Genomic DNA, 144,179 nt, shown 5'->3' on the forward strand with positions numbered 1-144,179 from the left:
TAGCGCCTAGAACCGCTTGACCACTTCGGCCGGCGGAATATGCAGTCCTGATTAGTGAAGAAAATTAATCACCAAGGTTCATCACAAACTAGTAGAGAAACACCTTGGATCACAAACGAATTATTTCACTATCGCTTAACAAAATGTCACGAATTACGGATAACTTTACTGTCTCCGTTGCACTTTCCCATAGTCGTGCTTTAATTGTTCTGTACTGGAGAACGTATACGTCCAATTACTCCTACGTGGAATAAGAGGACACCTTTCTACTTAATTGTAATGTCGCTAATACAGCGTCCGTCTCTGTAACAGCCCTGCTGTACTGTATTGCTACTGTATTTCGTGTACAACTGTCCTGCAACTATACTCGGTGACAAGTGACGTAATTGCTACGTACTCAAGCAAACAACCCCTACTACACATGCCAGAGAAACCAACACGATCATGGTCGTGGCTCATTTTCCCGCTCTAGTAGAGTAAGTCCTATCCATTGAAGACGATGCACCGCTTCGAGCAGTTAACATGGCACCCAGTCCGAAGGAAACCCCACCGCATACTTAAACCGTTGCTCCCATCCCCGTTACGCCTCCGTCAAATAAGATTAAAATAGGCACCAAAGGCAAAACTATGATCGGATCTAAACCATACACCAATGCACCAGCGCCCCAAGTGTGTATATTTGTAACTACAAAGTGGTTCACATGACCCGTTACACATGCACGCGGTATATTCCTGGCGCTCATACGCAGTAGGCGGTAATAACGCACGGAATGCAACTAGAACTGTCTGATTTCAAAAGTTGTTCGTCTTATTGCGCGAAACACTCGGGGGACCGTGTGACATATTCTAACGTCATTCGTTCAAGTTACATCTGTGAGCTCAAGATTCCTGTTTGATAACAAATTGTTCCCTTGTTATCTTAATTTGTTAAGCAATTGGTTCCCGGATTCGATTCCCGGCGTGGTCAGGGAGTTTCTCTGCCTGGTGATGACAAAGTGTTGTGTGCTGTCCTTAGGTTAGTTAGGTTTAAGTAGTTCTAAGTTCCAGGGGACTGATGACCATAGATGTTAAGTCCCATAGTGCTCAGTGCCATTTGAACCATTTTTTTGTTAAGCAATTGTTATTCTTTTATTTAGGTTACTACCGTCCTCAATTGCATACCCAACAGTTAGTTTTATATTACGACACTTGGTTACTCAGGTATATGTATGTCTAAATTTACATTTGTACGGTATTTTGCATATGGAGGACCCACTTATTTTTGGAGCTACTGCTCTGGCAATAGTAAATCTTTGGACTAGGCCAGAGCGACGACGAAACCGAAAAGACAAAGTTATTGGGTTCGGCCCTGGCTGAAAAGAAGGAAGGCAGGGGAATACAATATTCACTTTAAGATACTGCGACAAAGCGAGCCGTGCGCGTCGTACATACACCTTTCCTCGCTGTATGCCTTAATTAAGGCGCTTAACGCCTCTTTGCTCCATTCCATTTCCTGAATACGATACCATCAACAGAATAAATGCTTTCAGAAAGAACTAGTCCAAAGGAAGCCTACTAGCAAAAAACAATTGTTTTTTTCTGCACTCATGGAAACCTTCTTACTGAAAGTATACATATAATCCTCAACACGAAAATCTGAAATTAGTCATAGCCACATAACAACAAACAAATAACAAGCAGAAAGCACTGCGGTACCTCATCTTGCGCATGCGCAAATTGACTGCTAGAAGTGTACTCTATTGTAGTCATCTGCTTATTTTCGTAGTTTCACGCGTTCTACTGCTACATGGCTGTCGCGGTAGACCGCTATCGTTCACGGCTGATCGTCTTATAATACCGCAGAGAATCGGGAGACGCTGTCGTCCCCAGATAAAGTACTAATAAGTCACAGGATGTAAAAGTTAAGTACCAATTGAGAGTTGAAGCAATAGCTGTAAACGTCAAAGAAGTTGGAAACACCAGCAAAATACTGTGGTACGGGGAGCATGGAAACGGAGCATGGATTCACATATCTTAGTCAAGGCACAGAGAGTAAATGCAATGTAAGTGTTTCGTTTCTTCTTTTTATTCCCTATGGTAAATGGATGCAAAACATTGTGTCAATAATTTTCCTAACCTGCCCTCTAGCTACTCAGGCAAATTGCTTGTTTTGAGGTCCATACATTAATTAAGGGAGGAGTGAACGCTGTTCAAAAGTAATATCTAAAATATTCAATTTTATTTGAGACGACAAAATTGTCCATATTTGAAGCTACCCAGAGAAAAAATAAGTTCCTAATTGCTACTGTGGAAATTTAGCATGGAGGCCCTACAGTCATCAAGAGGCTCATTTCTTCATACTTATAACCCTGGCATGTGAGTATTAAGGGAAGAACGATATTGAAATTCGTATCGTTGGCGGTCGATTTGTATTTCTTCAGAGACGCTTGTATTGTGAAGCAGCTTGGCAGTCAGAGAACTGAGATCTATGTGCATTAACACAACTTATTGAGTCGAGCTACAAAGAGGACTTGATGTGTAAAGGTTTTCTTCCGATTTCATTACAGAATTTGTTCTGGAAATTCGCAGCTCCATAAAATAAACCAGGAAAAAAGTTCGCCGGCCGCGGTGGTCTCGCGGTTCTAGGCGCGCAGTCCGGAGCCGTGCGACTGCTAGGGTCGCAGGTTCGAATCCTGCCTCGGGCATGGATGTGTGTGGTGTCCTTAGGTTAGTTAGGTTTAAGTAGTTCTAAGTTCTAGGGGACTAATGACCACAGCAGTTGAGTCCCATAGTGCTCAGAGCCATTTGAACCATTTTGAAAAAAGTTCGCACACACTGGTCCCTACCACAGTTAGAACTGACAACTCATTGAGCTGTTGCAACACGAGACATGGCCGGTACCACGGGGCTGTGGACTAGAGCTCTGCATTGCGATGAAAACAACCGCTCGACCATTTCCCATCTCGTGCCGCTGCTCGACGGCTGGGAAAGGCCCACGCCGCGATACGGCTGTGGCCGTCTAATGCGCCACGTGGCCGGTTGTCCTCCACCTCTCGGTTGTCGGTTGGACTGTCGAGCAGTGCCGGGCGGACCGTACTCACAATCTCGGCCGGTGACAGTACAACCGCCGCCCGTTCTGCAGTGCCGAATCGCATTAGAAACCGTGTGTAAACGCAGTTGACGACTTGGCTCTGAGCAGCGCAGACAGCGTTATGGCTAAACCAAGTATAGGTCGTACATGTTCCATTCATGAAACGAAGAGAAGTATTATGGCTAGAATTAGGAGCGGCTCATTAGTCCTGAAGAAGAAAGACACGTCGGAAGAGGGGGCGAAAAGTGAAGCTTGAAAAACGTTTGCACTTGTAGTGGATCCTGTCACGCAGGCTTCTGCTGGATTCGTGCAATGTACCACATGTGACACCATATCTATCTACATCTACATCCATACTCCGCAAGCCACCTGACGGTGTGTGGCGGAGGGTACCCTGAGTACCTCTATCGGTTCTCCCTTCTATTCCAGTCTCGTATTGTACGTGGAAAGAAGGATTGTCGGTATGCTTCTGTGTGGGCTCTAATCTCTCTGATTTTATCCTCATGGTCTCTTCGCGAGATATACGTAGGAGGGAGCAATATACTGCTTGGCTCTTCGGTGAAGGTATGTTCTCGAAACTTTAACAAAAGCCCGTACCGAGCTACTGAGCGTCTCTCCTGCAGAGTCTTCCACTGGAGTTTATCTATCATCTCCGTAACGCTTTCGCAATTACTAAATGATCCTGTAACGAAGCGCGCTGCTCTCCGTTGGATCTTCTCTATCTCTGCTATCAACCCTATCTGGTACGGATCCCACACTGCTGAGCAGTATTCAAGCAGTAGGCGAACAAGCGTACTGTAACCTACTTCCTTTGTTGTCGGATTGCATTTCCTTACGATTCTTCCAATGAATCTCAGTCTGGCATCTGCTTTACCGACGATCAACTTTATATGATCATTCCATTTTAAATCACTCCTAATGAGTACTCGCAGATAATTTATGGAATTAACTGCTTCCAGTTGCTGACCTGCTATTTTGTAGCTAAATGATGGTACTTTCGTAGCAGACAAGCACTACAGGTATGATTCGGCACTGCAAAAGTAAATGCGGAGCAGAAGTCCACCGGCCACTTGCAGTGCCAAGTAGCGTAAAGAAAGTTGTTGTTGATAGGTTGGTCGATACGAGTGGAATAGATTTGCTACCGTTAAGTACTTGTAGTAAATGGTTAAAATGGCTCTGAACACTATGCGTCTTAATCCCTGAGGTCATCAGTCCCCTATAACTTAGAACTACTTAAACGTAACTAACCTAAGGACATCACACACATCCATGCCCGAGGCAGGATCCGAACCTGCGACCGTAGCGGTCGAGCGGCTCCAGACTGTAGCGCCTAGAACCGCTCGGCCACACCAGCCGGCATTTGTAGTAAGATTGGCTTCAAGAATTATTCGCAGGAGCTCATCAATGTCGGCGCCACTTACGGCAAAGTCAGTATAGAAGATGTTCTTCCGCACCCTACCACTGTATCGCGGCATATTAAAGAAAAGGCAGACAAAATACGGGTGACAATGGTGCCCAAGCTAATATGTGCCTGAAAGAACAAAATGTGCGCCTTAGACGCTCATCTGTGGTCTGATAACTACAAGAATAGAAATGTTTTTACTGTGACGTCGCATTATGTGAATGATGAGTGGCAGCTAGAAACGCTTGTTTTGATATCAACCGAGTTTCCGGATGTACCTAAAACAGGAGAGAATATACGGCACGAAATCGAAGGACGGATGCTTGAGTCAGGAATTAAGAAGAATGATCATACGAAATGTTACTTTGTCACCGACCAAGGAGCTAATATGAAGAAGGCACTTGAATGTTACGACCGTTTGCCTTGCTTTGATCACTGCTCATTGACTGCGCTTCGTCACACATTTCAAGAGACGTTTTTAGAAGACGAAGCCCCTGAAGTCCTGTCGTGTCTACTGTCGGCAAGAGCTATAGTAGGCTATTTGAAGAGAGCGGGTCACTCGGGACGTCTGGAGTACTCTGTGAAGCAAGAAGCTGTAACTCGGTGGAACAGTATACTGTTAATGCTGAATTCCGTCATAAGTCAAACCGACGATATTGGAGATCATCTAGAATTCCAGGGGCAATCGACACTCTTAGAAACCTTCCAAGAAGGGTGCGTACGAGACGTTGTCGCTTTTGTAACCCCCTTTAAAGAAGCGAGTTTGGATTTGGAAACTGCAAAGATAACAACGCTGGAACGTGTGCTGCCGTGGTACAAGAGTCTGTTATATCATTCTAAACCAATAGGTAGTGACAACGAGGTAAGAACACTTTCTTTATACAACTGTTGAATTATCAGAGTGCAGTAATGTATATTGGGTTTCCTTTTCAGCTCATGGCGAAAATAAAAAGGAGAGCAGCATACTTGATCACAGAGAAGTGCAAAATTGAGGCTATCCATTACGTTGCCACTGTTCTATGGCCGTCACGGCGTCATTTGAAGAAACTCACAGCAGACGAAAAGTAAGCCGGGTATGCTGAAGTTCGACGATTGTACTCGGAACTGCCTGTAAATGGTAAGGTACATTCACTGATGGGAAAGGTTTCGCAGCTTAAACATTCCACAATGCGTTTTGATGTAATTTTTGCGACATATATAAATGCCACCGTAAATATAGTCGTTTAGTAACCAGTAATTCTAACTACGGTGTATATATATTTGAAGGTGACAGGAATATATCACAGACGTTTTCATTCATGTTTAGAGTCCATTCAAGCAAACAGTGACCAAGTTCTTCCCATGAAAAAGTCCAGGATGGACTGGAGTTCGGACGAGGACGACGAAGATGGACACACAGTTGCTACCAATGAAGTCGACAGGTACCTTTCGCTCTCCAAATCCGACTGTAGCTGTGCCGAAGGACAAATTTTGCAGTGGTGGAAAACGCACGCGGGGTTGTTTCCTGGGCTGTCGGTAGTAGCCAGAAGAGTTCTCTGTATTCCTGCCACTAGTGCTGCCAGCGAGAGAAATTTTAGCCAGGCCGGTCACCTGCTGTCCAGCAAAAGATAGTGCTTGGAATCAGACAAGGCGGATGTCTCTTATTGATCCATCACAATTACGTACGTATTCACAACATACCACGCAATCACAAAGAAGGAAACATTCCCCAAACTCTATAAATGTATGATTCCACTTTCATTGACTTCAAACCGCCAGCTGTAGTAATAGCTCCAGGAACACAAATGACGCCTGTGTATCATGGAGCACCAATGACGAAAAACGAATTGTGCAGTCACGATTCACTTGTAACGTTAATGACAGGTCATTATTTGTTCAGAAATTAAGGTTTGAGCAACAAAATTTCGTGAGTATTACTTTTAACTCCCGTCATTCCTTCCCGATACTGCATTCAATATTAGTACAATGTGTACGTGGCCGAGTTTGGAGATAGGCTACACATATTCCACGATTAGACTACTGTGTTCCCGTTTGTCTACCGAACGGAACTAAATATTAAATACAGACATTAAAGTTTTTAACGTTACAATTACTGGAATTCATGATAACCTCAAAGGCGAAACTCCAGTAGTCTGCAACATATTAACAAACATCAAATGTAACATATACAAGTGTATTATTTAGGTCATAGAAGTAGTAGTAAACAACGAAAGACATATGTAAAAGAAATTGAGCGGTTATTGCGAAGCGGTGGCCTCTGATCTCCAGGAGCGTGACGAAGCGCCGCTCGCAGGCACCGAGTCCAGCGGTTACTGGCGACCGGCCGAGCGTTTGACGCACTCGGCCGAGCGCTGCCGATAGGCTGCCCACAGCCGGCAAAGGGGACGCTCGGCCGCCTACTCCCGAGAGCCAGCGGAGCGAGCGGGACCCGCCGGTAAAAATCGGAGATAATGCAGACCTCTACTATGGACACACTGCTGCCAGCGCGCCACTGTCGTCATGGTATTGGTCGCTCAGCCTCATAACGCATCGTGGACGATGATAAAAGTTGTCACTTGCGTCAAGAATAGCATTTCTTTAGCCAAAGAATTGAATTTTCTGTCTCAGTGTCTACATGAGGATCACATAGCACGAGCCATTCACATGGAAGGGAAATATCAAGTGAATTTAGCAAGTCAGTTCAGTACCATACGCGGAAGTGATTGCACTGTCACAGTGTTGCCAAATTTTTGTGACGATGTTGCCAAATCTCAGCTGTGCTAGGAATAACTCTGTAGCGGTATGCGAGGAGATTCCCGTGCTCGGGTCATAGGAGGATACCGAGAGGAGGCGCGGGGTTTGGTTAATATGCAGCTTTTCTCCTACTAGTTGTGTATTAATCTTACATCACGATTACAGTTTCCCACTAAACACTTACCTTGTTACTTTGTGACAAAAGAATATTTCAGTACCATAAAAAGTCTTTGCAAATCAACTTTGCCTACCTGTCACGAAAAGTAAGATAACAAACACTTTGCACCTCGAAATCGATTGCATCTGTGTACAGTCCTTTGATCATACAAGTAGAATTTCATGAATTGCGCGAGAATGTAGAAAAATGTTGGTGCGAATGGAAGCTATAAGAAGCACAGTTAACTAATTATTCTGTGCCACGTAATAATCAATTCATTTGAAAATTCAGAAGAGAAGAAACTAAAAATTATTTCCATTAAGACAGGTTCTAGGCGCGCAGTCTGCAACCGTGCGACTGCTACGGTCGCAGGTTCGAATCCTGCCTCGGGCATGGATGTGTGTGATATCCTTAGGTTAGTTAGGTTTAAGTAGTTCTAAGTTCCAGGGGACTGATGAACACAGGAGTTGAGTCGCATAGTGCTCAGAGCCATTTGAACTATTAAGACAGAAACTAAAGTGTAAATGCGGGCACTGTGCAAATCTGCGCTTTTTCATCTTCAGATCCGAGTGGTCTAGGGCGCTGCAGTCATGGAGTGTGCAGCTGGTCCCGGGGGAGGTTCGAGTCCTCCCTCGGGCATGCGTGTGTGTTTGTCCTTAGGTTAATTTAGGTTAAGTAGTGTGTAAGCTTAGGGACTGATGACCTTAGTAGTTAAGTCCCATAAGATTTCACTCAAATTTGAACATCTTCAGATCTATACAAATAATGTATACTAACCAGTATATTCATTGCTTGCGTAATGTTTCCCTCTTGTGTAGTCTTCTAATGATGAACTGGATCCACATCCATGAGTCCAATTGTTTCTTTGTATCCCTCCATCTACTATCTTTGTGTGTTATTGCTCGGTGTCCAAAAAGCAAAATAGTAAACCTGCTCCCACGAGGTATTAAAACGAGGTCGCAAGAAGGGTAACGAATTATAATCAAAATACACTGAGACGCCAATTTGTCTGTCACCATGGTGTTAAGTCGACGGAAATAGTTGGGTATTGTTGCCTGCATTACCGGCATCCCGTTGTCGTCTTCTCCTACTGAGATTTTCATATTACCCTGAACACAAAACGTCGGGATAAATGTGTATATTCTCCGTGACGAAACATCCCACATTCCATTCATCCTGATCCATTCCTCACGTGCATCGGCAGCAGTGAGTGATAGTAAAGCTGTTGTGAGGTGACGAATAACAATAAAAATGGTAGTAATAAAACTGCATTACAGACAATTGTGAACGATTAACAAAATAACCAAGAAAGGCTGTGTGTTTAATTGGCGCACTGCATAGGTGTTCTTACCACGTTGTCAATGAATTCTGTTCTGGTTCGCAGAGAGAAAATAAAGAACCCTGTAGCCATACATGCTGCTAACACGACGAGATATTGCCTATCACCTATCCTTGCTTTACATCACGAGAAGAACATGGCGTCACTGAGCTGATATTTGAAATAGATTTCTGCTTTCTCTGCCAGCATCTCGTGGTCGTGCGGTAGCGTTCTCGCTTCCCACGTCCGGGTTCCCGGGTTCGATTCCCGGCGGGGTGAGGGATTTTCTCTGCCTCGTGATGGCTGGGTTAGGTTTAAGTAGTTCTAAGTTCTAGGGGACTGATGACCATCGATGTTAAGTCCCATAGTGCTCAGAGCCATTTGAACCATTTTTTTCAGCTTTCTCTCTCGCTTTTTAGTTTTATTTCTATTTTTTGAGGAAAGCATCAAGAAGCGCGAGTAATAAGCAAGTAGGCATATAATCTATTTACAGTTTTTTTCATTGGGATAGATGATGCAAAAGCACACCTATTAAGAGTATTATTGCGTAATTCCATTTATTGACAGTCTATTCGTGAGCTTGCTCGCATTCAGTGGGGTGAAACCTATGACAGAAGTAAGCAAAACACAAATATTTCTTGCACCATGCTCAACACGCAAACGAAATCTCGCTGCACTGACGTGTTGTCCGATATATTGGCCCGGAAAACAAATCTGGTTCATGTTGCTAAATACAGCTCTATCAGATATCAATTTGGATGCGTACCAAATGTATAAAAGTATATCTCGAAATACACAAAAAGGCACATTGAGGTATTCGACTGAAACATAGCCATGACCGAGATTGTAACTGGGGTCGACAGCATCGTCGTCTACCACCTTGACAACAGTGCTCGACCGGTTACTTACGTTTGCTGGTAGCAAAGCTACAGCATGAAAACAAAAAATGTTAATAATCCGAAGATCATTAGTTTTGGAACCCACAGAAAGTAAAGCAGTCATCAGTCGCAAGAGTGGTTTGAACATCACAGTGCTTTAATAGGCACGGTCTTGTTGGAGGTGGTATGCTGTTGCTTTCCTCCGACCTCTGACTTGACTTACCTAGCCAGTTAATTGGAGAACCTACAGTGGCTTTCGGATCACAGTGCAACTCGGCATTTTTCACATCAACAGACACTGCCCGTGGGGAAGTAAGTGTAAAATGGCAGATAAAAATTGTGGAACGGACCATGGACCGGACGCGAGACCTTTGTAATCGTAGTCTTGCTCTTTACCACTTTCCCACCATGTAACCGCAACTTTGGCTTCTGCTTGGCATAAAAACTGAGGATCTCTCATTCGTGCTTGCGTTGGCACTTGCATGTCGCTGCACCAAAATAAAGAGAAATGAAATCAATGTATTGCCTTCAACAGGAATGGAGAACAATTAAACAGCATCAATGGTCTCTCTTTGATGCATCAATCTTCATTGCCATTATGCGTCTGATGAGAAAAAAAGGTACTCTTCATTAAAATAAACATCTTCGTCTTGTTATGCAAATACTTACGATGTATTTTTCATTAAAATTTTACTAACAAAATTAAAAGATAAGTATGTGGGTCCGAATCCTGATCCAGCACAAAAATATTCATAATTTCATTTCAAGCAATGTCACGTGCACACCTCCTGTTAGTGAAAATTAACGTGCATTTTTAAAGTCTGTTCAAGTGTTGCCAACAATAACAATAGGTGTCGTTATTTGTGGTCAAATACGCTCACATCTTACTGTTGATGAGTAAGCAATTGATACTTAAGCTATATTCGTGGATGATAAAGGACGGCAGGTGTGCGGTTCGATTGTCGCTCAGGCACAAAAATTCTATGTTGTGGTTGGCAGGAGAGCCAACACCGTGTTACTAGAGGAGGCCGAAAGGCACGCGTTTTAGCTCACACAGGCTGGTGTGAGGTCTGGAACAGGACAAGGAAATTAGAATTTATAAAAACGGGCGTAGCTGGTGAAATACTTAACTTTAATCCATTAATGATGAACGTCGCTCTTGACGGTACATGATTCACAATATCAATAGCAACTGAATACGGCGCCTTGCTAGGTCGTAGCAAATGACGTAGCTGAAGGCCATGCTAAACTATCGTCTCGGCAAATGAGGGCGTATGTAGACAGTGAACCATCGTTAGCAAAGTCGGCTGTACAACTGGGGCGAGTGCTAGGAAGTCTCTCTAGACCTGCCGTGTGGCAGCGCTCGGTCTGCAATCACTGATAATGGCGACACGCGGGTCCGACGTATACTAACGGACCGCGGCCGATTTCAAGGTTACCACCTAGCAAGTGTGGTGTCTGGCGGTGACACCACATTCTATCCTTATTTTAGGGTCGCACACCTAGCAGCTGGTAAAAAAAACCGATACGTAACATTTCATTTTACTTATTTAACAATCAGATAACGTGTTGGGTTCGTATCTCCATCCCAGAACTTCACATCATGCGCTTCATCTTTAAATGAATGCACACTTTGATGCTTCTGAATGGAGGTATATCAGACTTCTTTCGTGGTTAGTTAACAGGGACGAAAGGGTCTTGATAGGAGTCCCTGTTTGTTACAAAAGCTGTCGTCTATTATTTATTATCCCATCTGTGAAAGAGCTACAAGCAGTCAGATAAAACACCGATAAGAAAATCGCAAGAAAATACTTTCGGCTCATAGTGCAGTGGTGAAAAACTTACAGTGCTGCACAGCAGTTAACCCCTCTTTCCGCTGCCGAGAAGCAAATTTTGGATTTCTGGGAATACATATCTTTTTATGGAATTCCACATTTGCATACCTCTTGAGTATGACACAGAATACCAATTAAACACAGACCCAATCGAAATCTAAGTGAGTAGTATTTTACTAATTCGTGCCGATAGAGGCATGCTTGTGTACAGATACTCAGTTTTATTAAAACAGACTTTCGTCCGAAGGTTAACGTGGGTAGTTTTATTTCATTTCTTATAATACAGTGCACAATTTTCGTAAGGTTTCTTTTAATGTTGTTAAAACTACAGTAAACATGAGAGAGAAATTAATCAACAACGATATATGCGAAATATCTTACGTTATCTACAACAGTCTGACAATGCACATGCAGTTTATTGATTACCTGCATGTAGAAAACTTGTTCTGAGTTAAAGCTGTCAAACAAGGTTTGAAGAAAAATAAAATGCCACTAACACACGACAGCTAATGTAGAAAACACTTTTCTTGCGTATTTTGGCACGATGCGCTCTCCCCATACATAATGCAAAAGTGTCGGGATGCATCTGCTGCCTGGCCGTCGATTAAACCTGAAATGAACAAAATGTCGCTGAAGTTAGCCCTTTTTCCACATGCGGCTATTTTGGGTTGAGAAGTGAAGGGAATTATGTTCGAAGTTCCATTAGATTGATAACTTCAGCAGAATTGCGTTTTACAAAATGTAGCAGTGAATGTATTCGAACTTGCAACGTCTTGTTTACAGTGCGTGACGCTTACCGTTATGCTACTAGCTAACATGTAGCTGCGACAGCTCTAGAAGTCAAGAAAATTCCTCCAGAACTTCCGCATTCCACAGTGGTGTGAGATAATGCATATGGCCGGATCTAGACTTCTGAGAGACAGACAGTCACAGCTTTTCTTTTGCACTGCACGACGTTTTCAACAAACAAGTAGCGCAATAGAGTACCCCAAGTGGAAAGGAACATTTCCTATTTAAAGTTCTGCATGCTACACTGTTGGCAGTTCTGTGTAGGTGACAGCTGCGTAATTTTTTTTCGGTGATTACAAAATAGAGTCGAATGTATGCACTGAGTAGCCGAGGTACCTAGTTCATGGTGATTCGGTCAACCAAGTAAATGAATGTACTGAACATGCTGCAAACCACTATAGGGAGCCTGTGTGTGAGAATTTTCGTCCAGTGTGGCGCAACGGTGTTAGGATAGATAAATGAGTCCCAGAAAAAAGTATTTGCTCGTCTGTTGTATTGTTGATAGGTTCCTATACTTACAGTCTGGGTTCGATTCTAACTTCTGCCGATGATCTTTGATAGGGAGAGACAGATTCTATTCTCTTCTGGCTACGACAAGTGAAGAAGGTATAATGGCGTTGTGGTCTGAAATTCACATTAAACATGATATTCCTTCTCTGCCAAGTAGACGTTAGGTTGAACCACAATAAAGTCAGGGGTGGCGACATGTAGAAACCTTTCTTATACTAGTTATTTATTTCTAGTGACGAAACAAACGCTATCTAGGATCACGGGACACTTATTCCACCTTTTATTTGAGCTTCTGTACGTCGATAAAATTGGTTCTGAACTGGGAATGCAACTCAGACCGCCCTTAACGAGGAATTTGATCCCTTCGTGACAATACAGCTCGACTGCAATTTGTTGTTTGTTCAAAACTGCAGATTCCTCAACATCTCCACATATTGCAGGTGAATGGGTTCGGATCCTGGCCCGGCACTGAAGTTTTCACTATGTGTTCCCAAGCTCTAGCATGAGAACACCTTTCTGCAGGTGGATATATGGCTCCCACTGAGACACAGAACTGTTTGCGAGATCACTGTAAGTTGAAGGATGTTACTCCGAGCTGCTGGTGGAGATACTTCGGTAGCTGACGTCTCTGTAAAGTGTACTCAATGACAATATGTGTGGGGTTCGATTACCAGTCAGCAGTGAACTCTTCGTCATATTATTTCTAGTTCAAACATGCTCGCGTGCTGCTTGTGTAACAAACCCATATTTAACATTCGTTTTCTCTAAAATATAACAGCGATAGGTGCCGGGTTGGAGTCCTGGGAAGGAAAAAATTAATGTTCTTCTCGACATTTCAGTTAAAACATCTAGCTACTGCCGAGAAAATCCGATTGTGACAGTGGATAGTGCTTCGATAACAATCCGATTAGGTTCTGGGTTCGAATCCCCGTCCAAAACAAAGCTTTGCTTCACGGCATTTCAAGTAAGTTACTTGTAAAGAAACAACATTTTACGTCTCTCGTAGTTCGTTAATAGAGGCAGTAGATGCTGGGTAGAGATTCGCGTCTGTTAATAATGTTTACGCTATGTAATTTAAAATTGATATTTGCTAACTGATATTGTTTAAAATCGAGGTATATCACTCTCTGTATGCATAGTTAGGAATGACTGTTAGTTTCCGTCAGTCACGAAATCTCTGCTTAGTCTGCATGACCTGGGTTTGAATCCATATGCTGAACGAGACGGTTCGTCGTGTCATTTGAAGTTCACACACATTCTCAACTAGCTGCTCATGGTTAACTTAAATTTGTAATGTCATTTTGTATTAAATAATAAGTACGGTATGTTACTTTGAGGAGGAAATCATGAATACAACGACCTTACTACGTGCGTTACCTAACTGGCATAATAATGAGAGTGGTAACATTTCAGGAATGTCATTTATTGTAATAAATGTGAGCTTACAAGCCTTAAGGACTGTCTTATCTGTGATAAGGTGTTCCGTGATATTTGTAGTATCGTGGTATTACTTTACATCTTCAGTTATTGTGATAGAGAGCAGTTTTTTCTAGTGGTGACTTGTTGGAACCATTTTCAATAGCCAAACGACTGTACCGAGGAGCAATTAGAGGACGTGCTAGACAGCTGCGTTATGTGGTCTGCATGAGAATCAGGCGAAATCCAATTCCGGTTGTTCGGATACTTTTGAGCATGACTGTACATCAATGCCGTTGGGGAACAGATCATACTGAACTAATTGTCAGAGATCTGCGACTAGAAAAATAATACAGCCCATACCGTTATGGAGCGACCACCACCTTACACAGTGTCTTGTTGGTGACTTGGGCCCAGTTTTCTGGTAGTTACGTGAGTAACTAGTGGATTTTCCCCATTCTGGTTATAAGATCCCAGCCTTAACCGGCTAATCTGCGCTCTTATTGTTTCGCTTTCTGCTTGTAATATTACAACCCTTTTTGAGATCTTGTATCTTATTCTAATCTCATCTCTACTTTTCCGCAAAGGGCATATATAAATCTAGTAATTTACACCAATTTATTCTGTTGCTTTGTCACTCTACATTGTGTCTCACCAGTATATAGAATGAAGGAAACGTGTTTCCGGTTATCTGGATTGGAATACCGTGGTACACCGAAGATTCTTCCTGCAGTAACTTTGTAATTTACAGTAATTTAAACTTACGAATGGTGGGCTCCATGTGGTTCACAAGTCGTGCAGCGACCGTAAACCATCAAATTACCAAATATGCAGCAACCAGTCGCAAAATCATGTTTTATTTATTAACTTTTGCAAATCGATTTCAATTGATTAACAGCCATCATCACATAAAGTGATCACTTTATGCTCGACCTCTACTTAATAGGGACTGATGACCTTAGCATATAAGTCCCATAAGATTTCACACACATTTGAACATTTTTGAACCTCTGCTTAAGACAGTGTACTCAGCGCCCATATTGGTTGAAAGCACCGATGATGGCTGTTAATCAGTTGAAGTCGATTTGCAAAAGTGAATAAATAAAAGATGATATTGCGACTGGTTGCTGCATATTTGGTAATTTTCTAATTTAAACTGTTGTTCTGACATCGCTTACTGCCCTCGCCAGTATGTGGAATGAAAGAAAGATGTTGGATTAAAAACCAAGGTACCATCATAATTTACATGCAGTACCACCTACAAGCACACGGTAAAAATAATTTAACTGTTATGATTATGGAGTAATTAACGATTGAAGTTCCGATATTTCCGAGTTATAGAGTTATTTTGAAAAAAACATAAATTGTTTGTATCCCTAATAGAAATATGACACTTTGATTTTTCAATCAGAATTAAGAATACTCATGTTTTAATTGGTGTTAGTTAATAGAACTGTAATTACGACCAAGCAGAAATGTAAGACTTTACCTATATAACATTAATTGAATCTAGGTCTTTCATTCAATAAAACTAGTCGCCCTGTTCACCTGAAGGTGATGATTTTCCTTCCAGTCAGTAAAATAATAGATCAAAATAAGTTTTGCATCAACTCGATTCCTAGAGTTCCGGAACCTGTACAGATAATTGGAATAGAGCTCAACATAAACATAATTTCCGCCCGTTTTACTGCTCATGAAAACTACAGATTCCACCATACAGCGAGACCTTCAGAGGTGGTGGTCCAGACTGCTGTACACACCGCTGCCCCTAATACCCAGTAGCACGTCCTCTTGCGTTGATGCATGCATGCGTTCGTCGTGGCATACTATCCACAAGTTCATCAAGGCACTGTTGGTCCAGACTGGCCCACTCTTCAACGGCGATTCGGCGTTGATTCCTAAGAGTGGTTGGTGGGTCGCGTCCACAAACAGCACTTTTCAATCTAATCCAGGCATGTTGGATAGAGTTCATGTCTGGAGAAGATGCTGGCCACTCTAGTCGAGCGATGTCGTTGTCCTGCACTAAGTCATTCGCGATGGGGCCGCGAATTGTCGTCCATGAAGTCGAATGCCTCGCGAATGTGCAGCCGATATGGTTGCACTATCGGTCGGAGGATGGCATTTACGTACCGTACACCCGTTACTGTGCCTTCCATGACCACCAGCGGCGTACGTCGACCCCACATAATGCCACCCCAAAACAGCAGGAAATCTCTACCTTGCTGCACTCACAGAACAGCGTGTCTAACGAGTTCAGCCTGACCGGGTTGCCTCAAAACGTCTCCGACGATTGTCTAGTTGAAGGCATATGCGACACTCATCGGTGAAGAGAACGTGATGCCAATCTTGAGCGGTCCATTCGGCATGTTGTTGGGCCCTTCTGTACCGTGCTGCATTGTGTCATGGTTGCCAAGATGGACCTCGCCATGGACGCCGGGGGTGAAGTTGCGCATCATGCAGCCTATTGCGCACAGTTTGAGTCGTAACACGAGGTCCTACGGCTGCACGAAAAATATTATTCAACATGGTGGCGTTGCTGTCCGGGTTCTTCCGAGCCATAATCCGTAGGTTGCGATCATCCACTGCAGTACTAGGCCTTGGGCGGCCTGAGCGAGGCATGTCATCGACAGTTCCTGTCTTTCTCTGCGTCTCCCCCATGTCCGAACAACATCGCTTTGGTTCACTCCGATGCGCCTGGATACTTCCCTTGTTAAAAGCCCTTGCTGGCGCAAAGTAACAACGCGGACGCGATCTAACCGCGGTACTGACCGTCTAGGCATGGTTGAACTACGGACAACACGAGCCGTGTACCTCCTTCCTGGTGGAATGACTGGAACTGATCGGCTGTCGGACCCCCTCTATCTAATAGGCGCTGCTCATGCATGGTTGTTTACATCTTTGGGAGGGTTTAGTGACATTTCTGAACAATCAAAAGGACAGCGCAGTGAACGTCTATCTTTAGGAGTTCTAGGAACCGGGGTGATGCAAAACCTTTTTTTGATGTATGTATATGCAGTTAACGAAATACGTTGTTGCAATGATAAAACATTCAATTTATAGTCTTAATAGAAAGAGTGTCTTCGTATGAAACTTCTCTCTTTTATTCCAAGTAATTTTCCATGTAATTTGGGAAGATGTATGTAAAAACTTTAATTGTATAAAACCAAAATTCAATAGGTAAAAGTGACAGTAATGTTTAAAACTATAAATAAAGGCGCATTGTACGCCGCTATTCGGGAGTCTTAGATCGAATATTTTATCAACAGTAAGTTTTACGTTCGCTACACTACATTTAGTGTGCGAAATAAAATCTGTTGCGATCATGAACCACTGAAATTTATTGGAACTATTGCATAAACTCCAAGTGGCGATGCACTAACACCAAAACTGACCTACGGCAGCATCTAGAAGCAGCACCCGTATTACACAAGATATTTATTTGGAATAGAATATACGTAAAAAGACGTGGTGTACTGAACATTGTGTCCTTGTGTTAAGCAACGATACACATCCCAAACCTCATCACATAAACAATCCTCGTTTTATTACTTGCTGCGGTCCTGGGTAGCGCAGCTCACTGAAGACAATGCCCATATCACATCCCAAGGGCCCACATGTTCCGAGTCATTTTTTTCGCTACCCCTTCGTTGCGCCCAAAAATTTTCTAAATATACCACAGCCCCTAGCCAGACACCTACCTATGTAGCAGTGGACGCTTCCCCGTCGATGTTCTGATGGAATATTCCTCGTGTAGGCATCCCGATTACTTTTTCTAACAGCTGATTCATTGTCTTCCAGTAACAGGTCGTTTATGGACAATGGAGGAGATCGTGGCGAATTCACCTGAAACGTGAGCATTAACCTTACTGAGGTCGTTTTATGACACATGCACTTCTGTATTAAAAGCAGAGCTTACCCCTAAAATTGGCGTATCCTATTTTGTCTGAGAATTGCTACGAAAAGATATGAACTCAGAATTCAGGTTTCCATTAACCCACTCCGTGAACAATGGTTGAGGATAATATCGTATAGCTATGATATGGTATGTGTCACCGCTGGAACAGAATCATGAAATCTCTGGCACAAGAGCGGGCGCGTTGTCGCTTACGAGTAATCTGAGTACACCAAATACAAAAAAAAATCCACTTAGCAATTTTATGGTGACCTCCGTACTGGTGCATTAATAGGGAGCAACCACCTAAATCTTGAGAATGCTTTAAACAACAAATAACAGATTATTATCACCCTCCTGCCAAATCAGGCGCTCTTTAACCCTTTCACTGCTCCAGACGTAAATATACGCTAATCTTTTCAGTGTATATTGAGCAAGCAGTAAAGGAAACAAAAGAAAAATTTAGAGTAGGTATTAAAATTCATAGAGAAGAAGTAAAAACTTTGAGGTTCGCCGATGACATTGTAATTCTGTCAGAGACGGCAAAGGACTTGGAAGAGCAGTTGAATGTAATGGACAGTGTCTTGAAAGGAGGATATAAGATGAACATCAACAAAAGCAAAACGAGGATAATGGAATGTAGTCGATTTAAGTCGGGTGATGCTGAGGGAATTAGATTAGGAAATGAGACACTTAAAGTAGTAAAAGAGTTTTGATATTTAGGAAGTAAAATAACTGATGATGGTCGAAGTAGAGAGGATATAAAATGTAGACTGGCAATGGCAAGGAAAGCGTTTCTGAAGAAGAGAAATTTGTTAACATCGAATATAGATCTATGTATCAGGAAGTCGTTTCTGAAAGTATTTGCATGGAGTGTAGCCATGTATGGAAGTGAAACATGGACGATAACTAGTTTGGACAAGAAGAGAATAGAAGCTTTGGAAATGTGGTGCTACAGAAGAATGCTGAAGATAAGGTGGATAGATCACGTAACTAATGAGGAGGTATTGAATAGGATTGGGGAGAAGAGAAGTTTGTGGCACAACTTGACTAGAAGAAGGGATCGGTTTGTAGGACATGTTTTGAGGCATCAAGGGATCACAAATTTAGCATTGGAGGGCAGCGTGGAGGGTAAAAATCGTAGAGGGAGACCAAGAGATGAATACACTAAGCAGATTCAGAAGGATGTAGGTTGCAGTAGGTACTGGGAGATGAAGATGCTTGCACAGGATAGAGTAGCATGGAGAGCTGCATCAAACCAGTCTCAGGACTGAAAACAACAACAACGACAACGTTTCAGTGCTCCAGACGTATATATACTATATGCTATAAAAAAATACTTACAGCAGTTCACTGCTACAGTCGTATAGTTACAGTATGTGTAACGCCGACAATCGGGCCCGCGAGACGGAGGTAATTGTTGCGCAAATATGCAGATTAATTGTTGGAATACTAGGAAATATCTGAACGACTATTGAATGCTGAATTCTCTTTCTGCTGAGTTCATTCGTATCGCTATATTAGCTAGTTTGTGTACGGCCGTTTCCGCGTTACCGAATAAAATGACGCGACGTTATCGTCTGTTTACAGACGATCAGCTGCTGAGTATTCTAAACCCAAGTGACGACGAGGACATCATCGTGCCCCATCCAGCTGATTATGGGTGGACGGATAGTGACGAAAGCGAGCTGGCAGAGAAATCTGTCACCACAAATATAAAAAATATTTGTGAACCAGCAAATGCTGATCCAAATTTTGATGTTATCGTCGATTCTGTCTCCTATTCCGAAGAAGAGCCTGCGCGTATGCCTGAAAAATCTCGTAAGAGACATAAAGTTGATTTTAGATGGAAAGACTAATTTGGGCCCTAAAGTGTATAACTTCGATAACAGTGGTTCCGGTTGCAAAATCGTCAATTTACATGATTTATGTACTGTAAATGACTGGTCCCAAGTTTTTTTTAGCCAAGAAATTGTGAGCTACACCAGTGAAAAATCAAGACTGCGACGTTGGAATAACACAAACAGTGACCAAGTTTACTGTTTCCTTACTGTATATTTTCTGATGGCTCAAGTGAGAAAAAATGAGATAAACAGTTATTGGACCAATGATCAGTTACTGTCTACTCCAATGTTTGCGCAAATCACGCCGAGAGATAAATATCTTCTGTTACTTAGACTGTTACATTTTGCTGATAACAGTAAGGACCCTGGAGATGACAACATCTGGAAATAACGTCGAATCGTGGATCACTTAAGAAAAGTATTTCCAGGTGCTTTCTATCCTTTTAAAAATTTGTGCATTGACGAAAGTTTACTTCTGTTCAAAGGTCGTGTCTTCAAGCAGTACATTCCTTCCAAACGCCACAGATTTGGCATAAAATTTTTTGTGTTACGTGACTGTGAAACTGGTTATTTCTTGACTTTATTATTTATGTTGGTGCAGCAACAGAAGTAAAAAAAAAAACTGACTTTGGTGTGAATGTTGGAATACCTGGAAACATTGTTCTCACTTGAACGTTACCTTTGTAAAGGTCACATTATATGTTGACAGTGGTACACTAGCCATCGTTATTTTCTTATTTGCATGACAGATTGACTAATGCCTGTGGAACTGTGAGAACAAACCGCAAAGGCATGCCTGCTTTATATATACAGGGTGTTTCATAAATGACCTGTATATTTGAAACGGCAATAAAAACTAAACGAGCAGCGATAGAAATATACCGTTTGTTGCAATATGCTTGGGACAGCAGTACATTTTCAGGCGGACAAACTTTCGAAATTACAGTAGATACAATTTTCAACAACAGATGGTGCTGCAAGTGATGTGAAAGATACAGAAGACAACGCAGTCTGTGGGTGCGCCATTCTGTACGTCGTCTTTCTGCTGTAAGCGTGTGCTGTTCACAACGTGCAAGTGTGCTGTGGACAACATGGTTTATTCCTTAGAACAGAGGATTTTTCTGGTGTTGGAGTTCCACCGCCTAGAACACAGTGTTGTTGCAACAAGACGAAGTTTTCAACGGAGGTTTAATGTAACCAAAGGACCGAAAAGCGATACAATAAAGGATCTGTTTGAAAAATTTCAACGGACTGGGAACGTGACGGATGAACGTGCTGGAAAGGTAGGGCAACCGCGTACGGCAACCACAGAGGGCAATGCGCGGCTAGTGCAGAGGGCAACGCGCAGCTAGTGCAGCAGGTGATCCAACAGCGGCCTCGGGTTTCCGTTCGCTGTGTTGCAGCTGCGGTCCAAATGACGCCAACGTCCACGTATCGTCTCATGGGCCAGAGTTTACACCTCTATCCATACAAAATTCAAATGTGGCAACCCCTCAGCGCCGCTACCATTGCTGCACGAGAGACATTCGCTCATGTTGCAGTCCCATCGTCCCTGCATCCTCAAAAAGTACTGGTCTGGGCCGCCATTTCTTCCAAAGGAATCATTGGCCCATTTTTCAGATCCGAAACGATTACTGCATCACGCTATCTGGACATTCTTCGTGAATTTGTGGCGGTACAAACTGCCTTAGACGACACTGCGAACACCTCGTGGTTTATGCAAGATGGTGCCCGGCCACATCGCACGGCCGACGTCTTTAATTTCCTAAATGAATATTTCGATGATCGTGTGATTGCTTTGGGCTATCCGAAACATACAGGAGTCGGCGTGGATTGGCCTCCTTATTCGCCAGACATGAACCACTGTGACTTCTTTCTGTGGGGACACTTGAAAGACCAGGTGTACCGCCAGAATACAGAAACAATTGAACAGCTGAAGCAGTACATCTCATCTGCATGTGAAGCCATTCCGCCAGACACGTTGTCAAAGGTTTTGGGTAATTTCATTCAGAGACTACGCCATATTATTGCTACGCATGGTGGATATGTGGAAAATATCGTACTATAGAGTTTCCCAGACCGCAGCGCCATCTGTTCTTGACAATTGTAACTACTGTAATTTCGAAAGTTTGTCTGCCTGAAAAGTACTGTTGTCCCAAGCATATTGCAACAAACAGTGTATTTCTATCGTTGCTCGTTTAGTTTGTATTGCCGTTTCAAATATACCGGTCATTTTTGAATATATATATATATATATATACTTAGAAAAGGCGAGATAGAGTTTATGTCAACAGAGCAACTTATTGCTCTGAAGTGGCAGGACAAGCCGGAAGTGAGGATGCTTTCAACTCTTGATACAAGCGAAATTACAGCGACTGACAAAATTGACAGAACCACGAATGAACCAAAAAGAAAACCAGCCTCCATCGTAAGCTACACTGAAAATACGGGGGCCGTCGACAGGAGCGGCATGATGCTAAGTTCAGTAGAATGTGCACGAAAAACTGTAAAATGGTATGAAAAAGTACTTTTTCATTTGGTGGATCTGTCTCTGCTCAATGCGCATGCATTATATAAAACTCAAACGGTACGAAATATTTAAGTATCTGATTTTCAACAGAAACTTATCAAGGTGATCCTAGAGATTCACAACCAACCGCAGAGGGACGTCGTGGAAGGAGATCGGTTGATGGTGACAATCCCTTACGCCTAACCGAACGCCACTTTATCTCGCTAAGCCCAGGAACTTGAAAGAAGAAGGCCGCCCAGAGAAGGTGTATTGTATGTGCAAAACATGATAAACCAAGTGACACAAGACACATTTGTGTAAAATGTCATGTGCCTTTATGTTTGAATTTTTGTTTCGAGAGATATCTCACTTTGAAGTATTACTAATGTAATATGTTTTGTATTTTTTCCTCCTAATAAAGTAGCTTTTTAGAACAAAATAAGACTTTCTGAACAAAGATTTACACCGACAATACTGGATTTTGCATCTCATTTTTATCTCAGTAATAACGGTAGACTGCTACAGTCGTATGTATACGCATCAGGTGAAAATAACGCGCACAGGGTGGCAGACAATGAGAGTAAATGCGCAATGAAAGGTTAATTATCGTACTGTATTTATAAAGCTGCAAATGTTCTTCACGAACCGGCTCATGAAAATATTCGATAACCGGAGACATCACTTCCTTAGGCAGACGGATCTTGTTTTGTGGTCATAGGCTGCCTTAAAACGCAAATTCCTTTCTGTGTAGAACATCATGGATCTTCGATACCCTCCCGGATGTTTTGCCAGCTTTGGTTCTTCCTCTTGCCGGTCCCCGAGGTTTCCAACAAAGATAGGAATATCGCTAAGTACCGCTGTCGCCCTTTGCTGCTTTGTCATCTGATGATTGAGCATCCTGCTGATACATCCTGTTAAGGGTCGGCAACTTAGTTGTCTATCTCCCTGCTACACTCCACATTAAAGCTACATGTTAAAGTAGACTGAGATGGCAAAAATCATGCGATAGTGATATGCACATACACTCCTGGAAATTGAAATAAGAACACCGTCAATTCATTGTCCTAGGAAGGTGAAACTTTATTGGCACATTCCTGGGGTCAGATACATCAAATGATCATACTGACAGAACCACAGGCACATAGACACAGGCAACAGAGCATGCACATTGTCGGCACTAGTACAGGGTATATCCACCTTTCGCAGCAATGCAGGCTGCTATTCTCCCTTGGAGACGATCGTAGAAATGCTGGATGTAGTCCTATGGAACGGCTTGCCATGCCATTTCCACCTGGCGCCTCAGTTGGACCAGCGTTAGTGCTGGACGTGCAGACCGCGTGAGACGACGCTTCATCCAGTCCCAAACATGCTCAATGGGGGACAGATCCGGAGATCTTACTGACCAGGGTAGTTGACTTACACCTTCTAGAGCCCGTTGGGTGGCAAGGGATACTTGCGGACGTGCATTGTCCTGCTGGAACAGCAAGTTCCCTTGGAATGGTAGAACGATGGGTTAGATGAAGCTTTGGATGTACCGTGCACTATTCAGTGTCCCCTCGACGATCACCAGAGGTGTACGGCCAGTGTAGGAGATCGCTCCCCACACCATGGTGCCGGGTGTTGGCCCTGTGTGCCTCGGTCGTATGCAGTCCTGATTGTGGCGCTCACCTGCACGGCGCCAAACACGCATACGACCATCATTGGCACCAAGGCAGAAGCGACTCTCATCGCTGAAGACGACACGTCTCCATTCGTCCCTCCATTCACGCCTGTCGCGACACCACTGGAGGCGGGCTGCACGATGTTGGGGCGTGAGCGGAAGACGGCCTAACGGTGTGCGGGACCGTAGCCCAGCTTCATGGAGACGGTTGCGAATGGTCCTCGCCGATACCCCAGGAGCAACAGTGTCCCTAATTTGCTGGGAAGTGGCGGTGCGGTCCCCTACGGCCCTGCGTAGGATCCTACGGTCTTGGCGTGCATCTGTGCGTCGCTGCGGTCCGGTCCCAGGTCGACGGGCACGTGCACCTTCCGCCGACCACTGGCGACAACATCGATGTACTGTGGAGACCTCACGCCCCACGTGTTGAGCAATTCGGCGGTACGTCCACCCGGCCTCCCGCAAGCCCACTATACGCCCTCGCTCAAAGTCCGTCAACTGCACCTACGGTTCACGTCCACGCTGTCGCGGCATGCTACCAGTGTTAAAGACTGCGATGGAGCTCCGTATGCCACGGCAAACTGGCTGACACTGACGGTGGCGGTGCACAAATGCTGCGCAGCTAGCGCCATTCGACGGCCAACACCGTGGTTCCTGGTGTGTCCGCTGTGCCGTGCGTGTGATCATTGCTTGTACAGCCCTCTCGCAGTGTCCGGAGCAAGTATGGTGGATCTGACACACCGGTGTCAATGTGTTCTTTTTTCCATTTCCAGGAGTGTATATAGAGATGGCGGCAGAACTGCATACACAAGGTCTAAACGGCCAGTGCATTAGCGGGAGGACGGCGGTTCAATCCCGCGTCCAGCCATCCTCATTTAGGTTTTCCGTGATTACCCTAAATCGCTCGAGGCAAATGCTGGAACGGTTCCTTTCAAATGGCACGGCCGACTTCCTTCCCCGTCCTTCCCTAATCCGATGAGACCGATGACCTCGCTGTTTGGTCTCTTCCCCCAAACAACCCAACCAACCTAGTCAAGTTGTGCCACAAGCTCCTCTTCTCCCCAATTCTACTCAATACCTCCTCATTAGTTATGTGATCAACCCATCTAATCTTCAGCATTCTTCTGTAGCACCACATTTCGAAAGCTTCTATTCCCTTCTTGTCTAAGCTATTTATCGTCCACGTTTCACTTCCATACATGGCTACACTCCATACAAACGCTTTCAGAAACGACTTCCTGACACTTAAATCAATACTCGATGTTAAGAAATTTCTCTTCTTAAGAAACGCATCTGGGACGTAAAACTAAGGTAGTTGTTAGGAAAGCGCAGCGAAATCTGGGATTAATGAGCAATATTAGCAGATGACCGAAGCGACTGAGTGTGCCAACAGCCCGACATCGCCTACAGCTCTTCTCCTGGGCTCGTGGTCATATCAGTTGGACACTAGGCAACTGCAAAAGCGTTGCGTTGTTGAATGATTAAGAGCTGATGGTAGGATTCGACTGTGGCGCAGACCCCATGAAGCGATGGATTGGAGCAAATGGTGGTGGGCTGTGTTAACATGGAATTGACTGAGTCCTCTGATCGTTTGGCTAGTTCGAGACCATCTGCAGCCATTCGTGGACGGCATGTTCTCTAATTAAGATAGAATTTTCGTGGATGAAAATGCGCCATGTCAAGGGCCCATAATTGTTCGTGACTGGTTTCAAGAACATTCTGGACAATCCGAGCAAGTTAGTTTCTCACACATTCAACATTTACAACTCATAATCGAGAAGTCAATTAGTGCACAATATCCTGGACCAGTAACACTTTCCCAATTATGGACGAGTATAGATGGAGCATGTTTGAAATGGCTCTGAGCACTATGGGACTTAACTTCTGAGGTCATCAGTCCCCTAGAACTTAAAACTACTTATACCTAACTAACCTAAGGACATGACACACATCCATGACCGAGTCAGGATTCGAACCTGCGACCGTAGCGGTCTCGCGATTCCAGACTGTAGCGCCTAGAACCGCACGGCCACACTGGCCGGCGATGCAGCATGGATCAATATTTCTGCAGGGGACTTCCACCGACCTGTTGAGTCCATAGCGGAACCGCCGTTTAGGATAGGGAAGTTAGTTTTGTGTGATATTCTGAGCACAAGTCACAGCCAGGTGCGGGCTGGATTGCACTGAGTTACGCTTACAGCAGCTGTGAAGGCAAATAGAGGCCACAGGGGCAGAGAACTGCCGGAGAGGGTGAGACCTTCCCATCTCATCTATATCTTTTTTTTTTTTGTTACGCAACCTTCCCATCTACAATAACCTATGAAACCTGTCCTTATGATTTATATCTCTTGCTTAATAATAACAAATGAAATCTTCCCTTTGAAATTTATTCACTTAATCTTCCAATACAAATTTAACTGCTGCTTATTAAAAGTGAATTTCTGATTATTTGGACGAGACATAGAATGTGTCGTCCTCGTGGGCCTCAGCCGTTATCTGCAATAACCCAAAACTGTTCCTTACCTTTTTTTTACTGTTACTGGATCGCCATCTGACTGCGACATGAATATACTTACTCCGGTTTACTATACTCTGTTACCTGCTGGTGGGCTGTCATAATAAGTGGCTGTATTTATTACCAAAGCTGTCGTTATTCTTTAATAGCAAAGCTGACGTTTTCTTCAATTAATTTGACTGAAGTTACGTAACTCATAGTTAAACTTTTTCTTGACAACAATAAAATTTTTGCAAAGTTTTACGTTGATGCTTTTTGGTATGGATTATAATCAGTAATGCAACATTTCTGGCAAAAATTAATTATATCCTGAAAACGTTTCTTCAAATATTTACTGCTGGTAATGATACGATTTTACAAACGTTCAAACTTTTTACAATAATCTTACAACTAGCATTGCGCAAACATACCTTCAGTAGTCTTGAGTTTTGTAAAGAAAATAATCCAATAATATTAGTTCCTCTTATGATAATAGCTGATGTCTCTGTACATCCGTTTATAATCTCTTGTAAATAATAGCTGGTGGCTGGCAGGCACACCGCTCCTTTCAACCTCTCGCTTCAGACTTGTTACCGACTCGCTTCACATCTCGCTTACTACTGACTTCCTACGAACGCTAAAGTGCGGTTTCTCCTGCCAACAATGCTTTCTGGTGCAGACAATCCCTGCTACCATTACAAAATGTATCAATGAGCGGTCTTTCCCGCTCTTTTCTTAAAATGTATCCATACGCGGTCTCTCCCGCCCTTTTTAAAAGTTATATCAATTTGCGGTCTCTCTTGCCAACAATACTTTGGTGCAGGCATTCCCTGCTATCACAATTATTTCCAACATGACAATATTCCTACTCAATCCTATTAATAAAATATAAACATCTTTCATAAATTGTGGTTTCACAATAGAAATATACACGTCTTACAAGGGCACACACAGCAGTTTTCATGGCGCAAGTCACAGGCAGAAGGGGCCGCTGGTCAACCCAAGTGTTATGCGGTGCACTTGGCAAAACAGAGGCGCACAGCTGGGTATAAATAGGTGTTGTTTTCTATCGAGATTCATTCAAGTGTGGCAGCTCTCCTGGATGGCGGGGCATGTCACACGGCTACACACAGCAGCAGACGGTGCATCAGCGTTCCAGTCCACGGTGGGTCATTGGTTCGACCCGAGTCTGACACGGTGTCTGTAGCCAGCCAGACAGCGGCGGGCCACTCCACAGCTCGCTAGCTCGGGCAGTCGTCCTGGCTTCCAACACATGCCGGGGGCATGCCGAGGCGAGGGCCGCAGATTCGGACGCCGGATCAAGTGCACTTAACTTGTCGCCGCATCCTAAAGCCGTCGGCACACGGACCGTGCATCCGAACGTTGAGCGTGCCGAGTTTCTGACGTCACAGCGTGGAATAGCACGCTCGGGAGTCATTCCGAAGGTGCAGAGCAATGCCTAGCTTGTCAGATATTCTGAGCGTGCGTCTGAGCGTTGACCAATGGGATGGCACAACGCCACCTACGTCATAAGCACGCTGTCTCCACTTCAGAACAGAGTTGTGAGGCGCCATATTGGCATTCATTTCAAGCCTATACGTATATATGCCGTTCAGAGCACCAGCAGATTGAGAATCACTGGAAAACCCGTTGTTAGTTGTGTGATTCGTTCCAATAAAATAATGAGAAACATCGTATTCGTGGCAAAAGAATTATTGTAACTTGCGTAAAATGAGAGTGGGCTATTTGAAGGCAGCGACACACTGAAGAACCACCCAAAACGCATTGTTCTTGGTACAATGTGTTATAATAGCCCGCATCTCGTGGTCGTGCGGTAGCGTTCTCGCTTCCCACGCCCGGGTTCCCGGGTTCAATTCCCGGCGCGGTCAGGGATTTTCTCTGCCTCGTGATGGCTGGGTGTTGTGTGATGTCCTTAGGTTAGATAGGTTTAAGTAGTTCCAAGTTCTAGGGGACTGATGACCATAGATGTTAAGTCCCATAGTGCTCAGAGCCATTTTTTAATTAAATTTCGGTTAGTAAAATATCTACGATTAAAGTTTTTAGCAAGAGGTAAGATACTATGATTATATACAGAAAATGTGGCGTTGGTTTAGCGTAATGAATAGCGTCACTGTAGAATAATGAGCCTTTTGTTGGGGTGGTGGTTCGCGTCCTGACACAATATTTTTTTCCCCCAACATTCGCGTTTTTATTAGGTTTTGATACTTTATTACTAGTTTAATATAAGTATAGACTTTAATTTTTGATTTTATGTAAATACAACTTCACCTTTTTTTGTGGGGGGGGGGGTGACTTTGTTCGATTGGTTTAATCTAAAGGACAGCTTACGCTACTTGTATAAAGATATTTTGCTGCTGCTTCTTTTACGCTTCGTAATTCACATGTTGCAAAGATTCTGCTACTGGGTAGGAACAGTGACCAAGTAAGACTGACCTCGGGGTTTTACTAAAATGTGGGAATGATGAAGTAATGTTTATCTTATGCGGAGAAGTATTCCAATGTTGTACCGCACTGTTTGTAACGGAACTTTTATAAGCCTGTGTCCTTATTGATTGGACATGGTACTTTCCTTTCCGTGGACGATGGAGGAAATGTGCGTTTTAATAGAGCTAACGTGGGAATTTTACGCGCGCCCGTTGAGTAAACGGTGATTAACACTTTCGCTGCGGTATCGGCGCAGGCGTGCAACTCTCCAGTGCGGCCCGGCAATTGCGATTGCGGGCCAGTAACAGCGGAGGTACCGCTCGGAGCCGACGCTCGTAAGCACAACTCAGCTACAGGCTGACGTCAAGACGCTGTAAGATCTGTAGGATCATGTTCTATACTGACTTAATGATGACACCTTAGATGCATTACTTCAAATAAACTTCGACAGTATTGTGGTCACGTTTTAAAGTCTGTTTGCTGTCTGACACCTGTAGGGGTCACAGGCGCCATTCAGATGTTGGTGATTTGTTGATAATGTAACAAAAAATACGATTTGGATTCCAAAACGCGTATTCTTGAGAAGGAAAAAAAACGAAAAAGGAAACTGGATTCATTTGAAATTATATTTACTTCAAATGCGCCCCCGGAGTAGACAACATTCCATTAGAACTACTGACGGCCTTGGGAGAGCCAGTCATGACAAAACTCTACCAGCTGGTGAGCAAGATGTATGAGACAGGCGAAATACCCTCAGACTTCAAGAAGAATATAATAATTCCAATCCCAAAGAAAGCAGGTGCTGACAGATGTGAAAATTACCGAACTATCAGTTTAATAAGCCATGGCTGCAAAATACTAACGCGAATTCTTTACAGACGAATGGAAAAACTGGTAGATGCAGACCTCGGGGAGGATCAGTTTGGATTCCGTCGAAATGTTGGAACACGTGAGGCAATACTGACCTTACGACTTATCTTAGAAGAAAGATTAAGAAAAGGCAAATCTACATTTCTAGCATTTGTAGACTTAGAGAAAGCTTTTGACAATGTTGACTGGAATACTCTTTTTCAAATTCTAAAGGTGGCAGGGGTAAAATACAGGGAGCGAAAGGCTATTTATAATTTGTACAGAAACCAGATGGTAGTAATAAGAGTCGAGGGGCATGAAAGGGAAGCAGTGGTTGGGAAAGGAGTGAGACAGGGTTGTAGCCTCTCCCCGATGTTATTCAATCTGTATATTGAGCAAGCAGTAAAGGAAACAAAAGAAAAATTCGGAGTAGGTATTAAAATTCATGGAGAAGAAGTAAAAAACTTTGAGGTTCGCCGATGACATTGTAATTCTGTCAGAGACAGCAAAGGACCTGGAAGAGCAGTTGAACGGAATGGACAGTGTCTTGAAAGAAGGATATAAGATGAACATTAACAAAAGCAAAACGAGGATAATGGAATGTAGTCAAATTAAATCGGGTGATGCTGAGGGAATTAGATTAGGAAATGAGACACTTAAAGTAGTAAAGGAGTTTTGCTATTTAGGAAGTAAAATAACTGATCATGGTCGAAGTAGAGACGATATAAAATGTAGACTGGTAATGGCAAGGAAAGCGTTTCTGAAGAAGAGAAATTTGTTAACATCGAATATAGATTTATGTATCAGGAAGTCGTTTCTGAAAGTATTTGTTTGGAGTGTAGCCATGTATGGAAGTGAAACATGGACGATAACTAGTTTGGACAAGAAGAGAATAGAAGCTTTCGAAATGTGGTGCTACAGAAGAATACTGAAGATAAGGTGGATAGATCACGTAACTAATGAGGAGGTATTGAATAGGATTGGGGAGAAGAGAAGTTTGTGGCACAACTTGACTAGAAGAAGGGATCGGTTGGTAGGACATGTTTTGAGGCATCAAGGGATCACAAATTTAGCATTGGAGGGCAGCGTGGAGGGTAAAAATCGTAGAGGGAGACCGAGAGATGAGTACACTAAGCAGATTCAGAAGGATGTAGGTTGCAGTAGGTACTAGGAGATGAAGCAGCTTGCACAGGATAGAGTAGCATGGAGAGCTGCATCAAACCAGTCTCAGGACTGAAGACAACAACAACATGCAAATTTTTGGCATTTTAAAGAATCACTCTGATAGAGGTCGTCAATTTAACAGCATGTATGCTCCTGATGTGAGAGAATTAGCCGTCTTCGTGTATCATAGACGCCCAGGGGACACCAGGATGTGTAGAAATTAGTAACCATAACTCTTTTCCTGCTCCTTTTCACATTGGAAGGCCCATTAATCGCCATTACGAACAAAATACGTTCGATAAGTGACCACACAAAACAAAAGTTTACACGCATTGATACTAGCTTAGACGCTGCAACTAGACTGACAAGAGAACCTCCCCATCGCACCCCCCTCAGATTTAGTTATAAGTTGGCACAGTGCATAGTCCTTGAAAAACTGAACACAGATCAATCGAGAAAACAGGAAGAAGTTGTGTGGAACTACGTAAAAAATAAGCAAAATATACAAACTGAGTAGTCCGTTTGCAAGATAGGCAACATCAAGGACAACATTACTCAGGAGCGCCGTGGTCCCGTGGTTAGCGTGAGCAGCTGCGGAGTGAGGTCTTTGGTTCAAGTCTTCTCTCAAGTAAAAAGTTCTCTTTCTTCATTTTCGCAAAGTTATGATCTATCCGTTCGTTCATTGACGTATTTGTTCACTGTAATACGTTTAGTGTCTGCGTTTTGCGACCGCACCGCAAAACCGTGCGATTAGTAGACGAAAGGACGTGCCTCTCCAATGGGAGCCGAAAACATTTGATCGCAAGGTCATAGGTCAACCGATTCCTCCACAGGAAAACACGTGTGATATATTCCATACGACACTGGTGACAGCATGTGCGTCGCGTACACCACGTTGGGGCCCACGTACCGTCTGCACGAGTCACATCGTTCCTGAGCGTTCAGCAGCACGATGAACTTGGCACGCTCAACGTTAACGTTCGGCAGCGTGGTCCGTGTGCCAACAGCATTAAGCCACACTGGCGAGTGAACACAGCACGGACCATCTTCCAGTTGTCAGTGAGCCACTCTGCGGCTCCTCGGTGCGGCGTGGAGGCAATGAGGACGGGCATACCTGAGTCGGCTGCCGCCGCAGCCTGACGCCATCGGACAGCTCGACAGAGCATCGCATCGCACGGGTAGCTGGAGTGCTTCCTCAGCATTGTGGGGCCCTGTGGTGCAAACCGGGGTGTACGAGGGCACTGTTGTTGGACACAATAAATCATTTGGCAAGTTCTCGCCAAGTTTTAATACGGCACATTCTACCTCTTGGCAACAGCCACTACGAGACCATGCCACGTCGAGTTGTTCGACTACGCACGGCGAAAGGACAACCGACAGGATATTAGGTGGTATCCATGACTTTTCGTCGTGTATTGTAACGGCCCAGCAAGCAAGCCTACCCATTTTTCTACGCCTGCTAAAATCCATGTAAGAGCTTGTAAGAGGTCCATGATTAAAGAATTTGTTGCTAGCGCACTCGAACAGATGTAATTTCGATGACTTGCTCATGCGCTGCCTGCGATATGTATGCTATAAGAGAATCTCAGACCAGAGACCAGCGTTGTATGCAGTAGGAACGGTGTAGCAGTAAGTAGTAGCTAGCAGTCCGGTGTATCGAGTTGGCTGGGCCAGTCGTTTGGTGCGATGGCGGTGCCTGAGCGTTGTAGTGTAAGGTAAAAACAGATGTATTATTATGTCAAATGCCATGTAAAATGTTTTACAAATCTCTTAATAATAATCTTTCTCTAAAATTTAACTTTTTGAGAATAATCTATCTCAATTTAAAGAATTTATTAATTTCTCCATTCCATGGTCATCACGATTATTGTAAGGAAAAATCAGTTGTTTCTTTTTATACTTGACAAATCTATCTGCCAGCATTGCACTGAGCTGTGCCAGAAAAATTTCTTATAGGAGCGGATATATACGCGTTATCCGGCGACCTTATTGAGGTAAGAATTTTCAATTTATTCAGAATGATCCATCAGGGCCATGATGCAGCGGCTGACGTCCAAAATTTGCTAGTTTAAATTCACAGTCAATTATTGAAAGGTTATAAGTGAGCCACAATTTTATTGGGAGATTAGTCATTTTATTGTTCAAAGGTTACGGAATTTATCTGTGGGAGAATACACTGTATGTGAATTACATATGTTTTTTTACTGTTGGGATGTTTCGGAACTTTTCTGTTGGGAGGTTACACTAAATGTAAACGCAATGTACATATATTTTTTACTGTTGGGAGGTTACAAGCTTGACTGCCAGTTTCAAGTAAGAATTACTTGTGTTCCAAATACAAACGAAATTTTACTACACTAAATCTCACTTACAAGGCCTTCTCATAAAAAGTATATTTGTGGTCAATCCATCTCTTATCTACGAGCATATGCAACAGCTCTTGTCTCCCTTTCGTTTTGCCGTAATAAGACTGGCTATTCCAGACTCAGAAGCTTCTTTATCACAAACTCATGTTCAAACTCAAGGACACTTATGATGGACTGCTTTAAACTTTCAAAAGCTGCTTGTTGGCTTTCGGTGCACCAGAAACTTTCAGCTTTTCGCCTCAGTTGGTTCAATGGAATAGCCAGTTGTTCGACGTTTAGTATATTTCCTAAAAGATCTGTCCATCCTGACAGAATACCCTACTCCTTTTTATCACGAAGAGGCGAAATTGACGACTACTACTCTCTTTCCTGATCCATCTTTGTTCCCCTGAGGAAATTAACAGCCCAATAAATGAAACCTCCCACCTGGCTAAGCCCACTTTGGAACCTTTCTGCAGTTATCCGGCTTCTGGAAATCTACACTCCTGGAAATTGAAATAAGAACACCGTGAATTCATTGTCCCAGGAAGGGGAAACTTTATTGACTCATTCCTGGGGTCAGATACATCACATGATCACACTGACAGAACCACAGGCACATAGACACAGGCAACAGAGCATGCACAATGTCGGCACTAGTACAGTGTATATCCACCTTTCACAGCAATGCAGGCTGCTATTCTCCCATGGAGACGATCGTAGAGATGCTGGATGTAGTCCTGTGGAACGGCTTGCCATGCCATTTCCACCTGGCGCCTCAGTTGGACCAGCGTTCGTGCTGGAAGTGCAGACCGCGTGAGACGACGCTTTATCCAGTCCCAAACATGCTCAATGGGGGACAGATCCGGAGATCTTGCTGGCCAGGGTAGTTGACTTACACCTTCTAAAGCACGTTGGGTGTCACGGGATACATGCGGACGTGCATTGTCCTGTTGGAACAGCAAGTTCCCTTGCCGGTCTAGGAATGGTAGAACGATGGGTTCGATGACGGTTTGGATGTACCGTGCACTATTCAGTGTCCCCTCGACGATCACCAGAGGTGTACGGCCAGTGTAGGAGATCGCTCCCCACACCATGATGCCGGGTGTTGGCCCTGTGTGCCTCGGTCGTATGCAGTCCTGATTGTGGCGCTCACCTGCACGGCGCCAAACACGCATACGACCATCATTGGCACCAAGGCAGAAGCGACTCTCATCGCTGAAGACGACACGTCTCCATTCGTCCCTCCATTCACGCTTGTCGCGACACCACTGAGGCGGCCTGTACGATGTTGGGGCGTGAGCGGAAGACGGCCTAACGGTGTGCGGGACCGTAGCCCAGCTTCATGGAGACGGTTGCGAATGGTCCTCGCCGATACCCCAGGAGCAACAGTGTCGCTAATTTGCGGGGAAGTGGCGGTGCGGTCCCCTACGGCACTGCATACGGCATTGATACTTGGCGTGCATCCGTGCGTCGCTGCGGTCCGGTCCCAGGTCGACGGGCACGTGCACCTTCCGCCGACCACTGGCGACAACATCGATGTACTGTGGAGACCTCACGCCCCACGTGTTGAGCAATTCGGCGGTACGTCCACCTGGCCTCCCGCATGCCCACTATACGCCCTCGCTCAAAGTCCGTCAACTGCACATACGGTTGACGTCCACGCTGTCGCGGCATGCTACCAGTGTTAAAGACTGCGATGGAGCTCTGTATGCCGCGGCAAACTGGCTGACACTGACGGCGGCGGTGCACAAATGCTGCGCAGCTAGCGCCATTCGACGGCCAACACCGCGGTTCCTGGTGTGTCCGCTGTGCCGTGCGTGTGATCATTGCTTGTACAGCCCTCTCGCAGTGTCCGGAGCAAGTATGGTGTGTCTGACACACCGGTGTCAATGTGTTCTTTTTTCCATTTCCAGGAGTGTATTCAAAACTTGCTGTACATGGCTTAAATGTTCTTCAAAAGATTTACTGCATACTACCACACCATCCAGGTTATTGTGAGACAAATTTGTGCTTCGGACACCCTAGCGCAGAATCTAATAATCTAAACGAAAATGCAGCTCCTGTTGCCAAATCAAATGGCACTCGCTTATATTCATGCTAGTTCCAATATGTTGAAAAAGTTTTAAGCTCTTTCGACTCTTCAGCTAACAACTTGGTGGTAAGCCTGGTTGACATCTAAGGCCATGACATTCTGAGCATCTGCGGAACATGTAAGGCAATTACGCAGGTCAGGGAGGTACAGACTAACAACGTTCTGATTAAACAGGCAGTAATCTACTGGTCTGAATCCTTCCACATTCCGTTTGATTTTGTTTACTAGAAACTCTGGCGAGGTGCAAGGCAACACAGACAGCCTAATTACTCAGTCCCGTAACTGAGTATCACGAATTTTTCTATCATCTTTTGTGGTTGAAGCCTCTATGGTAACTGCATAACTGGAACCTGGTCAACAAGATATATTTAATTTCGGCACTCCAAATTTAGTTGTCAAAATATCGGAAAGAACTTCGAGTACTTGTATCAGACTCCCTGCTTACTCTACTTGGAAACCGTTGTCGTTAGGTTTGACAAACCCATCCAAGCCCGCCATGCATACACAATGAAAACTTAACAGGCACCAACTGAAGATAAAACATTTGCTATTATCTACAGGACACCGAGTTAAACAATAACCCAGTAAGAATGACATCGACAAAGCATTCAGAACAACAAATGCAACAGGCCACCCCAACCCCTGAACACCTAAGCTAATTTATCCTTTTCCATAACCGCTAATCTTTGTCTATTGAACAGCACAAAGTGTGACCCTTTCAGCCAATGTAATTTCGCAAAATTTCACGAACTTGCTGCTCATTTTAGATCAAGCAAGGATATATTAGTACCAGAGTCCACTAGAACACACATTGGTTCATGGTTAAGAGTCGCACAGAAAGATGACACACACACACACACACACACACACAGACACACACACACAGACACACACACACAGACACACACACACAGACACACACACACACAGACACACACACACAGACACACACACACAGACACACACACACACAGACACACACACACACAGACACACACACACACAGACACACACACACACAGACACACACACACACAGACACACACACACACACACACACAGACACACACACAGACACACACACACAGACACACACACACAGACACACACACAGACACACACACAGACACACACACAGACACACACACAGACACACACACAGACACACACAGACACACACAGACACACACAGACACACACAGACACACACAGACACACACAGACACACACAGACACACACAGACACACACAGACACACACAGACACACACAGACACACACAGACACACACAGACACACACAGACACACACAGACACACACAGACACACACAGACACACACAGACACACACAGACACACACAGACACACACAGACACACACAGACACACACAGACACACACAGACACACACAGACACACACAGACACACACAGACACACACAGACACACACAGACACACACAGACACACACAGACACACACAGACACACACAGACACACACAGACACACACAGACACACACAGACACACACAGACACACACAGACACACACAGACACACACAGACACACACAGACACACACAGACACACACAGACACACACAGACACACACAGACAGACACAGACAGACACAGACAGACACAGACAGACACACACAGACACACAGACACACACAGACACACAGACACACAGACACACACAGACACACACAGACACTGCCAGAACCTTCCTTCAACTCCTGATTAGGCCATTCAACCTAATTTTTCAGTTCTGCTGCAGGTGTCAGTTTGTTTTATAACTTCCAGAGCCACTGGGGAGTCGCATCTAAATGACCCTCTTTGTGACCCCATAAAATAGCCTTTCCACATATGTCTCTTGACTAGCGATTTTCTGTGGCAGAAATTCTTCCACCATGATTGTTTCACCATTACCCAAGCTAGTTACACAGTGCCTGTCACAAAACTGAACATTCTCGGTTTGAGCAACTATCTTGTTAACCTGCAAAACTTTGTCTTTCAACGAATAGACGCTTGCGGTCTTTGGACTTACTAACTATTTCGAATTATGCCTGCTTCTGATAACTCTACACGAATGGTTGACACTGTTACATGGACACACTCAGTGTAATGCACCAACTGCTGTTTTCCCTTTGCACCTGGTAACAGTGCTGCGTAATTAACTCATGAAGTACCCTACTAAACAAATGACCTAACAACGATTTGCTAAGTAGCAACATGGAGTCACCGTAATCAACTCCTTCACATACGATGAGCCGTAACATGCCCTCAACTAGAGGATACACTACTTAATAAACAAAAACCTTCTACTTGCAAACCTTTTGCGTCACAGGTTACCATAAAGTATCTTAATTGATGATTTATGTCTATTCACAAACAGTATTCTGCACCGCTGACCCTAATGCATTTGGCAATTTACTAAACACATCCACCCTATTCCTGAATTTTCTTTTGAGCACCTAACTCCCTGCTCATGACTGGATTTCTGAGGAAGTGAAACCCTTTACGAACTTACAACGTTTCCACATCAGGATACTAGCTTGCAACTATAACTTAACCAATTCTTATTTTAATAATTCAGTTCATGTAATTTACTCCAACATTTTACCTAAACCCTGATGATTCCATATATGCACCGACTGAATCATAAAAGCTTGAGCACTGGTGGGAACTGTCTTGAAATAATTCATTGTTAGCCTGCAAATCAAACTGTCAAACAGTTCAGCCATCACCTACGTCACGTAGCATTCAACATCAGCTGGATGTCCAATTCCCCAAGTAAGTGCTGCCTTAAATCAGCTAACACATCCTACACTGTCAGCTTTCATTTTAATTGCACCTTTTTATGTAAGAGATCCCAGTAGGCTTTTCCTGTTGACCACTTTCACAGTAATAGTATCTGAAACAATTCCAAAACTCAGCATTGTACACAAATAATGGCCCTTCTTACTCACAAGCAATAGTAGAACACCCATTGCATAAAACCACATTACTACAAATTTGGTAGGACAGTTCAAGTTCAAACAAAGATTTTAACAATTATTTTTGGACCTGACAATGTCAGGCTTGTGGAGTAGGAGAATTGCTGGGACAAGAAATGATTAACCACTTTTTTAAAATAACTTATTTATTGTACTAAGAACAACATACTTTTCATTTCAAAGTTACAACTTGTTGCAGTCTCTTACTTCAGCAATGCCTTTGTTGATTTCTATTACCAAACCATGACAGTTTACATTCAAATTTAATGTAAACTTTGCAAAGAAATGCTACAAATTTTAAGTATATTTTATAATGAAGGCAGAAACAAACATTTAAAACTTTCAAAATAATTGGCATGCATCAAGGTTATCAGATGAACATAGGTAGGCCTACTAAAAATTCATTTAGAACAATGAAATGCCGTTTTTGTTCAGGTTTCAACCTTAACGATAAAAGTAGAAATGATATTTATTCCCTTTTTAATTTCCGCTATCAAACATGTTGGACGAAGTACTCATACCATAAAAACAATGCTTATTTGTTGACAAAATAGTAATTATTCACCAGTTACGATTCCAAGGGAACTTCAACTTTTATTTTTTTAATTTTACTGTAAAATAGCACTGTTGAGCAAAACAGAGAAATTTGAATTACAGTGATTAATAAATGTCAGTTGCGCCAAATGCTGAATTCAGTATTCGATCAGCTGAGCCGATTATCATAAAAATATATTTTAGGGACATCAGTTTGACAATGCAAATATCAGTAACACACTAAGTGTAATGCATATACCAGATAATTTACCAAACATTTCAGCCCAACATTGAGCTGTACCTGGCAACTATTTCAGTTTTGTTGCACACACAAATATTCCAATTCCTGAAATATATCGTGGGATCACTGCCAATCGCCTCAGTCATGCTGCCATACTCCTGTTGATGCTACAGTTTCCTCTTCAGCTACATGCAAAAGTTCGGTATTAGTTTCTCACATGGTAGTTGAAAAGCGTTTTTTTTTTACTATGAATTTTCATTGTGTCACAGATTTGTGATGGAATCATTCCTGTGTCGTGTATTATATATTGAATGAGCAGTATTAGTAGCAATCTGGCGTTTGTAGATGATGCAGCTACTTAAGAGTTACCATATTGCAGTATAGAGCTGTGTGAGGGCTAACTCGCCTGGTGAAGGAAAAGTTGAAATTAATGGAATGGAAAGGTATACAGTCTCTGAAGTGCGGAAACTTAATTACAAATTTAGTGAAGCACGAATGGAATTTAAGTACCATAAATCCATAGGATTAAAAATGGAGATATATTGTTTGCAATGATCGCATACAGTCTTATGGCTGTAGTGATTGTGAGACGAAGTCATCTGTAATATACTTAAACGTAACCATCCTTTAAAAAATATTACTTATAAGACACTACAGGCCTTCTGTAGTAAGTGCGTGAAATGCGAATCAGGTGGGATTGCCACTGGACATCAGGTGTAATCGAAGAACAACACTATTTGGCGAAGCGCTTGTTTGATTGAAGAGATGTTAACAGTTTGGGAGAAATTTGAAGTGGCAGACGTTATCAAATATTTAACAAATCTACTTCGAAAATTCCAAAATCTCAAGAAAAGCAGAATCTACTAATATTCTTGGCCTCTCCCATATTGCTTTTTGAAAGACCATGAAAACGAAACTCTCCAAATTAGAGTAAGAACACGTGACAATGGGCCATTCTTTTCATGCTCTGTTTGAAACTACAACGGACCTCAATCTGGAACAAAAGTGGACATAGTGCATACTACAGATGGAGTTCCATCCCTGGGTAAATTGTCGCATGTGTGACACCCCGTTTGTCAGGTGAGAATATTTTCTGCCCAAAACGCTAGAGTGGAACGTCTGGCTGTGGAAAATCCACTCCATGACCAGCAACACTGCACGCACGGTCTTAGTGTACTGCATTAATAACTTTAAAGAAAATACAGTGCAAACGCTTTCTTCTATTTAATGAAACAATTAGAAGCATTCTTGTTGACAAAATTATAAAACATTGTTTATTCTTACAATGATTACCATTCTCAAGCCAATGTCGAAAACAGTGTACCAGAAACATTATCACATAGTTCCAGTCTCCCAGTGTCTGAGGCTTTCTTTGGTCATCTGACAATTAAGCCAACTGGAAAATCCCTATCAAAGGATTCCTTCTGCCCTTTTTCCAGCCTGTTGAGATGTTTGGCTGGGAAAGAAAGCCTGTACCAGCCTGATCTCTTATAAGTTGAGAATAAAAGACGTAATTGGAAGACGAGAAAGTCAAACTGCACATAACCTTTCTCCTATCTGTAGATTAAAGCTTTATCTTTTACACTACTGGCAATTAAAATTGCTACACCACGAAGAAATGCAGATGATAAACGGGTATTCACTGGACACACATACTAGAACTGTCATGTGATTACATTTTCATACAATATGGGTGCACAGATCCTGAGAAATCAGTATCCAGAAAAATAACGCCCTTGATACGCCTGGGCATTGAGTCAAACAGAGCTTGGATGGCGTGTACAGGTACAGCTGCCCATGCAGCTTCAACACGATACCACAGTTCAACAAGAGTAGTGACTGGCGTATTGTGACGAGCTAGTTGCCCGGCCACCATTGACTAGACGTTTTCAGTTGGTGAGAGAGCTGGAGAATGTGCTGGCCAGGGCAGCAGTCGATCATTGTCTGTATCCAGAAAGGCCCGTACGGGACCTGCAACATGCGGTCGTGCATTACCCTGCTGAAATGTAGGGTTTCACAAGGATCGAATTAAGAGTAGAGTTACGGGTCGCAATTCATCTGAAATGTAGCGTCCACTGTTGAAAATGCCATCAATGCAAACAAGAGGTGGCCGAGACGTGTAAACAGTGGCACCCCATACCATCACGCCGGGTGATACGCCAGTATGGCGATGACGAATACACGCTTCCAATGTGCGTTCACCGCGATGTCGCCCAACACGGATGCGACCATCATGATGCTGTAAACAGAACCTGCATTCATCCGAAAAAAATGAAGTTCTGCCATTCGGGCACCCAGGTTCGTCGTTGAATACACCACCGCAGGCGCTCCTCTCTGTGATGCAGCGTCAAGGGTAACCGCAGCCATGGTCTCCGAGCTGATTGTCCATGCTGCTGAAAAGGCGTCGAACTGTTCGTGCAGATGGTTGTCGTCTTGCAAACGTCCCCATCTGCTGACTCAGGGATCGAGACGTGGCTGCACGATCCGTTACAGCCATGCGGATAAGATGCCTGTCACCTCGAGTGCTAGTGATACGAGACCGTTGGGATCCAGCACGGCATTCCGTATTACCCTCCTGAACCCACCGATTCGATATTCTGCTAACAGTCACTGGATCTCGACGAACGCGAGCAGCAATGTCGCGATATCATAAATCGCAATCGCGATAGGCTACAATCTGACCTTTATGAAAGTAGGAAACGTGATGGTACGTATTTCTCCTTCTTACACGAGGCATCACAACAACGTTTCACCAGGCAACGCCGGTCAACTGCTGTTTGTGTAAGAGAAAGTTGTAAGTGTCGCCACCGGCGCCAACTTGGTGTGAATGCTCTGAAAAGCTAATCATTTGCGTATCACAACATCATCTTCATGTATGTTAAATTTCGCGTCTGAAGCACGTCATCTTCGTGGTGTAGCAATTTTAATGGCCAGTAGTGTAGTACCCAACCATCAAGTTTAATGACATGGAATACTGTAACTTTCCATCACAACCTGTTTATTATTATGTAAATCTTTTATTACGAATCTTGTTTGTCTGGATTAATTTTATGTGCGAGTTGTGAATTCTGTTCTAAGTCGAAGTAAAGATTAGCACTGGGAGGAAAATTTTATTAGTTGAAACGTAGAAAGTTACAGATGTAAGGTACTGAATTGAGTCGTGGACAAGAATTTACGGCACTACTTAACTAAAGGAAGTTGATAGGACATTCTGAGCCATCCAGTCATGCTTAACTTTTTGACGAAGAAACTGTGGTGTGGGCTAAAACTCTTGGAGTACGAAGGCATGACGATAGCACACAGGTTCAAGAGGATATTAGTGCGTCTGCAAAGGCTCTCAGCAGCGGCGAAGTGTCCTCTGCGTAGCGGTGTGTGAGAGGTTGGCAGCAAACTCAATTCTCGCCTGCACGTGTTCCAATGACCTGTAGTCGTAGGGTGTGCCTATTGGTTATAAACAGTTCTGGTGATTGGTATTTCCTATTAAGTAGTAATGCTTTAAACTGTACTTACAGGTTGAGTGGACAATTTATTACATATTACGCTCCTGTCGCATTTTTGGTGTTCTTATGAATGCCAATTTGCGGTTTTTTCCCCACATTCCACAGCACTATGAACTGAACGCTTGTTTCAATGTAATGTTTTGGTTTCTTTTGCCGTCTGTCAAATGTTTTTGCCAATAGATCGAATGATGTATGTTTATTTTGGTGTGGTATTTTTTGTGGTGTGTGTGAGAGAGAGAGAGAGAGAGAGAGAGAGAGAGAGAGAGAGAGAGAGACCCGTTGTTCCAAGCTATTTGTATGCGGAGCATGTGGTACACAGGCTCAATCATAAAATAAAAACAAATACAAAACATTTCCAGAATACAAGAGAACTCACAAGCTGAAAACTTACAAACACACTCAACAAACACACACAAGGACAACACCACACAGAAAAGAGCCACATGGTACACCATGACCTACACACGTAAACTAACACACACAGTTGCAAACATCCTAAAGAGGCAGGGCTTCAAAATAGCATATAAGCCTGGACAAACCCTCCAACCACACTTAAGCCAGCCAGCTACCAAGAGGGACAAATTCCAACAACCAGGAATATATGAACTTGAATGCAGAATGCAGTATACATAATCATGACATGCAGGAATTTTGAAACACAGTACATATCAGATGTTTGAAGTATGAAACAAACCATTCCACATTTGCAGAGTATTTAAAACACTATAACCATCATTCTACAAACATGGAACAAGAAATGAAAATAATGAGAATAGGCAACCATCACCAACATCTTATAAAAACGCAAGAAAACTCCGTAGCAGAAAAACATGTGGTAAATGGACAAACACACATCAGCACAGGCTCCCTACTACACCTAATAGAGGAAATGATAAAACAAAAAACTACACACACACCTCGAAAGTTTGGAAATAACATTCGATTTTTGGCAAAAACATTTGACAGCCGGCAAAAGAAATCAAAACATTGCATTGAAACAAGCGTTCAGTTCATAGTGCTGTGGAATGTGGGGAAAAGCCTCAAATTGGCATTCATAATAATGAAAACCAAAAATGGAACAGGTGCTGACAGATGTGAAAATTACCGAATTATCAGTTTAATTTGTCACAGCTGCAAAATATTAACGCGAATTCTTTACAGACGAATGGAAAAACTGGTAGATGCGGACCTCGGGGAGGATCAGTTTGGATTCTGTAGAAATGTTGGAACACGTGAGGCGATACTGACCTTACGACTTATCTTAGAAGAAAGATTAAGAAAAGGCAAACCTACGTTTCTAGCATTTGTAGACTTAGAGAAAGCTTTTGACAATGTTGACTGGAATACTCTCATTCAAATTCTGAAGGTGGCAGGGGTAAAATACAGGGAGCGAAAGGCTATTTACAATTTGTACAGAAACCAGATGGCAGTCCTAAGAGTCGAGGGGCACGAAAGGGAAGCAGTGGTTGGGAAAGGAGTGAGACAGGGTTGTAGCCTCTCTCCGATGTTATTCAATCTGTATATTGAGCAAGAAGTAAAGGAAACAAAATAAAAATTCGGAGTAGGTATTAAAATTCATGGAGAAGAAGTAAAAACTTTGAGGCTCGCCGATGACATTGTAATTCTGTCAGAGACGGCAAAGGACTTGGAAGAGCAGTTGAACGGAATGGACAGTGTCTTTAAAGGAGGATATAAGATGAACATCAACAAAAGCAAAATGAGGATAATGGAATGCAGTCAAATTAAATCGGGTGATGCTGAGGGAATTAGATTAGGAAATGAGACACTTAAAGTAGTAAAGGAGTTTTGCTATTTAGGAAGTAAAATAACTGATGATGGTCGAAGTAGAGAGGATATAAAATGTAGACTGGCAATGGCAAGGAAAGCGTTTCTGAAGAAGAGAAATTTGTTAACATCGAGTATAAATTTAAGTGTCAGGAAGTCATTTCTGAAAGTATTTGTATGGAGTGTAGCCATGTATGGAAGTGAAACATGGACGATAAATAGTTTGGACAAGAAGAGAATAGAAGCTTTCGAAATGTGGTGCTACAATGCTGAAGATTAGGTGGGTAGATCACATAACTAATGAGGAGGTATTGAATAGGATTGGGGTGAAGAGAAGTTTGTGGCACAACTTGACCAGAAGAAGGGATCGGTTGGTAGGACATGTTTTTGAGGCATCAAGGGATCACAAATTTAGCATTGGAGGGCAGCATGGAGGCTAAAAATCGTAGAGGGAGACCAAGAGATGAATACACTAAGCAGATTCAGAAGGATGTAGGTTGCAGTAGGTACTGGGAGATGAAGAAGCTTGCACAGGATAGAGTAGCATGGAGAGCTGCATCAAACCAGTCTCAGGACTGAAGACAACAACAACAACATGTACATATTCCAGGCCACTGATGATGCCTTGCAGAAAAAGGCGAAACGCGTATGGGACTAAAATTGTTTCTTTCAGTTGCTGTCAGACGGTCCATAAGTAAAAATTATCAATATACCGTAATGTTAGAAGCGTTATTGTGCAGTTCTTGTGTGAGCTGAGTCAGTGAGAATGCTTAATATTGCTGAGCGCGCGTTTTCATTGGAAGATTTTTTCCGTGCAGGAGGAAGCTTTATTGAGCATATGCAGTGGCAATTTAGATCAAGTTTTCCTGCTTCGGTGTGTCCACGTGGTGACTCTGCAAGATTTAATCCGCAAAATCCAGGCAACATGCTCTGTTCATTGTGCACCAGTACCTGGTACGCCCATGATTTTCACAGAACGGAGGTTTAACAACAATTCGGACATCATGCTGCTAAGTACAAAAAAATCACAGAGGAGATCATCCTAAGAGGCTAAAGGCTTTTCTATGACAGCATATAAGACTGTAACCGAAGAATGTGGGCTGTATCTGTACAAAATTACTGCTGTGCAATAAATATTCTGCGGACCATGTGTGACCTATATTGTGGATGGTTTGAGCGATTCCTTAACTGATATGAAGCTGGTGTTTTAGATCGAAACTTTTTCACTGACGAGGCTTGGTTTCACCAGTCTGGCTACATTAATTCCCAAAACTTACAAATTTGATCATCATAAAAACCCACATGCCTGAAGAAAAACTCAGCTGCACGCAGAGAAAATTATATGTCGGATCCGTAACTACAGTGCGAATTAAAGGGCCGATCTTTATCGATACTGCCTTACTTCCGATGTCTTTTGTTCCCAGATAATTTAGCCATTTATTGCCCTGCTGAATAAAAGTGTGATCATTTTACCAATACAATAACGCTGCTGCTCATACAGCACACCAATCCATATGACTTTTAGACGAAATTTTTGGAGACAGTAATTATGAACTGTCTGTGCCCCCGTGCTTACCAGATCTTCGACTATTTCCTCTGGCGTGCAGCTAAAACATTTCTGAATAAAAATAACCCAAGGACAACAGATTAACTGAAGGCAGTGAATTTATTATCTGCATGTGATTACACTTGAAACATTTGTAAAGGTGTTCACAAATGTGAAAGGGTTTAACTACGCCTTCAAGAAAGAACATTTCCAGCACCTACTGTGATACTGGTGAGCACAATGTGTATCACTATAATTAGTGTAATTCTTTTAACTGTTATGATGTTGAATCCCATCTCTGAACGTAAGTGCAGCCACTAGCATTGAATCCTGGCTCTTAGATTTTACAGCGAAATGTATGTGTTGCCAACCTTATCGAGACACGCAGAGGTCGCCACTAAGATTTTGGGCAGGCACTATAGATTGCAATATAGTTATGGTGGTAGTAATACGTTCCAATGGGACGAAACTGCTGACACCTATTCCTAGGCTTACACACCAGTTAATCTAACTGAAACTTACGATAATGACAACGCGCCCACACACCCTTGCCCGAGGGAGAACTAACCCAAAAACATTGTTGTCATACATAAAGCACACCAGTGGCAAGACACAATCAATACCTTCAATACAACGGTTAAGTCACTGATGACGGTGCCACTAAGGCAGAGTTATTACACACGATTTTACAAAACTCTTCCAACAAAGACGACGAAGTAAATATTCCTGAATTCCCGTCAAGAACAACTGCCAAGATGAGAAACGTAGAAATAGATATTCTCGCTGTCACACAGCAGCTTTAATCACTTAAAAGCAAGGCCTCCGGCCTACATTGTGTACCAGTCAGGTTCCTCTCAGTATTGATACAATAGCTCCATATTTAGGGACTGAATACAACCGCTCGCTCACAGAAAGATCCGTACCTAAAGACTGGAAGATTGGTCAAGGCACACCAATACCCAAAAAGGGAAGTAGCAATAATCAGTTGAATTACAGGCCCATATCACTAACGTCGATTTGCAGAAGGGGCTTTGGAAATATACTGTATTCGAACAGTATGAAGTACCTCGAAGAAAACGATTTATTGACACGCAGTCAGTGCTCATTCAGAAAATATCGTTCTTGCGTAAGACAACTAGCTCGTAATGAGTGCTATCGACAAAGAATGTCAAATTGATCCCATATTTTTAAATTTCCAAAAGGCTTTCGACGCAGTTCCTCTCAAGCGTCTTCTATCCAAACAGCCTGTCTATGGAATATCGCCTGCATTTGTGATTTCCTGTCAGAAAGGTCATATTTATTAGTAACAGAAACTCATCGAGTGAAACTGAAATAATATACAGCGTTCCTGATCAATATTAACGACACAGGAGACAATCTCTGATTTTTTGCAGATAATGCTGTCATTTATCGTCTTGTTAAGTCGTAAGATAAGCAAAACTAATTGCAAAATGATTTTATATAATATATCTGTATGATGCCGAAAGTGGCAATTGACCGTTTGTTGTTGTTGTGGTCTTCAGTCCTGAGACTGGTTTGATGCAGCTCTCCATGCTACCCTATCCTGTGCAAGCTTCTTCATCTCTCAGTACTCACTGCAACCAACATCCTTCTGAATCTGCTTACTGTATTCATCCATTGGTCTCCCTCTACGATTTTTACCCTCCACGCTGCCCTCAAATGCTAAATTTGTGATCCCTTGATGCCTCAGAACATGCCCTACTAACCGGTCCCTTCTTTTCGTCAAATTGTGCCACATATCCCTCTTCTCCCCCAATTCTATTCAATACTTCATTAGTTATGTGGTCTACCCATCTAATCATCATTCTTCGGTAGCACCACATTTCGAAAGCTTCTATTCTCTTCTTGTCTAAACTATTTATCGTCTGTTTCACTTCCACACATTGCTACACTCCATACAAATACTTTCAGAAGCGACTTCCTGACACTTAAATCTATACTCGATGTTAAGAAATTTCTCTTCTTCAGAAACGCTTTCCTTGCCATTGCCAGTTTACATTTTGTATCTTCTCTACTTTGGCCATCAGTTATTTTGCTCCCCAAATAGCAAAACTCCTAAACTACTTTAAGTAGTAAATCTAATTCCCTCAACATCACCCGACTTAATTCGACTACATTCCATTATCCTCGTTTTGCTTTTGTTCATGTTCATCTTATGTCTTCCTTTCAAGACACTTTCCATTCCGTTCAACTGCTCTTCCAAGTCCTTTGCTGTCTTTGACAAAATTACAATGCCAGGCGTAAACCTCAAAGTTTTTATTTCTTCCTCGTCGATTTTAATGCCTACTCCGAACTATTCTTTTGTTTCCTTTACTGCTTGCTCAATATCCAGATTGAATAACATTGACGGTAGGCCACAACCCTGTTTCACTCCCTTCCCAACCACTACTTCCCTTTCATACCCCTCAACTCTTGTAACTGCCATCTGCTTTCTGTACAAATTGTAAATAGCCTTTCGCTCCCTGTAGTTTACCCCTGCCACCTTCAGAATTTGAAAGAGGGTATTCCAATCAACATTGTCAAAAGCTTTCTCCAAGTCTACAAATGCTACAAACGTAGGTTTGCCTTTCCTTAATCTTTCTTCTAAGGTAAGTCATACGGTCAGTATTGCCTCACGTGTTCCAACATTTCTACGGAACCCAAACTGATCTTCCCCGAGGTTGACTTCTATCAGTTTTACCATTTGTCTGTAAAGAATTCACATTAGTATTTTGGAGCTGTGCCATATTAAACTGATAGTTCGGTAATTTTCACATCTGTCAACACCTGCTTTCTTTGGGATTGGAATTATTATATTCTTCTTGAAGTCTGAGGGTATTTCGCCTGTCTCATACATCTTGTTCACCAGATGGTAGAGTTTTGTCAGGACTGGCCTTCCCAAGGCCGTCAGTAGTTCTAATGGAATTTTGTCTACTCCGGGGGCCTTGTTTCGACTCAGGTCTTTCAGTGCTCTGTCAAACACTTCACGCAGTATCGTATCTGCCATTTCATCTTCATCTACATCCTCTTCCATTTCCATAATATCGCCCTTGTATAGACCGTCTATATACTCCTTCCACCTTTCTGCTTTCCCTTCTTTGCTTAGAACTGGGTTTCCATCTGAGCTCTTTATGTTCATACAAGTGGCTCTCTTTTCTCCAAAGGTCTCTTTAATTTTCCTGTAGGCAGTATCTATCTTACCCCTAGTGAGATAAGCCTCTACATCCTTAAATCTGTCCTCTCGCTATCCCTGCTTAGCCATTTTGCAGTTCCTATAAATCTCATTTATGAGACGTTTGTATACCTTTTTGCCTGCTTCATTTTCTGCATTTATATTTTCTCCTTTCATCAATCAAATTCGATATGTCTTCTGTTACCCAAGGATTTATATTAGCCCTTGTCTTTTTACCTACTTGATCCTTCATTCCTGCATCCCTCCCATCTACCCATTGTTGTTCTACTGTATTTTTTGCCCCCATTCCTGTCAATAGTTCCTTTATGCTCTCCCTGAAACTCTGTACAACCTCTGGTTTAGTCAGTTTATCCAGGTCCCATTTCCTTAAATTCCCACCTTTTTGTAGTGTCTTCAGTTTTAATCTCCAGGTCATAGTGGTCAGAGTCCACATCTTACAATTTAAAACCTGATTCCTAAATCTCTGTCTTACCATTACATAATCCATCTGATACATTTTAGTATCTCCAGGGTTTTTCCATTTATACAACCTTCTTTTATGATTCTTGAGCCAAGTGTTAGCTATGATTAAGTTGTGCTGTGTGCAAAATTCTACCAGGCGGCTTCCTCTCATTTCTTTGACCCAGTCCATATTGACCTACTACGTTTCCTTCTCTCCCTTTTCCTGCTACCGAATCCCAGTCACCCGTGACTATTAAATTTTCGTCACCCTTCACTATCTGAATAACTTTTTTTATTTGATCATACATTTCAATTTCTTCGTCATCTGCAGAGCTAGTTGGCATATAAACTTGCACTACTGTAGTAGGCATTGGCTTCGTGTCTATCTTGGTCACTATAACACGTACACTATGCTGTTTGTAGCAGCTTACCCGTACTCCTATCTTTTTATTCATTATTAAATCTTCTCCTGCATTACCCCTATTTGATTTTGTATTTATAACCCTGTATTCGCCTGACCAATAGTCTTGTTCATCCTGCCACCGAACTTCACTAATTCCCACTATATCTAACTTTAACCTATCAGTTTCCCTTTTATATTTTCTAACCTACCTACCCGATTAAGGGATCTGACATTCCACGCTCCGATCCGTAGAACACCAGTTTTCTTTCTCCTGACAGTGACATCCTCTTGAGTAGTTCCCGCCCGGAGATCCGGATGGGGGAATGTTTTACCTCCGGAATATTTTACCCAAGAGGACGCCATCATACAGTAAAGATGTACATCAGCACTAAAAGAAATCCTCTAAAATTCGGTTACACAATCTGAAGGCTCTAAATTCAACTAAATACTTAGCGATTACAATTACAAATAACCTAAACTGGAACGATCACATAGATAATGTGCGTACAGCCAACAGAGTGCGACACATTGGCGGAACACTTAGAAGGTGCAACAGGTCTACTAAAGAGACTGCTTACACTACGGTTCCTCGCTCTATTCTGGAGTATTGCTGTGCGGCGTGGGATCCGCATCAGATGGGACTGACGGATGGCATCGAAGAAGTACAAAGAAGAGCAAGTCGTTTTGTACTATCACAAAGTAGGGGGGATAGTGTCACAGACATGATACGCAAATTGGAGTGGCAGTCATTAAAACAAAGGCGTTTTTCGTTGCGACACGATCTTCTCACGAAATTTCGATCACCAGTTTTCACCTTCGATTGCGCAAACATTCTGTTGGCACCCACCTACATAGGGAGAAGTCAGCATCACGATAAAATAAGTAAGTAGGCTGTTTAGGCTTTTATGTTGGTAACGCCACGTAGCGCTCAATATGAAAATCTTTGGCTGTGCTGTGTGAAGTCTGTGGCTGACTGGCATTGTTGGAATTTGCTATTGTAGTGTTGGGCAGCTGGATGTGAACAGCGCGTAGCGTTGCGCAGTTGGAGGTGAGCCGCCAGCAGTGGTGGATGTGGGGAGTGAGATGGCGGAGTTTTGAGAGCGGATGATCTGGACGTGTGCCCATTAGAAAGAGTAAATTTGTATGGCTGGATGTCATGAACTGCTATATATATTATGACTTTTGAACACTATTAAGGTAAATACATTGATTGCTCTCTATCAAAATCATTTGCTAACTATGCCTATCAGTAGTTAGGGCCTTCAGTAGTTACAATCTTTTATTTAGCTGGCAGTATTGGCGCTCGCTGTATTGCAGTAGTTCGAGTAACCAAGATTTTTGTGAGGTGATTCATGAAAGGTATAGGTTATTGCCAGTCAGGGCCATTCTTTTGTAGGGATTATTGAAAGATTGAGTTTCACTAAGAATGTCAGTTTATTGATGATCAGAATAAGTAAAGGGAGAAAGGTCTAAGCACGTTCAGTTTTGCTGAGCTTTTTTGAAAATAACATAAGGGGTTTGCAAGCAGAGTAATTCACTAATTTCGCACAGAAAAATTTAAGTGCTCGTTTCTCCTGCGTGCCGTTCGAGAGTGGACCGGTGGAGACAGCTTGAAGGTGGTTCATTGAACCCTCGGCCAGGCACTTTATTGTGAATTGCTGAGTAATCACGTAGGTGTAGAACCTTCGATGGGCAGCAGCGCAAACCGTGGCAAGGCGCCTTAACCGCGCAGCTACCCCGCGCGGCTGCAGTAGCTATGAAGAGATGAAGGTACACGCACAACTTAAAGTAGGGCGTCGATTGAAGGTGTTAACTACAGGAGAGCAAGAATGATTGAATGTCAGGTGGCTGACCAGTTGTCACACAAAGGTACAGTTACCTCTCACGGACTCATTCTATCATCTCGCTGATGCGCTGTATGGCTTCAGGGTAGGCAGCTATAGCCTCGTTCCATCCTGGAGTGCTGATCACCTGGGAAAGGTTGCGCTTGATGAAGTGGACCGCACGCTGCAACAGCAGGTCGCTGGAGAAAACAAAGGCGTTGGCTGCAGTCTCCGCAGCGTTGTCCACGTCCAGGCGGCTGGCGATGTACGCCTCGCACTGCCGCTTCAGCTGAGCCAGCTGATACTTGTCGGCAGCCATCAGCAGGTCCCACGGTTTGTCCTTCAGCCCCGGTGCCTCAGCCGTGTATACGTAAACCAGAACCTGTTTCAGTACTTCAGGCTTTACGTCCGAAACCTCTACGAAGCCTTCCTGTGCTTCTTTCGTGTGCGGCTGCAGCATTGCGGCGAAGTACGGGCTCCGCACGGCCAATATCGCCTTGTGCGCTTTCATAACAGTGACCCCTGCGCGCAGTTCGAAGTCCGTGTGGACTTCTCTGTGGAGCATCTCCTCCAGGCACCTGAATAAACCAACTTTTGGTTCTGCGATTTCTCCCACGAGCAGCTCGTCCTGGACAATGCACTGCATGCAGACCTCGCACTGCAGCGTTATCTCGTCTTCGTTGACGGTCCCTCCGGCGGACACAATTTTCCGAAAGGGCAGCATCTGGGACTTCTGTCCTTGCTTCAGAGTACACCATGTGCGTGGGTACACTTCTCGTTTCTCGCCACTACGAAGAACCTCGTCTGCTTTCACCTTTGCTCCCAAAGGCATTTCGGATTCGCTGTTTTTCAGCATAAACGAGAGATTAAGTCCGGTCGAGTTCTTTGTGAGGACCATACACCACGTACTGGAGTTCTGGTGTGCGAACGGAACAGACTCGATTCTGGTTGTTCCTGAACCCAAACTCTTCAGACCCCTTACAGTCCAGGTGTTAACAGCTGAGTAGTTCTTAAATCTCGTTCCGCTGGAGTAGTTCAGGAGGCCTTTTACACCTGCTGCTACTTCGCCAATTGCTGTTGTCACTGTGCCTTTATCTGCAACACACACAGTATTTCAAAATGTTTAGCAACGTATCATGTCTGTTGTAAAATATCTACGTTTTGGCATGTAACATTAGAACGAATGTTTCTTAAACTAGACTTTTTTTTTACAAACGAGAAGCATCATCACATGTAGATTCAACCATGACTGTTGGGTTGGGTTGTGTGGGGAAGGAGACCAGACAGCGAGGTCATCGGTCTCATTGGATTAGGGAAGGAAGTCGGCCGTGCCCTTTCAAAGGAACCATCCCGGCATTTGCCTGGAACGATTTAGGGAAATCACGGAAAACCTAAATCAAGATGGCCGGACGCGGGACTGAACCGTCGTCCTCCCGAATGCGAGTCCAGTGTCTAACCACCAACCAAACTGTGATAAGGGAATTACGTTAGAGCGAGCGTAAATTTTTGTAATTAGGAAACATTTTCACTCAGATTTAATCAGTGGTGTTTATTGCGTCCACTGATCTGATTAGTTGAGTCGGTGAATGCCAACAAATTTGAAAGGTTCTTCAAATCGTCTGCAATTTAATTTGCTGGTTTATCTCGTTAATTTAATACATTTCAACAGTTACATTTTGTTTTTACGCTGGTTTTTGGCCAGAGAAACGTTTTAACTTTAACAAAACGTGGCATTCTAAGGACAGGTATCGCTAACCATGATGTGAAACTGCGTACCAGCACTCAAAACACTTACTATTAAAATTAGCGCACTGTGATCAGATAGACAAGTAGAGTAGCGGTACATGAAGAGCATCTATGTTGCGTTTCCAGAAGAGAAAAACTGCAGGAGGAAATAAGGGTCTGGAAGCTCAAATAGCGAAACTTTTTAAGTGTGGGCAAACTTCACTGTGAAATTAACTCCAGATGAGTTTTCACTGTACAAAGTTTCAACATTATGAGGATGACTGTTTCAGTCATGACTGACGGTTCCAAAATCAATTGTTAAAGTTCTTGGACAAAGTATTTGTCATAGTCAATCAATAGCTAGAAGTTTAAATTATGGTGCATCTGTAAGTAGGATTATAAAGTCCGATGGTCTAGGATTGGAAGTGAATTTTTAAACGAAATTGTTTTATTTACTTTACATACTCTCAAACTCCCAGAATTGTGTGTTTAACGAGCACAAATCCAAGCTATGTTGCACTTATTTGCGTGCTCTACCTTTCCCTGTATTTTATGTTTTTGCTATTCCTTGGTACTATCACTACTCCGATCACTATTATTAATGTATAAATACATACCTCAGTATCAATATATACTAAAATTTGTCTCTTAATTTTGCTTGTGTGTGAACCTTTGATATATTACTCAAGAGAGATTTTTCCATGACTAATATCGAGGTCCTGAAGGTGTCATTCATATTACTTAGGTATCTGTTTTGGGTTTACGCTGTGACTTTGGATTACTACTGATAATTTAATTCTCAACTGGTGCATGTGCCAGAATATGAATTTCATCTACTTAAGAGGTGACTGGGATGATGGTGATTTTGGCGTCAAGTAAATTAACAGTGTTTTCTCCGTTTATAAGAGCCTGGAAACTAATTTTGTGCTCAGTCAGAAAGCGATGGAGAGCACAATGACAATCTCCCGTCTGCAAGTCCACATTACTCCTTGTACTAAAAGAAAGAAAATGTTCATACCTACTTTTTACTCAGCGGGACTATGACTAAACAAAAGTTATGAGTTTGAACTGTGATATATTCAGTGAAAGTTTAAAAGCACTATATATAATGTTCCTGGTAATGATAACGACCCTATCAGAAACAGCAATATTAACAGTTTAGGGGGGAGGGGGGGCGACCTCTGAGTAGTTTCAAGTAAATTGGTCTATCGCACTGACTTCTAATCACCAGAAGTTAATTGCTCGCCTTAAAAGCGGAAAATCTCGCCCCCTTGCCACGCGGTTTCGTCAGCATCACGGGCGGCACACAGTTACATCCGTGAAATCCAAGCGATCCAAGACAGTGTACAGCCCTCGCGAGTTCACTACCTACTTTTACCGAAAACATTTTGATAGACATGTGGCTGCGACACCGTACGAGGTACCGAGGAGGCAGGTATTAGACAGAAAATTTCTTACCTCGGTATGAAGTGACTTCTTACTGGCTGTTTTTATATATGGCCACAGTGGACCGCCGAACGGAAAATCTGCCATCAACTGCTCTAGGCACAGGTAGCATCATATAAATGCCCCTTTCTCAGACAGATTAATTAATAACTGTCATTTAACAGTTGACAATCTTATTAATTTTTATGTGAATGAAGTTGCTTTTAGTTGCCATAGAACTTTTAGCTTGATTGTATTTAAACTCTACCAGTTAAAGTTTTTAGAAAGGAGCCAACAGTACAACATGATCTCTGAAGGTGGTGCTTTAAGGTTACTTGTAACTAGTTTTTATTATAAAACCTTAAAATCTCTTACAGCTGTATTATTTACTGGAAGTAATCAAGTGATGTAATTAGAACTTTCTATAACAATTTCATTTAGCCTACTTAATATTTTATGAATAAGGACGTTTTTGTTGCAGATTTCGTTTTCAGTGAATAATTCGATAGCTAATTTAGGTAGTTTAATGGAATTTATTCTGCATACAAATTTCCATCTTTCTGGGTGTAATATTTACCGCCTTCAAATTTTCGTAAAAACGTCTATTTGACCAAAATATTGCCCAAATAAAGACGAGACTTAACTACGACACACATTTATACATCCTTAATTTTTAGCTTTCTGGTTTCATTATTTAGGGACTTTTTTTTAATAATATATGTAGAGAAACCTTCATTAAACCATTCTTACAGTGCAATTTTTTGTACGCTAAGCACAGGCGCTGGTGCTAGTGACGTCACTCAATGATACAACACTTATTTCACCACAGTGGGAGATCAATTTTAGCCATCTGGAAGTGGCAATCTTCATGTTGGTAATGAATATTCACAGTATTTAACTTATGGAAATAGTGATGCACTAGTTTATAATGATGTCTGATTTCTTTATATCATTTCTACAATAGAGGATTATGCCTTTACACACACGACAGTTTCGCAACTGTAAATACTAACAAACTATTTACATTTGAAATAGCTGATGTTCATTTAACATCAAGTTTATTAAAACAATATGGATCATCTCACCCAACTGCATCATTTTGCATCCAACACCCTATGAATGAACTAATCCAATTTAAGTATTAGAAAAGTAAAAAATGAATTGAGTACTCCAAACACGTCATATATTTTATATTTTGAAGTATACCATCATTCTTGCAAATTATGGAACGGAGAAACAGTATTGTGGAACCAAACCGTTAAATTACTGTAATATCTTTATTTAAGCAAAGGTTAGTCTTAAAAAATGTAGAGGATATTTGTACTTTAACGCTACAGAAAGTGTGGCTCCTTTTAATGTGCAATTACGTGGGCTTTAATGTTGATACAGAATAGAAACTTCTTACACGAGGAAGTAATTTCAATGTAGCCAAGGCAAGGAGTTATGTGAAATTCCAATGATCATAGTAGTTTGCGACTATTCATTCGCAAGAATACTTTACGTCTCATTTCAATGCCTCTGATGAAGGACAGGTGGTTGTTGTATAAAAGTATCACGTGATTTTTTTCAGCTTACTGAATTTTAGCGGTATAGAGTTACAGAATGTAAAATGGATTGTGGTATTCCAAAAACTTATTTTTGAGAATATAATATTCTCATCTGCATTTAGTTTTTTCCTTCATAATATAAGACGTTTTTAAGTTTAATCTAATTGCAAATTAACTTTCCAAAGCATCGAATTTATTAAATCATTATGTCCCTACAGGATTTTAGATATAAGGCAATATTTCGACGTACCAAACAGTTTCACTCTGCCAATCCATTTCAGTCACCCGACATGTTTACGAAAACAACATGACAACTTGATTTCGAGCGGAAATATATCTGCCTTAGTTCTGCAAAGAAAATGCACTTTTTGTAGCTAGTGCAACCAGAGACCAACTGACGGGTTGGAAATATACTCCATTTTTAGTGTTAATGGGACAGCTCCAGTGAATAATAGTGTGACCATCCTCCACATAAATCATGCACAGTGGGAGGTATGCGCAGAACACATTAAGAATATTTAGATCAAAAGCCTTATCTTGATATGACAGTTGGCATATGTACTTAGTGAAGTACTTAAGTGCTTATGATGCAAGTGAACTGGTTTACCATTCATATACATGAAAGTAAGTACAGTACTTTTTATTACTTCATAACAATGTCTTTAAATTTCAGGAACTATAACTGTTTAGGGCGTGTGACCTACGAAATTAGCTTCAAATCAAACATCTTTACCAGCCAGTTACAAAATTACATTTTTGCTTTCCTGATAGAATGTTATCTGCTTTGCAGACATATGCTGTAGGCCAATTACAGATTTTCAGAAATGTTGCATGAAGAGATTATAAGATCAACAAAATTAAAACAGGTGTCACAGACTGCAGTCAAATTAAATCCACATTATACTGAGGTTAAGAAATGAACAGTGATGGTTGTAGAAAATTCCACTTGAGTATCAACGTAAGTGATGGATGATTTGCAGAAAATGTAAATGCAGAATAGGAGTAAAAAGAAAAACTGACCAGAAAATAGTGTAGAGTGCATTTTTTTTTGAAAGTACTTGTCTGGAGTGTAGTCTTGTATGGAAGTCAAACGTGGGTAATTAGCAATACGAAAGAGACTACGACTCTACTGTGGTGCTTCAAAAGTATGCTGAAAATTAGCCAAGTAGATCAGATAATTATTTGAGTACTAAACTGAATTGCAGAGGGAACAATTTTTTTGGTGTAACTAAACCATATGTAATTGGAAGAAGTAATTAGTGTGTGTAGTCTGCATTCAATTTTTCAAAGTACGTCCTCAGTCTGTGAGGTTTGTCTGCAGTAACAAGATAAAATCTATGAAGTTTGATGTATTTGACTAAGGAAAATTAGTATATGCAGCAATTATTAGACCCTAACGAAGGAAACAAAGGATCAACGAAGCTTTGACTACAACCATAACAAAGGAAATTACAGGAAACTATTTAGAGAATTATTATTTAACATGTTTCCTACTAATTTGCAAGCAATAATTTACAGTTCAATTGAAATAATGCCTGTGTGAAACTGCATCAAATTCTTTATCAACAGTAAAACCTATGAAGTCAGTGCCTACTGGATCACTTAATATATTCAATTTTTTCTGGATAAAAGTTTAAATGCCGTGTGAAGCTGAAACTATCAATGGAAATGAAATTAATGTTCCTGGACCTCCTTCAGAAAACTTTACTAGTCAGTTATGGCAGTATGTTCTATTTTGCTAACATTCTCCATATAGGCATGCAGTTAAGTCATTCATTACAGCACAATGTTGTATTTGAAAGAATTTAAGGAATAATGCTTAAACAATGAAGTGTTTATAAGAACAATGTGTGTATACTCTTAGTCAAGTCTCGTTCAGTGTAACTGATTCCACTGTAGCCCAGTCAAATTACTTAGTGGGTAATATATATTTAGTTCATTACCTTAGAATGTGCTGCATTGTTCTATCACTCCACGTACTTCAGTGGTCTGTGTAAGTCCAAAATCAGAAAATACCCAATTTCCTGTCAAAAACTAGCTATAAAATACATACTTTCACTGAATTTAACCAGTTGCAAATTGCTATTCCCGAGTAGAATGAAGTGTCACAGTATCATTTGAAGCTCATTATCTTTATGATTAGTAAGATTACAAAAACGCAAATGTCCGTTTTACAATACTGATGAAAAATGGTTATGGAGTTATTTATGTCGTATCTATTGTCGACAAACATTGTTTCCATTTTCTGTACAAATGAAGTGTGTTACAACAATGTACTCCGACGAGGAAGACAGCAGTGCCTCCAGCGTGACTAAATAAGGATGGGTCCTAAGATTTTGGTACTCAGCACAGATATATTCAGCCTATACTGGTTATCACTGACGGTAAAGTATGAAGTTTAAGAACAGGCTAGAGCTGAGTACTGGAACGATCTTACGTTGGTCTCAAATGTGCTGATGAAATTTCAATCTACATTAATTTATTTGTTATGTGACAATATCTCTTGAGCTTTTATTTGTGGTTACCTCCCCCACAAAACAATACCGAGACTTCAGTAAAAAGAACTTTGATAAATACCACTCAGTAGTTACCAAACTATTATTAGGATCATTTGATATTTTTGAGTAACATTTGCCGCCAATACCATGTAATGGCACTTCGCTGTGCTCAAAATGTTCCATGAAAACAAGTATTACTTTCAAGACACAAAACACTGACACGGAAGAGAGCGTCTCCATATCATCACAACCCAGCCGTAGACAGAGCAATTTAGGTTAAAACTTGCGTATCACGTTAGCTCCTTCAGTTCCCATTCCTCTGCTCTCATCCGCTTTTTTTCCATTTCAACAGTATCTTTATGCAGATAGAAGCGCCTGCTTATTTTGCCAAGCATAAAAACACGGAGGGACATTTCTTTGTAAGTTAGGGGTTTTCCATTTTACTGCTAAGTACGTCCAAGAATCATCCCTACGTGATCACTCAGTTTATGCCCCTGATTGTACACACAGATCAGCCAGATCATTAAGACAGCCGAACTACTATTTGATAAAAATCCGCCATGCGACAGCTGTCACCTGGCGAGAAATGACCGCTATTCAGATATGTGCACAATGGATGTAGCACCAGCGATAGTGCTATTTGCGTAGAATGGGGAAGCCACGCGATCCGAGTTGGACCAAGGGCAGACTGATGGCCCAGAGGCTCGACACGAGCTTCTCGGAAACTGAATGACTTGGCGGGTGTTCGAGGACTGCTGCGGTGAAATCGTGACCAGGCGGGTTGGGGTGGTGACCCAACATTACAGTTATCTGACGTCATAGGCTGGGCCGACTGGTGAAACAGGACAGCCGGCGAAATGTGGTGTAACTAACATCAGACTTAATCATATTAACAGAAACTTCCATCGGTTATTGGTAGAATAACATTACAATAAATGAAAAGCACCAGTTTGCTATTGGTCTACAATATTAGTTTTATTGTTAACCGGTTTTCGGCTTACAAGGCCAACTTCAGATATTTACTTTGTATTATCACCAAAGAATTTAAATGCTAGCAGACAACATTGGAAGAGAAGTAACAAGACTGAAGTAGAAAAATACAGGAAGCAACTTTGGAATGAAGAAGTAAAAACTGAACATTACATCAATGTTATTCAACCTGTATATTGAGCAAGCAGTGAAGGAAACAAAAGAAAAATTCGGAGTAGGTATTAAAATCCATGAATTAAAATGTTGACGTTCGCCAATGACAGACTTGGAAGAGCAGTTGAACGGAATGGACAGTGTCTTGAAAGGAGAATATAAGATGAACATCAAGAAAAGCAAAACGAGGATAATGTAACGTAGTCTAATTCAGTCGGGTGATGCTGAGGGAATTAGATTAGGAAATGAGACACTTCAAGTAGTAAAGGAGTTTTGCCATTTGGGGATCAAAGTAACTGATGATGGTCGAAGTAGAGGGCATGTAAAATGTAGACTAGCAATGGCAAGGAAAGCATTTCTGAAGAGAAATTTGTTAACATATAGATTTAAGTGTCAGGAAGTCGTTTCTGAAAGTATTTGTATGGAGTGTAGCCATGTATGGAAGTGAAACACGGACGATAACTAGTTTGGACAAGAAGAGAATAGAAGCTTTCGAAATGTGGTGCTACAGAAGAATGCTGAAGATTAGATGGGTAGATCACATAACTAATGAGGTGTTGAATAGAATTTGGGAGGAGTTCGTGGCACAACTTGACTAGAAGAAGGGATCGGTTGGTAGGACATGTTCTGAGGCATCAAGGGATCACCAGTTTAGTATCGGAGGGCAGCATGGAGGGTAAAAATCATAGAGGGAGACCAAGAGATGAATACACTAAGCAGATTCAGAAGGATGTAGGTTGCAGTAGGTACTGGGAGATGAAGGTTGCACAGGTTAGAGTAGCATGGAGAGCTCCATCAAACCAGTCTCAGGACTGAGGACCACAACAACATAAATAACAATGGAGTAGACAGGAAAACCTTTAGTACAAAATAGGAATAGCATGCCTACATAAGTTTCTATTGATAAACAAAACTAATAAAATAAAATTAGTATTAGACAAGGCTGCATCAGGAGGTATGAAACATGGAGTAGGATTACAAAACCAATTAAAAGAAGAGACAGTTATCAATGTAAATACAGAATACATAAGGAACTTAAGTAATATCAATAACAGAAATTAATAAATGCAGAAAAATGGAGGTGTTTGAGGGAACCTACACTTTGAGAGTGTGGTGGTACTGCAATTTGGTTGGTTGGTTGGTTGATTGGGGTTGAAGGGACCAAACAGCAAGGTCATCAGTCCCTTGTTACAAAGACGGTCAGTTCCGACAGAGGGACAGCTCAGAAGAGTCAAAAACGATAAAGGTAAAAAGTAAAAGGCTAAAAAAAAAGTGCAGTTGTGTCGTCAATGATAAAAACACAAGGAGGGAAGTCAGTAAATGGGCAAACTCAAGAGAGGAAATATCCCACCTGTGAAGCAGTACAAGCAAGACCACATGCTATTTAAAAGCGTTCAACCGCCAGAGTGTAAAAGGGCGGATTGTAAAAGGGATTAAACAAACCTAAAAGGCGATAAAAACAGTAAAAGGGAAAAAAAGATAGAACATGGCCAGGGAGGGGAGTCAGGAATCTCCAAGCACAGCCTACAGTGGGAGACATCCCAACCCTCACCGCCCTGCCCCTACTCCAGAGGGAGATGAAAATCCTTAAAACTGAGAATAAAAACCACTTTCACGGAGGAAACTGAGAACCAGTTCAACCATCCGGGAATCGTCTGCTAATATTAAGGGTAAAGTGCAGGGAAGTCTGTACTTAGTACGCAGAGCTAAAAGAAGGGGGCATTCCACCAAAATGTGGGCCACTGACTGGAAAGCTCCACAACCACAAAGTGGGGGTGGCTCACCACGCAAAAGAAAACCATGGGTCAGCCTGGTATGGCCGATGCGAAGACGACAGAGGGTGGTTGAGTCCTTTCGCGAGAGGCTTAAGGAAGAACGCCATGGGACAGGTGTCACCTTAATCGCACGAAGTTTATTAGACAAGGAGGTAGCCTCCCAGGATGTGGCCCATGATTGCGCAAAGTGGGATTTGAGATGAAGCCGTAAATCCGCCACAGGAGGGGTGACAGGGAATGGGGGGTAAGTGACTGCTCCCCCAGCCAAACGATCAGCAAGCTCATTTCCTTGGATGCCCACATGGCCAGGGACCCAAAGGAAGCTAACAGAGCAAGCAGCATGGTGGAGATCAGCGAGATGGTCATGGATGGAGGAGACCAAGGGATGACGGGAGAAACACTGGTCAAGTGCCTGAAGGCCACTCATTGAGTCTGTACATAACAAAACGCGATTGAGCTTGGACTGTTTAATAAAGGCCAGGGCCCGGGAGACCGCCATCAATTCCGCAGTGAACACCCCACATGCATTTGGCAGGAGATGATTTTCCATGCCTACAGAGGAGGTGAAGGCATAGCCCACACGATCAGCAGATTTAGAGCCATCAGTGTAAAACACAACAGCATCCCGAAACTCAGATAAAATGCGGCGGAAAAAACAACGGAACACCATCGGGGGAACGGAATCTTTCGGACCTCGGCAGAGATCCATCCGAACTCGGGGCCGAGGAACTAACCAAGGAGGTGTGTTGGGGAGGGAACGTGAGATACAGGAAAAGGAAGGAAGCTGAAAATCACGGCGAAGAGACGCTAGGCGGAGCCCAACCGGTAAACCCGCCCGAGGGCGGGAGTCAGGTGGGCGACTTCCTTGGGCAGGGAACAGGATAGAATAGGAAGGATGAGTGGGAGAGGAACGGACAGCGATTGCATACGAAACCAGAAGCTGGGAGCGCCGAACGGAAAGGGGGGGGATCCCAGCCTCAACCAGGAGACTATCTACAGGGCTAGTCGGGAAGGCACCGATGGCCAAACGGATACCACGATGGTGGACCGGATCCAAGAGGTGCAATGTAGAAGGGGCAGCTGAACCGTAAACTTGACAACCATAGTCCAAGCGAGACAACACTAAGGCCCGATAAAGGTGGAGGAGAGTGGAACGGTCAGCACCCCAAGAGGTGTGGGCAAGGAAGCGAAGGACATTTAGTTTACGGAAACATCCTATCTTCAGGCGTCTGATATGAGGCAGCCAAGTGAGCTTGTTGTCGAAAAGAAGGCCAAGGAAACGAAACTGTGGGACCACAGGTAATCGTTGTGCATTGAGATAGAGCTCTGGATTGGGGTGGACTGTCACACGGCGACAAAAGTGGACCACTCGCGATTTTAAAGGAGAAAACTGAAATCCGTGTGAGATGGTCCATGCAGAGGCACGCCGTATAGCACCCTGGAGCTGACGCTCTGCAGCGGCCATCGAAGAGGAACTAACCCAAATGCAGAAATCATCCACATACAGAGCAGGAGTGACCAAAGGACCGACGGAGGCCACAAGTCCATCTATAGCAATGAGGAACAGAAGTACACTCAATACGGAACCCTGAGGGATGCCATTCTCCTGGGTTCGCGGAGAACTTAAAACTGTACCAACCCTAACCCTAAACGAACGATGAAACAAGAACTGGCGGATAAAAATCGGGAGTGGGCCCCGAAGACCCCACTCATGAAGTGTAAGTAAAATATGATGGCGCCAAGCCGTATCATAGGCCTTGCGAAGGTCGAAAAATACAGCAACCAAATGGCGGCGCTGGGAAAAGGCCTGCCGAACTGCGGATTCCAAGCGAAGTAAATGATCGATCGGAGACCGTCCCTCTCGGAAGCCACACTGGTAAGGGGACAACAGACGCCGAGATTCGAGGACCCAAGTGAGCCGACGGGCTACCATCCGTTCAAGTAACTTACAAACAACGTTCGTCAGACTAATTGGCCGATAGCTGTCGACGAACAGGGGGTTCTTACCGGGCTTAATGACGGGAACCACGATGCTATCCCTCCATTGAGAAGGGAAGTCACCCTGGAGCCAAATACGGTTAAATACCCGGAGAAGATGTCGCTGTTGTGGAGCACTGAGATGTTGAAGCAGTTGGTTATGAATGAAGTCTGGGCCAGGGGCCGTATCATGAGAAGAGGAGAGTGCGGAAAGAAGTTCCCATTCAGTAAAAGCGTCGTTGTATGATTCTGACTGGCTGGGGGTAAAACATAAGGCGGAAGCTTCGGCCCGCTGTTTCTGGGGAAGGAAAGCAGCCGGATAGGAGGCTGATGCCGACGCTGTTGCAAAATGGGTCGCAAGGTGTTCCGCGAGTATCAACGGGTCCGTGCAAAGGCCATCCGGGAGGTGAAGACCCGGGAGGGTAGACTGCCGATGGCAACCTTGGAGAGAGCGAAGTGTAGCCCATACCCGCGACAGAGGGACAGCAGAACCGAGGGAAGAAGCAAAGCGTTCCCAACACATCCGTTTGCTCCGTTTGATTAAGTAACGGGCCCTTGCGCGAAGGCGTTTAAAGGTAATAAGATTGGCAACGGATGGATGCCTCTTAAGGTGTTGCAAAGCTCGACGGCGATCACGGATGGCAACGGCAATGTCGGAACTCCACCAAGGGACCTGCCGGCGGCGAAATGGTCCAGATGAGCGCGGGATAGCAAGGCTAGCAGCGTGAACAATCGCGTCAGACATGTCACGTATGACATCATCAATACCATCCGACAATGAGGGAGAAAAAACGACCTGTGCAGTATACAGAGGCCAATTGGCACGTTGGAAGGACCAACGAGGTGATCTGTCCATGGGGGAGCGGGAAGGGAGCGAGAGAATCAACGGGAAGTGGTCACTATCGCAAAGGTCGTCGTGCGGTGACCATTTTAGGGAAGGGAGGAGGGAGGGAGAAGAGAGAGAAAGATCAATGGCAGAAAAGCTACCATGACCGGCACTGAAATGGGTTGGGGAGCCATCGTTAAGAAGGCACAAGTCGTGGTCGGTAATAAACTGGTCAATGAGATGACCCCGACTAGATGGAAATGCACTGCCCCACAAGGGATGATGTGCATTAAAATCGCCAAGTATAAGGAAGGGAGGAGGAAGTTGCTGAAGGAGGGCACTTAAGGAGGCAGGTGTAGGAGTTCTGTCAGGAGGGAGATACAGATTGCAAATTGTGACTCCAGAGTCCAGGTGGATCCTAACAGCAACTGCTTCCAATGTAGTTTGGAGAGGAATCCACGTGCTGGCAATGTCCGTTCGGACCAACGTGCAAACTCCACCAGACGCCCGTAGGGGGCCGACCCGATTTCGACAGAAAGCACGGAAGCCACGGAGGGTTGGTGAGTGACCACCAGTAAAATGAGTTTCTTGTAGAACCACACAAGCCGCAGAGTAAAACGAAAGAAGGGGTTGCAACTCCGGTAGGTGACGGTAATAGCCATTACAGTTCCACTGGATAGCCAAAGAACGATGAGTCAATTGGGGGGTGAACAGGCTAATGTCAGTCATGCCGGTGGGTCACCACCCGTCACCGACAAGGAGGGGGCGACATCCATGAATAACAGGTCAGAGTTAGGTTGTGAAGATGGGGACGAGACCTCTGGCGATACCAGAGACTCCTTGTCCCGGGACTTGTGCTTCTTCTTTCTTTCTGTTTGGGATCGTGGAGGGCTGTGCAACAAAATGGAGCCAGCCACAGCAAGATCGGGAACAGAAAGAGAGCGGGCGATCTGAGGGCCCGCAGACCGTGGTTCTCGTGGTGGCCGCGTGGCAGCAGACCTTTGGCCTGGAAGGTGCCGGGAAGGGGGATCCCGCGAGGGGCGCCCATGACCGGCAGACGCCGAAGAAGCAGGACACTTCTCCAGCCGGGGAGAGGAAGCGGTGCCCGGGGGGGATGGTGTGGGAACCGCAGGGGGAGGGCGGAGGAAAGGGGTTTGGGACTGGGGTAAGGAATGAGGAGGAGGGGGTGAAGATACTGCTGAAGCATAACTAGTTGTCAGGGTCACTGGATGAAGGCGTGTATACTTTTTACGGGCCTCGGTATAGGTGAGACGATCAAGAGTCTTATACTCCTGTATCTTTTTCTCTTTCTGATACACTGGGCAATCCAGTGACCGTGAAGAATGATTTCCACGACAATTTACGCACACAGGAGGGGGAACACAGGAACTTCCCTCATGGAACGGATGTCCACAGTCACCACAGAGGGGGGCCTGCGAACAGCGCGAAGACATGTGGCCAAAACGCAAACACTTGAAACATCGCATAGGTGGTGGGATGTATGGCTTCACGTCACACCGATAGACCATAATCTTGACCTTCTCAGGGAGGGTGTCCCCTTCAAAGGCCAAGATAAAGGCACCAGTGTCAACGCGGTTGTCCTTCGGACCCCTCTGAACCCGCCGAACAAAGTGAACCCCCCGCCGGCTTAGATTGTCCCGAAGTTCCTCATCAGATTGAAGGAGGAGGTCTCTATGGAAAATTACACCTTGCACCATGTTCAAGGACTGGTGTGGGGTAATTGACACAGGAATCGTACCAAGATGGGTACAGGCACGGAGAGCTGCAGACTGGGTAGCTGAAGCGGTTTTAATCAACAGCGACCCAGACCGCATCTTGCTGATAGAATCCACCTCGCCAAACTTGTCTTCGATGTGTTCAACAAAAAACATAGGTTTCGTATGAGTAAAAGTATCCCCATCAGTTCTGGCGCAAACCAGATAGCGAGGGAAAGGTTTCGCCCCCAGCCGACGAGCCTGGCCCTCCTCCCAGGGGGTAGCCACGGAAGGGAAGGCGGAAGGGGCAGAGGAAGCAGCACGTGAAGAATCTTTTCCAGTCAAAGAGACGGCCGGAGAACGGCCAGAGTTGTGGACTCTTATGCGTTTCATGAGCATAGTGTCCGCCCTGATACCACCCACTCCGATCAGGGGCTCTCCTCATGGGCGCCACCCAGCCACAGCAAGGGCCGTCTGGCACGGCGGCCATTGCTGGGAGTTCCGATGCTCCAGGACGACAAGCAACCACTCCTAGGCTTACATGAGGAGGTCACAGCTCAGGTATCAGACGTGTGATCCCTGTGTTTTCAGGGGGCTCAACCAAAAGGGTACATAGCGACCCCACCACACGGGCTGGCTACCGTGCTGGCTATGGACCCTAGCGTCAAACAACGACGTAAAGGAAACGATGGTATCAATGATGATGGCACACGCCGGAGACACTAGGTAAGGTGCTCTTCCCCAAATGGCTCACACTACAGAAGAAAATTTAGTGATGGAGGTCAAACCCCAGAGGGGACCAGAGAATACCAAAAGGATGAAGGAATTACAGAACAAGGCCGAATTGCAAGGTCAACAGAACCAGGAGAATAGCAGGGCCAACATAAGGAAGGACACCATAAGTAGGGACACCAAGAGAGGGAGAGGAGAGGTCGGAGGGAAGGATGAAGGACAGGAAAGGAGGGGAAGGGAAAGGAAATGCAGCCCGGAAAAAGAAGGAAGGCTGCAATAGCTCGGGGCCCCGTGCTCGCCACGCACGTACTCACGAAAGGACCGCGAGCCCCCTGGGGGGGGTACTGCAATTTAACATTGACATTATAATCAAAGCAGTGGCTGTGTACCAGTTTTCATTAAATAAATGAGCGAATTAAAATATGAACAGTATTTGATGAGAACTACAAGGGGTGTGAAACATGGACAGTCAGGCAGAGGCATATCTTCTTTTAATTGGTTGTGTATCACTCTCCATGTTTCATACCTCCTGATGCAGCCTTGTCTAATACTCATTTTATTTTATTAGTTTTGTTTATTAATAGAAACTTATGTAGGCATGCTATTCCTATTTTGTGCTAAACCTTTTCCTGTCTACTACATTGTTATTTATGTACTGTTCATTTTTACTTTTTCTTTCCAAAGATGTTACTTTATGTTTCTACTTCAGTCTAGATGTGTTACTTCTCTTCCAATGTTGTCTGCTAACATTTAACTTCTTTGGTGATAATACTCAGTAAATGTCTGAAGATGGCCTTGTAAGCCGAGAACCGGTGAACAATGAAAGTTATGCTGTAGAACAAAAGCAAACTGGTGCTTTTCATTCATCAGACTTAATGCTGGGCAGAGTACAAATGTGTGAACACGCAGCGCTTCGAATGCTCCAAATGCCTCCACAGCCGATGACCCATGCATGTGTCAGTCTATCACCACAACATTGGCAATTACGACTCAAATGGGCACGTGACCATCGGCTCTGGATGCTGGCGCAGTGGCAGAGTGTTGCATATTCTGATGACTACACCTTCTTCATGATGCAGATGGGAGAGTGTGAACCAGTCATCTGCCAGGGGATCAGCTCCTTTGACATCTGTACTGCAGGACAGAGACAAGCTGGCAGCATCTTCATTATGCTCTGGGCAATGTTCACATCAATCGTGGGTCTAGTGAAGCTCCTATAATTCACAATGATGACCAAAGAGTATCCTACACTGGTTGCAGACTACATATGCCGATCCATTACGGCCATGTTTCCCAATGCCAGTGACAATTTTCATCAAGATAATGTGTCATGTCACAATGCCAGGAGTGTGGTGGAGTGGTTTGAGGAACACAGTGTAGAATTCCAATAGGAGTACAGACCCTCCAACTCGCCATATCTGAAAACCCAACACAACATATGTGAACGTGGCTTCAGAGCTGATCACCCGTTTCCCTTCCTGGAATTTACGGGATTTGGGTGGCGGCTCGTGCGTTCGAGTTACCAGTGCCTCATTACTTCCACGCCATGACACTGCCGCTGTTACCTGCGCCAAAGGTGGACGTACTGGCTCTAAAGTAGGTGATCATAATGTTCTGGCGTATCAGTGTATACACAAAAAGATAGCACAGTGAAAAATAATTAGCAATACAACGTGTAAAGAGATGACAGAAAAACACCGATGTAAGTAACCAACACTGTCACAGCTTCACTTCTGCCAGTATCTCGTCTCCTACCTTCCAAACTTCACAGAAGCTCTCCTGCGAACCTTTCAGGACTAGCACTTTTAGAAGAAAGGCTATTTGCGGAGACATGGCATAGCCACAGCCCATTCCAGTCACACTTGTCAGTTTAGTGATGTTAAATTGACACATGCATGGGTCATTGGCTGTGGAGGCATTAGATCATTCGGAGCACTGCGTGCTCACACACACACACACACACACACACACACACACACACACACACACACACACACACACACACATTTGTACTCAGCCCAGCAATAAATTTTATAATTGCACTATAGTTCGCCACCCGTCCTATTTCACCGGTCTGCTGTGCCTATGACATCCGACATCTGCCCAGGCTGTGGCTAAGCCATGTCTCCGCAAAATCCTTTCTTCCAGGAGTGCTAGTTCTGCAAGGTTAGGAGGAGAGCTTCTGTGAAGTTTGGAAGGTAGGAGACGAGATACTGGCAGAAGTGAAGCTGTGAGCACAGGGCGTGAGTCGTGATTGGGTAGCTCAGATGGTAGAGCATTTGCCCGCGAAAGGCAAAGGTTCCGAGTTCGAGTCTTGGTCCATCACACAGTTTCAATCTGACAGTAAGCGTCATACCGGCGCACTCTCTACTGCAGAGTGAAAATCCCATTCAACCAACCCTTTGCATTGCCAAAGAGTGAAGAGGGAAAATGATACCAACCTGCTACACTTCAATAAAACATTTGAAATTATAAAAATTGTAGCAAGCGTACGTGACGTTCACAACAATCACGAGCTAATATGAGTATTCCTATGAAGGTGGCAGGGGTAAAATAAGGGAGCGAAAGGCTATTTACTATTTGTACAGAAAGCAGATGCCAGTTATGAGTGTCGAGGGACAGGGAAAGGAAGCAGTGGTTGGGAAGGGAGTGAGACAGGATTGTAGCCTCTCCCCGATGCTATTAAATCTGCATATTGAGCAAGCAGTAAAGGAAACAAAAGAAAAATTTGGAGTAGGTATTAAAATCCAGGGAGAAAAAATAAAAACTTTGAGGTTTGCCGATGACATTGTAATTCTGTCAGAGGCAGCAAAGGACTTGGAAGAGCAATTGAATGGAATGGACAGTGTCTTGAAAGAAGGGAATAAGATGAACATCAACAGTAGCAAAACGAGTATAATGGAATGTAGTCGAATTAAGTCGGGTGATGCTGTGGGAATTAGATTAGGAAATGAGAAAGTAGTAAAGCAGTTTTGCTATTTGGGGAGCAAAATAACTGCTGATGGTCGAAGTAGAGGAGATATAAAATGTAGACTGGTAATGGCAAGGAAAGCGTTTCTGAAGAAGAGAAATTCGTTAACATCGAGTATAGATTTAAATGCCAGGAAGTCGTTTCTGAAAATATTTGTATGGAGTCTAACCATGTATGGAAGTGAAACGTAGACGATAAATAACTTAGAAAAGAAGAGAATAGAATAGAAGCTTTCGAAATGTGGTGCTACAGAAGAATGCTGAAGAGTAGATGGGTAGATCATATAACTAATGAGGAGGTATTGAATAGGATTGGGGAGAAAAGTTTGTGGCACTACTTCACTAGAAGCAGGGACCGATTGGTAGGACATGTTCTGAGGCATCAAGGGACCACCAATTTAGTACTGGAAGGCAGGGTGGAGGGTAAAATTCGTAGAGGAAGACGAAGAGATGAATACACTAAGCAGATCCAGAAGGATGTAGGTTGCAGTAGGTACTGGGAGATGAAGCTTGCACAGGATAGAGCAGCATAGAAAGCTGCATCAAACCAGTCACAGGACTGAAGACCACAACAACATGACATGCGCTCTATTTTGACTATGCATAGGAAGGTCTCTTCCTACCTCTACTCAGCAGTATTTGTTAGAAAGTGTATCAAAATAGTTTAAGCCATTTTACATATTGGGAAATTAAACAATGGTCCATCACATTTATTCATATTCACTGAAAATCACACTGAAATAAAAGCAGTGTTATACAAAAAAATTTTAGGACCGCAGTGCCATTATAATAATGATAGTACATTTTAGTTTTCACAATATTTGTAGAGTGAAACATGTAATGAAAAGGCAAAGTTTAATACCTGTAGAGAAAGAATAATTGTTGCTCGAATTGAAACTCATGGTGCCAGCACAATTGCCAGGGCCTTCATTCAACGAAACGATCCTCTTTCCTGCAATAGAAAAGCCATACTGTTTTCTTACTTGGCATCATGTATGTAAGTAGCTACCTTCTAAACAAGTTTATAAATTGTTTATGTTAACGGTATCTCGTTGAAGTACAGCATAAAAAATAAGTTTAGAATATTTAATATTTGTTGGTGTATTATTCGGATCGCACAACGAGAGGCTTGAGAATCAGGGTTTCATATGTACATGACAACAAGGTATTTAGCACCTAGTTTGGTATTAATCGACTGGCTACGGAAGCATATATAAAACAGAAAGCAACCCTGACTACGTATATTCATGAAGTACAGTAATAGGAAATAACGAAATCTAAATCAAAACGTTAGGAAATTGGAAATTCATTTGTTAGTAGGCTGCTTAGGTTTTTATGTTGGTAACGTCACCTAACGCTCCGTATGAAAAGCACTGGCTGTGCTGTGTGTGGCTGGTTTGCTTTGTTGGAATTTGCTATTGTAGTGTTGGGCAGTTGTATGTGAACAGCGTGTAGCGTTGCACAGTTGGTGAGCAGCCAGCAGTGGTGGATGTGGGGAGAGATGGAGTTTTGAGAGAGGATGATCTGGACGTGTGTCCATCAGAGACAGTAAATTTGTAAGACTATTTTTTTGTGGTTTTAGGGCGCACAACTACAATGGTCATTAGCGCCCTGACTAATTTAGGAATGTACCACGAGGCACAAGGTTGAAACAGCAACTAAACGGGACAACACTATAAAAGACGTATTAACAGACATAGGATTAAAAAACTACAGCATAATCAAACGTCCTTAGACAGGTGTCAAGTTGATGAAACGAAGAACGCGAGCAGCAGCTCCTGGGTCATCCGCTAAAATGGCATCCAGAGTACATGGCAGGCCAATATCAAGACGCAGCGTAGTAAAATCCGGACAGGACGTTAAAATGTGGCGGAGCGTCAGCAATTGCCGACATGGACAGAACGGCGCCGGCGCAGTCGTCAGCAGATGGCGATGGCTGAACCGGCAGTGTCCAAGTCGTAGCCGGGCCAAAACGACCTCCTCCCGCCGAGGACGTGAGGAGGACGTCCAAGCCGCGGGAAGAGGTTTCAAGGCCCGAAGCTTGTTGGTTGGAGCGAATGCTGAGAATATTCCAGTGAATATGTGCCATCGTGAGAAGATGCAAGAAGGGGTTATCTCTAAGGCCGCTGAGGGCCCGGCTTCGAGCGAGCACTGTCGCCGCTAGCAGTAGGCGGACAGTCATCGTCCATTTGTTCTATAGGTTCATCGGCCATCTTGTGAAGATGGCCGGAAGGGGGAGCTTCCTCCGCTGGTGAATGGCCATATGTTCGGCTACCAGCGGTGCGGCCAGGAGAAACGGATGACGGCCTGGGGCGGCAACCGCTGGGTGGCGCAGGAGAAGAAATGCGCCGTGGCGGGGAAGGAGAACTGTGCTTCCTATGAGCCTTCTTGGAAGGCCGTTTTGTGGAAGGAGTGGTCGATGGCTGAGGGTTCGATGTACATAGGTCTGCACGAGACGGTTCTTTCTTGAAGGTCCGTGCTTCTGACTTCTGGGTCTTCGTCCTGGCAGAAGCTGATAAAGATGCTTGTGTCGGAGGGGCGACGGAAGGAAGAGGAGACGTCGACCGGGCGATCTTAGCACTGGCCGAACGGACGACCGTAGTGCTGATAGTCAGATAGCATGTCTGCGTTGCCACCTCCCTGGTAATCCGGGGAGAGGCGAGGACAGTACAGTATTTCCCCGCTGGGAGCAACGTGGGCTTCCTACTAGTAAACAGCTTGCGAGCAGCCGAGGTGGACACACTCTTTGACCCGAATTTCTTGGATACAGCGTTCTTCCTCAGGTCACACCTCCCGAGAAACGGATGGAGGGACCAATCGGATGGTCGGAAGGTGTCAGCTCAGGCAATCACCCCTCCCTGGGCCTGGCCTTTACCAGGGGGTACGTGCGTGCCTTACTTGTCTACCCAGGGCGGGGAATTACGCGTTGCCCCGTCACCGGCTACGCGTGGGTCGGCCTTCAGGCACGCACAGGGAGGAAGGAAGAAGAGAAAAAAGAAAGGAAAGAGGGAAAGAAAGGACAGACTGTCTCAAACCCCGGGGCGGAGGCAAGGGGAAGGGGGGCGGGGGCAAGGAGAAGAGTAAGTAAGACAGTGAGATGGAGAAGAACAAAGAAAGGAACCAGCCAAAGGAAGGAAGGAACCAACCAAAGGAAGGAAGGAACCAACCAAAGGAAGGAAGGAACCAACCAAAGGAAGGAAGAAGTGAAAAACCAAAATGAACCCAAATATAGGTCGTGAAACCGTCCGTCTCCGGACGCAGGCGCTAACTACCCCCTTGAGGGAGAGGGACTCCTTTCAGTCGCCTCTTACGACAGGCAGGAATACCTCGGGCCTATTCTAACCCCCGGACCCGCAATGGGGGGCAGTTTATGTGAAACTCTTATGTTTTCATCACTTTTTTGGGAGCGATTATCACACATCCACAAGAAAACCTAAATCGGGCAAGGTAGAAGAGTGTTTTTTACCCATTCGCCAAGTGTACAAGTTAGGTGGGTCGACAACATATTCCTGTCATGTGACGCACATGCTGTCACCAGTGTCGTATGGAATATATCAGACGTGTTTTCATGCGGAGGAATCGGTTGACCTATGACCTTGTCATCAAATGTTTTCGATTTCCGTTGGAGAGGCACATACTTTCGTCTACTAATCGCACGGTTTTGCGGTGCGGTCGTAAAACACAGACAAACTTATTACAGTGAACAGAGACGTCAATGAACCAACAAAGATCATAACTGCGAAAATAAAGAAATTAAACTTTTCACTCGAAGGAAGACTTGAAACAAGAACCTCTATGACTGCTGCTCACGCTAACCACGGGACCACGGCGCTCCTTATCTCTCACTGTCTTTGTGTTGCCTATCTTGCACATAAACTACTCAGTTTGTATATTTTGCTTATGTTTTTCGTAGTTCCACACAACTTCTTCCTGTTTTCTTGATTGATCTGTGTTCAGTTTTTCGAGGACTATCCACTGTGCCAATCTGAGGGGGGTGTGATGGGGAGGTTCCCTTGTTAGACTATTACCCGGGACTGATGACGCCGTAGTTTGGTCCCTTTACTCCCAACCAACCAACCAGAGCGCAACTAGACATTTGCTAGTACCCCCAGCCCTCCACCTCCCTGCCTCCCATCGTCTGTTGCTCCCCCCCTTCTCACATTACCACCAACTTTAGTACCTAACTAAAATTTGTTGCAATGAATAAGAAGTTCGTGATGAACCGTAAGTGCTACCCACAAGTAATAAGACAGCTAACCATCCAAATAGGGCAGAAACTTGGTACAAAATATGCTTCCCCTGCATTACTCCTCTCCATTGCCGCACTTTTCAGGGCTGCACCCAGCAACCCCAATTAAAAACGAGCAAGTGATAATACGTGCGCTACACTTACTGTTCGTATATCAATCGATTGCTGCACTCATTTCTGAACTGACCAACTGGAAGAGTTCAGGCTGTTAATGCTTTGTGTCTGACGACAGTGATCTCTCTACATCCTGCATGTAGAAGTCTGGTCTCTGAGTATATGACTGGAGCGTGTCTGCACACACGTGTGCTTTGCATCGTCCGCCATGTTGTAGTTTGGCAAACAAATTTCTATAGGTCTGTACGTGACAAAGAATTGCAGACTGGTTTATTATTTTGAACTTTGTCGTTATATGATGTAATAGGCTGATCTTGGAGCGGAATCGAAAAGTATATTCTCTTCTTGTTCTCGTGACATATCCTACCAGCCATGTTGTAATTTCGCAAGAAACGAAGTATGAGCATCTATGACTGGCACGATCAGACAGCTGAAGTTCGTCATCCAGGTTGTATACAGATAAGGCAGCAACCCCAATTAAAAACGAGCAAGTGATAATACGTGCGCTACACTTACTGTTCGTATATCAATCGATTGCTGCACTCATTTCTGAACTGACCAACTGGAAGAGTTCAGGCTGTTAATGCTTTGTGTCTGACGACAGGCATTGATAGTAGTAGTAGTAGTAGTAGTAGTAGTCGTGCAGTCAATCCATTTGACACATTTCAGAGCGAGTAACGAATCAATTCCTGGAATACTGCGCGTACCATTTACAACTAAGACAAAACATTTTCTTCAGATATTGAGCATGTCAGAATAAGATTTTCATTCTGCAGCGGATTGTGCGCTGATATGGAACTTCGTGGCAGATTAAAACTGTGCCGGACCGAGACTCGAACTCGGGACCTTCGCCTTTCGCGGGCAAGTGCTCTACCATCTGAGCTATCCTAGCACGACTCGCGCTCCGTCGTACCAGCTTTACTTCTGCCAGTACCTCGTCTCCTACCTTCCAAACTTTACAGAAGCTCTCCTGCGAAACTCACTACTAGCACTCCTGGAAGAAAGATATTGCGGAGACATGTTTGTAGTGGGTGGACTATGTGAGCAACCTGTAACTTCCATCACATTAATACTACTAATTGAGAATAACTGTTTACAACGTTTATAAACAGTATTAGAGTCTTACAAAATTGTAATAGTAACGATCTTCCCAAAATGGTTTCGTGACAAACTGACTGGTTTAGCTTTTACACCTCAGAAAATTTCATTTTAGCCCTCAGGGAATGATTACCCCCGTGAGCCACACAGCCACATCAAGACGTGGCTGGGAACACGTAATACAGTTACATAAGGCCACAGCATTGGTGGATAATGTACAGAACGCAATTTAAGAATAAAAACTCCGAATAGGGGCTATTTAAATGTTGCAAAACAAATCACACACAATACGTACTATTTTATGCTTTTGACAAAATCCCATATTTCTCTGTCAACATCTCACTCTTGATTGTACGATGACTTTTCTAAACAGTGTGGAAGACTGCTGTATCCCAACTGTGGCAGCATTGTCACGACTCTACGGTATGTGCAGTGCGGGGGTGACCAATGCGGGAACCATTTTTCAAGTTACTTTTCAGGTTACGTACACAAACATAGCAAAAAGATTGGTATTCTTACAATCATAAAAGGCGTCACTGTAGCGTGGGTCTTTTCCTAAAATGATGGAATATGGCTACTTCCTCATAATTAAGAGTGATTTGAAAATGACATGATATACTGATGTTACAAATGTGCTTGACAATGACCTTCAGTCTAAATTATCTAATGGCACGATTACACATCACATTACAGCCGCTTAGGACCATGTTTAGGTTTACTGTAGTTCGATCCACGAACGACGGCGTTCCGGGCATGTCGATTCACGGGCAGAAATTACATTGAAACTTCCTGGTAGATTAAAACTGTCTGCCGGACCGAGTCTCGAACTCGGGACCTTTGCCTTTCGCGGGCAAGTGCTCTACTAGAGCAGTTGCCCGCCAAAGGCAAAGGCCCCGAGTTCGAGTCTTGGTCGGGCACACAGTTTTAATCTGCCAGCAAGTTTCATATCAGCGCACACTCCGCTGCAGAGTGAAAATCTCAGTCAGGAATTGCATTGTTGACGATTCCAAGAGACAGTTGCGGTACGCCCACGTGCGTGCTTTCCGCTTGGAGAAAGCGTATATCCTGCAAATTATATCTCTCGCTTATGCAGAATTTGTCACTTGCAGTGATCTCTATACAGCCTGGATGGTGAACTTCAGCTGTCTGATCGTGCCAGTCAGATGCTCATACTTCGTTTCTTGCGAAATTACAACATGGCTGGTAGGATATGTCACGAGAACAAGAAGAGAATGTACTTTTCGATTCCGCTCCAACATCAGCCAATTACATCACATAACGACGAAGTTCAAAATAATAAACCAGTCTGCAATTCCTTGTCACGTACAGACCGATGGAAATTTGTTTGCCAAACTACAACATGGCGGACCATGCAAAGCATACGTGTGTGCAGACACGCTCCAGTCATATACTCAGAGACCAGACTTCTACATCCAGGATGTATAGAGATCACTGATCACTTGCCACGTCTATCAACGATGGTAACTCGCAACAAGTGGAATCTAAACTCACTCAACTACTCGCTACCATAAACTTTAATGCATGAATTAGCGGCGGCATTCACAGCAGAGCGCACAGAACATACCGAACGGTTAAAATTTCTGGTCTCAGGGGTAAAACACACGCAGCGAGAGGCTGCTCGCAATTTGTACAGAAAACAGATGGCAGGCACAACAGTCGAGCGGCATGAAAGGGAAGCGGTGGTTGAGAAGGCATTGAGACAGGCTTTTAATCTATCCCAGTATAACTCGATTTGTATTTTGAACAAGCAATAGAGGAAGCAAAAGAAAAATCAAGAGTAGGAATTATTCAGGTAGAAGAAATAAAAAATCTGAGGATTGCCGATGACATCTACATCCATACTCCGCAAGCCACCTGACGGTGTGTGGCAGAGTGCACCTTGAGTACCTCTATCGGTTCTCCTTTCTGTTCCAGTCTCGTATTGTACGTGGAAAGAAGGATTGTCGGTATGCTTCTGTGTGGGCTCTAATCTCTCTGATTTTATCCTCATGGTTTCTTCGCGAGATATACGTAGGAGGGAGCAATGTACTGCTTGACTCCTCGGTGAAGGTATGTTCTCGAAACTTCAACAAAAGCCCGTATCGAGCTACTGAGCGTCTCTCCTGCAGAGTCTTCCACTGGAGTTTATCTATCATCTCCGTAACGCTTTCGCGATTACTAAATGATCCTGTAACGAAGCGCGCTGCTCTCCGTTGGATCTTCTCTATCTCTTCTATCAACCCTATCTGGTACGGATCCCACACTGCTGAGCAGTATTCAAGCAGTGGGCGAACAAGCGTACTGTAACCTACTTCCTTTGTTGTCGGATTGCATTTCCTTACGATTCTTCCAATGAATCTCAGTCTGGCATCTGCTTTACCGACGATCAACTTTACGTGATCATTCCATTTTAAATCACTCCTAATGCGTACTCCCAGATAATTTATGGAATTAACTGCTTCCAGTTGCTGACCTATTTTGTAGCTAAATGATAAGGGACCTATCTTTCTATGTATTCTCACAACATTACACTTTTCTACATTGAGATTCAATTGCCATTCCGTGCACCATGCGTCAATTCGCTGCTGATCCTCCTGCATTTCAGTACAATTTTCCATTGTTGCAACCTCTCGATACACCACAGCATCATCTGCAAAAAGCCTGAGTGAACTTCCGATGTCATCCACCAGGTCATTTATGTATATTGTGAATAGCAACGATCCTATGACACTCCCCTGCGGCACACCTGAAATCACTCTTACTTCGGAAGACTTCTCTCCATTGAGAATGACATGCTGCGTTCTGTTATCTAGGAACCCCTCAATCCTATCACACAATTGATCTGATAGTCCGTATGCTCTTACTTTGTTCATTAAACGACTGTGGGGAACTGTGTCAAACGCCTTGCGGACGTCAAGAAACACATTGTAATTCTGTCAGACAGGAAACGACTTTGAAGAGCGGCTAAACGGAATGAACAGTGTCTTGAAAGTAGGATGTAAGATGAACCTCTACAAAAGCAAAACAAGGAGAATAGAATATAATCTAATTAAATCCTCTGATTCTGGGGGAGTTTGATTAGGAAATGTGAATGTAATTGATGCGATTTGGTATTTGGTAATAAAAATAACTTATGATGGTCGAAGTAGGAAGGATACAAAAATACAGACTAGCAATGGGAAGAGAAGCATTTCTGAAGAAGAGAAATCCGTTAACATCGAGAATAAAGCGTCGGGAAGTCGTTTCTGAAAGCATTTGTATTGTGTGAGCTGTCATGTCTCTTGCAGCGATCTCTCCGCGATATTTTCAGAAATTTTATAAATTATATAACTCGGTATATATTTCTAAATATCTCTTATCTTATTGATTCCTAAACTTTAATATACGATGATTATCAATGCAAAGTAGTTTCAAGCCCTATTATTCCTTGGAGCGTCCATTTACTCCATGGAACAGCTTCTCTGCTATCTATGTTTTCTCTTATTAAAAGAACGATTCAGATCTTGCCGATTAGCCGTGAAAGAACGAAGATGTATATGTATGTATTGTTCAGCTAGTCGCCATCTTTATGAGATTCTGTATAAGAAGGAATTTAATACATGAACTAAACTAAAGTAAGTGTGTTCGCGTATTATTTAACTGATTATTATTGACAGTGTCTGCTTACTACGCTGTGTTGCACGGGATCAGAGGGGAACGTCTGATTTACACTGGACGAACCTGCCGTTTCGTATGCTCAAGATATCCAGTTTATTACTTCCAATAAATAGGCTAACACCGCCTTACCAGCAGATCTCCGATCTTCCCCATGTGATCACCGAAAGTTAATAATTACAAATTTTTTCAGGAGATCGACTGACAATTTTCGTCGCACCGAGACTTCGAAATTGCTTCACTACCTTATGGAATTTAAGTTAAGCTCAATTTAATCAGGATAGAACAGTATTTAACTGTGTGAATGTGATAATCCTGCTTTGTGAATGAAATTCCCGTAATATACGCATGTTTTTTTACTATCCTGATCAGTGAAGCTACATCACGTCCGTGTGAGGTTTTTAAATTTCAGATCCCACAAAAAAATTTTAAAGAGCCGTGTATGGACGTGAAGCACGGACGACAGTCTACGCAAGAAGAGAATAGAAGCATTTTAGATGTGCTGCATCAAGGGATCAATTTAGTAGTAAAGGGAAGCGTTGGGGGTAAACATCGTAGAGAGACCAAGATAGGAATACAGTAAGCAGATTCGGAAGGACGTAGCTTGCAGTAGTTACTTTAACAGGAAGAGGCTTGCACAGCACAGGGTGGAGAGCTGCATCATCAAACAAGTCTGGACTGAAGACCACAACAGCACCACCTGAACTGAAACCCAGTAACAGAAATATCGACATTTAATGTACGTTGAATCAAATTGCTTCATTGGTATAAGTCCTCTGCTATGTAGAGCAAATTTTTTTGTTCAGTTTTAACAATGGCTGTATTAGATGACGCTGAGTTTAGTTGTAGGAAAGGTAAAGACACCAGCGGGGTAGTTCTGATGTTGGGGATGATAATGGAAGCAAGACTGAACAAAATCAAGATATCAGTAGGATTTGTCGACCTGGAAAAAGCGTTTGACAGTTTCAAGTGGTGCAGAGTTCTGAGGAGAATAGGGGTAAACTATAGCGAATAATGGGTAGTGTACCTTATGTGCAGGAGGCGAAGAACGAAGTACTCTGATTAGAAAGGGTGTATGACTGATATAATCTATACTTTGAAGAAACAGTGACGGGAATAAAGCTCCAAGGGTGGAATTAAAATTCAAGGTGGACGGATATCAATCTTAACAATCGCTGACAACATTTGCATCAAGTAAAAAAACTACAAGATCTGCTGATAGGAATGAACAGTATAACGAGCTCAAACTTTGGGCTGAGAATAAATCCAAGAAAGACAAAAGTAATGATTATATATATATATATATCCTGGCAATCAGCTGCAACAATTATACATATAATAAGTTGTTGAAAGTCGTTTGTCGTGGAAAAACTGGCGACTTCGAACATCATTATGTTTTCCGCAAACAAAGTTGTATTTCACAAATGTTATTGTCTTCATAATGTTGACCACTTATAGTTAACGGAAGACGTAGAAATGATATTCCGAAACGAATACGTATAGCGTGAGTCAAACGTTCGAATTAGAATAGAAACCCACGAACACAAATTTGCTGTGGCAGGTTTGAAATATGAACTCCGTTACTCGCTCGTTACGCTTTAAGGACAGATGTCGAATGGGCCGAAACGAGCCGCCGCATAACAGCGTATTTGCCTGCTTACTTCGAAAGAAGGTAGGTGCGGTCCCTAGCGCAACTTGTAACATCGTCGAAAATAAGTGCGAACGTGAGAGCTTTGGTACACCGTGTTAAACGGAAAAATGGAGGCGGTACAATTGGAGAGCGATCCGCCTTCACCAACATGCATAAGCAATTCATTAATAGTTTATATATATATATATATATTTGAATTACAAAAACTAATAAAAAATGTTGCAGGGCGCGAGATTCGATCCGGCGACCTTCGCATTACGAATCAGAGCGCTTACCGCTGCGCCACGACGCTGTAGAAAACTTAATCGTAGATAGTACTTTACCGCGACGGTTTCTTTTAACTGTCGATTTTCTCGACAACGGCTGAGAAGTGCATCTTGGTGCTTTGCCACATTACACCTCTGGCCGTGAGCTTTTATTATGCGGAGCATGACTCGAATATGAATTTCACAATTGGTGGCCTCCCCTTGTGAGAAGCATTCCTGGCGAAGTTTAGTGGTATTAAACATAGGTCTTAATTTGAGGGAGAAATTACTGTGAATGTGTATTTGGAACACAGCATTGTATGGCAGTGAAACGGACTCTTGGGAAACAGATGTGGTGCTACAGACGAATGTTGAACACTAGGTGGACTGATAAGGTAAGGAATGAGATTCTCTGGAAAATTGGAAAGTAACATATGGAAAACAGACAAGGGACTGGATGACAGGGCTTGTGCTAAAACATAACGAAATTACTTCCATGGTGCTAGGAGCTATTGAGAGTAGAAACTGTAGAAGGCACATTGTATTGCATCCAACAGAAAACTGAGTACGTAAACTGCAAGTGCTGTTCTGAGATGAATAGGTTGGCACAGCAGCAGCAGAGGAATTTGTGGCTGGCTGCAACATTCCAGTCAGACATGAGCAAAAAGAAAAGCCCCTTACTGAATGAACTTCAACGTACGATTGAACAGCCAACCTGTTTCACATAAATGGTAGGTACATTCACCTGGGTTTCGACAACTACTAGGGGTGTCTTCAGAGTGACATGTTGCTATATCTTAGATTGCTAAAAAGCAATAGTCAGAATCTCAAGCAGTTATGCTCACGTCAAAAAATATAGCGTTCTAGCCCTTGCCACGTGTGCCCAGTAGGGAATAACATCAGACATCACGCTAAAAATATTTCTTATTTATCTGTTATTTATTAGATGGCATGCGCCACAGCCAGGTGTCTTTCTTTGAACTTTAAATGAATTTCTGAAACTCTCAGGCCATCTTTTAAGCTAAATACATAAACAACTCTTCATAAATTTTACACGAATGTCTTGGTTGATGTATTCTGCTTTATCATGACATTTCTTCTGTCAACTATAAATCACGTAGCAGGTTGCAGAAACCATTTTAGTTAGGAATATAACATTGAATTTAACGGCCTTTTAACTTCTGCCACTGGCTAAAAATCGTAATGTAATTAACAGCGTCCCTCGTCACTGTTCGTTAAGAATGATATTCACTAGCTCTGAAATGCATATTTCATCGATTCGTAATAACGAAAATCTGCTCCCAGCTGCTTAAACTGGGTAAATTTCTTTCTCTGCATTAGTTATTTCTTTTGCCTACAACTTTCCATCTGCGTTTTTTGGCTTTGTTACCTCTAGAACAGCCAAGGTAAACCCAGGTTTTGTTTCTGTACGAAACGAACAGTGAACTTAAGATACATCGCAACAGGGTGGGGCTGCAATCACCCAGTGTATTCGGTCGGGATGTGTGTAGGCTGGAAAGAAGCTGGTCGGTGGGTCGATAAGTTAGTGCGTCTGTGGAGGCCTTCAGGCTGGAATGTGACAGTCTTGTTATGATTTGCCGAAGTCAACGAATGTTTATTCCAAGTAAAGGTGATGGGAATACACTAACGGGTAGCATACCTTGATGTAGAAATAGGCGCAATTTTTAAGCACCTTGCCGCATTTAACACACCTTAGCTTAAAAACTACATCTGCAAACTGAATTCGGAAAAACTACATTACATTATGCACAGTCGCTGATATGTTTATGCATCTGATTCACATATATGGTACACAAAGTACGAAAACTGGAAAGAGTCCACTAAAACTTTTACCTACTGCCGTGCAGTCCGAAGTCCTGTGCAGGTCTTTCAATTGGGCGCCCCCTCCTCGATTTTAGTGTGCCTAACCGGGTCCATAAATTCTACCGGGGAAAGGGGACTTTAAAAGTAAAACCATCAGTGGTTTCTTCAAGTAACAAATGACGTATGGCTAAAAGACTGAGAATTCCGTAGTCCGACCGGAATTCTAATTTGTGACTTCTGTATCCAGATACGAGCATTCCCACTATTCCGCAGATCGGGAGTCTTAATGCAGCTACGTGACACGACGAGAAATCTATAGACTTTAATATTGTTAAACACGTGTAGTATTTATTGACGACACTGCGGACTATGGCACGAAAGACGGCGCACACGAACAGCCACCGTTAAAACTCTGAAGAAAACAAATTTGAAATAGCAGGAACGTCAACAACACAACAGAAGCTGTTGCAACGACAGCTGGACGCTGCAACACGAAATCAGAATCTGATGTGTTCAAAGTTGCAAATCAAACGATGGATTTTGCTCACCTCTGATAACTTCGAGTAACCGATTAAATGGGGATACAAGGGTAGCGCTTCGCCAGCCGTGGAGTCAACACAGACATAGAACTTACTCGCTAAGTGTGCAGATATCGCCTGTGGCGCTACGACAGTTGGATATCCGCACTACCAGCATAACAGCGTCCTTGAGGTTGACAAAGCTGAAATAAAACCTATATAATTTTGGTAGTACAGTTGCAGTAACTTGCGTATGTATCATGAACTCTTAATAATGTCGAAATATATTTCATACATTCAGTACGCCCACACTAGCATTATCAGTCAGTGAACTAACAAGCATTAGATAAAAGTATCCAGAACAAAGTTGTTACGTAGCAATTCAGCAAAGATGATCGCGAAAGTGTCTGATTACCTCTATTTCTCAAGATACAGCGCAATGTCGTACAAACAATAATAAACTATGATTATTACTTTCTAGAAATTACGTATAAATTCTGTATCTACATCTACATTCAGACTCGCTAGAGACCTGACGGTGTGTGGCAGAGGGTACTTGAACCTCCCGCCTCCTACACCTTCTGCCCTTTCCTGTACTGCTCGCAGATGGTGCGTGGAAAGAATTAGTATTGGTAAGACTCGAATGATGTCACACAAGTGCTCCGTTTACTTGTACGCACACCCACATTGTCCAAGAACGTTGATATACGTCGAATGTTAGGAATTTACAGGGTCATATCAATGAAAGGTAACTTCAGATCCATGACAAAATCACAGTACTTGGCGTATCACGATACAAGTAGAGAAGTAGGTACAATTCTCCCTGAACCATGATATCGTTAAAAACTAACTAATTCGTTAATTGAATTTTAACAGTTTTATCCTTAACTTTCGCACACCAATGTTAAGTTTCCATATCAGTGAGAACATCGGGAGGGACAAGAGGATATTAGGTGGCCCATGTAAAAACCCTTCCAAGCGAATGAATAAAGAAAGTAACTTTACCAATCACACACTAAAGAAATGTAACCGCAAAAGAGAACTGCGATTTCAAGTTCACACGAGAACTGAGAAACATCACTGTCTCATCTGTTTTTTTCCCTGTCACCGTCATTTCGCGAGACTTATGTGGCGAAACTGTCAGTGACGCACAATGCCTTTCTGTATCTGACCGTGCAGTTTGTTGAGCACCTCCGTAACGTATGACAAACAGTGCGAAGGGAGAAGAATGTATATTTCAATGCTACAGTCTCCACCCCTGGTAGCTGGGTGGTCAGCGCGACGGAGTGCCGTACCTAACGGCCCGGGTTCGATTCCCGGCTTGGTTGGAGATTTTCTCCTGTTGTGTTGTCCTTATCATCATCATTTCATCCCCATCGATACGCAAGTCACCGTATAGTAATCACACCTGACAAACAAGAATTAACTGATGAAATTGTCAATAATGTCTTTCAGAAAGTTACTAAGTGTTTCCTTGTAAACGGACTCTCACTGAATTTTGATAAGACACAGTACATACAGTTCCGTACAGTAAATGGTATGACGCCATTAATAAATATAGACCTTAATCAGAAGCATATAGCTAAGGTAGATTATTCAAAAATTTTAGGTGTGTCCATTAATGAGAGATTAAATTGGAAGAAACACATTGCTGATCTGCTGAAACGTTTGAGTTCAGCTACTTATGCAATAAGGATCATTGCAAATTTTGGTGGTAAACAGTAAATTAGATTACTACGCCTATTTTCACTCAATATGGCGTCATATTTTGGGGTAATTCATCACTGAGGAATAAAGTATTTATTGCACAAAAGCGTGTAATCAGAAAAAAGACATTTGTTTAAGTATCTAGGGATATTCACAGTAGCTTCTCAGTATATATACTCTCTTATGAAATTTGTTATTAACAACCAAACCCAATTCAAAAGTAATAGCAGTGTGCGTAACTACAATACTAGGAGAAAGGATGATCTTCACTATTCAAGATTAAACCTAACTTTGGCACAGAAAGAGGTGAATTATACTTCCACTAAAGTCTTTGGTCACTTACCAAATAGTATCAAAAGTCTGACAGATAATCAACAAGTATTTAAGAAGAAATTAAAAGAATTTCTGAATGAAAACTCCTTCTGCTCCACAGACGAATTTTTAGATAAAAATTAAGAAAAAAAAATTATTTAAAATTTTTTTTAAGAAAATAAAAAAGTTCTTATATTAACTTACTTATGTTTGACTCGTTCCACATCATTACGAAATATCGTATTCATGATCCATGGAACTAGTATTAATCTAATGTAATCTAATCTAGACGGAAGGTCTACCCGACGGGAGGCCCTAACCACACGGCATGTCCATTTTCCAATGTTACAGGTTCTCTAGGATTTCATCGACACAGAGGGAATGTTCAGACTGGAAAGAGCAATCTGCCATGGAAATTTCTATCACAGAAACTATTCTCAGAAAAGATGTTATCAAGAGCCTAATCTGGGAACAAAGTAGCAGTAGATGATGGGAACATATCAGAACCGCCTTCTTTTTCCTGATGACATTGTTGTGTTTGACTTTATGAAATGTACCAGGGGCGTTCAATAAGGAACATTCCTCACTCTTTTGGCTACAAACCCTTATTTTTCAACATAATCGTCGTTCAATGCGACGGTCTTACGCCTCCTTACAGCGAGGGCTCGTACGAGGTTTGATGGGAGAGTCTTAAGAATGGGCTTGAAATTGTACAATGTACTTACAAGATACTGCGATGCATCTCCTTCAAAATAGTCCCATTCTCACTGAACACACCGACTCCAATGGTGTTTCCACGTTTGGAAACATTCCTGAAAATTTGTTTCCTGAAATGTGTTAAGAGCGCTTTCTATATTTGCCTGGATGTCTTCAATCGAGTCAAATGGTTTCCCTTTCAAATGGTTCAGATGGCTCTGAGCACAATGGGACTTAACATCTGAGGTCATCAGTCCCCTAGAACTTAGAGCAACTTAAACCTAACTAACTGAAAGACATCACATACATCCATGCCCGAGGCAGGATTCGAACCTGCGACCGTAGCGGTCGCGCGGTTCCAGACTGAAGCGCCTAGAACCGCTCGGCCACTTTGGCCGGCGCTTCCCTTTCAGTGAAAATTTCAATTTAGGAGACAGGTAGAAGTCCGCAGGTGCCAAATCAGACGAATGTGGTCTAAAACTCAACGATGGAGAAGGCACGATGAGCTTTCGCGTTGTGATGCTGTAGCACCCAGCTCCAGTCTTCCCACAATGGCCTTCTCTGCCGCACCTTTTCGCTTAAATGCTCAAGGACACATTTGCAGTAAATATCTTCAACATTTCGCGGCCCTGTCAGCAACTGTGTAAATATTAATTATTAAAATTAAAATTTACATTTGTAGTATGCCTGATTAATTGCCTGTATTGCATAATACGCAAGGGCGTACCTAGGATCTGAACTGAGGGGGGGGGGGGGGGGGGGGGGGTCATACTAGTCTCAGGAAACAAGGACTCGAGACAACATACAGCACTTCTTATTGAATAAAACAGTAAACCAATGAAAAACTGCTTTTAATAAATATTTTAAATGCAGGAATGCACTTGTACAATCCGAGAAAACATGCAGAATTTCTTATTAAATAAGACAGTAAACTAGTCAAAAACTGCGAATATCTTCTAGAGGGGGGGGGGGCAGTTGACCTCCCATGACCTTCGCTGGGTACGCCCATGACAATACGGGTAGTTTCTAAAAAAAATCACCAACATTGTCTTCACCTTCGACCGACTTTGCTGTGCTTTTTTCGGTCGTGGTGAACCTGGAGTCTTCCACTGCTAAGACTGCACTTTGGTTTCAGGGTCACCCACGATTCGTCACCTGTAATTACCCTATTTAACAGATCTGGGTCGTTTTTAGTCTGATTAAACAGTTCTTGCCACACTTCAAGTCAGTATTACCTCTGGTCACTTGACAACCATTTTGGAATCAATTTTACAGACACTCGACGCATGTTTAGATTTTCAGTTTAAACTGACTGAACAGCATAGAAACTTAAATTAAGTTCATCAGCCATCTTGCCAATTGTAAGTCTACGATCAGAGCGCACTAAGTCGCGAACTTTCACAATATTTTCGTTTCTTTTAGAGGCGGAAGGATGGCCAGACCGAGTTTCATCTTCAAATGAATCGCGGCCATTTTTAAATCTGTTGAACCAAAAACATTTGACTGGCTCATACAATTACCTCCAAAAGCTTTTTCTTAATAGTTCATAGATGTAGGGGTGTAAATGTGGAAACGTGTGGGTAATGTGGAAACGTCTAGTATCTGGCCTGCAGAGAGCTGGACTGTAGTGGGGCAGCCAGAAATTGTTGCAATAGTTCCTGTTTGTCACGGTAGAGGGTTAGAAGTCAGTTGAGCAACAGATGCCGTGACAGTGATGCAATTTATGTTCGCGCATTTTCTAAATCTTTTTCGAGGTAAGTTGTATTTATCTATATACTTTGTAGTCATCTTTCTTTACGTCTGATAGCTTATAAACGGTGGTGCATAAAAGGTTTTAGCAGTCCTTTGTCAACCTTAAATGGATAGTTGCTTAATGTAATCTACCGAAATTTAAAACGGCCATTGTGTAGGTAATGCGGAAGCATACATACGATGGCATTGTGGAAACGTTTCTACAATACCAACATCAAATTCATTACTTCTAATAAGTTTTGCGTCTGTTTCTACATGCCACGAAAGCTAACTGATCGGAAACCAAGAGCTATTGTGAAGAAGTGGGATGCTATAATAGCCTCAAGGGAAAGCAGGTGGGGTTAAGAAGAGCAGTAAAAACTTTCAGTGACACTTCAAAGGTTTGTGCATAGTGATATGTCACCTGACGAATGTGTTTCTTTGAGACTTGAGCTTGTACTACATGATGCTTTTGAGAAACAGTTGGTGCAGTATCTCACTGAAATGGATAAAACAGAAGGTCAACATCGTTGTCTAATACCTCATGAAATACGTGTGTAACTCCACAAGATATCATGCCAGTTCCTCCTCTAAAGAGGACGGTTTCCAACAGAGATCGTAAGCCAAGTTCATCAGCTGTTTTGACGTCTTCGTCTTATAAAACACGCCTTGGAGACTCCTTACTGAAGGGTCGACAGAAGCTTCCTAAGGCACCTGCCAAAAGCATGAAAAAACGTCAAGCTCCTCCTGAAAACCGTGCAAAAAACGGTTTAAGTTATCTGAGGATTCAGATGAAGAGCCCAATGCACCAACTGTCTCTTCAGGCGAGTAGCATTTGGATCTCACAGTTGGGGAAGAAAAACCTACTGAAGAAAATGCAATTTGTATTTTTTGTGAAGGCCCATTTTCCAAAGACATTCGGGGAGAATTGTGGATTAAGTGTGTAGTGTGTGAGGAGTGGAGTCACTCTTTGTGTGCCGGAAATGAATCAAATATTTACATACGCGATTTTTGCAAGTGAAGTTCGCTTATGAAGCATTTTTCTAATACAGTTGCGTTTAAAAATATTTTTGTGTAATTTAAATTTGATATGAAATAAAATAGTTTCTAACTTTTTCAATAGTTTTCGTTTGAAGTTGTCAGTTTCCCACAATTTTAAGGCGTTTCCACATTACCCGCACGTCTTGAAAAATTAGTGAGTTATGGTGCAAGCAGAAAAGTTTTTTAATTTTTAACGTATTTAGTTTTTGTGTTCCATAATATTACATCCATTGCTAAAACATTATGAATTAGCTTTGGCTTTCTTTTCTTTTAAACAGCAAAAACAAACTGGGTTTCCACATTTACACCCCTACCTCTAAGTCACAAAAACTCGATTTACTGGTTGTAAAACAAAATTTCACACAAACTCCTTGCTCTATTCTTACGTCCATTTTCACGCAGACAGAATCCGGCAAAAAGCCCCAACAGACCTGCACTCAACCAGCTGGCACAACGAACTGAATAAAGGAAACACAGTTTCATGTCAGAGCGCGCTGAAGGACGAGGCAATGACTCACTCCCCACCCCCCGTGTACCTGCCTGCCAAACCAGTAAGCCGCAGCGGATCCATTCTAAAAACTTTCCAGTCACACCTCGTATGACCGCCCCTGGTCGACGTCGGAGCCAACGTCTTGCTGCCTCAAAATAGCCCCCCCCCCCCCCCCCACACCGCACCGTCCACGTACTGCTTCCCATGGCGTGTATCATGCTTCATTGTGCTAAACAGAAGAAAGTCGGAAGGTGCGAGATCAGTTTGCGTTGTCATGAAGTTCGTTTTCATTTTTGTGGCGACCGACATGCTGAAGCCGTTTCTTCAATTTTCTTCATGTAGCACACACAATAGACTTCAGCTGATCGTTGTACCGTCAAAAAGCGCATCAAACAGAATAGCCCCTTCAAAGTGCCACAAGACCGTCGCCGTGAGGTGAGGTGATTTGGTGCTACTCCATGAATTGCCGTTTTGTTCCCTGTTCGAAGCGACAAGCCCATAATTCGTCGCCTGTGGTGATGTTCAACAAGAAAATGGCTCTGAGCACTATGGGACTTAACTTCTGAGGTCATCAGTCACCTAGAACTACTTAAACCTAAGGATATCACACACATCCATGCCCGAGGCAGGATTCGAACCTGCGACCGTAGCGATCGCGCGGTTTCAGACTGTAGCGGCTAGAAACGCTCGGCCACCCCGGCCTGCGATGTTCAACAGTTAACACTCATGATCAGCCATCATAATGCGGAAACAGTTCCAGCCAAAAAGGTCCTTCATTACTCTTTATGGTCTCCTTTTAGGAGGCAGAGGATCCCAGCAGTCTGTCAACACTTTCAACAGAAACTCTGATTTCGATCGCCTCAAATTAGAATGCCCGCACATTACAACGTTGCAGGAGTCACGCCTATCTGCAGCCGGCCTGTACACAGTAAACTGGACAGGTCTGTGCAACATTGTTGAAATGATGATAGACGCCTCACTCACCGACTCACCGTGCTTTTATTCACTGCCAGGTCTCCGTGCCACAAACTCCTCTTCTCCCCAATTCTATTCAATACCTCCTCATTAGTTATGTGATCTACCCATCTAATCTTCAGCATTCTTCTGTAGCACCACATCTCGAAAGCTTCTGCTCTCTTCTCGTCCAAACTATTTATTGTCCGTGTTTCACTTCCATACATGGCTACACTCCATACAAATACTTTCAGAAACGGCTTCCTGACACTTAAATCTATATCGATGTTAACAAATTTCTCTTCTTCAGAAACGCTTTCCTTGCCATTGCCAGTCTACATTTTATATCCGCTATACTTCGACCACCATCAGTTATTTTGATCCCCAATTGGCAAAACTCCTTTACTACTTTGTCTTATTTCCTAATCTAATTCCCTTAGCATCACCCGACTTAAATCGACTACAATCCATTATCCTCGTTTTGCTTTTGTTGATGTTCATCTTATATCCTCCTTTCAAGACACTGTCCATTCTGTTCAACTGCTCTTCCAACTCCTTTCCTATCTCTGACAGAATTACAATGTCATCGGAAAACGTCAAAGTTTTCATTTCTTCTCCATGGATTTTAATACCTACTCCGAAATTTTCTTTTGTTTCCTTTACTGCTTGCTCAACATACAGATTGAATAGCATCGGCGAGAGACTACAACCCTGTCGCACTCCCTTCCCAACCGCTGCTTCCCTTTCATGTCCCTCGACTCTTATAACTGCCATCTGGTTTCTGTACAAATTGTAAATAGCCTTTCGCTCCCTGTATTTTACCCCTGCTACCTTCAGAATTTGAAAGAGAGTGTTCAAATCAACATTGTCAAAAGCTTTCTCTAAGTCTACAAATGGTAGAAACGTAGGTTTTCCCTTCCTTAATCTTGCTTCTAAAATAAGTCGTAGGGACAGTATTGCCTCACGTGTTCCAACATTTCTACGGAATCCAAACTGATCTTCCCCGAGGTCGGCTTCTACTAGTTTTTCCATTCGTCTGTAAAGAATTCGCGTTAGTATTTTGCAGCTGTGACTTATTAAACTGATAGTTCGGTAATTTTCACATCTGTCAACACCTGCTTTCTTTGGGATAGGAATTCTTATATTCTTCTTGAAGTCTGAGGGTATTTCGCCTGTATCATACATCATGCTCACCAGATGGTAGAGTTTTGTCAGGACTGGCTGTCCCAAGGCCGTCAGTAGTTCTAATGGAATGTTGTTTAGTCCCGGGGCCTTGTTTCGACTCAGGTCTTTCAGTGCTCTGTCAAACTCTTCACGCAGTATCGTATCTCCCATTTCATCTTCATCTACATCCTCTCCCATTTCCATAATATTGTCCACAAGTACGTCGCCCTTGTATGGACCCTCTATATACTCCTTCCACCTTTCTGCTTTCCCTTCTTTGCTTAGAACTGGGTTTCCATCTGAGCTCAAGTCTACAAATGCTAGAAACGTAGGTTTGCCTTTTCTTAATCTATTTTCTGAGATAAGTCGTAGGGTCAGTATTGCCTCACGTGTTCTAACATTTCTACGGAATCCAAACTGATCTTCTCCGAGGTCAGCTTCTACCAGTTTTTCCATTCGTCTGTAAAGAATTCGCATTAGTATATCGCAGCTGTGACTTATTAAACTGATAGTTCGGTAATTTTCACATCTGTCAACACCTGCTTTCTTTGGGATTGAAGTTACTATAATCTTCTTGAAGTCTGGGGGAATTTCGCCTGTGTCATACATCTTGCTCACCAGATGGTAGAGTTTTGATGTCCAGCCCAAATCCTGTATCTTTTCTCTCTCCTATATTTAGCGATAATACAAAACGTGCTGCCCTTCTTCGAACTTTTTCCATGTACTCCGCAGGCCTATCTGGTAAGGATTCCACACCGCGTAGCAGAGTCCAGGCACGGGGACACGTCCAGCACGGTGACCTATCCTCATGCTAGACGACGCTGCAGACTGGAAATCCGGAACTTTACGCAACCACCTCTTCTCCCCTTGCCAGCCAATCACTGGCAGTGATAAATTCGCCCATCACCAACTGCCGGGAATCGAAACCGTTTGCCTCCGAGCCCAGCTACACAGATGTGCATTAGCGACGACGGGTACGAAACTGGGTTCTGTTGCCATCACTACTTTATAGTGACTCCGAAATACTGGAAAAATAATCCATATTTACTCCATCTTGTGTGTGATGCATTTTCCCAGGCTCCTTCCAACAAATCTGTCTCCCATTTGCGTACCCTCATACTGAATTCACACGATGCTCCCGTTTCAAATCGCTTCTATGTATTAGCCCGAAATAGCTATACGATGTGAGGTGCGCAACATGTCCACCACTAAACTTGTAATCCTAGTTCCGAACCGGCGACTTGAAGGCCACTGGACACGCGTGCGTTAGCAAGCATGGCTATGGAGGTGGGATGCTCTTCAAATATCAGGCTGGGGCATAAATTCGTAAGCTCCTTGTTTTGAATGTTGGTCTTCCGGTCGCTATGTGTTTATTTATAGTCAGTGATGAATTCAGGAGATGGCCTGGCGGGAGTGGGAGGACAGTCCCCCCCCCCCCCCCTGGAAATGCCCCCTCCCCTGGAAATCCCCTCTCCCCCCCCCCCCCCCCCCGAGAAATTCATATCTAAAGTTGTGGTGAAACACAAAAATTATTATCTGGTCTGTTAACTTGTACCGTTGTGACAAAATTTAAACTACGTCAGCTGCTGTTGCTAACGAAGTTTGGTAGTCAACTATGGAGAAGTCGTGATGACATGCAGTTTTTACAAGCAAAATGATTGTGGAACACAATATGTGGCGGCTCGGTCCCTATAGTTTGGTTTCGTTACTTATCTGCTCGATTTGGAACACTTAGCGTCGATTGTTCTGTTATTGTTATTATTATTATTATTATTATTGCCAGCACCAACAAATTAGCAGTTGCTGTATAATAAGTGTGCGGTAAAGCTAAGCGTTGCAAGATTTGTTGGCAACGCCGCTTGTGGAATAAGTCAGCCTTTCCTCTCTCAAGTCTTCCCTCACCGCACCTCCAATCGGCCTAACGTGTAAGTTAATCCCTTAGCTACGCAGCCCACCTTCCCTGCGAACTTTATTCTTATCCGCTACTCGTATCTATACTTTATTTGCACTTAGAATAAACCTGATGTCGCAAAACACGTCCCCGGGTATTGCTACAGAATTGGAAGTAGCATCTGACATTATAAAAGATTGTTTTAGTTTTTTTAATTGCATTACTGGGATTATTTCCAAGATTTAATACCCATATAGATTTTTCCTAATCGATGAGTCCAAAGCTCAAACCAAATATTTGTGTACACTTGACAATGATTTTCGCAGTGTCGATGGGGATACACAATTTTTGCCTAAATAAGCGGTACATTCCAACATGAGTGTGGCGTTTGTCAATGCTGCTCTACGACTATAATCTAAGCTTTCATTGTTGGATAAAAACTCAATGCGTTGTTGAGACTGTTGTTAAGGCTGTGACAGTCAGTCGACAGGTTACTGTGGTAGTGTGATGTTATTATGTAGTGTTAGTGCCGAAATACAACGTCGAAACAACAAACTTTAATTTCTTTCTTTTCTAATAAAAGACAGTGTATTGCAAAAGACAAAGATGAGTGTGAGAAAGTGAAAGAAGTGATAGTGTCTGTGACGATGAATTTCATACGTCTATGAAGTCTTCAGTTTCCCTTCTACAGTTTTCAAATGATAAGTGTGCTATTTCTGGCCCATCCGTAAATTGCAGTTCTAAACAAAGTATCGAACGCTAGATTAAGTATCAGCAAAAGTGTGAGTGTAAGTACAATTGGTTGTACTTTGACCACGAGCGGATTGGGGCTTCCTGCGAATTGTTTGAAATGCACTTAAAAAACAATATCGAAGCTCTACAGAAAACAGGACGAGAGTTCATTTCTGTACCTTTCACTAAATTTACAAAATATACCGGAAGCACGGGGAAACTAGAAAAGCACGATAACTCAGAAAAACATACAAGAGCCGTTGCACTTGAAAATTGTAGATTACAGGGATTAAACGCTCCAATTCGTACAAAGATATTTAAACAAAATGAAAATGAAAAAGCTTTAAACCGCCAAGCATTGTCATCGTTAATTCGAAGTCTATGTTTCCTTAGTAAGGAAGAAATACCGCACACAACAAAATATGAACCTCTTATTCGTAAGGTCGTACTGAAAAGCGACATTAATCTTGAAAATTGGTTAAAATTTCAGAGCGAAAGGTCCACATATCTTAGTAAGTATACTGCGTCAGAATTGTTGACTTGTTTGGGACTTTCAAGATGAAACAGTTCTCCATGACAAATATTTTTCATTAATGGCAGACGAATCTACAAATGTCTTTAGCAGTTCGATATGTTGCACCGTCTCCATCGTTTGAACTATAGGAAAGGTTTTTGTCTCGTTGAGTTGAAAAGCACATCAGCTGAATCCATATTTACAGCAATTGATACTGAAGTAAAGAAAAGAAAACTTTCTTACGAGGTATTATTATTTTGTCCTTTCGACGGTGCTGCTAATTTTAGTGGTTCTATCTCAGGAGTCCGCGCTCGGTTGTCAGTGAGGAAGGGCCATAAGCTGCCATACATTCACTATAAAGTACATGTCAACTGCTGCCACCAACTCTAGGAATAAACACTACATTATGAAACGCACATTACATGTTGTGAAAGACGTTTACAAACTTTATCATGATTCTTCCAAACGAGAAAATGTTTTGCATGAAATTTAGTGTGCTTTAGAGCAACCTGTTTTAAAAATACCCGAAGCTGTTGACATCCGATAGTTAAGTACCCATCGCACAGTTCATGCTATTTTCCTAACCTACAAGTCTATTATAATGGCATGTGAACATATACACAAGGACGGCGTGGATTTAACAAGTTTAGCTAGAGGAATCTTGTTAGAAATGATGAATTCCAATTTCATCGTAGGCTTAGTGATTTTAGACGATACGTTAAATGCAGTCTCAAACTTATGTAAAGTTTTGTAGAGACAATCACTTAAAATTTCGCATATCCCTGGTGTCTCAAGCGAAGTCGACTTTGTAACTGGATTGGCACTGTCCATAAATTACAACCTCACAGGTCCCCTTTATGACAGGATGCATTGTAATCATATCCGAACTGTTCATCTACTGTATGCACACAACGCTGTGTGTTCATATCCTTCCACATTTATCATTGTCTTAAGCGCAATAAGGGCACACACCCTAAGATGTTGAAAGACCTCCACACCGTAACACCTACTCCTCTATACAGGGTGGTCTATTGATTCTGATCGGGCCAAATATCTCACGAAATAAGCATCAAACCAAAAAACTACAAAAAACGAAACTCGTCTAGCTTGAAGGGGGAAACCAGATGTCGCTATGGTTGGCCCGCTAGATGGTGCTGCCAAAGGTGAAACGGATATCAACTTTTTTTTTTAATAGGAACGCCTATTTTGTATTACATATTCGTGTAGTACGTAAAGAAATATAAATGTTTTAGTTGGACCACTTTTTTCGCTTTGTGATATATGGCGCTGTAATAGCCACAAACGTATAAGTACGTGGTATCACGTAACATTCCGCCAGTGCGGACGGTATTTGCTTCGTGATACATTATCCCTATTAAAATGGACCGTTTACTAATTGCGGAAAAGGTCGATATCGTGTTGATGTATGGCTATTGTGATCAAAATGTCCAACAAGCGTGTGCTTTGTATACTGCTCGGTATGCATGCTGCTCCGTATCCTGGACGACATCATCCAAGTGTCCGGACCGTTCGCCGGATAGTTACGTTATTTAAGGAAACAGGAAGTGTTCAGCGACATGTGAAACGTTAACCACAACCTTCAACAAATGATGATGCCCAAGTAGATGTTTTAGCTGCTGTCGCGGCTAATCCGCACATCAGTAGCAGACTAATTGCGCGAGAATCGGGAATCTCAAAAACGTCGGTGTTGAGAATGCTACATCAACACCAACTGCACCCGTACCATATTTCTATGCACCAGGAATTGCATGGCGACGACTCTGAACGTCGTGTACAGCTCTGCCACTGGGCGCAAGAGAAATTACGGGACGATGACAGATTTTCTGCACGCGTTCTATTTAGCTACGAAGCGTCATTCACCAACAGCGGTAACGTAAACCGGCATAATGTGCACTATTGGGTAACGGAAAATCTACGATGGCTGCGACATGTGGAACATCAACGACCTTGGCGGGTTAATGTATGCTGCGGCATTATGGGAGGAAGGATAATTGGCCCCCACTTTATCGATGGAAATCTAAATGGTGCAATGTATGCCGATTTCCTACGTAATGTTCTATCGATATTACTACAAGATGTTTCACTTCAAGACAGAATGGCGATGTACTTCCAACATGGTGGATGTCCGGCACATAGCTCGTGTGCAGTTGAAGCTGTATTGAATAGCATATTTCATGGATTGGTCATCGAAGCACCATATCATGGCCCGCACGTTCACCGGATCTGACGTCCCCGGATTTCTTTCTTTGGGGAAAGTTATATTTGCTATCGTGATCCACCGACAACGCCTGACAACGTGCGTCAGCGCATTGCCAATGCATGTGCGAACATTACGGAAGGCGAACTACTCGCTGTTGAGAGCAATGTCGTCACACGTATTAGCAAATGCATTGAGGTTGACGGACATCATTTTGAGCATTTATTGCATTAATGTGGTATTTACGGGTAATCAAGCTGTAACAGCATGCGTTCTCAGAAATGATAAGTTCACAAAGGTACATCACTTTGGAACAATCGAAATGAAATGTTCAAACGTATGTACGTTGTGTATTTTACTTTAAAAAACCTACCTGTTACTAACTATTCGTCTAAAATTGTGAGCCATAAGTTTGTGACTAGTACAGCGCCATCTATCACAAAGCGAAATAAGTGGTCCAAGTAAAACATTCATATTTCTTTACGTACTACACGAATATGTAATAAAAAATGGGCGTACCTATTTAAAAATTACGCAGTTGATATCCGTTTCACCTATGGCAGCGCCATCTAGCGGGCCAACCATAGCGCCATCTGGTTTCCGCCTTGTAGCTAGACGAGTTTCGTTCTTTGTAGTTTTTTCGTTTGATGCTTATTTCGTGGGATATTTGGCCCGGTCACGATCAATGGACCACCCTGCATTTACTATTGGCGCTGCATATGGGGCGATGTGACGTTGTGCAGAGATTCGGCGAACCCAAACTCTCCCATCTGAATGCTACGGAGTAGAGCGTGATTCATCACTCGAAATCCTTCGTTTGCATTCATCTACTGTTCGGTGGCGTAGCTCTTTACACATACTCAAGCTTTACTTTGCGAAGACTATAGAAACGTCTGACTTATAAGTAGCTGCTCGACCTTTAGGCCCCACTTTTTTTTTAAATCCCCAGATTCGATGCGCTTTTTATAAACATAGTCCGCAAAGACCAACGGCCTCTACCCTTCACGATGTGAGGCCTCTTGGTGAAGCTATAGTTGGTCCTTCGCGTTTCCACTTCACAGCCGCGTCACCAGCAGTCCATTTGGGCACCTTTGTAAGAGTGGACAATGTCCCTGATAAACTTGTTACTCAAGTGTCAACCAACAACAAGTATAGGTTCAAACTCGCTGCGCTCTCCTGGCAGGTCGATTCTGCTACTGCTACTTATGTACTAACAACACTGGCGGGTTTGCCTCTCGCGACATCTCCATATTACATATGGGTGTCCGGATACTTTTGACTAGATAGTGTAGCTGCTAGGCAAAGTGGCATTAGACGGCATGGAACACGCTACGCTATACTGACCCTACGACTTTTCTTAGAAGACACATTATGTGATCAAAAGTATCCAGACACTTGGTTGAAAATTACTTACAATTTCGTAGCGCCGTCATTCGGTAATGCTGGAATTCAGTATGGTGTTGACCCATCCTTAGCCTTGATGACAGCTTGAACTCTCGCAGGCATATGTTCAATCAGGTGCTGGAAGGTTTCTTGGGAATGGCAGTCCATTCTTCACGGGGTGCTGCACTGAGGAGAGGTATCGCTGTCGGTCTGTAAGGCCTGGCACTGAGTTCCAAAACATCCCAAAGGTGTTCTATAGGACTCAGGTCAGGACTGTGTGCAAACCAGTCCATTACAGGGATTTTACTGACGTACAACAACTCTGCCGCAGGCCATGCATTATGAACAGGTGCTCGACAGTGTTGAAAGATGCAATCGCCATCCCCGAATTTGCTCATCGACAACGGCAAGCAAGGAGGTGCTTAAAACATCAATGCAGGCCACGCAGAACAACAAGAAGTGGAAGCCTCCTCTATGAAAAACACGACCACACCACAACACCACCGCCTCCGAATTTTACTGTTGGCGCTACACACGCCATACCCACACTCTGCCATCTGATCGCCACATCGGATACCGTGATTAGTCACTCAACGTTCGAGACGCCGTTTGACATTTACTGGCGTGATGTGTGGATTATGAGCAGCATGAAACCCAAGTGCTTGCAGTGGATTCTGATGCAGTTTGGAAGCCTGTGTGATGGTCTGAATAGATGTCTGCCTTTTACACATACGACCGTCTCCAACTGTCGGCGGTCTCTGTCAGTCAACAGACGAGGTCGGCCTGTAAGCTGTTGTGCTGTACGTGTCCCTTCACATTTCCACTTCACTATCACATCGGAAACAGTGGACCTAGGGATGTTTAGGGGTGTGGAAATCTCGCGTACAGACGTATGACACGAGTGACATCCAATCACCTGACCACATTCGAAGGCCGTGAGTTCTGCGAAGTGCCACATTCTACTGTCTCACGATGTCTAATGACTAGTGAAGTCGCTGATATGGAGTACCTGGTAGTAGATGGCAACACAATGCACCTAATATGAAAAATATGTGTTTTTGGGGTTGTCTGGATACCTTTGATCGCATAGTATAGATTAAGGGAAGGCAAACCTACGTTTCTAGTATTTGTAAATTTAGAGAAAGCTTTTGACAATGTTGACTTGAATACTCTCTTTCAAATTCTGAAGGTGGCACGGATAAAATGCAGGGAGCGAAAGGCTATTTACAATTTGTACAGAAACCAGATGGCAGTTATAAGATTCGAGGGGCATGAAAGGGCAGTGGTTGGGAAGGGAGTGATACAGGGTTGTAGCCTATCTCTGATGTTTTTCAATCTATATATTGAGCAAGCAGTAAAGGAAACATAAGAAAAATTAGGAGTAGGAATTAAAATCCATGATGAAGAAATAACAACGATGAGTTTTTCCAATGACATAGTAATTTTGTCGGAGACAGCAAAAGACCTGAAAGAGCAGCTGAACTGAATTGGCAGTTTGTAGAAAGAAGGATGAACATCAACAAAAGCAAAATGAGGGTAATGGAATGTAGTTGAATTAAATCACGTGATGATGAAGGAATTAGATTAGCAAATGAGACACTTAAAGCAGTAAATGAGTTTTGCTATTTGGGGAGCAAAATAACTGATGATGGTCGAAATAGAGAAGATATAAAATGTAGACTGGCTACGGCAAGTAGACGAGAAATTTATTAATATCGAGTATAGATATAGGTGTCAGCACATCTTTTCTGAAAGTAATTGTATGGAGTGTAGCCATGTATGGAAGTGAAACATGGACGACAAACAATTTAGACAAGAAGAGAATAGAAGCTTTCGATATGTGGTGCTACAGAAGAATGTTGAAGATTAGATGGGTCGATCACCTAACTAATGAGGAGGTATTGAATAGAATTGGGGAGAAGTCTGATTTGTGGCACATCTTGACTAGAAGAAGGGATCGATTGGTAGGACACGTTGTGAGGTATCAAGGGATCATCAATTTAGTATTGGAGGGAAGCGTGGAGCATAAAAATCGTAGAGGGAGACCAAGGGATGAATACCCTAAGTAGATTCTGAAGGATGAAGGTTGCATTAGGTACTTGGAGATGAAGATGCTTACACAGGATAGAGTAGTATGTAGAGCTGCATCAAACCTGTCTCTGGACTGACAACCACAACAACAACAACAACAACATACTTGGTTACTTTTTTCATTAAAGACATTGTTAGCACAAAATTATTTATTGTATTTAATGAAGTCTCCTATCAGATTCTACAGTTTTCTTATATTTCTTTTCCAGTCAAAATTAATGCAAAAATTTAAGTAGTGGTAGTAGATGCCACGATTTACAGTGACTGTAATATTACATGTTTTCAGTTTCTGGATCTTATTTAGACATAAGTGTTCCTTTAAAATGTTTATTGTTAGTAAAAATCGACAAGAATTAACGAAATTTGTAATTTTTTTCATTTATTTTGGTGGTTATTGTGTAACTCCCACTTCTCCTCCGCCCCCCCCCCCCCCCGCCACTCCAATGGTAGAATACGATATCGAAAATATGTTGGTATAGCTTTGGCAGTGTCAGGAGACTTTTTACGTTCGGGATCCTAATTAGATACTAGAAGCCATTCATAACGTATGTTGTTAATAAAAGTGAACAACAGTTAACGAAATGCTTGAACCCTGCGTAATCCACCCAGGAACTGACCCATAGGTAGGGGAATCGGAGTTAGATGTCCGCAGACAGTATGTCAAAGTGCTTCCTACAGTTCGGTGGTTTCTATACGTAAGTCAGTAATGCTATCGATGGCGCTACGAAGGAGCTTCACCATCGTCAGTTAGGTGTCCGCTTTATCGAAACGGTCCCCCAGTATATCCAAATCGTGACTATTGGTATCCATCAGTGCCCGATTGTGAGTCATGACGGTGACAGCCAAGGAGTTCAGCTTTTTAATACATTACTGCGCCTATTATAAGACTGTCAACCTGTGTCGTTTGTAGGTCTACGGTTTCCTGATTGTCTTCTACTGTGCTTGTACTTGCTGCGATGCCTTCTTGATCGTTTCCAAGTCGTCTGCATCGACCGTACCGAAAACTGTTTTTTGGATTCAACCACGTGCGTCTAGGTATCCCCTCTTCCATTGCAATTGTGGGGCTAACCGTGTCGTTTGGCATAGTTGCCTTCGAAAGCGTGTGAAAGCTGACTGCTGCAACTGGCATTATCCTTGTGTATCACTGAGCCTCCTCCATATGACGATGAAACGTTACTACGTCTAGCTGTCTGCCTGCTTAGCTGATTGGTGTGGCCCTGGCTTACCGGCGACTTTTGCAGTCGATTCGGCACCATGTCCGCGGTCAAGTGCACCGTAACTTAAACCAACTCCAACGTGTGTCCTATTTCAACATGAATGTAGCCCCTAAACTGGTACACGTCGCCCAGATCCTCCCAATGCCGTTACTCCTTGGCCGCCGCATCCAATCAGCTTTTGGATATTTCGTGTCAGCACGGGCACTTTTCAAAGTCCGCTACAACACCCTAACACTGCCTCCTGCAAAAGGTGGCCTCGGACTCGTCAACGTGCGGGCACGATCTTCTGCACCCTTTGTCCACACTCTGTTGCGGCACTGTCAGGGGCCGGTCCCGCCCTTACACGCAGTCTCTCAGATATTCTCCGACCAGCTTCTCTCGATCCACCGATCAATGTGGCACCTATTTCTCCATTACTGTACCACGTCGCCAATTGTTTCATAGAACTCCGCTACGTTCTGGCCGATCTTCCAGTCACCCGTCCTCCACGTACAAAAGATTATTATCGTTTGTTTATGCTGTCCAACCCTTGCGACCCCATGGTGCTACAGCAGCCTGACATTAACTGGCGAACGGTTTGGGGGTGTGTTCATGCACCCTTTTTACCGTCGCCTGTGTCTGCACTCTGGTATGTTTTAGCCTATGGAAAATTCCCGTCTAATAGTCGACTTTATCCCATAGGACTGGCCACCTCCCCACTCTGCCCTGACTGTCAGCTCGAAGACACCGACGAGAACCGTCTTACGTGCCACCTGAAACAAAACGTATGGCTCCTCATCCAGCAAATCGTGGGCTTTTACCTCCGTGCCCCGCCAACGAAGGTAACCCCGGATTTCCTGTTGTTGCCCCAGACATTTGACTACCCTCTTGCTAAGCACCGTACCCTAATCTGGTTCGAGGACAGGCTTTAGAATGCCTGTTTCAGAGTGGTCCGCATACAGTCCTCGACTTCTGGTACAAAGTTGTGATCGCGCATAGCACCCTCACCCGAAAACCATCTTACAGACAAACTTTTGCCGGTTATCTCCGCAGCGTCTTCCTTGACCCCCTCAAAGTTGGGGTATGCCGTGCCTACCTGTCACATGATGCAACACCCTTATCCACGTTCTCATGCTTCGACCAAAAAATAAAAAATAAAATAAAATAAAATAAAAACAAGGAAGGAAACAGAATATGTTATATTTTGTTGTATTTAATGTTTCTTAATATTTTTTGGTTTAACTAACAGTCATTTGTATATGTTTAAATGGTACGTTGAAGAACTCTTGCATAGTGAATATATATGTGCTTTTAGTTTGTTCAATAAAGATTATTTAAAAAAAAGTGGTAACGTGCTGGCCTACCATGCAGCGGACTGGAGTTCAATTCCCGGCAGGGTTGGAGATTTTATCTGCTCGTGGGCTGAGTATTGTGTTGTTCTCATCACCACTGACGCGCAAGTTTCCCACTGTGGTGTCGCTTAAAATAAGATTTGCACCCGGCGGCCGAACTTTCACAGACGGGACCTCCCGGCCAATAATGCCACACGAACATTTCATTTCATTACGTCCAGCTGCTGCAAGAGGAGTTCGCCACTACTTACGACGACGGACGTCAAAGGCTTCTCCAATTCCAGAAAAGCACAACAGGCTTATCACTGCGACAACGCTATCAACGTTTATTTCCGCTTTTCTCCTGAGGTCAATGCCTGAAGATGGAACTGCTACTCCCAGCCCTGGGCTGGATCTGGACAGCAGACTGAAGGAACAGGAAACCGCCTGTTAGTTTATCATCCCCTCTTGCGACCTTAGTGCGCAGTCATGCGTCAGAATAGCCGTAAGGGTGTCCTGTTTTAACTGCTTGCCTCTACATTTCTTTCCTTTCGCCTCTGATTCTTTCCCCCCTTCAAAAGGTGCTGCCGGTAAAGGACGAAAAGCCTCCGCAGGTCTCTTAAATGGGTAACTATGGTCTAGGTGAGCTACCGTTTTAAAGCGTTGTGAGTTGTGATTTCTGATAACATGCGATGCCATATGTATTACTTGGCAGCGTTCCTGGTTACTTAAAACCAACCTTTTTAGTCTTACCCCTTCACTACATGTGGTTTGGTTAGCATTACTCGTTGTGTGATTTGTTACATAAGGTAGAAAAGCGTCGCAGTCCTTCTGGTAATTATTGACACACACTGAAGACCCGACGACACTATAGTTCAAATACACTCCTGGAAATGGAAAAAAGAACACATTGACACCGGTGTGTCAGACCCACCATACTTGCTCCGGACACTGCGAGAGGGCTGGACAAGCAATGATCACACGCACGGCACAGCGGACACACCAGGAACCGCGGTGTTGGCCGTCGAATGGCGCTAGCTGCGCAGCATTTGTGCACCGCCGCCGTCAGTGTCAGCCAGTTTGCCGTGGCATACGGAGCTCCATCGCAGTCTTTAACACTGGTAGCATGCCGCGACAGCGTGGACGTGAACCGTATGTGCAGTTGACGGACTTTGAGCGAGGGCGTATAGTGGGCATGCGGAAGGCCGGGTGGACGTACCGCCGAATTGCTCAACACGTGGGGCGTGAGGTCTCCACAGTACATCGATGTTGTCGCCAGTGGTCGGCGGAAGGTGCACGTGCCCGTCGACCTGAGACCGGACCGCAGCGACGCACGGATGCACGCCAAGACCGTAGGATCCTACGCAGTGCCGTAGGGGACCGCACCGCCACTTCGCAGCAAATAAGGGGCACTGTTGCTCCTGGGGTATCGGCGAGGACAATTCGCAACCGTCTCCATGAAGCTGGGCTACGGTCCCGCACACCGTTAGGCCGTCTTCCGCTCATGCCCCAACATCGTGCAGCCCGCCTCCAGTGGTGTCGCGACAGGCGTGAATGGAGGGACGAATGGAGACGTGTCGTCTTCAGCGATGACAGTCGCTTCTGCCTTGGTGCCAATGATGGTCGTATGCGTGTTTGGCGCCTTGCAGGTGAGCGCCACAATCAGGACTGCATACGATCGAGGCACACAGGGCCAACACCCGGCATCATGGTGTGGGGAGCGATCTCCTACACTGGCCGTACACCTCTGATGATCGTCGAGGGGACACTGAATAGTGCACGGTACATCCAAACCGTCATCGAACCCATCGTTCTACCATTCCTAGACCGGCAAGGGAACTTGCTGTTCCAACAGGACAATGCACGTCCGCATGTATCCCGTGCCACCCAACATGCTCTAGAAGGTGTAAGTCAACTACCCTGGCCAGCAAGATCTCCGGATCTGTCCCCCATTGAGCATGTTTGGGACTGGATGAAGCATCGTCTCACGCGGTCTGCACGTCCAGCACGAACGCTGGTCCAAATGAGGCGCCAGGTGGAAATGGCATGGCAAGCCGTTCCACAGGACTACATCCAGCATCTCTACGATCGTCTCCATGGGAGAATAGCAGCCTGCATTGCTGCGAAAGGTGGATATACACTGTACTAGTGCCGACATTGTGCATGCTTTGTTGCCTGTGTCTATGTGCCTGTGTTTCTGTCAGTGTGATCATGTGATGTATGTGACCCCAGGAATGTGTCAATAAAGTTTCCCCTTCCTGGTACAATGAATTCACGGTGTTCTTATTTCAATTTCCAGGAGTGTATTTTATCTTGGCGGTTCGCGCATGCCCGCCCAGACGCGAGAGATTCTTGCGTTGCCAATTGCACGCGCCAACAGAAGCAGCGCTATAGTATAGTTCGCAAACTTACGTTTAGGGGGAGAGCGCGCAGTTTATGAAGTAAAGCCACCGTGGCCGCATTAACCTTTTCGCTGCTATAGACACGTGCTCCCTGCATTTTGTCATCACTGCACTGCTCGCCTGTGTAGACACATGGTGTTTCGACTGCTTTGACCCATTCTATCATACGACTTCACAAAAACTATTTGGCTCAAAAATTTGATTTTTTACACATCTTCTTGACTGATACCTTCCCCCCATAAATGACTTAATTTTGTTTCGATGTTCAATACAGTTATTGTCCAGCATTAGATGTAGTAAACCATTGCACGAAATTTTGCTGAGTTTGCAGAGGTAGGGTCGATTTTAGTTCCCACTAGAAATTTCAAAAACTTACATTCAAACGAATAAAATTCATGAAGTAAGACACTTCGATATTGTTTTTAAATAAGGAAAATATTAAGCATCGAACGAGGTCTGAACTCTGAACCTTTTGCTTAGCAACCAAATGCTTTAACCATTACGCTCACGCACCTCGTCATGCAATATACCTCCCGGAGGACTTTATAATGTCACGCAAAATACCGACAAACACTGTTGGTGTGATTATCAATTACTCACATTTCGTCGAAGTACAATAGGAAATAAACAATTACCGTTGTTCTTTATTGCGAAAAAGCGGATAGTGACAATGATACAAACGCCTTTCCTTGCTATCGCCTGAATCAGGAGGAGTATTGCTTGTTTGGATTAATTAATTTATAGAATATGAAGCAATTGGTATAAAGAATGCTTTTTCCAAACTTTCTATAAAAGAAAGTCTGCTATCAAGACATTGCTTTTGTTCAATGACTTTATTTATGACTGAACGTTTCTAAAACTGAAGACACTCGTCCGTGCTCTGCACTGCAGCCGAGCTGTGGCAACATCGTTCTCTGTTCATTGGCTGACTGTGTTTTGTGATGTCAGATGCGCAGAACGAACCTAAAATCGGCCGCCATCGTAAATGACGCGCACTTTAGTATAGGCATGGGTATTCAAATACAGAGATATGTAAACAGGCAGAATACAGTGCTGCCGTCGGCAACGCCTATAAAAAAAAAAAAACAAACATTTTGGTTCGGTTGTTAGATCGCTTACTGCTGCTACAATGGCAGGTTATCTAGATTTTCGTTTGGACGTGGTGTTATAGTCGGCCCACGAGTGATGGGACACAGCATTTCCGAGGTAGCGATGAAGTGGGAATTTTCCCCTACGACCATTTCACGACTATAGCGTGAATATCAGGAATTCGGTAAACATCAAATCTCTGACACAGCTGCAACAGGAAAAAGATCCTGCAAGAACGACGACTGGAGACAATCGTTCAACGTGACAGAAGTGCAACCCTTCCGCAAATTGCTGCTGGTTTCAGTGCTGGGCCATCAACAAGGGTCAGAGTGCGAAACATTCAACGAAACATCATCGATATGTACCTTCACAGCCGAAGGACCACTCGTGGACCCTTGATGACTGCACGTCACAAAGCTTTACGCCTCACCTGGGCCTGTCAACATCAACATTGGACTGTTGATGACTGGAAACACGTTGCCTGGTCGAATGAGTCTCCTTTCACATTGTATAGAGCGGTTGGACGTGAACGGTTATGGAGACAACCCCATGAGTCCATGGACCCTGCATGTCAACAGGGGACTGTTCTAGCTGGTGGAGGCTCTGTAGTGGTGTGGAGAGTGTGCTGTTGGAGTGATATGGGACGCCTGATTCGTCTAGATACGACTCTGACAGGTGCCACGTACGTAAGCATAGTATCTGATCACCTGCATCCATTCACGTCCATTCCGACGGACTTGGGCAATTCCACCAGCACAATGCGACACCCCATACTTTCAGAATTGCTACAGAGTGTCTCCAGAAACACTCTTCTGAATTTAAACACTTCCGCTGGGCACCAAACTCCCCGGACATGAACATTATTGAGCGCTTCTGGGATGCCTTGCAAAGTGCTGTTCAGAAGGGATCTCCACCACCTCTTACGGATTTATGGACAGTCCTGCAGGAGTCATGGCGTCAGTTCCCTCCAGACTTTAGACGAGTCCCCGCCACGTCGCGGCCCTTCCGCGTCCTCGCCGGGCCCTATACAATATTAGGCTGGTGTACCAGTTTCTTTGGCTATTCAGTGTAGTAATCCAACATTTTTTTTCGTAATACTGTGAACTCTTCAGTTCTTCTGCTTGCCTGCGGGTGTAACGCACTAGTATTGAGGTAATTTATGAATGATATTCCACAAAAGTGCTTCTTTTAAGTCTGACTCAAGTTTGTTCCTTGTCTGTTATCTCTGTCTCTGAAGTTACAAATTTCAGTATCCACTGATGAACAATTGCATGTGCCACCGTTTCTATCTGATGTTTAGGTGTGGCGATCACAGGCACAAAAGGCCAAAAAGTTAAAAGAATGATGAATTATTATCTTGTCTGAGTGAATCATCGAGTATATACATTCTAGTCATCTGAAATGTTTTATCGGCCTCTGAAAATTTCTATAATACAATTTTCTAGTGTCTGAGTGCCATTATTTACGTACTGGGATACAGTTTACTCTAAAATGTTCCACATGCTGCTTATATGTTTTCCAACAGTAGAATTTCATGACTCGGTATTCTATGGCTCATTGGCCACTGTGTCCAGATAAAATTTGATAATGAGCCTGCCTCGTTTCACAAACTGCGTCTTGTCTTTCTACACAGCAGAGTGAATAGGGGTTGCTTTGTAAAACGCTATTCTGTACCAGCACGTTGCACATCCTGTTATTCTTGTGTCTGTACCAGCATACTCAACCCTTCTCACACCGCTCACCATACTTCACACTTTACACTCTACAATCCATATTTCAGATAATTTCAAAATGAGGTTTCTGTATAAATTAGCTAATCAAAAGAATAATTACAATTCTTTTTCTATAGTGGACGTTGCGAAGTTTCTTATGGCTTTAACATTTCGAGGATTGGTGTGTACACCATCCTTGCTGATAACATGGCTGAAGTAACTGACTGCTGTAGCACAAAATGGCTCTTTTCTAAGCTGTGTGATGGTCATGCTGCATGGAAATTATCGAAGACTTTGACTGAGCCGGCCGAAGTGGCCGAGCGGATCTAGGCGCTACAGTCTGGGACCGCGCTGCCGCTACGGTCGCTGGTTCGAATCCTGCCTCGGGCATGGATGTGTGTGATGTCCTTAGGTTAGTTAGGTTTAAGTAGTTCTAAGTTCTAGGGGACTGATGACCTCAGCAGTTACGTCCCATAGTGCTCAGAGCCATTTTGAACTTTGACTGAACAAACTACTTGTTCATGTTTCTACAGTGATATTGTCTAAGTGTAACGTGCATTGCTTCATTTCATCCCTTGTAATGCCCTAACTAATATGCTTTGGGGAGTTGCTGTCGCATTTATAAATCCAAGTGGCATAATGTGGCACTGATCGTGAGCAGCCAGAGCTGTAAATGTGTTTTTCGGTCGATCTTCCAGTTCTCCTTCTAGCTGATGGTAACCATTGTTTGAATCCGTAGTTGTAAAATAACGGCATTGGCCTACATTATGTAACGTCACTGTTATATTAGATTGGATAAGGCATCCATGACCCTCCATCAGGTCGAATACCATTAGTTTCAACAAAACCTACAGGCTTTACTGCCATCTGATGATTTCTATAGAATAATTTTAACACGTGTGCCCTAAAGACCATTACTCTCTTCTATAACACTCTACACTAAGCAGATTCAGAAGGATGTAGACTGCAGTACGTACTGGGAGATGAAGCAGCTTGCACAGGATAGAGTAGCATGGAGAGCTGTATCAAACCAGTCTCAGGACTGAAGACCACAACAACAACATTCCGCAAATAACGTCTGTGGTCGGCGAGTGTGGAAATCGAAGCAGACAATGTAGATGTAGACAATGATGACAGAAAAAATTAACAAATATATTTATTAGCGAACCGAATTGATTATAAATAGTGGAGGTTTAAATGTTATTCTCTCCGTCTTTTTGTATCCGTTAAAATTGTAAGAGCCTGTGACGCTCGCTTGAATGCTTAGTTAGCTTTCTTTTGTTCTTTGTTCGAGGAAGACGCCATTGGGGGGCTGATGTATAAAAAAAAGGTGTGTACTTTGAATTTATGTTGATTTTTTAATATAGAAATCGTTAAAAATACTTGTAATAATTTATTGCTAGCTTGCCCAGAATTTCATTGCACGTTTTTAGCCGTTTTCAGAGTATTTACAATTTTTCATGAAGGAAAGTTGCGCCGCGATCGCAGGAGCCGCTTCACGGCAAATTCAAATTATAATTGTATGAAAGCAGTTTTTCCGCAATTAAGCAGGCAGTTAGGGGTACATTAAAATTATTTCTTTCTGCTTCCCGCAGACCTCAGAGGAGAATTGTGGATTTTATTACGTCATTTTCAGGTGGACATGGGCAACTGCTCTTACAATCTCAGTGACGTAAATATTTTACGTTAATCAGAGTGTGATATCAAAGACTGCGGTGCATAAAACTGTTCTGGCTAATAATAATATTGAAATCAAATTTCATTTTTTGTTTCATGCTCTCGTCTTAGTCGTGACAATCAATAGCGTTCAAATGGTTCAGATGGCTCTGAGCACTATGGGACTTAACTTCTGTGGTCATCAGTCCCCTATGCCCGAGGCAGGACTCGAACCTGCGACCGTAGCGGTCACGCGGTTCCAGACTGAAGCGCCTAGAACCGCTCGGCCACACTGGCCGGCAATAGCGTTCATATGTTAAAAAAATCCCCTGTAGCTTTTATGTTTAACGAACATAGCATACTGTAGTTTATGTGCATGTAAATAAGAGTAATTTTCAGTGCGTTTCAGAGATGAAAGTAGAGAAGGACATGGTTAATTTCATAATTAGTTACAGTAATGATACAGTGTTCCATTTCTAACAGGCCAGATCAGGGTTATGTGAAAATAGTTAGCGAATTAAAGATCACACGTTCACAGCACGAAATCTTTTTAGTGTTGTGCGTATCCCGATATAATAGGTCGAGGTGCACAAAGTTAAAGTTTTGCAACTACAGAAACTAATAGTGAGAATTCTATGTCAGCTTTTGTGTTCGCAACAATAAGCAATATGCAGTTAATTAAAATGTCATGCAACATAGACTGCATATAAAATTTAAAAGTGCGCGATGGGGAGACGCGTCAGACCCCATTAGGATCATGTAGATTTCTAAACGTGTCCATCACTGACTTTAGGTGTGTGTGTGTGTGTGTGTGTGTGTGTGTGTGTGTGTGTGTGTGTGTGTGTGTGTGCGTGTGTGTGCGTGTAAATTTTTGTAGAAATTATTCTTGTGTTGGATGTCTGGTATAGTAAGGTCTGAGTTGCTTACAAATGCGCACACAGCCTCGGCGGAGAAACTGCACAGCACAGAGATGACTTGGAGGTGATCTTTGAGAAGATGTATGGCAGATTTATGTGCTGATCGCAAGGAGAGGAGAGGAGACAGACGATGGAGCTTTGAAGTTATGAACTCTCGGGCTTTCTGTCAGCAGCAGTAAGCAGCAACCAATGGAGGTTTTTGGGAATTATACTATGGATTAATGGAAGATTTGCTGTGGAGAGAAAAAGAATTTTTTTAATTGGTATGTTTATACTCTTTGTAAGGAATAGACGACAGGTATTGAATAAGTTTGTTTTATTTGCGGTAGCAGTTTGTAAATGCAGCATTATTGGTTCTTCAGACATTCAGATCAAGAATATTTTTTATTTTAATTTTTTGTTAGTATTTATCTATAATTGTGAGGGAAATGGATTAAAGAAAAAGATTTAGCAATTTTGTTTAAGGAAAGATTATAAATGTAAAGTTTAATATTTGTAATTTTTGGATTATAGTTACGTGATTTCAGATAAAGCTCAAATATTATTGAAGTTTCGTTAAATGTTGTTAACTCAAATTATATAAAATTACTATTGAGTTCATTTAAACCTGATTCATTGCTCACATCCCAAGTGTCAATTAATTTTCAATTTATTTAGAGCCATTATCAGAATTATGAACCAAAAATGATAGTAATTTTGTTAGAGAACGCATTGCACGATTGGGGGCGTAGAACTACTGGCTCTACCCCCCACCCCCAATTATATCGCTGACTTACCGCAACAAGAACAATTGTATCTTTGCCAGATCAAGACATGATTGTTAGAGTACATACACCAAATAGCTGCTTACAATAAGTAATCTTTATTTACGACAGACTGTTTTGCCTTAATCGCCATTTTCAAGTACCAGCAATTACAGTTTTGGAGAGAACAGTTACAGATACCAATGTCATTTACATTAAAGTAGCTGTCTTGTACTCATGTCTAGATTCATCTGCACAATCTTTGTAAACATATAGCGTCGTAAGAGTGGACTGTCAAACTGCTGTCACGTCACAACTAACATTTAATTTCAACATCTTGACACCATTTACGATCTTATTAAAGCAGTGACAGTTAGAAAACAGTCCACTAACGACGCAAATGGACGTAACATCAATCTAGACGTGAGTACAAGACAGCTACTTTAATATGAATGACATTGGCATCCATACCTGTTCTCACAAAAATTGTAATTGCAGGTTTTTGAAAATGGCGATTAAGCCAAAACAATCTGTCGAGTCCGTCGTAGATAAAGATTACTTATTGTAAGCAACTATTTGGTGTATAAACTCTAACAATCATATCATTATCAGACATATATTATGTTGTTGGCCATAAAGAATAGAAATTTGCCAGATCAATTCTCTATAGTACGAGCTCTATGCTAAACAAGTTGTGTATACGCTGCGAGAGTAAAAGTATTCGTCATAAGTGACGGGAGTGATTATTTATCGCCGTAATTACCGTGCCCGCCCTACACTACCTACGCCCGTAAATATATGTCAGCAGTTAGATTTTGCAGCCCTGTTATCGAGACGTGCAGTGCGACCCAGCTAAGCCAAATAGTGTAAGAAATGGATTCTTTTTTATTTGAATTTCACATGGTTGCAGCGTAGTGGTGTTAAAAAGTTCGCTATTACTGAGTGAAGCAAGCTGCAGATTAATGTACACCTACCTCAGCACAGCGTTCGTTCACTATCCGTTGCTCTGCATTCGTAGGTACTATGTAGACCAGGCTGTTCAAACCGAGCTCCAGGGAGCCGGAGCGCCCCGGAGGGGGAAAGCGAACTCATTGGTGGTAGTGGTGGTTAGTGTTTAACGTCCCGTCGACAACGAGGTCATTAAAGACGGAGCGCAAGCTCGGGTTAGGGAAGGAAATCGGCCGTGCCCTTTCAAAGGAACCATCCCGGCATGTGCCTGAAACGATTTAGGGAAATCACGGAAAACCTAAATCAGGTAGCCGCAACTGACGCAATAATCCGTGTTCAATGACAGCTATGACTAGCTGCGGGAGCCCTGTACCTCTATTGGAGGATACCTTTCTATTCATTGAGAGGAATGATCGTCCGCCGTGTCTTGTATGTCATAAAGTATTTAATTCTGCGAAGAGGTACAATATACAACGACATTATACACGTCTTCACACAGCGCACTACGATCAGGTAGAAGGCGTTGCAGGCAGAGAACTGGCGGCCAGGCTTAAGAACGGCATAGCAGGAGACGTAAGCTTAAAAACGGTTTCGTAATACGGAGGGTATCAAAACATGCAACATAGTTTGTGCTGTAAGGCGTTTATAATTTTCAGGTGAATGAGACCGGAGAAAAAAACTACTGAATCTGCAATTCGAGCAAGCTACAGAGTCGCTCGCATCATTGCGACGAGTGGCTAGCCGTTTTCGGTGGGACCACTCGTAAAATCGTGCATGGTAGCAGTTGCAGAATGTTTGTTTCCAAGCGAGGTGCAGGCAATTGAAGGGGTTTACCTGTCGAAGCAAACAATGTCTCGTCGAATCCTGGACATGGCAGCGGATTTAGAGACACAGCTCAGGAAAAAGGCGCAGAGCTTTGTTGCATTTTCGCTAAGCACTTGACGAAAGTACCGACATATCGGACTGTGCTCAGCTTGCAGTCTTTGTGCGTGGTGTCGACATGGAGTTGCAAGTAACTGAAGAACTCTCGGATGTGGTACCACTCGATTACACCGACGTGACATTTTTGAAGCTATTTTTGAATCAGTGGACAATATGAATTTGCCGTGGACAATATGAATTTGCCGTGGGATAAGCTCCATTCTGTAGCGACAGACGGTGCACCACAAATGATCGGGCGTCACCAAGGTTTTGCTTCTCGTTTGAAAAATAAACTCAGAGACGAATTCGGGAAAGACTTTTTGACTCTTCATTGTTTTATTCACCAAGAGGCACTGTGTGCTGAAACAGTAGAGCTAGGTGGCGCAATGAAAGATGTCGTGAAGTGTGTGAATTTTGTGCGGCGTCACGGTACGAATCATCGCCAATTCAAAGGATTCCTGAAAGATATGAAAGCGGAGTACGGGTATATACCTTACTACAGTACAGTTCGTTGGCTGAGTCGGGGAAAAGTTCTTAGCCGGCCGGAGTCGCCGTGCGGTTCTAGGCGCTACAGTCTGGAGCCTCGGGCATGGATGTTTGTGATGTCCTTAGGTTAGTTCGGTTTAATTAGTTCTAAGTTCTAGGCGACTGATGACCTCTGAAGTTAAGTCGCATAGTGCTCAGAGCCATTTGAACCATTTTTTTGAAAAGTTCTTGATGTTTTCTTTGCCATTCGTGAGGAAATATCGCTTTTTCTCGAAATGAAAGGGGATGAAATGCGTTGTGTGAAAGATATAAAATGGATATCAGGCCTGGCTTTCCTAGCTGACATAACTATGCATCTGAATGATTTAAATCTGTCATTGCAGGGCAAAGGGCAGCTAATCGTTGACATGCGTTCATGGAAAAGTTACGTTTATTTGAGAGGCAGATGAGTAATGGACATTTAACATTCTTCAATCGTCTTGCTTTTTTAAAACTACCTGAAGGTACTACTTTCGGAGATTGACAAGCAAAGTTAAAGCAGCTCATCAAGTCGTTTGAAACACGATTCCGAGACCTAACTAGTTTGGAAATGGAACTTAAGGTGTTCAGCACTCCTTTTTCAGTTTCCCCCGATGACTTGTCATCGTCACTCCCATTGGAGATTACTGACTTGCAAAATTCAACTTTGTTGATGCAGAGGTACTACAACACGTTGGACTTGTCACGATGGTATCGTTCGTTACAGCAAAAAACATTTCCCAAGCTTCACAACAATGCCGTGCAGGTCTTGTGCAACAGTTTGGATCTATGTACTGTTCTGGGAAGCTTTTCTCAGCAATGAAAAGAGTAAAAAGTAAGGAACGATCGTTTCTTCAGGATGCAACAATGAAGGCCATCCTCCGCACTAACGCTGCGAACACTTTGACGCCTGATATTTCCGATCTTGTAATGAAAAGAAAATGTCAACCTACAGAGGCCAAATAAATTTAGTATGCAATTTCTTGTAAAACAGTTGTTTGTTATTTATTTCCTGAACATCGTATTTCCTGGTGTAGCATGTCACCACGTCTTAGCAGCTAAGACAGGGGCGGGCGAACGCTGCACGCGGCTCATGAGCTCACAGCGCTGCACGTGTGCTGCTCGCGTGCAACCGTCGAATGGGGCTGTGGCGACAGCAGGCAGGTTACGGCGGTGTAGTGCCAGGCTAAGCCGCGAACGGTGATACGAAGCGACCACTACATAGTGAATTTTGTATTTCAAGAACCGGAAAATGCAGAGTGAAACGAGGAAACGGAGAAGTGGAGATTTGCTATCTTTTAAAAAGTAATGGAAGAATCATTTTTTTGTGCAAAAACGTGAAAATTTGAAATTTTTATTATGTGGCAGTATTCTCGCTGGCCAGCAGAAGTTTAGTATTGAAGCCCATTATAATAAATTTCACAAGGACTAGAACAATTTATTGTCGGGTTCTGAGCGGAGGGGAAAACCGACTTAGCTTAAGAAGAGCGGTCTGACGATATTTGATGAATCTGTCCTAGTTGGTGTTGTCACGAGTGATCTGCGACTTTCTTGCGTCATGTCTCTCATGCAACTGATTAAAAATTTTATGGAGCACTGTTTTCAATTTTTCAGGACAATAACAATAATAGCCCAGCAGTAGGTGGAAGTTATAAAATTGCGCTTAACATTGCGAGAGCTGGAAAACCATTTGCTGAATTAATAAGCCTCGGTTAAGAGCAAACATAAGTGAGGAAAATTTACGCAGCTGCTTGCACTTGTCTGTACGTAGAAATTTTGATCCACCTGTGATAATTAAATAAAACGTAACGTAGTTAATAGGTACTCTTTCAAAGCATGATTTCTTTCAAGCACTCCTACTAACCATATTCCATCATTCAACAAAGCAGACTAGGAAACGGAACTCATTGCAGAAGAAGGAGAGGACAGAAGGTATGGTGGAGAGGGGAGATAAGCGGGTGGCCAGCTTGCCCCTGTGTGCACGCAGAACACCTCTTAACTGCATGCAGGATTGCTGCCCGCCCCTGAGCTGAGAGTATGAGGTTGTCGATCTGGTAAGACGCAGCTGACACGTCACAACGCTTGCCCCGCCGCCTGCCTCATCCAGCCGTGCCACGTGCCGGCGTGGCGGCCCACTTGACTCGTCACAGCGAGCGACGCGGCTCCCTGGAGCAAGGAGCGCTCAGCGGCTCACGACGGAGCAGACGTGCTGTAACAGCTTGCACGGCGATATAAACCGAACGCGAAATAACAGTCACTCCTTCATTTTACAAATAACTTTTTCGGACGCGTCTAACATGACCTTCTCGTCTGGAAGCTAGTCCACGACTCACTGAATGCCGTTGCTTTCAGGTCATACAACTCATTCCAATGCTCGGGAAAGACTTTACTCTGTTTGGTTGATCAAAACGAAACAGCTAATCACTTCAATCTTTCAAGATCATATTAAACTGTTTTACGACAATCAACATTCGCAGATGCATTTACGTCATTTCATGCTGCAAATATTAACAAAATGTTCCACCAAACCAAACCAAATGAAAACTAAGAGGGAACTATGCTTGAAATATACTTTAGAACTGATTATTCTCGTATTACCATTCTGGCTGCCTTATTACAAATGCAAACGCTGGTAGACAAACGTTATCCGCCAGTTGGGGGGATTTACAGTTTTCATGACACCCTGATGGCGTAACACTTGCTAGTTACGTAAGGTGTAATACAATATGGAACCGAAATTTGCCGTACGTCCCACATTCACTCTCATTTACTCTCATCCTAACACAAAATATAAATATTAACTTTTAAACTGTCAGTTTGATTACGAAAGAAAAATTATCGAAAGTTTAGAATTGGAAATGTTTATAAAATAAATCAGCACAATGAGAATGCTATTACTGTTTTCAAATAACAAAAGAAATATAGACTGTTATTGTTCCTATCTGAATTTACTTTCTTAAATGTCGGTTAAGTACTTTTTAATGGGCTTTTTATATCTCCGAAACTATTATAGGTAACGGTATCAAAGTTTGACACAACGTTCCTCTGAATAACAAAATGCCACGAACCAAATTTGGAATAAAACAGATAATATCTAACATATTTAGTTTCCTAGGTGAGGTGAATAAGTAAGTGATTTTAATACGCGCCACAGTGAGCATTCTTACTGAGCTTTAGCGACAGGTGTGGCTATGATGCATACTGCAGGCAAGTCGGCCGCCGCCAAATACTACAATAATGTAGACTTCCAAAACAGCTTGCCATAACATAACTTACTGCAAAAATCTGCAGTCGTTTAATAGTTGCGACGCTAAAGTGTCTAACTTAAGCTTCAAAATAATCAGTTTTCCTTCAAAGTTTATAGTCAGATTTTGTGTAAGCATTAAGTTTCAGACAGGGCATGATCTTAGATTTTTCGCAGTTACATTTCCCTGTGCATTCTTGTAGTTGAATTTTGTAATCAGCCTTAATGTCTTGCATGCACACGCTTTAAGTCACGAAGCTCAAAATTTGGCATCTAAAAGACAATTTAATGTTAAAAATGTTACAATTTAATGTTAAATTTAATGTTGAAAATGTTAGATAAATTTAAACAGATAACTTTCGGACTGTAGATGACAATGCAAATGAGGTCCAATTACAGGAATCAGCACTAAGAACATTTAATTCATTTCTTCGGAGGCTCTACCGGAGAAGTCAAGTAGATACACATGGAATGAAGTGCTCGAAGACCTTAAGTGATGCAGTAGGCACTGCGACAGCATTTGCCGAATCTGATGTGGTCTTCAAACCATGGGAAACGAAGACATTATTCAATACAGATATCGTGTGTTTCAAATGTCGTCGTCCAGGTCATGTTACGTAAACTGCAATGTCAAATACACTACTGGCCATTAAAATTGCTACACCAAGAAGAAATGAAGATGATGAACTGGTATTCATTGGACAAATATATTATACTAGAACTGACATGCGATTGCATTTTCACGCAATTTGGGTACATAGATCCTGAGAAATCAGTACCCAGAACACCCAACTCTCGCCATAATAAAGGCCTTGATACGCCTGGGTATTGCGTCAAACAGGAGTTGGATGGAGTGTACAGGTACAGCAGCCCATGCAGCTTCAACACGATACCACAGTTCATCGAGAATAGTGACTGGCGTATTGTGACGAGCCAGTTACTCGGCCACGATTGACCAGATGTTTTCAGTTGGTGAGAGATCTGGAGAATGTCTTGGCCAGGGCAGCAGTCGAACATTGTCTGTATCCAGAAAGGCCCGTACAGGGGCTGAAACATGCGGTCGTGCATTATCTTCTGAAATGTAGGGTTTCACACGTATAAAATGAAGGGTAGAGCCACGGGTCGTAATACATCTGAAATGTAACGTCCACTGTTCAAAGTGCCGTCAATGAGAACAAGACGTGACCGAGAAGTGTAATCAATGGCACCCCATACTATCACGCCGCGTGATACGCCAGTATGGCGATGACGAATACATGCCTCCAATGTGCGTTCACCGCCATGTCGCCAAACACGGATGCGACCATCATGATGCTGTAAACAGAACACGGATTCATCCGAATAAAATGACGTTTTGCCATTCGTGCACCCAGGCTCGTCGGTGAGTACACCATCGCAGGCGCTCCTGTCTGTGATGCACCGTCAAGGGTAACCGCAGCCATGGTCTCCGAGATGATTGTCCATGCTGCTGCAAAAGTCATCGAACTGTTCGTGCAGATGGTTGTTGTCTTGCAAACGTCCCCATCTGTTGACTCAGGGATCGAGACGTGGCTGCACGATTCGTTAAAGCCATGCGGATAAGATGCCTGTCATCTCGACTGCTAGTGATAAGACGTCGTTGGGATCCAGCACTATGTTCCGTATTACCCTCCTGAACCCACCGATTCCACATTCTGCTAACAGTCATTGGATGTCGACCAACACCAGCAGAAATGTCACGATACGATAAACCGCAATCGCGACAGGCTACAATCCGACCTTTGTCAAAGTCGGAAACGTGATGGTACGCATTTCTCCTCCTTACACGAGGCCTCACAACAACGTTTCAGCAGGCAACGCCGGTGAACTGCTGTTTGTGTATGAGAAATCGGTTGGAAACTTTCCTCATGTCTGCACGTAGTAGGTGTCGCCACTGGCGCCAACCTTGTGTGAATGCTCTGAAGTGCTAGTCATTTGATTATGACAGCATCTTCTTCCTGTCGGTTAAATTTCGCGTCTGTAGCACGTCATCTTCGTGGTGTAGCAATTTTAATTGCCAGTAGTGTATATAAGCAGTTTTGGCACTCTGGACAAAATTGTAAGCCCAAGTGTTTTCAGTAACAGGCAAGGTGGTCATAGTACACCCACTGTTAATCAGGGCAGGGTAGTCTGTCCATCTCGCAACACTTCCAGTATGAGTGAGCTATGGATTCCCCTGTGCGGAATCAGTGGCAGATTTTTCCTTCTGACCAGCTATACAAGTTTTCATTAGACATTGGAGCACAAGTATCCGTGACAAGGAAGAGTGTATTTGGTGAACTAGCACTGAATTCGCCAAGTTGGAAGATGAGCAGAGAGGGTGGGGCTATTGTTCATTCACTCAGTTCGTCAACGCTGGGATTCAGAGTAGGGGCAAGTAACTTCCAACTTGGTGTAGGGGTACTTCCTATAAATGGCTAGAGAGTGTAGCGACCCTTTCTTCTATCTCGACTTCCGTATCTTGCATGAAATTAGGAATGTTAATTTATCTATACATTGACTGGTGTTGAGGGGTTTTGTTTCATCTCGGCTGGTTCTTAAATTAACCCCAGTGAGTCACTACACGTTTTGTCTTCCCAGTTCTGAAGGAAAAAACCATAAGTAAATTAATACTAGTGTTTTCAATAGATTCTCGTTCACTTGTTTCAGTTACTAGTCTGCAGTTTATTCTTGGTGAAAATCACGTAACCTAATTGTTTATGAACCTACATCGAAGTAAAGTTCAAGACGAATAGTCAGTTTCAAATTAACACGTTATTTTCTTTAAGAATAATTATTAATAAATCAGTTCATTCACACGATCGCATTCAAAGGGGTTCTTTAAATAAGTATCTAATCCGGAATCCCATCAATATCAGAGATACTAAACAATGTTCTGTCACTTTCGATAAAAAGATTGTTCCCGTTTAATAACCGTAAACTGTCATGAACTATGATTACTAGTCGCGTACAGTAAAGTTTTTCCACTGTCACAGTGCAAAGTCCGAATCTGTCCAGAAATCATTAATTTCGTAAAATATTTAAATCTTCACATGAAGTGAAGTTAAAGTCAGAGGAATTATTGATCACCTCCCCGTTCCTCTAATGTGACAAAAGTTCTAATTCTGATCTGAAATTAATGCTTCCCAAAATTCAATCTCGTCGCGATTTATTCTTGCGCCCTGGTTTAATAAATCTCCTATTGTTGCTTCCTAAAGCTGTACGTCCTAATTGACTTCGAACAGACTAGAGGGTAGAGACTGGAGTATCATAATTGCATTGTATGTCTACTTATACTTTAGTAAACGCTATCTTTGGTGTTCAAGACCTACATTCTGTGACTAAAATATTGATTTTCTCATATATAACAATAACTAATAATTTAACCATTTCTATCGTTAATCCCCCTTTCCCATGCTTCCAAAATTTACGATTAAAATTCTTTTCTTTTTCTATTATTTTTCTACTGTAGATTTCCCTCTATTTGTCTCTTATTTCTATTTCGTAAATTACTACTTGTGGAGAGGCTTGGGACATTTTCTGAAATTATATTTAGGGGGCATGGGAGCTAATTTGGGAGCTATTTTAGTTTATTAACACCGAGAGGCGATGTGGGTGTTACAAGAGTCATGCTTGGTTTGTATTTCCTAGTTGCTCACCATGACAAAATCAATCTACAACTGTGTATAGTGGAGCTGACTGGCACGTTCTTCCAACGTCCATTTACTGCTGGAAGAAGCAGTCCGGCGCAAGGCACGCCCAAGATATCAGGGAAGCCAAGCATACTACTTACGTGGTATCTTAGACTGGACTCACAGGATGTGCACTGAGGTGGCAAAAGGCATGGGGTACCTCCGAATGTGGTGTCGGTCGTCCTTTTGCCCGCTGAAGCGCAGCAGCTCGACGTTGCATGGACTCAACAAGCTGCTGGAAGCCCCCGCAGAACTACTGATTCATGCTGCCCCTACAGCCGTCCATAATTGCGAAAGTGTTGTCGGTGCAGAACTGATCTCTCGATTATGGTGGTGGTGGTGGTTAGTGTTTATCGTCCCGTCGACAACGAGGTCATTAGAGACGGAGCGCAAGCTCGGGTTAGGGAAGGATTGGGAAGGAAATCGGCCGTGCCCTTTCAAAGGAACCATCCCGGCATTTGCCTGAAACGATTTAGGGAAATCACGGAAAACCTAAATCAGGATGGCTGGAGACGAGATTGAACCGTCGTCCTCCAGAATGCGAGTCCAGTGTGCTAACCACTGCGCCACCTCGCTCGGTGATCTCTCGATTATGTCCAATGAGATTCAATCCGTATAGCCCGCATCTCGTGGTCGTGCGGTAGCGTTCTCGCTTCCCGCGTCCGGGTTCCCGGGTTCCCGGGTTCGATTCCCGGCGGGGTCAGTGATTTTCTCGGCCTCGTGATGGCTGGGTGTTGTGTGTTGTCCTTAGGTTAGTTAGGTTTAAGTAGTTGTAAGTTCTAGGGCACTGATGACCACACATGTTAAGTCCCATAGTGCTCAGAGCCATTTGAACCTTTTTTTGAGGGCGTCGATTCTTTTTCTTGAGGCTGAAATTAACATCGCAAGGAACTGGTGCTACGAATAAACTATAACTTATTTGGGATGCCACTCGCGTTTTTATTGATAAAGGCACGAGAAACTATTCTTGATCACAACGTATTGAAAATATCTTCCACAGTCATTATATCCGACTAAAATAACATAAAATACATCCTGCCACAGACAACATGTCTGTCTGCTGGACCGTCAGAACTGGGGAATAAAATTACATGAATCAAATACTACTATTACAGACAAGATGTCTGTACCTAGCGACGGTCGGAATTGTAGTAAATGAAATTGCTTGAAACAAATACTGCTGTAACAAACAGCATGTCTGTCTACTGGAACGGTCAGAACTGGAGAGCCCGACTGCCCGATACACTTCGCGCGCCAAGCCAGCAAGGCGTGACCCGAACGCCACCGAAGTGCATCGGCAGCAATATCGCCAGTCTTTTGTTTTAGTAATACTTTGATTTTAATAATTTTGTAATGACTGTTTGATAGCTGGCTGCTGAGAGATGTTTATTTAGAAAAATGAAGTAATTTGGATGACAGGTTTAATTGGTTTAATTAATAACAACAACTAAAATTTAAGGTTTTGGCGCCCTACCGCCGAACACAGCAGTCAATCTCAGAGCAGTAGCATCATGCAGGCGGTCTTTTCCACGGGAATGGTACCGAATCTAACATCTGTCACCGGTACCTCATCCCACATTGCGTCATCTCTATGCTTCTTGCATCTCCACTGCACTGTGAATAGCTTCCTGGAGCCTAATATGATGGCTGAACACGCCATTCGCTCGAATTGTCCAGCATTTTCTTCAAACCAATCGAGAACAACTGTGACCCGGTGCTTTGCCATCGTTGTTTGAGAGCATGTAAAGTCCATGAATGCCAGCAAATGGGCTCCAAGTAGCCGAAGATACCCATTTCATGACCTGTTCAGTTGAACCAGAGGACCCAGTCCATTCAATGTAAACACAGCCCACGCCATTATTGAGCCTCTACCAGCTTGCACAGTGCCTTGGCTTCGTGGGATGTGCGCTACATTCTACCCCTGTCATCAGCTATCACCAACTGAAATCGGGACAAATCTGATCACACCACGGTTTTCCAGTTGTCTAGTGGCCAACAGACATAGCCACGGACGGGGCTGCAGGCGATGTCGTGCTGTTAGCAAAGCCACCCGCGTTGGTCATCTGCTGCCATAGCCTATTAACACCAAATTTCGCCCCACTGTCCTAAGAGACACATTCGTCGTACATCCCATATTGATTTCTGCAGTGTTGCTTGTCTGTTAGCACTGACGACTCTATGCAAACGCCGCTGCTCTCTGGTGTTTAGTGAAGACCGTTAGTCACTGCGTTGTCCGTGGTCAGAGATGATGCCTGAAATTTGCTATTTTCGGCACACTCTAGACATTGTGAATCTCGGAATACGGAATTTCCCAACGATTTCCGAAATGAACTGTTCCATGCTTATAGCTCCAAATATCATTCGGTGTTCAATGTCTGCTAATTCCCGTCGTGCAGCTGTAATCATGTCGTAAACCTTTACACATGAATCCCGTGAGTACAAGAAACGCCTTTGGCAGTCCACTGCTCTTTTATAGCTCGCGTACGTAATATTACCACCATTCGTACGACAGGGTTCCCAAAAATCCGGAATTATTTTTTATTAACTAGTATTTTCATATTGTTTACAAAACAAGCTCATCCCCTTCATCCTTCCCATTACAAAAAAAAAAAAAAAAAAAAAAGGTTCAAATGGCTCTGAGCACTATGGGACTTAATTTCTGAGGTCATCAGTCTCCTAGAACTTATAACTACTTAACCATAACCAACTGTGGTGTGCGTACTGTAAGACCTTCAGTACACACACCACCAGATCATTTGACTTGTCACTCTAACGAAGTAGGCGAGTGTCAGCAATATGTCTCGTGGTCTTATCATGGCGTGTTTATCTCCTGCCATTAGGTCAGATGATAGAAATGTCACTTTCATACATAGAGTAGCAGATTGACGGTGACCAACTTTAAACAGAACTTGATTAATTTTCACACATATTTATTAAAATAATAAAAAGTATAAAAATTACTTAACTTTGTTCTGGTTGCTATTTACAGTTGATAATCTGAAGTTCCTTTGGTCTTGGTACGTTAATCTTATTCTCACATATATCTCTGACACTTGACAAAAGTGTCTATACATTTATCTTCATGGCTATGTATAGGAATATGGTAATCTTATTAGGCACAGACTGAAACTTGACTATAGTCTGGTACAGACAAATGCAGACTGACTAATTGGAGGTCTGTACACTCATTATAATACCTCGCGCGATCATGTATCACTGCGTAAGTGTGATCCGCGAGGAGTAAAGGTTCTACATTAGGAGCAATCTCATTGGTTGCGTTACATATTAATACACAGATCGGCGGAAGCAAAAAAAATGGTTCAAATGGCTCTGAGCACTATGGGACTTAACATCTGTGGTCATCAGTCCCCTAGAACTTAGAACTACTTACACCTAACTAACCTAAGGACATCACACACATCCTCGGCGGAAGCAGAATCTGGTCCGTCTCTATGGTAGCGCCATCTCATAGTGCGGAGCGGCCGGCCACTGCGGCTGCTCTGTTGTGCTTAGCAGGGCGCGCTCTTGTGGGAAAGTTGTGTACGCACTGACTACGCGGAATTATGTACACAACACTAACCTAAGGACATCACACACATCCATGCCCGAGCCAGGATCCATACCTGCGACCATAGCTGTCATGGGGTTCCATACTGAAGCTCCTAGAACCGCACGGCCACACCGGCCGGCTTTTGCATTAAGCTAATACATTTGTCCCACTGGTGCTTCCACTGTCAAAAATATTTTTTGTATTCAAGTTTAGAAACGGCAGACAGCTCTTACCTCGTTTTTTTCTTGACTTCTTCAGTTTTGTTCAAATCAGTGTTGTTCCATGCCCCTTTTCTGCGTGTAAATAAGAAAATGTTGCACGGAGCCAGATCAGACGAGAAAGGTGCGTGGGGCAACGGACTCATGCCATTTTAGTCAAAAACTGCCTAACAGAGATGGCTGTGTGTGCATGTGCGTTGTCGTGGTGGAAAAACCTTCCGCTAATACTCGCTGAACCGACCTCCAAGATAACCCACTAATCTCGGACAGTTGATTAGTTTCCATAATGAGATTTTCACTCTGCAGCGGAGTGTGCGCTGATATGAAATTTCCTGGCATATTAAAACTGGGTGCCAGACCGAGACTCGAACTCAGGACCTTTGCCTTTCGCGGGCAACTGCTCTACCATCTATCCAAGCACAACTCACGCCCCCTCCTCACAGCTTCTGGAAACATTCCACAGGCTGTGGCTAAGCCATGTCTCCGCAGTATCCTTTCTTTCAGGAGTGCTAGTTCTGCAAGGTTCGCAGGAGAGCTTGTGTAAAGTTTGGAAAGTAGGAGACGAGATACTGTCAAAAGTAAAGCTGTGAGGACGGGGTGTGAGCCGTGCTTGGGTAGCTCAGATGGTAGAGCACTTGCCCGCGAAAGGCAAAGGTCCTGAGTTCGAGTCTCAGTCCGGCAAACAGTTTTAATCTGCCAGGAAGTTTCAGTTGATCAGTTGTCTCTCGAAGGTCTCTGAGCACAAGTTGTCGAATTTTGTCAATATTTTCGTCGATTCATGCAGTTGATGGACGTCCAGAACGAGGAATCTCATCAGTCGATATGTCTTCATTTTTAAATCGAGCAAACCAGTCATACACTCGATTATTTCCCATAGCGTCATCTTGGTAAGCTGTTTTCAACATTAAATCAGTTTCAGCAGCGTTTTTACCGAGTAGAAAACAAAATTTCACAACTGCACGTTGTTCAAGTAAACTCTCCGCCATAAAAAATGAAACAAGAACAAAACAGCGCTAGCAAAACAATAGTTGCAAGAGAACAGAAGGAGCCAGGTCGACAACATTGGCGGCACTGAGCCGCCAGTGAATTGTGCAGTAAACGCCTATCGGCAGAAATGCTTTCTGCACAAGCTCCGCCCACGGCAGTGTTACTTCGTTTTTATTAGCGCACCCCTTGTACATGTACATATCGCTACCCCATGACATTTGTCAACTCAGTGAGCAGTAATGCTCACGTTACAGGAAGGCTACGCTGCGCGGATGAAAGAGCTGATCTGCTGGTTAATTCTTTATGTGAGGTTGAGCCTTGCCAAAAACGAAGACTGATATCGAGCACAATGTTTTATATACTTTGTCCTACGTATAATACATCAATGGTGGTGGACATCAGCATAGATCACTTAGAGATTTCACAACAGTCAGACTGACACCAGGACAGTCTGTTAGCGTAAAAATGCTGAGGGGAAGGTTTCACATTTAAAGGAGGGGGGGTTAATAGGAGGGGACACGGAAAGATTGTTGGGAAAATAGCTGTTATTTCATCTTCGTGGGCCATTGCCTGCCACGCCAATACCTCAGTATACTGATTCCACGCGGAATTAATACCTCTGTATAAGAAACCGCAACATTTATTACCTGCGGACGTATTATTAAAAACTACTTGATGCGAGTTATACGTCGTAGCCTCCCTTGTGATATGTAACCTGGTGACCCGCAAACATGTTTCATCTACTTAACTCGGCTGTGACTAATAAATAGTTGTGAGCGTGGGGTTGATCTGAGATTCTGTTATTCTGCGCTACGGATTAATCTTAGATGTACCCTTTACCCTGTGGCTCCTGCAAGGTGCAATTTCCACCCCCACACTACCACAGAAAACAGACAGACGCTCCTAACGTTCTAAAGAGAAATGCCTGAAAAACTTTCAGCGATAAACATCTTCTGGAGTCGTCCGCTGTAAGGAAATGACACAAAAATTCACAAAGTTTCTTACGTAACTAGTGGGATACTTAGGTACTGGAGTAATGCTAGTTATCATCATCATCATCATCATCATTTAAGACTGATTATGCCTTTCAGCGTTCAGTCTGGTGCATAGCCCCCTTATAAAATTCCTCCATGATCCCCTATTCAGTGCTAACATTGGTGCCTCTTCTGATGTTAAACCTATTACATCAAAATCTTTCTTAACCGAATCCAGGTACCTTCTCCTTGGTCTGCCCCGACTCCTCCTACCCTCTACTGCTGAACCCATGAGTCTCTTGGGTAACCTTGCTTCTTCCATGCGTGTAACATGACCCCACCATCTAAGCCTGTTCGCCCTGACTGCTACATTTATAGAGTTCATTCCCAGGTTTTCTTTGATTTCCTCATTGTGGACACCCTCCTGCCATTGTTCCCATCTACTAGTGCCTGCAATCATCCTAGCTACTTTCATATCCGTAACCTCAACCTTGTTGATAAGGTAACCTGAATCCACCCAGCTTTCGCTGCCATAAAACAAAGTTCGTTGAAAGATTGAACGGTGCACAGATAACTTAGTCTTGGTACTGATTTCCTTCTTGCAGAAGAGAGTAGATCGTAGCTGAGCGCTCACTGCATTAGCTTTGCTACACCTCGCTTCCAGTTTTTCACTATGTTGCCATCCTGTGAGAATATGCATCCTAAGTACTTGAAACTGTCCACCTGTTCTAACTTTGTTCCTCCTATCTGGCACTCAATCGGTTTATATTTCTTTCCCACTGTCATTACTTTCGTTTTAGAGATGCTAATCTTCATACCATAGTCCTTACATTTCTGATCTAGCTCTGAAATATTACTTTGCAAACTTCCAATCGAATCTACCATCACAACTAAGTCATCCGCATATGCAAGACTGCTTATTTTGTGTTCACATATCTTGATCTCACCCAGGCAGTCTATTGTTTTCAACATATGATCCATAAATAATATGAACAACAGTGGAGACAGGTTGCAGCCTTGTCTTACCCCTGAAACTGCTCTGAACCATGAACTCAATTTACCGTCAACTCTAACTGGTGCCTGACTATCCATGTAAAGACCTTTAATTGCTTGCAAAAGTTTGCCTCCTATTCCATAATGTCGTAGAACAGACAATAACTTCCTCCTAGGAACCCGCTCATATGCCTTTTCTAGATCTATAAAGCATAGATACAGCTCCCTGTTCCACTCATAACACTTCTCCATTATTTGCCGTAAGCTAAAGATCTGGTCCTAACAACCTCTAAGAGGCCTAAACCCACACTGATTTTCATCCAATTGGTCCTCTAATAATACCTGCATTTTCCTTTCAACAATACCTAAGAAGATTTTACCCACAACGCTGATTAAAGAGACCCCTCTGTAGTTGTTACAAACTTTTCTGTTTCCATGTTTAAAGATTGGTGCGATTACTGCTTTTGTCCAGTCTGATGGAACCTGTCCCGACTCCCAGGCCATTTCAATTATCCTGTGTAGCCATTTAAGACCTGACGTTCCACTGTATTTGATGAATTCCGACTTAATTTCATCCACCCCAGCTGCTTTATTGCACTTCAATCTATTGACCATTTTCTCCACTTCCTCAAATGTGATCCTATTTCCATCATCATTCCTATCCCATTCTACCTCGAAATCTGAAACATTGCTGATCGTATTTTCACCTACATTAAGCAACTCTTCAAAATATTCCCTCCATCTGCCCAAGGCATCCACAGGATTCACCAGCAGTTTTCCTGACCTGTCCAAAATACTTGTCATTTCCTTCTTACCTCCCTTTCAAAGACTGCTAATTACACTCCAGAATGGTTTTCCAGCAGCTTGACCCATAGTCTCCAACCTGTTTCCAAAGTCTTCACAAGATTTCTTCTTGGATGCTGCAATTATTTGTTTGGCTTTGTTTCTTTCTTCAACATAACTTTCTCTGCCTACCTGAGTTCTAGTATCTAGCCATTTTTGATACGCCTTCTTTTTCCTTTTACTGGCTGCCTTTCTGTGTCATTCCACCAAGCTATTTGCTTCATCCTACTTTTACACACTACTGTTCCAAGGCATTCTTTAGTCACTTCTAGTACTGTGTCCCTGTACCTTGTCCATTCCTTTGCTAGTTAGTGTAAGAAAAACACGAAACTAACGAAACTTATTATTTATTTTGCAAAAATTCTGAGAAATCACAATGGCACTTTTAGTTATGAATTGAACAAGTTATATCCTGGTTCTTTCCGGAATGTGAAGTTACCTCTCAAGGATAGGATTCTCTAATGAAATTTCTATACAAAATTTAAGATTGTTGTTGACTTGGCAGAATGGCTCGGAGGCACGCCTACTAAACTTGAATAATTATGCTTTAGAATGATGCTAGGTAAAATCGAGGTTGTCGCGTGTGAAATGCAGTGAAGTGTACTGTTGTGGAGGAAATATGGGGCTCGCAATAGCTGTAGCGCACAATACGGTAAGCTTCGATGACTGCTGTCTGCGCCGCCCGCTGCTGACAAATAAGATAACTCTCGTTCTATCTGGATTGACCTTCGCCAATCAAACTCTCCTTATGCCTTGATGAAGTCAAGGATTCCTATTCGTCCCTAGTCTATTGGCGTGGTACACCGGTCAGATAACCAGTCCACCGCGATGCAACTAAAAAATTCGCTCGCAGGCGTTTAACTATAACTCTGCCCGTTCACACCGCACAATAAGTGTGTCGGCCAACACAGTGAAGTACTGAGGAGAGACTTGTTCTTCGCTCCAAGAGCGGAACGGCGCCTCTCCACGCCAGACGTGAAGGGGTATATCTTTCGGTCTCTTCCATTACTCCTTCAGCTCAAGGCGTCAGAAATATCGTCTGCTAATCAGCATTGCTCTTCTAAAACGGGAGAATGACGTTTCGCTTAAGGCGACCAGTCCGGAAATCGGCGTTTGGCGTTTGCTGCCTCCCTGTGAAAATCTCTAAAACTGCGTGCTATGTGTAAAGAATGCGTAGGCTGGCCGCTCCCACACACTGTAGCGGAATTTGCTTTTAAGCCGAATACGGGGTCGTTCTTCCTTTCCCTCTGGCGAACGTTGTCCGCTCCACGGGCGTTCACTGGCCTACGTAGATGGGTTGGGACCGGCCTCCTGGCGTGCGGTTGCCTCTCTCGAACTAAAAGCTCCTGTGACCGTCGTGTCTTGAATGTATGTGTGTACGCCAGCCTCGAGAATTTCAACCACAGTGCGCGCTTGCGATTTATTAGTTATTTGCGTATCGTTTACATGAATTCATACAACATTGACTTTATCTTACCGAGTTAGGGTTCGATTGAAGCGTCTTGATGTGCGGAATATGATTGTGAGGGCGGAACATGTAAGCAATGAAGGTCAGGGGACCACGACGTCTTACATAGTTTACAAACACAGTAACGGCCTCTGCTGTTTTCCCGGTGGAAGGGGCTATGAGCTTCGCGGCTTAAGGATCAGCAGATGAAGGGGAAACATTTACTACAGTTTTAAACTCATTCAGATCTGATTGTGATCAACATTCTGCCAGTAAAGCTTGCAACTTCTCATTTAGGTGCTCATCAAGTGCTGTCTGTTGTTCACAATCCTTTAAAAATTTGGAACTTGCTCCGTTAGAGCGACTATCGTATCACTAGTACCAGCTGACCGTGTCTGCACAAGGTTTGTACGACTTCCTTCCCCCTCCTCTCCTTTTTTAACACGTATTCACTACACTGAAGAACTGGTACACCTGCCTAATATCGTCTAGGGCCCCAGCGATCACGCAGAAGTGCCGCAACATGTCGTGGCATGGACTCGACTAATGACTGAAGTAGTGCTGGAGAGAACTGACACCATGAATCGTGCAATACTGTCCATAAATCCGTAAGAGTGCCAGGGGATGGGGATCCCTTGTAAACAGCACGTTGCAAGGCACCAAAATATTTTCAATAATATTCATGTCTTGTGTGTTTGGTGGCCAGCGGAAGTGCTGGAACTCTCAAGAGTGTTCCTGGAGCCACTTCGTAACAATTCTGGACGTGTGGCGTGTCGCATTGTCCTGCTGGAATTGCACAAGTCCGTCGGAATGCACAATAGACATGAATGGATGCAGGTGATCAGAAAGGATGCTTACGTTGTTGTCACCTGTCAAAAGTAGCATCTAGACCTATCAGGGATGCCATATCTCTCCAACTGCACACGCCCCACACCAATGTATTCATTTGCTTGAACAGTCCCCTGCTCACATGCAGGGTCCATGGATTCATGATGATGTCTCCATATCCGTACACAACCCTCCGCTTGATACAATTTGAAACGAGACTAGTCCGACCTGGCAACATATTTCCCGTCATCGACAGTGGAATGTCGGTGTTGGGCCGAGGCGAGATGTAAAGCTTTGTGTCATGCTGTCATCAAGCGAGTGGACCCTCGATTCCAAAGTCCCATATCTATTATGTTTCGTTGAATGGTTCGCACGATGACCCTTGTTGATGGTCCAGCATTGATGTCTGCAACAACTTGCGGAAGGGTTGCACTTCTGTCACGTTGAACAATTGTCTTCAGTCGTCGCTTTTTTCCGTCCGAAGCGATGTCGGAGATTCGATGTTTACCGGATTCCTGATATTCACGGTTTACTAGAGAAATGGTCGTACAGGAAAATACCCAGTTCATCGCTTCCTCGGAGATGGGGTGTCCCATCGCTACAGGACCGACTATAAGACCACGTTAAAACTCATTTATAGCTCGATAACCCGCCATTACAGCAGTAACCGATCTAATAACTGCGCCAGACCGCAGCGCCGTATTTTGCTGGTTTACATATTTCTGTATTTTAATACGCATGCCTATACCAGTTTCTCAAATGTTCAAATGTGTGTGAAATCTTATGGGACTTAACTGCTAAGGTCATCAGTCCCCAAGTTTACACACTACTTAACCTAAATTATCCTAAGGACAAACACACACACCCATGCCCGATGGAGGACTCGAACCTCCGCCGGGACCAGCCGCTCAGTCCATCACTGCACCGCCTGAGACCGCCCGGCTAATCCCGCGAGGCTATACCAGCTTCTTTGGACTTTCAATGTAGTAACACTTCCAAATGTTATTCAATCTGTATACTGAACAAGCAGTAAAGGAAACAAAAGAAAAATTTGGAGTAGGAACTAAAATCCATGGAGAAGAAATAAAAACGTTGAGGTTCAAAAAATGGTTCAAATGGCTCTGAGCACTATGGGCCTCAACTGCTGTGGTCATCCGTCCCCTAGAACTTAGAGCTACTTAAACCTAACTAACCTAAGGACATCACACACATCCATGCCCGAGGCAGGATTCGAACCTGCCACCGTAGCAGTCGCACGGTTCCGGACTGCGCCTAGAACCGCGAGAACACCGCGGCCGGCAAACGTTGAGGTTCGCTGATGACAGTGTAATTCTGTCAGAGACAGCAAAGGACTTGGTAGAGCAGTTGAACGGAATGGACAGTGTCTTGAAATGAGGGTATAAGATGAACATCAACAAAATCAAAAAGAGGATAGTGGAATGTAGTCGAATTAAGTTAGGTGATGCTGAGGGAGTTAGATTCGGAAATGAGACACTTAAAGTAGTAAAAGAGTTTTGCTATTTGGGGAACAAAGTAACTGATAATGGTCGAAGTAGGGAGGATATAAAATGTAGACTGGCAAGGAAAGCGTTTCTGAAGAAGAGAAATTTGTTAACATCCAGTATAGATGTAAGTGTCAGGAAGTCGTTTCTGAAAGTATTTGTATGGAGTATAGCCATGTATGGAAGTGAAACATGGACGATAAATAGTTTGGACAAGAAGAGAATAGAAGCTTTCGAAATGGGGTGCTACAGAAGAATGCAGAAGATTAGATGGGTAGATCACATAACTAATGAGGAGGTATTGAATAGAATTGGGGAGAAGTTTGTGGCACAACTTGAGGAGAAGAAGGGATCGGTTGGTAGGACATGTTCTGAGGCATCAAGGGATCACCAATTTAGTATTGGAGGGTTAGCGTGGAGGGTAAAAATCGTAGAGGGAGACCAAGAGATGAATACACTAAGCAGATTCAGAAGGATGTAGGCTGCAGAAGGTACTGGGAGATGAAGCAGCTTGCACAGGATAGAGTAGCATGGAGAGCTGCATCAATAAAACAATATGGCTGAAGGCCTAGTTAAGATAACTTGAGATACCTCCTGGGCTAAAGGCCCAAAACCACACCAAAAACAAAAACGGCTGAAGTCCTGAACACAAGTTATAAAAAATTGCTTTAATTACACGCTGCTGAAGGTCATACCTCAAAAAAAATTTCACGTAAATACTCGGTTGAAGGCATTGTGTTAAAAATATTTCATGTAAAAGCTTGGCTGAAGGCCACACACTGGACATTGAGCAACTCAGGGCTTGAGGTCTGGATAACAAGAATTTCACATAGAACAAACTTGCGAAATTTAGCTTTTAAACAAATCAGTCTACAAATTATATTTAATTCGGCTAAAGGCCTTATTCTACAATAAAAACAAAGTAAATGAACAGACGGCTGAAGGCCTCGCACATTACTTCAGACTAAAATGAAAATCACAATCTAAATCAAACAGAGCAGTGGTGCTCAGAAGTCTTCCAAGGGTCGGTCAGAGGAGGTAGCTCTAACGTAAGGTGAGGGGAGACAGACAGACAAGATAACGGTTAAATAACCGGATGGCAACCCGACCCAAGGACGGCTGAAGGACCAACCAACAACTTTATCAATTCCCTTCTACCCTACCAACGGGATGACAACGGAAAGTGTCAGCCAAGGACGGGGATACCACCAGCCCTACGTCTTCCAAATTGGAGTCTAAAAACAGCCAAGGCACAATAACTGAAGCGATATCAGGTGTTCTCCAGGGAAGCGTCCTGGGACCTCTGCTGTTCCTGATCTATATAAATGACCTGGGTGACAATCTGAGCAGTTCTCTTAGGTTGTTCGCAGATGATGCTGTAATTTACCGTCTACTAAGGCCAGCCGAAGACCAGTATCAGTTGCAAAGCGATTTAGAAAAGATTGCTGTATGGTGTGGCAGGTGGCAGTTGACGCTAAATAACGAAAAGAGTGAGGTGATCCACATGAGTTCCAAAAGAAATCCGTTGGAATTCCATTACTCGATAAATAGTACAGTTCTCAAGGCTGTCCATTCAACTAAGTACCTTCGTGTTAAAATTACGAACAACTTTAGTTGGAAAGACCACATACACTCCTGGAAATGGAAAAAAGAACACATTGGCACCGGTATGTCAGACACACCATACTTGCTCCGGACACTGCGAGAGGGCTGTACAAGCAATGATCACACGCACGGCACAGCGGAAACACCAGGAACCGCGGTGTTGGCCGTCGAATGGCGCTAGCTGCGCAGCATTTGTGCACCGCTGCCGTCAGTGTCAGCCAGTTTGCCGTGGCATACGGAGCTCCATCGCAGTCTTTAACACTGGTAGCATGCCGCGACAGCGTGGACGTGAACCGTATGTGCAGTTGACGGACTTTGAGCGAGGGCGTATAGTGGGCATGCGGGAGGCCGAATTGCTCAACACGTGGGGCGTGAGGTCTCCACAGTACATCGATGTTGTCGCCAGTGGTCGGCGGAAGGTGCACGTGCCCGTCGACCTGGGACCGGACCGCAGCGGCGCACGGATGCACGCCAAGACCGTAGGATCCTACGCAGTGCCGTAGGGGACCGCACCGCCACTTCCCAGCAAATTAGGGACACTGTTGCTCCTGGGGTATCAGCGAGGACCATTCGCAACCGTCTCCATGAAGCTGGGCTACGGTCCCGCACACCGTTAGGCCGTCTTCCGCTCACGCCCCAACATCGTGCAGCCCGCCTCCAGTGGTGTCGCGACAGGCGTGAATGGAGGGACGAATGGTGTCGTCTTCAGCGATGAGAGTCGCTTCTGCCTTGGTGCCAATGATGGTCGTATGCGTGTTTGGCGCCGTGCAGGTGAGCGCCACAATCAGGATTGCATACGACCGAGGCACACGGGGCCAACACCCGGCATCATGGTGTAAGGAGCGATCTCCTACACTGGCCGTACACCTCTGGTGATCGTCGAGGGGACACTGAATAGTGCACGGTACATCCAAACCGTCATCGAACCCATCGTTCTACCATTCCTAGACCGGCAAGGGAAGTTGCTGTTCCAACAGGACAATGCACCTCCGCATGTATCACCTGCCACCCAACGTGCTCTAGAAGGTGTAAGTCAACTACCCTGGCCAGCAAGATCTCCGGATCTGTCCCCCATTGAGCATGTTTGGGACTGGATGAAGCGTCGTCTCACGCGGTCTGCACGTCCAGCACGAACGCTGGTCCAACTGAGGCGCCAGGTGGAAATGGCATGGCAAGCCGTTCCACAAGACTACATCCAGCATCTCTACGATCGTCTCCATGGGAGAATAGCAGCCTGCATTGCTGCGAAAGGTGGATATACACTGTACTAGTGCCGACATTGTGCATGCTCTGTTGCCTGTGTCTATGTGTCTGTGGTTCTGTCAGTGTGATCATGTGATGTATCTGACCCCAGGAATGTGTCAATAAAGTTTCCCCTTCCTGGGACAATGAATTCACGGTGTTCTTATTTCAATTTCCGGGAGTGTAGATAATATTGTGGGAAGGCGAGCCAAAGGTTGCGTTTCATTGGCAGGACACTTAGAAGTTGCGACAAGTCCACTAAAGAGACAGCTTACACTACACTCGTTCGTCCTCTGTTAGAATATTGCTGCGCGGTATGAGATCCTTACCAGGTGGGATTTGCGGAGGACATCGAAAGGGTACAAAAAAGGGCAGCTCGTTTTGTATTATCACGTAATAGTGGAGAGAGTGTGGCACATATGATACGCGAATTGGGATGGAAGTCATTACAGCAAAGACGTTTTTCGTCGCGGCGAGGTCTATTTACGAAATTTCAGTCACCAACTTTCTCTTCCGAATGCGAAAATATTTTGTTGAACCGAACCTACATAGGTAGGAATGATCATCAAAACAAAATAAGAGAAATCAGAGCTCGAACAGAAAGGTTTAGGTCTTCGTTTTTCCCGCGCGGTGTTCGGGAGTGGAATGGTAGAGAGATAGTATGATTGTGGTTCGATGAACCCTCTGCCAAGCACTTAAATGTGAATTGCAGGATAGGTATGTAGATGTAGATGTAAGAAAACATATGAACAAAGAGCCTGTTGAACTACACACCGTGACGGAGAGAATCAGCATGGCGAGGAAAAACACACTGCCGGAAAACTAAGCTATCGACCAGGGCAGGTAACTGGGGTGTTAATGACCTCAAGGCAGAAAATACCGCTGGTGCACTTCACTGATAAATAGCAACCAATTTAATAATTAAAGACGACACAGGAAGACACCTGCAAAATTTCGCTGACTCCAACACACCATACTTTGCTGCTAGCCGGAAGGGCCCAGGAAGCAACAACCGGCAATAAACGAAGAGATGTCACAGCAGTTGAGGTTTCATTACAGGTTAACCGATCACTCAAGTTCAGTGTTAAGGTTTGGTGGGCAACGAACTTTGTAGCTCTCGCAGCTAGCGCCTCATAATCTGACCGCGCTTGCACGCCGCCAGCAGTCCCGGCCTGAACGCACTGCTCTGTTCCAGCCAACCGACTGCCACACGGAAATATAGCGGTCACACCATAGATTGTACAGCAGTACTAGTATCAATAAGCGCTGCTGCTGCCACTGATGGAGGCAAGTCAGCAACTCGTTATGGTGGTAACTCGGGGAGAAATAAGACGCCACTCGGATGTGACAAAATGCCAAAGAACAAACGGCATCAGTGTGAGCTGCCCATGGCTCAAATGGAATATAATACTGAAAGGGTCCTGTAGCCACCTTTCATTAGTCCGGTAGCCCATTTTCCCTCGTATTTCTCTTTCCTTCCTTGTTTCTCTTTTCTCATAATTATCATAGTAGCGTGATTGAATGAATGTGATTGTGTGTCACGGTGGCTTAGTCTGCTGCAGAAAGTCTGTGATAGTCGTACAGATTCAGCAGCAGTTGTACAGAATAGCAAACTCTCGTAGTGGCCAAGTAGGCAAAGAGGCTTGCGCTACTGGTGAGAAATCCACCTGCGTTAGTTTGGTGGCGGAAATGGCATCTTCGGGTTTTCCGGGCCGCGGAGCGTGGAAGAGGCTGGAGAAGAAGCGGGAGGCAGTCTGCCGCCGGTACGGGAAGCGTCCACAGCTGTGCTCCAGTCGGAGAAGGGTGAGTTAGACTGAACGCGTGGCGCGTTGTTACTTTGCGAGGGGAGAGCTGTTAGCTTTTGGTCTCGCTTTTCAGCTCTGAAAGATTGCTTTGCCTTGTCGCAGCAAGGAATGCAAAACTTTGGCAGATTTTCCTTTTAGTAAATTTCTATAGCAGACTTGGATACACCGGAAGAGCGCCACACAAAGGTGTCGATAAGAAGTGAGCACTCGCTTCTGTATGAATGTCTGTTTGCCTTCAGCTGTGCATGTATAAGCTTCCACCTTTCTAAATATTTATAGCTTTGCCGTCTCGTAAATTTTCCTTGCTTTATGTGTCTTTCGTCCGTGGGGAGCCAACCACATGGTAGAACATTATAGTTGTTGGGCTACTGGCATCACTAACTGTCCGATCTCATGTTTGTCTTAGATAATGTTAACTGTTCATGACTGTGTGATGTGATAGTTGCAATTTGGGCTCTATACCTAGAAATTGTGTCTCCACAAACCACGCGGGTGTACTGCGAAACGTGTACCGTTTCAAGAGTTATTGCGATCAGTTATCAGGCAACAGCAGTTGTATGAATGATTCAAACCAATGATTTTACCTGTAGATTATAACGTTGTATTTATCGATGCTTTTCATTAATGTTATCAGGAATTGTGTACATACCTCACATCCATGTCTTACAAATAAATGATGTTATCCACAATTTTCTCTTGTATTCCGAGGTTACGTTTTTGCACCTAAGCCACTCACCTCGTAGCTTTCCCGTTAGCACATCCAACGCGTTTCCTTACGCACAGGTCCTGTGATTAGTTTCCCCTTTTATTTTAAAACAAATGCCTTAGATTAAGTCTTATTTTCAGGTGTGTTGCTGGGAGCTGATCTTCTGCACAGTGTTCTTGCATGTGCTATTTTATTTTAAATGGTTGATTCTCGTGAATAGTGCACGGCATATACTATTAATTACGTCGTATCCTCTGTGAGCGATATCACGAAGTGCGTGTTTTTATGAGTTTTTGGTCTGTGATCAAATTAATTTATTTTCCGACTCGGCCAAATCTTTGATTAGTTGTATGGTTAGAGTCGGCGGCGACCCTGATCTTCACACGTTAATTTCACAAGCAATAAGTATTTACATACCCAATAATAACATAATAACACGTAGAAACAGGTTAGTTACAATATCTTCCTGGCATGTACTTCATTTCAGTAATAACAGTGTTTCGAAAATGAGCATGGCGGAAAGCACATTGCTTTTCAATTCAATAATAAGACTTATATTTCAATTTGATTCTGTTTCTTTCTTTAAAACATTGAGTTTAAAATATGTCACAGACATTTAGCATCACAGTATTTTACACATTTTAAGAAAATAACATGTTTTGAAACATTCCTAGCAAATACAGTGTCTACATGAGGTATAAGGAATACACTGTACAGGTCATAATAGTTCTCAGACTATAGTATTAATTTTCCCATATTTGGCTATGCTTATGAGTGTTGTTGACGTGTTATTAGCTATTCAATTAGTTAATGTGAGAATCTGCTGGTATCAAATTTTAAAGAATCAGAAAAGTCCTAGCTGTTACGTTTCATGGGTCATAAGGTGTACAGAGAAGCAAGACCTGCAGATGGATATTCTTGTAAGGAACATGACCATCATACAGAGCAAAACAGATAAAATATACGGGCCAGTTTACTTATAAGAACTACACAGTTCCTTACTGTCTACTTTCGAAGAAAGTGTTTACATCTACATCCACATCTAAATGATTACTCTGCAATTCACATTTAAGTGCTTGGCAGAGGGTTCATCGAACCACAATCATACTATCTCTCTACCATTCTACTCCCGAACACCGCGCGGGAAAAACGAACACCGAAACCTTTCTGTTCGAGCTCTGATTTCTCTTATTTTATGTTGACGATCATTCCTACCTATGTAGGTTGGGCTCAGAAAAATATTTTCGCATTCGGAGGAGAAAGTGGGTGACTGAAATTTCGTAAATAGATCTCGCCGCGACGAAAAACGTCTTTGCTTTAATGACTTCCATCCCAACTCGCGTATCATATCTGCCACACTCTCTCCTCCATTACGTGATAATACAAAACGATCTGCCCTTTTTTGCACCCTTTCGATGTCCTCCGTCAATCCCACCTGGTAAGGATCCCACACCATTCAGCAATATTCTAACAGAGGACGAACGAGTGAAGTGTAATCTGTCTCTTTAGTGGACTTGTTGCATCTTCTAAGTGTCCTTCCAATGAAACGCAACCTTTGGCTCGCCTTCCCCACAATATTATTTATGTGGTCTTTACAAATGAGGTTGTTCGTAATTTTAACACCCAGGTACTTAGTTGAATCGACAGCATTGATAATTGTACTATTTATCGAGTAATCGAATTCCAACGGATATATTTTGGAACTCGTGTGGATCACCTCACACTTTTCGTTATTTAGCGTCAACTGCCACCTGCCACACCATACAGCAATCTTTTCTAAATCGCTTTGCAAATGATACTGGTCTTCGGATGACCTTGCTAGACGGTAAATTACAGGGTCAACTGCGAACAACCTAAGAGAACTGCTCAGATTGTCACCCAGGTCATTTATATAGATCAGGAAGAGCAGAGGTCCCAGGACGGTTCCCTGGGGAACACCTGATATCACTTCAGTTTTACTCGATGATTTGCCGTTTATTACTACGAACTGCGACCTTCCTGACAGGAAATCACGAAACCAGTCGACAACTGAGACAATACCCCATAGGCACGCAGCTTGATTAGAAGTCGCTTGTGAGGAACGGTGTCATAAGCTTTCCGGAAATCTAGAAATACGGAATCAACATGAGATCCCCTGCGGCCATTACTATAGTAAAGAGGTGAAACGGGCACTATAGGCAAGATGAAACCTAAAGAACCATTGAGGAACAACAACCGCGAATAGGGAAATTTTTTCTAGATTCATTATCAATATTACAGATCACATTCGGGAAGGTTTAGCCGAGCGTGAGATTCAAACTATTTCGTAGCCTTCTCCAGGGCTGCATCAGCGCGTCAGGGATTCCATGCGACGGAGGGTGGATGCATGTATCCTCGCTAACGGAGGACATTTTGAACATTTCCTGTAACAAAGTGTTTGAAGTCACGCTGGTACGTTCTGTTGCTGTATGTTTCAATTCCATGATTAATGTGATTTGAAGAGAAGTAATAAAATGAGCTCAAACATGGAGAGTAAGCGTTTCCGGACACATGTCCACATAGCATATTTTCTTTCTTTGTGTGTGAGGAATGTTTCCTGAAAGTTTGGCCGTACCTTTTTGTAACACCCTGTAGTGAGTTTCACGCTCTTTCATGTGCAGCACATGACTAGATTTTAAGCAACACACATTGTGCACGTACGCCATAGAATGCCAGCGCCGTGCCACCTCTCTGGGGCATAATCGATTATGAAAGACACCTAACATCGGCGGAAAGCACCAGCGAATATTTTGGCCCCATGACGTGATCCATTACCCCTAGACGTTTGATGCAAACATTCTGAAATATCCCGCGTAATCTGCAGTGTTAGCGTAACAGCACTGTGACACAGTGTCACCCGCATTTCGTGCTTAAAACAAAAACAAATAAACCTTGTAGACACTGTACGTTTCTGTATTCAGATAGTTGAGTGTTGTTTCCTATAGACTGCAAGGGGAATGTTGCCAGGTATGAAGTGTACCAATCTAACAACGATACCTTCCATCTAAAACATGTAACAACAAATACGGCAAGAAAAGCAATAATGAGAATCTCTTCTGATGCAATAGGCAACGACAGTATCGGTATAACCATGATTAAGAATGTTGCCGATATCTTAGTACCTGTCTTAACTGACATATTTAATTTTTCCCTCGTGAACGGAATATACCCCACTGCATGGAAAAGAAGCATAATTCGACCCATCCCTAAGGTCGAAAACCCGTAACTGCCTAGTGATTACCGACCAATTAGCATACTGCCTGCTGTTTCCAAAGCACTGGAATATATTGTTCATGACCAAATTACTGAACACTTGCACGAATTCAGTCTATTTGACAAATTTCAATCCGGTTTCCGTAAACATCACAGCACAAACACTGCTCTAATTAAAGTAACTGATGACCTGAAATATGCCATCGACAATCGAAAGGCAACAATATTGACGCTACTGGACTTCAGCAAAGCTTTTGACACTGTTAACTTTGACATATTACTCAGAAAAATGCAACAGCTTAATTTCTCTGATAGTGCAATGAGATGGTTTGAAAGCTACTTAAAAGACAGACAGCAATGTGTTGTCTGCGCAAATGAAAAATCTTCCTGGAAACATATTTCTTCGGGAGTGCCACAAGGATCAGTCTTAGGACCACTTTTGTTTTCTTTATATGTCAACGATATTTCGTCGGTTTTGTCCTCCTGTAAACATCATTTCTATGCCGACGACCTCCAGCTCTACCTAAGCGTCAGACCTGAAGACGTAAACACTGCAATCGCTCTGATGAATGATGATCTGTCTTCAGTAGTGACATGGGCGAAAAACCTGGGGCTTAAATTAAATGCAAAAAAGACGCAAGTAATCTTAATAGCCCATCAGAAATTAATAAGTTCAGATTTCCGCGAACGGCTACCTCCTATTCTGCTCGAAGGTACTCCAATACCATATCAGAAAACAGTGAAGAACTTGGGTGTAACTTTGGACGAGCATCTCAACTGGGCGGAGAATACAGTCGCAGTGTGCCGAAAGACGTCTGCTTGTCTCTATGCTCTCAAAAAGTTTCGGAACATATTCCCACAGGACTTGAAACGCCAGCTCGTGCAAGCACTCGTTCTACCGAACCTCCACTATTGTGATGTGATTCAACAAGGCATGAGTAGTGAAAACAAAAGACGGCTAGAGCTAACCACGAATGCCTGTGTGCGTTACACCTGCAACATTCGCCGATATGATCATGTTAGTGCTTCATACTCCGAGCTAGGGTGGCTGCGGCCGGACAAACTGCGTGACTACCACACTCTATGTCTATTTCACCGACTCCTCGTCGCGCAAGCACCCCAGCACCTAGCTTCAGAGATTAAAAACCTGTTATGCCATCATAATCGAAACACGAGGTCACTCTTATCTGGTATCCTAACTGTGCCCACTCACAAAACAAAAACTTTTGCAAACTCCTCAGTTGCCGCTGTCCGCCTCTGGAACAAACTGCCCCTTACCTTGAGGAAAATTCAATCTCCTGTTGCTTTTAAGAAGAAGTTGAAGCATTTCCTACTATCATCCGCATAAAATTCTCCACAAAATTAATGTGCAAGGCCAATCCTCTCATCTGTCAAATAGCAAAGCTAGCGTCTCCTATCTTGCTCCTGAGATGCCTTCCTCTTCATCTATCTCTATTAGCCACGCAGTCTCCTTTTCCTTTATATTTTCCTTAATTATGTTTCATCATGTCTCTCTATTCTTCTCCTCCCTTCACCATGAGTCTCCGTCATACTCCCTGCTGCCAGCACTCCTATCTTAAATCTTTCTCTTCAATAATGTATTTTTCCAGGTGTACCTTTCTAATTGTTTATCTCACTTTTTGTATTACATGTAGTTTAACATGCTTACTGAAACATATGACTGTAAAATAAGTAGAATGCCTGGTTAGATGTAAGAGAGGGCCTGATGGCCCTAATCTTGCCAGGTTAAATAAATAAATAAGTATCAGAGTGGGTGAATCAGAATTATCTGTATGCAGTTATCCTACTTTCAGCTGGAAACACAATGTCACGCTGTGTGGAGCGATATTCGTCGTATCAAAGCCCTGTCAGTGAGTATATAAGAGAGAGCTTTAACGTCATGTGCGATATTGCCAGAAGCAAGCAGGCTACAAGACTGCGTAGATATCCAGATAAGCTAGCTAACCAGACACTATTTAGAGTAACGTCAGCTTTAGACTGGAAGATCGACGAACAGCCGGCTTGGACGCTAGGGAACAGCTTCTTAAGGACGTGGTAAGATTTTATAGTGCTCACTTCACGAAGGACCAGAAACTCTGGGGCACTGCTTACATAGTCTATATAAATGTTTCTAAAGCGTGTGTGAGTGTGTGTGTGTGTGTGTGTGTGAGAGAGAGAGAGAGAGAGAGAGAGAGAGTTTGTGTGTGTGTGTGTGTGTCTGTGTGTGTGTGCGTGTGTATTTAGGATCTCCTTGCACAATCATAGCTCAGCAATATACAGGGTGGAAAGTATTTAAACCCACATACTCTAGGAGGTTGTACTGGACATCAAAACAAATATTTTTCCCTAATGTCATTTTTTCCTACGAGGATTATTTAAACCGGTGGAGGCCGTATTACGCTCTTCAGTTGTAGGAACTACTGTCCACCAGTGTAGTAGTGCATTGTCTCTGTTTACTAATGGAGCGATACATCTGGAGTTACACTGATATGGTTGGTGCGTACTACGTAGCGCACCACAACGAACGAGCTGCACAGCGGGTTTATCAACAGCAATATCCTAATCGCCGTATCCCGCATCATACGATCTTTGCTGAGACCGGGTCATTTAGCAGATTACCTGGACAGGGGCGCCGTCGCACTTTAAGAACGCTGCAAGTTGAGGAAGCTGTCTTGCAGCATGTGGAGCGGGATTCTTCAATCAGCACTCGCGCAATTGCACGTCACATGGGGACGAATCAGACGAATGTAAGAACAGTCCTTCGAGAGCAATTGTTACGTCCATTTCACTTACAGCGTGTCCACAACCTGGAACCGGTTGATTATCCACCGAGAGCACAGTTTTCGCAGTGGTACCTGGAACAGTGTGAAATGCATCCTACATTTCCATCCTCTGTGTAGTTTACCGATGAAGCAATGTTCGGGCGTGGTGGAGTCTTCAACATGCACAATTCGCATGTTTGGAGTGAGGTAACCCACATGCCACAGTTAATAGCGCTCATCAAGTGCGGTTATTCGTTAATGTATGGGTCGGTGTTGCTGGGGACTGTTTAATTGGGCCGTATCTGCTACCTAGGCCATTAAATGGCAGTCACTATTACAATTTTCTCGCCAGAGCATTGCCAGAATTGCCGGAAGACGTCTTGCTCCCTACAAGACATCGCATGTGATTCGAACATGACGGGGCGCCGGCACATTTCAGTCATCGTCTGCGTCGATTCCTGGACCGACGATTCCCAAAAACGTGTATTGGCAGAGGTGGTCCTGTACCATGGCCTGCTCGATCCTTATGTCCCCTTTTTACTTTTTTGTGTGGGGAGAGATGCGCAACCTTGTTTACGCAATTCCTGTTGCATCAGAAGAGGATCTGGTTGCAGCAGCACGAACAATTCATTCCTGGGGTGTTTACCCGTGTCAGACAGA

At 43.4% G+C, this 144,179-nt stretch overlaps 1 protein-coding gene across 3 annotated transcripts; it reads right to left on the reverse strand.

Annotated features, from left to right (window-relative positions):
- Window positions 1-38,526: 38,526 nt before the first annotated feature.
- On the reverse strand, window positions 38,527-83,898 carry LOC126291738 (speckle-type POZ protein-like). Of its 3 annotated transcripts, none has more exons than XM_049985412.1 (4): window positions 83,667-83,898; window positions 71,060-71,149; window positions 51,921-52,959; window positions 38,527-39,358 (listed from the first exon to the last, which is right to left on the reverse strand). In XM_049985412.1, exons 2-3 carry the CDS (start codon window positions 71,097-71,099, stop codon window positions 51,932-51,934), a joined length of 1,068 nt encoding a protein of 355 aa, XP_049841369.1. In that variant the 5' UTR covers window positions 71,100-71,149; window positions 83,667-83,898; the 3' UTR covers window positions 38,527-39,358; window positions 51,921-51,931. The 3 variants fall into 3 exon arrangements, with proteins under 3 accessions (XP_049841369.1, XP_049841367.1, XP_049841368.1); XM_049985410.1 differs by having other exon boundaries at window positions 83,581-83,723; XM_049985411.1 differs by lacking the exon at window positions 83,667-83,898 and adding an exon at window positions 83,063-83,528.
- Window positions 83,899-144,179: the final 60,281 nt, after the last annotated feature.

This window comes from Schistocerca gregaria, chromosome 9 (assembly GCF_023897955.1).
Source record: "Schistocerca gregaria isolate iqSchGreg1 chromosome 9, iqSchGreg1.2, whole genome shotgun sequence".
NCBI classification, from domain to species: Eukaryota; Metazoa; Arthropoda; class Insecta; order Orthoptera; family Acrididae; genus Schistocerca; species Schistocerca gregaria.

What these genes read in the sequence shown, in the direction of transcription:
- LOC126291738 (XM_049985412.1), bottom strand. Translation starts at nt 71,099, where the DNA reads ATGAGTTTCAATTCGAGCAACAATTATTCTTTCTCTACAG. An exon ending in CAATTATTCTTTCTCTACAG is followed by an intron (nt 52,960 to 71,059) that starts GTATTAAACTTT and finishes TGTGTGTTGCAG; the next exon opens with ATAAAGGCACAGTGACAACA.